Below are 144,179 nucleotides of genomic sequence, written 5' to 3'. Positions count from 1 at the left end.
AAAACAATATTTGAAGGGTTAAACTCTATAAAATGCCTCATCGTGCTCGCAGTAGAGACCTCTAGGTCTCCACTGTGCAAATGAGTTTAATTCCTATTTAAAGGGCTTTCACTTAAATCCTCCCCTTATCCCTAAAGCAAGCTAAAATTACCAGACATGTGGAGAATTTGAAGCGCAAAATCCTTCTTAAAGAGAATTTCTGTTTGTAGTGAGAGAACTGCAAAGAGACAGGGAGAGAAAGAGAGAGGGAAGAATCAAGACATGAATCCCATATATTTGAACACTGTATATACAGTAATGTTTTTCACATCCTCACCTCAAATGAAATGCCTCGGACTTCAGGATATCACAACTGAGAAAATTAGTTCAGAAACAAGAGGACAACCTAGACAAGCATTTAGAGCACTTTGCCAGCATCTCACTTTTAATGATGCAACTGCAAACGAGTGTAGGTTTGTAATTAGGAAACAGAGCAGATGGTGAAGACTTAGTTTAAAGTGTTCATTAAAATAACCTACACTGCCAAGTTACTGTTCCCTGCTAGGAGGCTGCTGCTCAGTTGAAATGTGTTGCAATGAGATGAGATGCAGGAGAAGATCACTGCGGTAGGGAATGGGGCCTAATTGTTTCCCAATTGTCTGCCAATTTCCAGATGTGTGCAGCTTGGAGGCTCCATTTCTGTAATCAAAAGTGGTTACAGAATATCTGAAGCTCCCTGCAAATTCCTTGTCAAATACACGTGATCTCTTAGCACTGCATCAAGAAATGCAGTTTGCTGGCGTTATCGGTTGCAGTCAGCCCCTTAGAGAGCCCCAGTTACTCCTGCTCTGTGGCGTTCATGACCTTGTGTGAACCGTCCCTTGAGCATGAGCTCGACTTAATGACTGGCTTCTCAGGAATACAGTGGACAGGAGAGAGGGGATGTCACTTCTAAGATTAGACTGCAAAAATGCCAGCTTCCAGGGGCTGGGAAGGATGTGGGTGTTTGTGGAGGGGGAGGGGAGATGAAGAGCGGTTGGTAAGTGGGTAAAAATATACAGTTAGATAGAAGGAGTGTGTTCTAATGTTCGACAGTAGATTAGGGTGACTGCAGTAAACAACAATGTGTTGTACATTTCAAAATAGCTAGATGTGATGACTTGAAATATTCTCAACACATAGAAAGGATAAATGCGCAAGGTGACAGATACCCTAAATACCTGACTTGATCGTTACATCTTGTGCATGTAACAAAAAATCATATGTACCCCATTAATATACAACATATATATCAATACAAATAATTTAAATCTCCCCAATCTGGGCATCTGCTGTCACTCACTTGCTCTGAGGGAAGCCAGCTGCTGTGCTGTGAGCTGCCCTGCAGAGGCCCAAGACAAGGAAGGGATGCCTCTGGTCAACAGTCAGTGAGGACAAGAACCTGGAGTCACCAGTAGCCTCGGAGAGATCCTCGAAGAGGATTTTCTCCAAGTCAAGCTTTGAATGAAGCCTTTTGAGAGACCTTGGGCCAGAGGTGCTCAGCTCAGGCACATCCAGATTCCTAGCTCAAAGATACTCTGAGAATACATTTTTTTAAAGTATTGGGCAATTTGTTATGTAGCAACAGATACCTAATACTATGTTCAAAATGCAAGATATCAGAAATCTAAGGCTTATTTCCAATTATCCAGTGGGCAAGTTTCCCACTTATTCTTATTCTGTTTTCTCATTTTATGTAATTATGGTTGAACAGTTGGTTCCTAGCATCTCAGTGAGAACATCGGATGAAAGACCTTGTCAAAATATTCAATAGGAATATATTTAAAGTTCTACACATAATTCAAATGTCAATTTGATCTCCCAGAAAATAAAACAGACTGGTTCGCTTTAGAACAGGTGGTCAGGAATCATGTGTTATCATGTCTATATGGCTGTGAGTGAAGAAATGTGCACACACATGCGTATCACCACAAGTCTGTATAATGCATGCCTGAATGTGTGCATGGATACACACCTAAATATATGCATGACATGTGATCACCACAAGTCTGTATAATGCATGCCTGAGTGTGTGCATGGATACATGCCTGAATATATGCATAACGTGTGTATCACTACAAGTCTGTATAATGCATGCCTGAATGTGTGCATGGATACACACCTAAATATATGCATAACATGTATATCACCACAAGTCTGTATAATGCATGCCTGAGTGTGTGCATGGATACACACCTAAATATATGCATAACGTGTATCACCACAAGTCTGTACAATGCATGCCTGAATGTGTGCATGGATACATGCTTGAATATATGCACACATTCACTCACAGATAAACACAGATTTATTTTTAGAGAGAATGCACTGGGTTGCTGTCCTGGACTTGCTTTATAGAATTTATATGACCAGAACTCCATTCCAGAACTCCCTTTATATAGACATGCATACCCCCGTTTTTACAGCAGCAGAAAAATGAAACTCACAGGCATTCCCTCCTATCTTACTAGAACTTCCTTTTGAGACCATTTTGCTTTCTTGTTCCCTCTTTTACAATCCTTAAATTTTGGAATCATTTTAGATCTGTTTCCCTAGAACTCTTCTTTCTGCCTATAGATTTTCTTCTAAGATGACTATTTAAATACTACATGCCACATGAACTGAGCATTCTCAAATGTATGTCTTCTCTCTGGAACACTAAACTTGTAAATTCTGATACCACCACCTGGATGTCTAAAAGGAATATTTAATTTTAAATTTCCAGAATAAAACTCTGGAATTTTTCTGCCAAAGTCCTCTCAGTTTCCCACCTTAGTAAACAATATGTTTCTTCATTAAGTTGTTCAGGCAGATATCTGAGGGATGTTTTTGACCCCAGACACCTGCGTCTAAACCATCAGCACATTGTATTGGTTTTACTTTGAAAGCATAAATAAGACCTGTATTTACCACCTCCATTGCTATCAACCAATGCTCATCCACCAATACTGTATGTCTGCACCACTGTGATTACCTAACTAGTCTTACCGTCCATTTTCCACACTGTAGCCAGAATTATGTCTTAAAATTAGAAATTAAATAGTATCATTGCCTTTCTTGAAACCCTCTAATACTTTCCTATCACATCTGGAATAAAAAGTAAATGCATTTTAATAGCTTTATTAATGTCAGCTCAGTCAATAAAAGATGGCTGAAACAACTGGGATAATTGAAGAAGATGCAATGAAGAGACTAGGGTGTGGACGGCTAAGGGAAACACGAAGTGTGATGCACCATCATCCTCTCTGTCAATCAGGATGGAGTGAGAGTGAGAGGAGGCCCTTCAAAGAGATGTCTGCCCCATTCTTTCAACTCATGCCCCATGTCAAATTGATTAATTCTCTTTTTAACTGTAAAACAAGAAGCAGACAGGAGGTTACAATTGGAACATAGCCCAGATGTGCATTTCTTGGGAGCTATACTTTTGCTTCCTTTTGTGATAGAGCAATATAGGTGTTGAGCTTTGAAATCAAATAAATAATGAATTCTGAACACTACTGATAAACCTTACTACTGCCTGGGTCTCCCCGAAGAGAGGTACAGACTTTTCTTTATCCATCTCTGAATCCTTGTTCAGCTCAGCATCTGCACACATTTAAATTGGGATTTACATATTATCCCTTTATATTCTGTGGGAATAAGAAAGACGTACAGTTGACAGGTAAAGATGTTTGTAGTCAATGAACCAAGTCTTAGAGAGTTGTATCTAAAAGTTACTAAGTTAGCTGAAGATCAGCCAGGACAGCTCATATATTTAGCCACATATGAGGCAGGAAAAGGCAGAATAGGGTCTGGAGGCAGGGAACCTAGGGCCAATTCACCCTGACTTCCTAGAATTAAATCAAAAAGAAAACCCCAACTTTCCATGCCCAAATAACAAAAGGACCAGAGACTACTGCCTTTGCAACACCTCCCTCTCCACTTTTTCTGCGAGGCAAATAAGATATTAAAAGTACCTCTGATTGGTCCCCTCCTGCAACCGGTCAGGCTGGTGGTAGCTGGCCAAGTCTTCATTTGTACAGGAGTAGAACGTTGTAACTTCACTTCAGCCTCTGATTGGTCACTTTCTGCAACCAATCAGACGTTTGTATAGGGTGTAACTTTGCCACTTTGCTTTGGCCTCTAATTGGTCCCCTCCTGCAACCAATCAGACTGATGATGGGCCACTACTTCATTTACATAGGGTGTACACCAAGTAACCAATGGGAAACCTCTAGAGGGTATTTAAACCCCAGAAAATTCTGTAATCTGGCTGTTGAGCTGCTTGCTTAGGCTTTTTGGTATCTTGTGGAGTGTATTTTCATTTTCAATAACTCTCTGCTTTTATTCCTTCATTCCTTCCTTGCTTTGTGCGTTTTTTCCAATTCTTTGTTCAAGATGCCAAGAGCCTGGACACCCTCCACGGGTAACACATAGACCAGCTTATGTTACACCAAGGTAATCTGGCTTCAATTTCTCATGGGGTGGAAACATTAAGAACAACTTCGAAGTTTAACCAGAATGCTGCTGGTTCTGGTCACTGGATCTAAAGCTCTGGCAATACTCAGTATTTCCCAGCCTAGTTCACTTCACTAACAGCAGTAATAATGGTGAAGGAAGAAAAATGTGTCCCAATCTAGTTCAGATGCTTTAAGGTTTCTGTGTCCAGAAAGAAATATAAAAACTTAACTCAGAGAAAATGAGTTGCCCTAGGTGCTGCCTCTTCCTCCACATCCAGTCCCCAGATGGCTCTCCCATCCTTTCCTGCCCTCCTTTTGCTCCAGGGACTCAGCCTTGCAGACACGCAGCACTTGGGGTCCCAGCTGTGCATCCTGCTTAGGTTCAGCAAATGGGAAGCAGGGCAAGGGAAGGAGGAGATAGATTTGAGCATTTATTCACTGCTTCCTCCATCCCATGATCCCGTCTGCCTTGCAAGCAGGAAACACGTCCTTCTGGGACTACAGCTCCTGCTCAGTGCTCCTTCCTTAGGGCTTGGGATCTTTCTGGGCTCCAGGAACTTCCCTAACTTCCCTAACTTCACTTCCCTAACCATGGTAGCTTCCTGGTTTTGCTGGTCTTCAGCAGCTCACCATCTCTTGTTTGCTCTCCTAATCCATCCCACGCTTCATGGGGTCCCTCCCTTAGAAACTCGCCACCTAAACTGTTGAAGGTAGACCCTGTTTCCTGCTAGAGGCCTCCCTAATATGCACTGTTAAATCACATAAACACTTGCTTCTATTGCATTAAATATTCTGAAAAATATTTCTCAAGAAACATAAACCAATTAAAATTGATGTGATACTAAAAATATGAGATTATGAATTCTTTCTTTTAGATACCTTATTTTCCTTATTTTTATAGTGTTTGCATGTTAGAAATGTAATATCATAATATTGAATCACTTTTGTCAGTTTTTTTCCTGTGAACTTTTTTTTTTCCTTTTTGAAAAGAGGCTATTTACTCCTTTCAGTAAGGACTGTAGTATTTGGGAGACCTGGCACTCCTTTGGGAATCTTTTTGCCCTTGTATTACTGGGGGTAAGCAATTAGGTAAAGATACTATAAATAGTAGTTTTTTCTGTATTCAGACCTTTGCTGTTATTGATAGGTTTAATATCCCATTAGTACTTGCCTTGATGGTGCCCATTTACAACATAGTAATAAATAGCGTTTCGTTTGTGTGCATGTTAGACTTTTTCTTAACAAGAGGAAGGGGGAGAGAGAGAGAGAGAGACCACTTATTCCTACTCCTACATCAGCTGACCTTTTATTTCCCCACATTCAGTCCCTGTCATTTCAAAGTCACAGGATCTAAAAAGGCAGGCAGGTAGCCTGTCTAACATTCTGGTCACAATGAGAACAGAGTCAGCATTTCTGTAATCTGATCATTAGAAAGAGTAAGCAGAGTAATGTGTGAGTGAAAAGGAGCCAGCATGGAGGTGGATAGGGAGGAAGAAATATATTCGAGGGAAAACGTCTTTCCCTCTAATAGATGGGAGGGAGGAGGAGGACCCAGTGTGCGCCATTACCGCCTATTTGTCTTTCTGGGAGGCACAGGGGAGATGCAGACACAGGGACGTGATGAGGATCAGAAGTTTGTCAGTCGCCCTGGAGGTATGCAGGGCTGTTATTCAAGCTCTTTGTTGTGTGAAGCTACAGAGATGTTTACAGATTCAAGGGCAGCCTGATGGAAGCTTCCATTTCTACCTTTAAGTCAGAATAGGGGGAAACCTTTGACTAAGAGAGACGGAGGAATAGCTGAAATGTCTCTAAGTATCTTCTAACCTGTAAATTTTCCCTTCATCTCTTGTTATTTAAAAAAATTAATCTACTTAAAAAAAATCTGGACATTTGTCCAGCATATTTCAGATTCCGTATTTTGTTGATTGAATCCTTGTGGTATTATTTAGCATGGTCCACCGTATTTCCTACAAACTGATAAGTGGATCTAAAGACTCAATCAATTTCAGATTTGATTTTTTTGTTTCCCCACAAGACCACATCAAAGGTGGCTCTGTGTTCTTCTATACGAAGACACACAATGTCTGGCTGTGTCTCGTGTTGTGATAGGAGCAGCCATTGAGGATCACTGACTTCATCTACTCACCCTTCATGGATTCTAAAATGGTGATATTCGAACTGGATCATTCTGCCTTCATTAATCAACTGAAATATTTCTGTAGAAAAAAATTTTGTCTGCAACCATGTGGAAGACCAGCGATATAGCTTGCGTGGAGAGGTGTTTGATTTTCTCTTTATTTTCCAACTTTTAAAAATAATTAGTTGGCTCCTTAACATCCTCCAATCATGATCAGTTAGCATTTTCTTCTTCTTAGAATCCTTGTGAACACAGCGATTTAAGCATTTTGATGTGTTTCACCTGGCCAGTGCTTATCCCTACTGAGGCTTAACGATTTTTGTCTTTGGTCAGTGAGAGCCTCTGGGTTCCGTGGCCCTGGTAGTCTTCCGCAGCTCCCTTACTCTCTGGGCTCCCTGACTTTCCGGCCTCCCTGACTCTCCAGCCTCCCTTACTCTCCGGCCTCCTTTACTCTCTGGCCTCCCTTAGTGTCCGGGCTCCCTGACTCTCCAGCCTCCCTTACTCTCCGGCCTCCTTTACTCTCTGGCCTCCCTTACTGTCTGGGCTCCCTGACTCTCTGGCCTCCCTGACTCTCCAGCCTCCCTTACTCTCTGGCCTCCTTTACTCTCTGGCCTCCCTTACTGTCCAGGCTCCCTGACTTTCCGGCCTCCCTGACTTTCCGGCCTCCCTGACTCTCCAGCCTCCCTTACTCTCCGGCCTCCTTTACTCTCTGGCCTCCCTTACTGTCCGGGTTGCCTGACTCTCTGGCCTCCCTTACTCTCTGGGCTCCCTAACTCTCCCGGCCTCCCTGACTCTCCCGGCTCCCTGCCTCTCCCAGCTCCCTGACTCTCCCGGCTCCCTGCCTCTCCCGGCTCCCTGACTCTCCCGGCCTCCCTGACTCTCCCGGCCTCCCCGACTCTCTGGGCTCCCTGACTCTCCCGGCCTCCCTGACTCTCTGGGCTCCCCGACTCTCCCGACCTCCCTTACTCTCTGGGCTCCCCGACTCTCCCGGCTCCCCGACTCTCCCGGCTCCCTGACTCTCCGGTATGATGTGATAATTTGATGTCATTGCGTGCATCTCATGCTCGGATCAGGAACTGCTATTTCTTTGTGGAGCCTTAGCTTGTTTTAGTGGAAAATGTCATTTTAAGGCCACAATACTTCCATATTTAAAAATAGATAGGTACAGTTATTTCTTGATTCTTTCCCATTTTAGCTGCTATTTGTTGTTTTACTACTGAAAACAACATTTTAGCTCTCATTGAAGCTTTCCCACCCTCCTCCCAGCAAAGCATTTCACACTTACAATGTTAAGATTAGGTCACAATTCACAAGTGAATGTTTTGTGTCCCGTAATTACATCCATTTATTCATTTATATTTGAGACGGAGTCTGTCACCCAGGCTGCAGTGCAATGGTGTGATTTCAGCTCACTGCAACCTCTGCCTCCTGGGTTCGTGCCATTCTCTTGCCTCAATCTTCCAAGTAGCTGGGACTACAGGCATGCGCCACCACGCCCGGCTAATTTTTTTTTTTTTTTTTTTTGTGAGTAGAGATGGGATTTCATCAAGTTGGCTGGGCTTTTAAGTAAACTTTTTGTTTTCTCTTAAGTTAATAATTGCCTTAATTTTTTTCTATGTCTTAAATCATTTGAATTTTTACCTGCAATTGCTTTCTAAACTTCCCCCCAAGTAGAATTTCCTCTTCTTACATTCAAGCACATCAAATAATCTGTAATTTTTCTTCTCCCTTCCTCCGTCCCTCCCTTCTTTCCTTCTTTCCTGGATATCATCTTTCTGGAACGGTTGATCCAGGCTGCTTCCCACCCCAGGTGCCCTGAAATCACACTGTGATTTCCCTTCACGTTACCGTTGCTTTTCTCCTTTTGGGAACTTCTGCATCTCGTATTCAATTATTTTATACATAAAAAAAATTCAGTCCCTTGTACTGGGAGCATCTTCTCAAGTATATTTTAAGATCAATTTTCAGGTAAATATTTTTCTGTGTGAAAATCTCACACTGAAATCAATCATCCATCTGAATATAGAATTATAAATTAGTAATAATTTGAAAAAAAATTGAGACATTTTTATTTATTCCTGACTCAGTCCTGGTTGTCCATCCTATATGGTAAAAATTTTGTTTTCTTTGTGCATGCCTTAACATTCTTATCATCATTGCTCTGAAATTTTATACTGCATGTCTTTGCTTTCACATTGGGTACTCTGGGATTTTTCTATATGGTGGCTTACATTCTGTCCTGATAATTTTATTTCTTTGATAATTTTGTCCGTTTCAGTTTTCCTTCTGTTCTGCAATTTATATTATTTGGATGTTAGATATTTTGAAATAATCTTCTAATTTCATTTGCACTGCTCTTTTGTTACTCATTTCTTTGTCTTCTTATTATACTTGGTAGGCAGTTGTTGAACCTTACTTTTTAACCACCCTATTGAATTACTTTCTAAATTCTGCATAACATTTTTAATATCTCAGAGATGGTTTTGTTCCTTGAATACCCCCTTTCTATTGCATTCTATGCTTGATTTATGTCTGCAACTTCTTATCTCTCTGAGGCCATTAATTATAGTGAGATGTATTATAAGATTATTTTCTCATCCTTTGGGTATTATTTTCATCTCCTTCAAGTTTTTTCTTTCCTGTTTGTTTATTCTGCTCTCTGTGTTTCATGACAGGTCCTTTCCCACATGGTTTAATCTGTGACTGGCTGTTCACTTTTAAGAGTGAGGCATTATAAATAGGCCTGGAACTCTGCCTCAACAGAGCTGGTAGAGTGATGGGCTTCACCATAGGACCACTGAGTTGAGGTGCTCTCAACTCTGAGTTGCACTAGCCAACTTCCCTGCAGAGAAATCATCCATCCTCCTGCCTGCGGTGCATGAGGTTGGCTACCAGAATCCTGACAGCCTGGTGCAGAAATTGCTCAGTGGTCCTTCATCTCGTGTTTTCAGGATGGCCCCCTTTTCTGCAATTATGCCTGCTATCTTTCAGTCCAGATTTAAAATGTCTAATCTTCTGCTGAGGTGGGGAATAAGAAGGACCCTAAGGTCTAAGTGCTTCTAATGCACACGTTCAAACACAGACTCTGTTTTCAGATATCCGTCTCCCCATCTTCAGATCCTGACACTTTCGGGGGTGGGGGGTTCTGTGGCATAAACTCCCATGGTGCTGCTTGGTCTACAGTCCACCCTACCTAGGATTTCTGTTTTCCTGCTTATTCCTATTCTAGGCTAAAAGCTGAGCCCTCTTCCCTGCTTTCAAACAGAGCACTCTAGTTCCTTTAATGGTTTCAAGTACCATCTAAATGTCTATGATTTATTTTTTAGTCTGGATCTGCTGAGAATATGATGTCACAGCAACATTAGACATGTGTAGGAGAATATAGGGTGATTTTATCCATTGTCCCAGCTAACACTTGTCACATTCCATGACTGTATGTGTAATTACTCTGGTTGAATGTCTGTCCTTCTTGATGGCCTGTGAGCAACTTAAGAAGGGTTCATGCTGCTGTCCCTGCCCAGTGTCTAGGACATGAAATGGACATAGTAGACCCTTGCTTTACTTCTATATGATAAATGAATAAAACATACCTAACTGAAAGGAGGAAATATGAGTCAGCTGTGAAGAAAGATGGGTTTGTCCTACTTTGGGATATGCAGTCAGGGAAGAATCCATCTAAAACTGAGAGAAGAAGGTGAGGTGCTGTTCCATCGAAAGATAACACCCTTTACTCCCTGCATAATATGGGCTTATTCTCTGCTCTGTGGTTGCCAAAATAAAATTTTTTTTTCTTAGAAAAGGGATAAATTTATCAGCCTCAGCCTTAGCAGAAATAAAACACTGCATTGGGAAAATGTGCTTCCTGCAAAAACAGCATGATGGGGTGGGCACTCAGTCCCTGGTGCTCCATTTTCTGTGTGGTTGCTTTGGATTTTTCTGTCTTTGCAGAACATCCCAGAAGAAGGAATATCATCACAAAGGATGTGTGTGGCAGGGGAGCGGGTGAGCCAGGGGCTGGGGGGCTGCTGGTCTGGCCCAATACTAGCCGGTTGTACAGAGAGCTGACTCCAAAAACAGTCTTTAAAAGGCCTGGTTCTACAGGTTCTGCTGAACTAAATGGTGCAAACATTTACAGAGACTACTGCCCTGCCTATTCTATCTGACGGAGCTAGCAGGAGGCTGTCTTCAAGCCAAGAAGAGAGCCCTCATCAGAAACCCAACAGTGTTTGACTTGATCTTGCACTTCCAGCCTCCCGACCTGTGAGAAGTAAATATCTGTTGTGTGGTAATAACAAAAGTATTACATTGAGCAAAAGGGTGCAATCTAGTGTTTCATGACAATCTAGTACAATCTAGTGTTGTATCATTTGCTCAATGTAATACTTTGTTATAGATTGACATAATACTTTGTAATACTTTGTTATGTCCTGGAAATTCATGTGTTGGAAATTTAGTCTCCATGCAACAGTGTTGAAAAGTGAGACCTCTAACAGATGATTAGGTAACTAGGGCCCTGCCCTTATGAATGAGTTAATTCTGTTGTTGTGGAAGTGAGCTCATTATCTCAGGAGTGGGTTTATTATAAAAGGAAGAGCTGAACCCCTTGTCTCTTTCTCCCACCCTTTCTTTCCCTCTTACCTTCTGCATGTTTTGATAAGCAAGAAGACCCTCACCAGATGCTGGTCCCTCCCTCTTGGACTTCCCAGCCTTTGGAACCATGAGTCAATTAATTTCTGTCCATTATAAATCACTTAGCCTAGAGTATGCTGTTATAGTATCACAGAATAGATTAAAACACAAGCCACGGCAGCTGAGACACTCTCCCACTCCCACATTTGAGCAAGGGTGAGGCGACACTGTCCCACTGTCCACTGTTGTTCATCGGCAGTGAGGCTGGAGCAGCCCATGAAGCCTACGGAGGAGCCTGTGCCCACCTCACCATGTCACCAGTGCCTAGGATCCACTCCAGGCATTGGCTGGACAGGGAGACACATGGAGGGGTGGGACACATGACCCTTGCCCTCAGGAAGTACACAGGCTATACAGACACTGATCAAACACCTTCATTCAAATGTAAAAGTGCCTCTGCAGGAAAGTGGGTGTGTGGGCCGGGCAGGGGGAGGGTGTTAACCAGAAATGTGACCTAATGAGAGAAACGAAGAAGGGCTCCAGGGCAACTGAGCTCAGTGTAATTGATAAGGGTGAGTGAGGGCAGAGTGCTCTATGCAGAGAGGCAGCAAGAGGAAGTCCCTGCAGCAGGAAGAGCCACAACACAGCGCGACTCTGCCCAGAGGTTGACCTGTGCACTTAGGTCAGACCAACGGTTGATGGTTGCAATAACAAGGAACAAGCATTACTAAGGGAGATGCCTCAGCCAGAGCCGCATGCCATTCTGGGCTCCACTGTTGAGGGAGATGCCTCTGCCGGAGCTGTGTGTCCTTCTGGGCTTCATGTCCAAAGAGGAACATTGTCAAATTAGTAGGATTCCAGAAGAGCGAGTGCCTGTGATGGTGAAGGACTCCATATGGGTAGTTAATTATAAAACTTATCAGGGGCTGAATAATCCTTAAGAAGGGAGTGTTCAATAGAGGCTGGGTCACCAGAAGTCAGAAAGGTTTCTGTTCATGAATAGAGTGCCAGATTTAAAATGAGGCCTCTGGCTGCAAATCCAAATCTAAGATTCTCCTTTGGTAAACTCACATATATAATTTTGCGTGATTATATATATGATTAAACAATGAAAATCCATGGGTTCTTGAGACTTTTCCCTCTCTTTAGCCTCTAAGAATATATGGCTACATATACATTGATGAGGATATGGCAAAGTGTCTTCCTTCCCTTCCAAAATATCCTTTTGTGGTTGGCAGCATTTGTGTTTCCCCTGGGCAAGCACCCACTTCCTTCCATGGTTCCCTTGCAGGACCCCCTTACCATCTGAGGCCAGGTAATGCACAGGAAAAGGCCCTCAAGTGTCAGAGAAGAACAACTGCCCGTTCAAGTCAGCTGCAGATTTGCTGTTCTGAACTTTAGGAGGTGTTTTCCTTATATGTAGAAAGATGAGAACTCAGATGCAATGTCTCTGTCTTCCATTTTAACTCAGTGCTGCAGCAGCTCAACCTTCCAGTTTCATCTTTTCTTTCCACCTCAGTCCTGCCCACTTCCAAAGGGTACCTACTTCCAAAGAGCACAGCCCAAGAAGGTCTTCAGGCCTGACAGTATGTGACTTCATGGGAGCAAGTGAGATCAACCAGCATGCTCATTCAAATTTGCCTGTGACCTCCTGGCCTTGAGAGAGACCCTTTCTGTTTCTTATTGGGAGAGGAAGAAGTGGTCACATTTGTTCCTCTGAGCTTGGGATTCCAAAGTGTCAATTAAGGTAATGTTTAAATCTAGTGTTGTACCATTTGCTCAATGTGATATTTGTTTTATGTAATACAAAAATAAAATATTTTAAGTTAGATTTTTACAAAATAAAGGTTGCTGAGGATCTGTGAGATAATAAAGGATCTGGAGAAGACTTGTCTTCCATGCCCGACTTGTCATTCTAGTGAGACAATTAGGAGTCTCTGGTGCATGGACTCCTGGCTCTCTCCAATCCCAGTTGAAAACACACCTCTTTCCACAGAACCTATGTTCTCTTGATTGTCCTATTACAGAAGAGCATGGATTTAAGAAAGTAGACTTTAAGTTTGATCATTTAATGCATTGCTCTCATGGAAAGACATTTCTAACAGTGGGCTTCTAGAGAATCTGTGTTGTGGGCAGGCTTATTTGGAGGTGGGGCTTGATTTGAGACCCTGCCATTTACCCTTCTAACTGCACTTCTCTGGGTGTGGAGAAAGAATTATCTCCATTATCCACAAACTACTGGGACTTGAGTAAACCAGAGGCATTCAAGCTTTCTACAATGGCAGCTTAAATGTGAACTTTTAAGAGACTTTGACATTTTCCACCATGCCAATGGCAGACGGACATGAATGTGCACCCTGGGATCTGGAGTTGCCTTCTGCTTAGGTTCCGCTGGCTCCAGTCATATGGCCTAGATTGTGCTGTTTTGCTCAGCTGCAGCTTCCTGAGCTGTAAAAGCAAGACGACTTAGGGAGGGAAGGGACCCCATTCGCTCAAGGCTTTGGGCTGTGCAACCTTAGCAGCAAATGCCAGGCTGGCCACCTGGTCTCTGACTGGTAGGCATTAGGTCAACATCACCGATTTAATATGTAACTCAGGCTCCACTCTTTCCTCCTGGGCTTCTTAGGCAAAGTAATTGCTAAGAACACCTTTTAAAGGTGCAATGACAGCTGTGTTGCGAGACATGACACAGTTCACACTTTTTCCAGATTCACCATTACTTAGTTTAACGAGAGCTGCATTGAAAAGACTGTTATAGGACATCTTAATAATATAAAAATGAGGTTTATACAATTATAGCTTGATGTAGTACAAGTTTGAGTACTGTCTTCTCCGTCAGAGGGCAAGCCATGGGATGTAGAAACCTGTGATGGATAGACTTGTGGTGAGAGTGGGTGAGGAGATTTTTATATGAGGAAGGCATGTGCCACCCCATTAAAATCCACCGATTACGAAACTGTGAATTCTTCAAATGCTTTGCATATCTACTCTGTGAAAACAACAAAAAACAACAAAAAATGAGTGATGACTTCAAAGCCTTCAATCAGGAAGGTTTCCTTAGATCATCCTCTAAGGCATGTGCCTGGGCCCACTGAGCTCTGAACTTGACATGTTGGGATGGAAAACATCTCCCTGTTCTAAATACACCTCCCAGTCTTGTTCCAGGTGTATCTCTGATGAAAGAAGTTTCATCAAAGAATCGTGATGCTGTTGGGGACTAAAGGTATGATTCTAGTGAGAAACTTATAAATACTTTGCTTAGGAATAAATTTAAATTATTGTGAGATAAATACTTTGCATATATTACTTTGAATATTATATAGAACACTAGACACATTTATTTTTTCTTTGTATTACAGATAATTATGAATTCAGTATTAGCAGAGGCAAAAAACATCTATGGGAATACTATCCAATTTTTTTATTTGGCCATAGAATGATGTTATATAAGCTTTTAACAATCCAACTACAGAGGGAGAACAGGGGAAAGAATGAACATGGTATTAGAATTTAATTCCAGCCCATGTTTATCCCATAAAGGTTCCCAAGGTCTAGGGTTCCACTGGGCTTTCCCTGACCACCTAGGAGGACCATGGCCACACAGCACGTATCCCATCTGTCTGAGAATATTCCTTGAGATGAATGGAGCCCGAGTCAGCAGGAAGTAGAGATGAGGGGGCAGAAGAGGGAGCCCAGTGAAATTCAACAAAGCAAGTATAAATCAAATGTCTATTTTCTTCACAAGAAAAATGAGGAGAAAGCACCAATTTCAGCAGGCCAAATGCTCTAAAGGATCTCCTCCGTAAAGCTCTATTTTTATATATCCCTATTCCACATGTAGCACATGACAACGAAATTGTGCTCTGCTAAGCAAATGGGCTTATATGCCACATCCTCCATCATCATGACAGAAGAAAATGAAATTCCTTAAACAATGGTTATGTTTCAACATTCAGTATTGACTAGTTTTCACTAGTGTTGCTGGGACATATTTCTAAGTTCTATTTATAATAAGATAACTCTTTTACCGTCTGAGGAAACTTCTAGATGATAAGCTCTCACAAACACATAAACAGGTTAGTATTGTGTTTCATTTTATTTTCCCCTTGAAATGTCCTGATTGTTCTGTATCCTGGAAGAATAAGCATGGAAGACCAGCATGTATCCTGGAAGAATAAGCAGGGGAGACCAGCATGTGTGCTGGAGGAATAAGCCGGGGAGAGCAGCATGCCCAGAGGCCAGGTAAATGTCACTCTTCCCAACGTTCCAGGCCTTCAGGGAGAGGCCATGCCTCTCTGGGTCTTGCATAGGAATCAAACACAAGCCTTCAGTTCTCTGATCTTATCTTTACAATTAACGAACCCTTCTTCACTCGCTATTTGTGAGACATCAGGGAAGTTTAAACCTTTGCTGCTTGTTTTCATCATTGCTTGTTCTGCATGTGGGAGTGAGAGAAAGATAGTTGCTATTACTGTTTCCTTTATCTGTTACCTGGGCCCACATCATAACATAACGCAGTCTCAGGAAATGGCCTACATGAAGTGTGACAGCAGCTCATTTTTCAGGGTTCCAGAACAAAAGGCATTTTCACCAATGCAATGAGAGCCATTATGGAGCACATGGTGATAGCAACATCAAGTCAGTAAATGAATTAAACTTACTACAGGAACTTAGAGATCTTTGTTTAGACATTATTCAACCATTTGATTTTTGAGTATTCAATATACCAAAAAAAAGCAAAGAAAACGTAAATTTTTCATGTCTTTCCACTTTTATGTAGGACTTCAGACTTTTCCACAAGTCTTTCCAAAGGCAGAGAAGGCTACAAAAAAAAAAAAAAAAAAAAAAAAAAAAAAAAAAAAAAAAAAGTGGCGTTTCTACCTGTCAGGATTGCCTGTGCATCTGGCCCAGGCCCCAGGTCCACGGTGGCACTAGACACACAGATATGCAATTCATCCTTCTGAAACTCTAGGACCAGGAAGAAATTATTAGAACAAGCCAAAGGTCCTCCTAGATGATGAGTCAACCAACCTTGAGAGAGGATAACTTCACAGGTGCTATAGAAGACAGCCAACATCCTAAAACCCCCAATGGCATTTAATTGGCACCATATGAATGATCCAGGGGGTCTAGAAAGGGGTGTTTGGTTTTATTTTCTTCTGTCATAGAGCTGACCTTGCATATCAGTGTCCTGAATGGAGGAAGCTTCTATTTTTCACTCCCAATCATTCTGGTAATGGCTGACCTTCTTAAACATATTCTAGGCAGACACTGTTTTGTCAAGCTTTCTATTTCTTCGAAAGCTCCTTCTTAAATGTAACTCCCATGGAAAGGTGAAAGCCCATAAATCTTACTTAGACAGTCACTTCTGAGAGTCAGATAATGGGGTTTAATTCCTTAAATAAATAGGTTACAGTTTGCACTTAGTTCAATGGAGGTAGAATTTGTATATTTGAGACAGGAAATGAGATGAAAGGTTTGAAAGTCAGGTGAGATTCCTGATATTTAGTATTCGTTATTGAGATATAAATCACTTACCATACAATTCTCCCATTTAAAGTGTATAATTCAATAGTGTTTAGTACACTCAGAGCTGGGCAACCATCACCACAATCAACTTTAGGATGTTATCACCACCCCAAAAAGAAAAGCTGTATCCATGACCAGTCACTTCTCATTCTTCCCCGGCCTCCCCCAACTCATCCCTAGGTGGCCATTAATCTACTTTTTGTTTCTATAGATTTGTATCTGCTGGAAATTTGTTAAGTTTTATCATGAAGTAGGTGGTCTTTCATGACTCGCTTCTTTCATATAGCATAATGTTTTCAAGGTTCATTCCTGTCGTAGCCCACTTCTCTTTCATTTATTTTGTTGCTGAGTCATATTCTGCTGTAAAGATACATCACATTTTAGGTATCCTTTCATCAGTTGATAAACATTCAGATTGTTTTCACTTTTTGGTGATTATAAATAATGCTGCTGTGAACACTCATGTACAAGTTTCTGAGTGGATATATTTTTATTTGTATTGGGTATGTACCTATCCATCACTTCTTAAGAAACTGCCAGATGTCTGCTATTGTACATTCCCCAATGCACAATGGTGTATGAAGATTCCAATTTCTCCATATTCTCACTCATAATTATTATGTTTTTTTTAATTATAGCCATTCTCGTGGGTATAAAGTGGTTTTTATTTGCATTCTCTGACAGCTAATGATGTTGAGCGTCTTTTCATTTGGATGTTGGCCATTTGTATGTCTTCTTTGGAGAAAATTCTATTGGAATACTTTTTCCATTTTAAAAATGGAGTTATTTATCTTTTTATTTTTATGTGTTTTTTGTTAAACATATTCTAGACATAAGTCCTTTGCCACATACATAAATTACAAACATTTTCTGTTTCTGCAGGTTCTTTTTTTGTTTTTACTTTATTGATGGCATCTTTCAAAGCAAAAATGTTTTAAATTTTAACCAAATACAATTAACATATTTTTTTCTTTTGCTGTTTATGCTTTTGGTGTGATATATAAGAAACTATTGCCTAGTGCAAGATCATCTTTCTTCTAAAGGTTTTGTAGTTTTTGCTCTTACCTTCAGGACTTTGATTCATCTTGAGTTAATATATTTTATATATATGAGATGGGGATCCAAATTCATTCTTTTGCATGTGGAGATCCAGTTGTCTCAGCATCATTTGCTAAATACTATTGTCTCCTTCTTGAATTGCCTTGCAGTCATTGAAAAAGCAATTGACAATATGTGTTAGGGTTTTCTGGACTCTTAATTCTATTTCATTGATTACTTGTCTTGATTACTATAGCATTGTATTAAGATTTAAAATTGGGAATCGTTCTCTTACAATACAAGATTGTTTTGGATATTCTGGGTCCCTAGAATTTCCATGTGAATTTTAGGATAAGCTTTCTGAATTCCACAAAAACCCAGGTAGAATTTTGATAGGGATTTATTGATTGTGTGACTCAATTTGGGAAATATTACATCTTAAGAATATTAAGTCTTCTGACCCATGATCGTGGGATGTTTTCCAATTATTTAGGTCTTCCTTAATTTCTTTCAATAGTGTTTTATAGTTTTCAGAATATAAGTTTTAGATTTCCTTTGGTAATATTCTAAGTATTTTATTCTTTCTAATGCTAGTGTAAATGGAATTTTTAAATTTTAAGATTATTCATTAAAAGTGTATATAAATAAAATTGATTCTTGTATATTGAGCTTGTATCCTACATTCTTGCTGAACTCATTTATTTCAATAGTTTTTAGTGGATTTCTTAGGATTTAGTATATATACGATAATGTCATCTTCAAACAGAGACAGTTTTACTTCTTTTTAATCTGGATGCATTATAGGTCATGTTCTTATGTAACTGTCTTGGCTAGGACCTCCCATACAATGTTGAATTAAAGTGGTGAGAATAGATGTTCTTGTTTTGTTCTTGATCTTAAAGGGAAGGAAATCAATGTTTCGCTGTTAAGTGTGATGCTATGTGTGGGTTTTTCACAGATGCCCTTTATCAAGTTGAAAAAGTTGCCTTCAATTCCCAGTTGTTTGAATGTTTTAATCATGAAGAGGTGTTGTACTTTGCCAAGTGTTTTTTCTACATCTATTGACATGATCATGTGGGATTTTGTCTTTATTCAATGTATCAACAGCATTAATTGACTTTCGTATGTTAAACAAATCTTACATTTCTAGGTAAATCCCATTGATCATTATGTGTAATTCTTTTTATATATCTCTGGATCCAGTTTGCCAGTGTTTTGTGAGGATTTTTGCATCTACATTCTTAAGATTTTCTTTCTGATTTTGATATCAGGATATTTGTCTCATAGAATGAGTTTAGAAGTGCCTTCATTCCTACTGTCTTCTACTTTTGGAGGAGAGCTTGTGAAAAATTAAAGTTAATTCTCCTTTAAATATTTGGTAGAATTAATCACTGCAGGCATTTGGCCTTAGGCTTTCCTTTGCTAGAACATTTTTGATTACTAACTCAACTTTTTTACTTTGTATAGGTCTACTAAGATTTCTATTTCTTCCAAATTTCAGTAGTTTATATGTCTCTAGGAATTTATCCATTTCATCTGTGTTATCCAATTTGTTGGTGTATAATTGTCCATAGTATGTCATTAAAATCACTTTTACTTATGTAAAGTTGGTAGTAATTTTCCTCTTTTATTTCTGATTTGAAGTATTTTAGTCTTCTCTGTTTTTCTGGGTCAGTCTAACTAACTAAGGGTTTGTCAATTTAGTTAACTTTTTCAAAGTTCCAATTTTTGGTTTATTTGATTTTTTCTATCTCTGGTTCATTTATTTCTGCTCTAATCTTTCTTATTTTTGGCAGGGGTTTTTCTTTTGGTTTAGTTTGCTCTTCTTTTTCTAGTTTTTTTTTTGTTTTTTTTTGTTTTTTTTTTTTTAAGGTGGAAGTTTTAACTGTTGATATAAGATATTTCTCATGTAATTGTAGGCATTTACTGTTATAAATTTTCCTTTGAATACAGCTTTCACTACATCTCATAAGTTTTACTATGTGTTAGTATTTGTTTTTATTTATCTCAAGCTATTTTCTGATTTTGTTTGCGATTTATTGCTTTACTGCTTTGTTATTTAAGAATGTGTTCAATATCAGACTTGTGACTTTTCCAGATTTCTTTTTGTTATTAATTTCTATCATTTGAAATTGATCATTATGATCAGAGCAGATATTTTGTGTGATTTCTGTCTTTTACAGTTATTGAGACTTGTTTTATGGCCTGACATTTGGTCTGTCCTGGAGAATGTTCCACATGCACTTGAAAAGAATTTACATTCTGTTGTCTTTGGGAGGAGTGTTCTACAGATGTCCATTAGGTCTAGTTAGTAAACAGTGTTGTTCAAGTCTTCTATTTCCTTGGTGATTTTCTGCTTAGAATTCTATACAGTGTCAGGTATTAAAGTTTGCAACTATTGTTGTTGACTTGCCTATTTTACCTTTCAATTCTGATAGTTTTTGCTCTATGTAATTCAGAGTTTGTTTTTAGGTGCGTATATGTTTATAATTGTTCTATGTTCTTGATGGATTGACATTTTTATCTAAAATATCTTTGTGTCTACTAACAATTGTATTCTAAAGTCTATTTTTTCTGATATTAGTACAGCCATTTCACCTCTCTATTGGTTACTATTTTCATAGTACATATTTTCTATACTTTTACTTTCAGCCTATTTGTGTCATTTTATCTAAAGTCTCTTATCAACAACACATAGTTGGATAATAATTTTTATCCTTCAAAATTCTCTGATTTTTAATTGAAAGTTTTATTCTAATCACATTTCATGTTATTCTTGATATAGTTGCATTTATGTCTACCATGTTACTTTGTTTTCTGTGTCACACATAATTTTATTTCTCTGTTCTTTAATGCATTCACATTGAGTGAATAGCTTCTAGTGTAACATTTTCATTTATTTAATTATTTTTTTTACCATTTTTAGTTACATTCTCAGTGATTATTCTATAGCTTACCATGTATACCTTAACTTACGAAAATCTATTTGTGATATTTACTAACTTAACTCCACTGAGATATGAAAATAGTACTCTTACATAGTGCCATTTTTTTTCTTCTTTTTTATTGTGCTATCATTGTTATACATCCTACATCTATGTATACTACAAACCTAACAATACATAGTTAAAATTATTGCTTTAAATAATTTTATATTTATTATTAAGAAGTTGGGACAAGAAAGGAGAGCACGTATATTATAGCATTTGTTGAATTACCCTTCTCATTTATTATTTCTGGCCCTCTTCATTTGTTCTGTGGGTTCACATTATTGTCTGGTATTATTTCCTTGTGACAATGCGTTTTTGTTCCCATACACTCCTTTCAAGCTGTTATTGTCAAAAATATTGCATTTCTATATTATAGGGACCCAATAATGCAATCATATACATGCTACTTTGTACAGTTGCTTTTTAAATCAGTCAGAGGACAAGAAATATGTACTTATATTGCCTATCACAATTAAATAATAACTTTTAACAATGCTCTTTGGGGTGTGTGTGTTTGTGTGTGCGTGTGTGTGTGTGTGTGTGTATGTGTAAGTCAAGTACTGTCTGGGCTCATTAGCTTTCAGCTTGAAGAACTTCCTTTAGTACTTTTTGGAAAGCAAGTCTGCTAGTGATGAATTCTTACAATTGTGCTCATCTCAGAATGTATTTATTTTACCTTCAATTTTGAAAGATAGTTTTGCCGTACATAGGATTCTTGGTTAACCTTTTTTTTTTTTTCTTTCAGCACTTAAAAATGCCATCTCACTATGTTCTAGTCTTCACAATGTCTGATGAGAAGTAAGTTATTAACCTCACTGGGCTTCCCGTTACTTGACAAATCATTTTTCTTCTACTGCTTTCAAGATTTTCTCCTTGCCTTTAATTTTTTTTTTTTTTTTTTTTTTTTTTTTAATTTTTGCTGTGATATGTCTGGGTGCGAATCTGTTTGGGTTTATCCTGCTTGGAGGTCATTGGGATTTTGAATATTTCCATTAATGTTTTTTATTAAATTTGAAATGTTTTAGTCCTTCTTTCTTTACATAATTTTTCTGCTCTTCTCTCTCTTTCCTTTTGATTCTCCTATCACACATGTATTGTCTACCTTTTTTTTTTTTTCGACGAACTCTCACTCTGTCACCAGGCTGGAGTGCAAAGGTGTGATCTCGGCTCACTGCAACCTCTGCCTCCCAGGTTCAAGCAATTCTCCTGCCTCAGCCTCCCAAGTAGCTGGGATTACACGCACGTGCCGTCACACCTGGCTGATTTTTGTATTTTTAGTAGAGAAATGCATTCACCATGTTGGCCAGGATGGTCTTATCTCTTGACATTGTGATCCTCCCTTCTCGGCCTCCCAAAGTGCTGGGATGACAGGCGTGGGGTCATCACACCCGGCCAATGTGTTGTGTACTTAATCATGCTCCAAATTTCTCTCAGAATCTGTTCATTTTCATTCACTCTTTTCTCTATTTACTTTTCGCATTGTATAATCACTATCAATCTATCTTCGCGTTCACGGATTCTTTCTGCTGCCAGTTCTAAATACTCTTTAGTTCCTCTAATTCATCTTTCCTTTAGGTTATTATACTTTTAACCTCCAGAATTTTCACTAGTTTATTTAAAAATAATTTATACTTTTTAATTTATATTTTCTGTTTGATGAGACATTGCCATTATAGCGTAATTCATTAAGTGTGGTTGACTTTAGTTCTTTGAACAGAGTATTTCAGGCTACTGTAACATCTCTGTCTGTCAGTTTCAACACCTAACAGACAGTATTCTGTTCCCTCCTTTTGTTTTATTGTTTTCCTGTGTACGTCACATTTTTTTGTTTCTTTGCATCTTCTATATTTGCTTGAAAACATAACTTTTCAGGTGATATATCGCAGCAGCTCCTCTTCATTTCTGGGTATGTTTTTGTGGTCATTTCCTTATGTATTTATTCATGGCCTGAGCTAGACTCTTTTAGTAACATTCATTTTGTCCGTGATGTGAAGCCTCTGATGCTGACCTTACAGTCTTGGACATTCACCTGGTCAACCTCAAGTAACAGTGCCTTAAAGAGGTTCTCACTGCCTGTTTCTTCCTCTGATCTCTCTGTCAGGCTGTCAGCTTCATTTGGATAATACCCAGCTGTTTGCCTCCCTTAGTTGCCAGCTGATTGCTCTCGTTTTTGGCAGTGGACGAGTACATACGTTGTTCCACGGTCTGATTCTATCAAATGTCTGCAATGTGTTTTTGAAGCCAGTCTTCCGGGTTTCTTCTGACCCCAAGAGGGATCCTCTCATTTGTCTCTTCCCCTATTTCTCTATGATAAACTAACTACCCTATGATCCATCTGGTTTTTAATTAAGAGGAGCTACCAGGCTCTCCACCAAAATCTCCATTATTTTCACAAGCCCACTTAGGCATGAACTTCTCTAGCCTCTAAATAAATAAATAAATAAATAAATAAATAAATAAATAAATAAATAAAATATATATAATAATTTCCTTTGGCGAGAGACTTGCAGCTGTCTTTTCTTCTCTACTGTGCCTCCCTCTGGGCAAAGTCTCTGAGCCCCTGCTCTGGAGTTGGCGGAGGGACAGTGGCCCTCTTTTCCCTGAGTGACATCCTTGCTTTATGATCGGGGGTGGAAGCCTCTGGCCTCCTCAGCTTCCTGTCAGAATTAAGCCCTTGCCCTGTGGACACACTCGGCTGAGGGTTGTTGGGGGCCCTCTCTGTGGCAGCACAGCTTTTCCACGCATGAGGGCTGATTGAAGGATGGGGAGCCCGTGCCCACTCAGCCACCCTCACCAGAAATACAGCTTCTTCATTTCAGAGTTGGGGATGAGAAATGCTCATGGCCGTCTCCTCCCAGGGGGATACCACAGTCCTTGTCTGAGGGCTGAGGGATGAGGAAGCTCATCTTCATGGCCACGGCTTCCGGGAGTGGAGGTTCCATCAAGCTTTGCTGGGGACAGGAAGTGGTGGCTCAAATGCACAGATCTTACTATTCTCACCAAAATCTAGCAGATTCTCCTGACTGAATTTTTCTTCACCTGTTTTATATCCTGAGGACAATTTCCTGACTTTAAATAATCACTGTTGCGTTGTTCTTTAATGATTTTCAGCAGTTAATGGTGTGTCACTGGGGAGAGGGTCCATGGTCCCCTTATATTGCCACTCTGGACCATGACCTTTAGTCTTAACTGCACTCCAGACCACGATCTTTATTGACCTGAGCAAGCTTTGAGGAACTTGTGGAAAGCACTGGTGAATTCTGGAAGAAAGTGGCCCTGGGGTGGGTGTGCCGGTGCTGGGACCAACATGTGCCCCTCAGTGACAGCTAGAGGGAGGCTCACCTGGGACAGAGGCTGTGCTGGCTGCCCAAAACCTCTTTTGAGTCTGGGCGATGAGTCAGGCTCACCTCTGTAAGACCCACTTTCAGCTGCTTCACCTCAACTGTCCCCACCCAGACCCTGCACGGACAGGCCACTTCTGCTTCAGGGGGAAGGTCCTATTCAGGGTGCAGACTATGCCTGCCTCATCTTTCTACTATGACAAGCCCAGTATAGAGTTCCACACCAATAGATGGTGCTCCCACAGGGCTAGAATTCACAGTGATCGCTAAATGCCTCGCCCTGTATCCCCTCGTCCAAAACTCCCAGTAATTGTAAGAGTTAGGTACTAAATATGCCCATTTTACAGATGAAGAATTGAGGCAGAGGGACGTTAAAGCAAATCTACTGGATCATAGTGAATGCATGAGTCGGAATGGGCCAGGAGAGGGGTAATTACCAGCACAAAGTACCTGATATGGTTTGGCTGTGTCCCCACCCAAATCTCATCTTAAATTGTAGCTCTCATAATTCCAACATGTTGTGGGAGGGAATTGGTAGGAGATAATTGAATTGTGGGGGCAGTTTCCCCTATGCTTTTCTTGTGGTAGGGAATAAGTCTCATGAGATCTGATGGTTTTATAAGGGGAAAACCTTTGCTTGGTTCTTATTCTGTCTTACCGCTGCCATGTAAGACATGCCTTTTGCCTTCCACCTTGATTGTGAGGCCTCCCCAGCCATGTGGAACTGTGAGTCCATTAAACCTCCTTTTCTTCATAAATTATCCAGCCTGGGGTACGTCTTTATCAGCAGCATAAAAATGCACTAATACAATAGTTGGACTAAAGCAGTAGAAAAGAGCAAATTCACCAGGTTCAACAGTCGTTCTGTGCTTGTGGTTTTTATTGTGAATTATACATTACATAAATTCAAGCCTGTTTCAAGAAACTTTATATTCTTCCTTCATCCTAGTTCTAAAGCTGGTGGTACACCTCAGGCCCTGACTTTAGAAGTGTGTGTGTGTGTTTTGTTTCTTTTTTTTAAGTTAGTCCAGATATCAGGTTAATATTGCAAAGCAAACTGGATTTTAAACAGTGCTCAACTTGAAAACTCAATTCAAAAGCCAACAATGGATTTAGTGAAAAGAGAACATCTCTCCTGAATCAAATTACACCTCAACGATAGAAATGAAAATGCAGCCTTAATAAGTAAATTTGATGATAGCTGTTCCTTATTGATAAATTATGAACATGAAGAAATATTTTGTAGGACCGGGATTTGTAGTGGTATACGCAGGCACAGCCACGATATGTGTCGTTTGATGAACAATGATGAAATAGAAGCATAGACATTAAATATCCTTCTTCCCAAAGGGCCAAGAGAGATCAAGGCAGAACACTCAGAGTGAGGCCAAACCTGCACCTACTCCCCTGGGCACCATGGCTGTGCCAAGCCCAAGGTCAGCCTCGTCTCACCTGCCCTTTCCCACGAGGGCAGCCTGCTGGGCTGGTACAGTTCTCTGTCTTCCCTTCTAGCTGGAGCCTGGCAGCAGCAAATGTCCATAATTATGGAAGATCCACTCATTTTCTGCTCTGTGGTTGAAATAACGACAGTTTCTCTTTTTATTACTGTTCTATGGCTTCATGTTCTGAATCTCCAGTATTATTAATAATGGCCAAAGTGATCTTATTAGCATAGGGAGGACCTTGCCATGCATCACTCTAAGAGTGAATGTGGGAGCTGACAGGTTAACGAAGCTACTCACATAAACGGCAGAGGTTTGAAAGGATGCAGCACTAAGCTGGAGCGTGTGGGGAGGAGGCGCATGTACTTTGTTCACTTGTTCATTCCAGAGAAATGTTTACTGGAAACCTGAGCCCTACATCTTAGAACAGACTGTGCTTTTTAAATACATGGCATTTATTGCAACAGCACTCCTTAAATACGCAACGTTTTACTTAGCTCCTAAAAGTAGCTGGCTTCCAAAAATATATGTACCCCAATCTTCAAAATGGAATAAGCAGTATCACCATGAAATATAAAATACATAAAACACAGCAAAGAGGCAATCAATACACACACGATGCAAGCACTGTAGACAAGGCTCTGCTTTACAAGGATCTCAAACAATCTAAGCTCATGCTCATAGCACCCCATGTGTGTTAGGGTCTAGGGATGGGCTGTCATTTTTCCTAGGGATGCCTTGTGTGTCTCCCTGAACTTGGGTCTCCTCTTTGAAAGCTAGCTCCCTTTGTCCCAGTGCTCAGTTCATTGAGTGCACACCCTCATAAAAGGATAGCGTGACTGTCAAACAGTGATTGAGAAGTGGAAATGTGACAGAGAGAGGTTAGGGAACACAGCGGGGAGGGACACACACACAGGGGGCCAGAGGAACACCAGTGCTTTCACGGAGGGAGACGTGGAGGTGAAGCCCCAAGACTGCTCACTGCTCTGCTCACTGCTCTGCGTCAAGTCAATTCTTTTTCACTTTGATGACAAAATTGACCGTGGACGGTTGGTCTTAAAAGGTATTCTTGGCAAACCTGAGAAGAGCACCTCAGCAGAGACCAGCATCCCATGCAGTCAAGTCATTGAGGGGACTCCACCAAGAAGGCACAAAGTTTGTCCTCCATGGCCTCTCACAACCTCCCTGCCCTGCTCTCCTTCTCTTTCTGTCCTCCCCCTTCTCTCCTTCCCCTTCCCTCCTTCCCTTTACCTTCCTGTCCTTCCTTCCTTGCCCTTCCCTCCTTCCCCTTGCCTCCTTACCCTTCTCTCCTTCCCCTTCCTTTCTTGCCCTTCCCTCCTTCCCCTTCCCCTTCCCTCTTCCCCTTCTCTCCTTCCCCTCCCTGCTCTTCCCTCACTGCCCTTCCCTCCTTCCCCTTACCTCCTTCCCCTTCCTTCCTTCCTTGCCTTTCCTTCTTTGGCTTTCTATCCTTGCCCTTCTATCCTTGTTCTCTCCTTGTCCTGCTCTCCTTGCCCTTCTCCTCTCCAATTTTGGAGCCCTTTACCAACTGCCTCCAGCAATGGTTAATCAACTTCTCATACTTTTCCCCTAGAGTGTGCCACAAAATTCAATTCTTCATATAAATTATCAGTTAGTAAGCATTTACAAGGAACAGGCCCATATTTTACTGCCCCCACCCATGTATGACAGGACACTGTTCATTCACCTTTGATCATGTGTGCCATCACCTGTAACCTGTCTATGTGTTCCATGACACGAGAACTGACATTGAAGGAGCACAAAGCCAAAGCCTGTGGAAGCCAAGTGATCAGTCAGACTCACCTCCTTCCTTTGACCATCCAGGATAAAGAGCAGAAAGTTTAGGATGTTTTAGATGATTCTAGAAATGAGTTTTCTCCATGAGAGAAATGTAAAATATATAATTAACTTGAAGCTTATAAACTTTTGTTTGGATGACTGTAGTTTCATACATACCAAAGTTAAATGCAGGAGCCCTAAATACATAAACTACTGGTACAGTTTAATTCTTATTTCTATGGAAAAGGTGTGATATCAATATTTAAACACTGTAATATTTAAAATGTTCTTTCTTATTCAATGTTCTTCTTTCCATTTGCAGTAATATGTGAACATTCTGGAAAGGAAATATGTGGACAAAGCAAGGTCCCACATTCAGTCATTGGCAGGGAAGGTCTCTCTTGGGAGGCACTGCTGCCTTTACAGTCAGATAAAACTGTTTGTGTGAATGCAAGAAAAGAGAGGAGCTTTGAGTGTTACCCTAAAGCCAGTTGGAAGATTCTAGAAGACTGGTCTCTGGATAGATAAAAAACACAAAAGATGTTAAAACATTTAAATCTTATGGGGTTTGGGAGGGAAGATGGGAAAGATGGGGAGATGTTTGAAGAACCCTAAGGTAGCTTTGCTCAGAATGAGTGAAGACCAAGGCCTCCAGTAAAGCCTCTGTCTCCAGATGTCCCTCAGGAAATGCCATAACTTTCACGTGGGCTACTGGTGTCTTTTTGCTCCCTTCTTCCTGAAGACTTGTGAAATGCAGAGCTTCTCAGCATGGAGACAGGTTGAGATGAGAAACGAAGGCCACTCTGTGCTGGGAACTGGAGGGACAAGGGTCAGCAGAGACCAGCATCCCATGTAGCCAGCACTGAACCCTACTTGAGTGAGGGACCTCTGCTCTGGTTTGAATGTTTGTGTGCCTCCAGTATGCATCTGTTGGAACCTAATATCCAATGTGATAGCATTAAGAGGTGGTGCCTATGGGGAAATAATGAAGTCAGAGCACTCCACCATTTTAAATGAGATTAGTGCCAGCATAAAAGAAACTACAGGGAACACTGTGGTTCTTTTTCCCTTCAGCTTTTTGTCATGGGAGGATGCAACAGTGAGGTGTCACATTGAAAACAGAGAGCAAACCTCACCAGAGACCAAGTCAGCAGGCACCTTGATCTTGGACTTCCCAGCTTCCAGAACTATGATAAATAAATATTTGTTTATTATAAATTACCCATTCTAAGTTATTTTTATAGCAACCTGAATGCAGTAAGACAATCACATACATTAATTTTCCCAGCACTCCATGTTTCCATTTCTGAAGAATCTTGGATTTGAGGGGACATGAACTGTAATGCAGAGATGAAGAAAGGCAGTCTCACACCTTGCCCCTACATCCCGCAACATCTGTCTTCCAGTTTTTATGGCCAAGATACCGAAAAGGAGTGGGTTTTCCTGGTTAGTATTGATGCAGGGTTATTTTGCTCCTTAGCTCAGCTAGGTCTGAGTTTTTGTCTCACAACCACGAAGAATTAAGTGCATGGACACCAGAGAGTGAATGGAGTAGAATTTACTAAGTGAAAGGAAAGCTCTCAGCAAAGAAGGGATGCAGTGGGTGGTTCCCCTATCCCAAAGTGGGAAAAGTTCCCTAATATGGCTGAGCCTGGAGCTTTTATGGGCTCAGAATAGGGAGTGTGGGGAGTGTGTGCTGATTGTTTTGTGAGTATGCAAAAAAGGTTGAAGTCAAGACGTCCCTCAAAGGCAGGCATGATAGTGTAGAAAACCAATTATGAAAGGGTAGGTATTTGTAAAATAGGTGAAGAATAAGGATCAATCAGAGGAAAATGCTCTAAACAGGAAGACAGGTCCTCAGTCTGGTCCAAGGATCTAGCTTGTAGCTTGGCTTTCAAGCTTTAAACTGTCTTTGGCTTAAAGGTGGGGTGTCACCAGGGACCCACCCCTATCTGCCTAGGCATCTGGCTGCCTCCTGCTGCTCTAAATGTGATGCCTGTGTCCTCATGTTCCACATAGTGAGAGGCCATAGATTCAACACCAGCCTGCTATTGGTTTTGTGTATCTTTTGACTCTCAGACTCTCAGCCCAGTGTTTTCACCTGTAAAATAAAGAAAACAATGCGTGATACTTGGTGATTTTATCTTTTACCATCTAAACCATTTTCAGGTGTCCAGTTTGGTTGTGAAGCACATTTACATTGTTGTGCAATCATCACCACCACCCGTCTCCAGAATTCTTTTCATTTGCCTAAACTGAAACTCGACACACGTGCAACACTAACTCCCCGTTTCCCCAACTCTCAGTCCGGCATCCCCCTTTCTGTCTCTATGAATCTGACCATTTTAAGTACCTCAAAAATGTGGAATCAGACAGTATTCATTCTTTTGTGACTGGCTTATTTCACTGAACAGTCTTCAAGGTTCACCCATGCGGTCGCATGTGTCAGAGCTTCCTTCTAAAGGCTGAATAATATTTGAATAAAAAGACCCTATATAGTCAGGCACAGTGGTTCATGTCTGTAATCCCAGCACTTTGGGAGGCCGAGGCGAGCAGATCATAAGGTCAGGAGATTGGGACCATACTGGCCAACATAGTGAAACCCTGTCTCTACTAAAAATACCAAAATTAGCTGGGGGTGGTGGCACATGCCTGTAATCCCATCTAGTTGGGAGGCTGAGGCAGGAGAATTGCTTGAACCAGGGAGTCAGAGGTTGCAGCGAGCCGAGATGGCACCACAGCATTCCAGCCTGGCGACAGATTGAGACTCCATCTCAAAAACAGAACAAAACAAACAAATGAAAGTACAAAAAATCCCCTACATTCTGTTTATCCATTCATCTATGGATGGATGTTGCATCACTTCCTCCTTTTGGCTGTTGTGAATGATGCTGCTATGAGCATGAACATACAAATATCTCTTTGAGGCTCTGCTTTCAATTCTTTGAATGCACACCTAGAAGTGGTGTTGCTGAGTCTTAGAATAATTCCACAGTTATTTTAAGTCTTAAATAGGATTATCCACCAAGTGCTGCCTCTCTGTTAAGTATTGTTACATTGTTACTTACACTCCCTGGCTTCTCTCCCTGATCTACCAATGTGTGCAGAGACCTCCTGGAAAACATCAGGCCATTAACAAAAACATCCAGAGGCTCTTTGTGAAGAGACAAGCTCTACAGCTGTGTAAAAACAAGATGAGTCAAATTTCAACTCCTAAAGTTATTGCTTTTCCTGAATTAAATTAGTCCTTAAAATGCAACCATCCCCAAATATTAAAAACTTCTGTGTGACTATCAATGTATTTTATATAACTAGCCAATGCCAATCCAGTATTTGCCGACTGTCAGAAAGATACGGGCTTGTATGAGGTCTCCCCTGTGGTAGAGTTCATGCTTTAAGTTCTAGCCACAGATTTATTTAACAATATTTATTGTTTTGTTTTATATCTAAAATGTGGAAACTTGTGTTCTCACTTTGGTACAATGTTATGGAAGATTAGCATTGCCGCCTTCATCATAAGGCATACAAATGCATGAGATTTAGAACCAAGCATTCCTATGACCATAAAAACCAAAATCTCGAATATATCACATCAGCAACATATTGAAACTATACACCATGACAGAATAGGATAAATCTCAGAAACACAAGGGTGATTCCAGATGAACAAATCTATTAAAATGCTGTAACTCCAAAAGAGATTACATAAAATCACTTCAGTATCTATGGAAGAGCCATTTGAAATATTTTAACACCAATTTAAAAGTATACTGCTCAGAATAGGAAGAGAAGAATATATCATTAGCATAAGAGAGTGTGGCTCTTGGAGTAGTGGTTAAGAGAATAAGCCCAGGAGCCAAAGTGCTCGAGATCAAATCCTGGCTCCACCAAGTGCAAACTGGTTGACCTTGGGCTGGTTATTTAACATCTCTGTGTCCCAATTCCATCATCATTTAACAAGTGAAAGTAAATTGTATTAGTTTTTTCTTGGATTGCTACAAAGAAACACCTGAGACTGGGTAATGCATAGCAAAGGGATTTAATTGGCTCACAGTTCTATAGTCTGTACAGAAAGCATGGTGCTAGGCATACTTGTGATATGGTTTGGCTGTGTTCCCACCCAAATCTCATCTTGAATGGTAGCTCCCACAATTCCCAGTGTTGCGGGACTGGTGGGAGATAATTGAATCATGGGGGTGGTTCCTCCCATACTGTTCTTTTAGTAGTGGATGAGTCTCACAAGATCCGATAGTTTGATAAGGGAAAACCCGTTTCACTTGATTCTCATTCTCTCTCTTGTCTGCTGCGTGCCTTTTACCTTCCGCCTCGATTGTGAGGCCTCCCCAGCCATGTGGAACTGTGAGTCGAATTAACCTCTTTCTTTTGTAAATTACCCAGTCTCAGGTATGTCTTTATCAGCAGTGTGAAAGCAGACTAATACACTTGACTTCTGATGAGGTCTCAGGAAGCTTTCAATCATGGTGGAAGGCAAAGAGGGAGCAAGAATATCCTACTGTGAAAACACGAGCAAGGGAGAGAGGAGGGATGGGCAGGTGCCACACACGTTTAAACAACTAGATCTCGTGAGAACTCACTCACTATCATGAAGATAGCACCAAGCCATGAGGGATCCACTCCCATGATTCAAACAGCTCCCACCAGCCTATACCTCCAGCACTGGAGATTACAGCTTAGCATGAGATTTGCATGGGGACAAATATCCACAGTATATCATAATTGTTTCAGTAATTTAAAATGAAATGCTCAAAACAGTTCCTGACACACAGCAACCTCCATGTAAGTGTTTGTTATTATTATTATTACTGTCATAATGACCCTCAGATACATTAGAAATAGTTTTAAAATCAGTAGTAAAGCAAGCATGCTGAACCAGGAGCACGTTTGGATGAAACAGCCAGCACCTCCCCTCTCCAGGCAGCTAGAAACCACCCTCTAGGCCCATCACCTCTAGGGAACCCCACCTTCCCACTCAAGGATCTCACAGGCTGCCCTGTTCTTTCTTGGCCCCAGTCTTTTGGACTTTGTTATTTCCTTCTTTCCTTTCTTTCTTCTTCCTTTCCTTCCTTCATTTCTTTCCTTTCCTCCCTCCCTTCCTTTCTTCCTCCCCTTCTTCCTTCCTGCCGTTCCTTCCTTCATTTTTCCCTGACACCTGATCTACTGCGGAACCTAAGTCCCTTTTCACGAGCCTGGATGCAGAGCTGGGGGACGTGTCAGGGAAACTCCTCTTCTGAGACTGGATTTGGAAGGTGTGAATCTTGGGCACTATCAGAAATGACTGTCCCTTGCATGTGAAGAATGCTGTCTATGAATGAGGCAGGGGGATCAGGGAGAAGCAGAAGGGCCTCGCCTGCTGAGGCTGCCCAGCTATACCTGAGGCACACCACACCATGGTCCAGCGCCTGGGGTTCACTGTGGTCCTGAATCCACCCAGCAGGGAAAGTCCCGGTTTTACTTAGGCCAGTTTGAGTTGGGGTTTAGTAACTTGCAACTACTCTTTCTGAACATTGTTTAACACTTTCTGGAAGTTGTGGGTAATTCTTTAGTACATAAAACATAAAAAGTGACTGGTGTAGGCATGAAATAGACTTTGCCTCCCACAGACTCTAATGGGAAAGCATGTCTGCCTAGTCCCAGGTCAAGGAAAAGCCCTAAGTGGCCACTGCTGTCTTTGGACCTGACCCCGAGGCAACAAAGCTCTGGTTAACCTACCCACGAGGGCCTGAGGCCTGGCCTTATAAAATTGGCTGGAAAAAAAAACTGTGTCTTGTAAACTTGAGTTATTTCCCCTTGTGCATCTTGGCTACATTCCTAGGCTGAAGAAAGGCAGGAGGTAAACGTGGGGTTTTTCGAGGCAAAGCCATGGAGGTAGGGGTGCATGGGGAGGAGCAGCAGAGTCGGCGAACCGGGGAGCAGCGTGGCGGGGGAGGCCCACACGCTCCGACCCTGCTGGCCTCGGTTCCTGGTGTGCTAGTTTCCTATGGCTGCTGTAACAAATCCCCACAAACCTGATGGTTAAACCAGTACAGTTTTAATAGCTTACCGTTCTGGAGGTCACCAATCTAAAATGGGTTTCCCCAGGGCAGAACCGAGATGTCGGCAGGACTGTGCTCCCTCATGGGGATTTGGAAATGATCTGTTTCTGTCCTTCTCCAGGTTCCAGAGCTGCAGTCCTTGCGTTCCTTGATTCTGGCCCTTTCTCCACTTCATGCCCAACAGCCTCCCAGCAGTGGCCCTCCCAGACTCTGCCTCCCTCTCCTTCCAGCACAGGGCCTTCTTCTCTTCTGTCTGTAGTCAAATCTCTCTGCCTACTTCTTACCTACAATGGCTTTAGGAACCACCCAGGTCACCCAGAAAAGTCTCCCTTATCTCAAGATCCTTAATTTAATCTCCTCTGGATAGAAGCTTTTTCCATATAAGATTAGGGCCTGAGTATTTTTCGGGACAATTTTCCCACTTCCCACACTGGGACTCTCTGATTCGGGTTCTCCTGAGGCTCAGCCTCTGGTGGTATTCCTGAGACCTCAGCAACTTCCCTGTCTCCCTTTCACCAGCATAGGCCCCCGGACGGATTTGAGTAGGTCTTGGTTCATGTTTCTGTTTTATTTGGGCTCCTTTGGCTACAAGAAACAAAGATAAGGTTAAGAATTGAAGTAGAAAAAAAAAGTCATGATAAATAAAACAGCATCCTTGGAAAGTTTAAATATTTCTGTTAGAAAACTTTAGACTTAATAAAAATTTCATGGATAGGCAAGACATAAAATAAATATACCTAGAATCAATTACATTCTTCCATACCAGAAATAACCTGAAATGCATTATTTATAAGGAAACTCTATTTACAATAGAAACAAAAGCATAAAATATTTAGAAACAAAATTAAGAAGAGATGCATGACCTTTATACAGAAAGTTTACTGGGAAATACAAAAGCCTTAAATCAAGAGATCAATGCACTACTTTCTTGGTAGGAGAGCAAAATATAATCATGTCTTTTGTTAGCAGGTAAACTGATAGGTTACACCTAGTTTGGGTATGATTTTTCATGACACATTTGAGAAATGTTTTAAGTTTATCAAGGACAACAACAGCAATGAAAATCCCAGCGTTTTGGCAGAAAGAGAAATGGTATCAGGGTGGTTAAGAGCCTGGCTGTGAACAAACACAGACCAGGGCTGGAAGCAAGTCACTCCCTCATAAGCTTGGCTTCTTGGCAAGCTACCCTCCTCTAAAAAAGTTAATTCCTTTCTTTGTAAATTAGAGACATGTCAATATCCGTTAATGAATTCTGAGAGGCAGTATCACAAAATATTTAAATAGAACTGAATACAATGTGTCTGGAAACGGTATCCAATGACTCAGAAGGTGTTTTCTTGTAATGCTGGAAATAATGTTTCACTGTGAACATTTTAAATAACATTGTTCAAGGACAATAGAGCAGGGAAAATTAATATTTTCAAAATAATATATTGGCTTATTTCATGTAAAATTAAACACGGACCTGAAAGTAAACTTGTTCAGCAAAATCAACTTCAACCATGTCACAAAAATTTAAAATATTCAATTTGTCCAAAAGCATCTTTAACAGGCATTCTGCTTGGAAAAATGGGGATTGGGTTATCTGGGGGTCCTTTGTTATTCCAACACTTGTTGTAACCATCTTTCAACAAGAAGTGATAGAACTGGAGGGTGAACTGAAGCAAGCAGGGCTCCCAGCCTCATCTAATCTCTGAAATAGGAACGCCTTTAAGTGGAAGCAAATACTAGCACATAAGTGTGCACAATTAAGTGTAAGAACTTGAAGTATGATGATTAACTGTAAACAAACAATAAACAAATGAAGCAACAAGAGGGAAAGATCAACCAAGAGCTGTTACTGGCGTAAATGATCACAGGCTGAGTATTCCTAATCCTAAACCCTTGGATCTAGGAGTGTTTTGGATTTCTGATTCTTTTTTCAGATTTGGGAATATTTGCATTATGCTAACTCCAGTTCAACATTTCTAACAGGAAAATCCAAAGTCCGAAATGCTCCAGTGATCCTCACGCCAGCACACAAAATATTTCCATTTTGGGAGCATTTCTAGTTTCATATTTTTGAATTAGAGATATTCAATTTGTAGTTCTTTATGAAAAAGTCTCACTTTGCAAAATTTACTAAAATAAAAAGCAAAGTATCTGGATATCCTTAGATTCCTTTTACTTACTCTTGGGCTACTGAGGATGTATTTAGCACATGCGGGCAGCTGGAAATGCGTGGACATTCACGACACTCTATCATGACTCATTCTGGCGGAAGTATGAAAGTGAAGCTCCCAGGCTAGGACCCAACACTGTCCCCGTGAAAGCCTCCTGTGGCTTGGAAACCACCTTTGCAAAGATGATGATCGTGACAGAAATCTACGATGGCTGACTCCATCTTGCTTCTACCCTCACAAGCTTGCTGTCTTTGCTCGTTCCTGGGTGTAGGCCAAGCCAACCATGGAAGGAATTCAGTTTACAGTTGAACTTCGAAGCAAGGATGATAGTAGTCCTTCCCCCAAACTGGTCGCCTCCTTGTTCTGGGCTGAAACTGCCTTTGTAAGACTAAATAAGGGCCACAAACTTAAGATTACGAGAGGGCCTCGAATTCTGCTAAAATGTAGGCATAGTTTCTGTGATCCCTTGATGCTTAGAAGTTATATGGCCAGGAATCACAAGATTTGTGACTTCTCCAATTGCTCCTACAGAACCTACACTTTTTTTTTTTTTTTTTTGAGATGGTTTTCAGATTCACCCCACCCAGAATTGTGACTCATGACTCAACTGGTCCTGTGGCCCCACCCAGCAGCAAACTCTGTGCATGAGAACCTTTCTCCACACCCCTATGATGGTGGCATCTCCAACCAGTCAGTAGCACTTCTTCCCTAGTACCCTGCCCACCAAACTACCTTTGAAAACCACTAACCTCTAAACCTTTGGAGAGACTGATTTGAGTGATTCTCCCAATTCTCCCACATGGCTGACCCCCTGTTAATTAAACTCCTTCTTTACTAAAATACCATGGTCTCAGCAAACTGGTTTTGTCTACACAGTGAACAGGAAGAAACCACTGGGTGATTATAGCTTCCCTTCCCAACCAGAATAAAAGCCCGCTGATGCTGATACCCTGATCCCTCATCTCCTTCCACCTCCTCAGGGCTCAGTTCATGTGAGCTATGCTGACTACCTCACCATTCCTGGAATGTGCCAAGGGATCCTCCACACAGCACCTTGGCATCAGCTGTTCCCTTTGCCTCCAGTGCTCGGTCCAGATCTCCACATGGCTCCCTCCCTCGCTTCCCTCAGATTCTTCTCAAAAGTCACCTGTTTCCCGTAGCAACTTAAGAAACATTACAAATTAATTTGAGAACATCACATGAAACTTGCAACCTTTCCTGCCCTAATACACAGTTTTCTTTGCTTTCCTTTTCCCTATGGCACTCGTCATTGAGCGTTCAGTGCTTTGTGCTAATTTGCTTATCTTCCATCCCTCCGACTGAAGAGCCAGCTCCCTGAGGAGTGGCTGCTAGGAGGTGCCTCACTCCCCTCTCCCTTCTAGAGAGAGCTGCTGCTCAGAACTAGAGCATTGGTAGCTGACGGTTGCCCCACTTTTGGAGTTCACTGCCTTGTTCATGCCAGGCTCCACCTCCCCCCGTCTGCTCTCATGGAGTTTGGCAGGAAAGTCCAGCTCCCGGGGGCCCCAGAAGATCATTCTGTGTTCTGGGACTCCCCACTGGGCTGGCCCAGATGCTCTCAGTGGAGCACCACAGCCTGAGGCTCTTCCTGCCCTGTCCTCCCCTCTTCCCTCTCTCTTCCTCAGCTGCCAGGCCTCATTCTCACGGTCAGAGGCTCTCCACTTGCTCCCATTCTCTGCCCCCTTACCCACCATGGGGGTGTTCTCCCTACACATCTCTGCAGCCCTTAACTCCTAACTGCATCTTGATATCTGCTTCCCAAAGAACCCAGACTGGTACAAAAGGTAAAAGTTCCTATCTGCTCTACTTGATTCTATACCCTTAGTAGGGTATAGATTTCTATACCTTGAAAGTAGAAATTTCTACTGATACAATTAGTAAAGCAACACATATAAGATATATTCAAGTCATAAACAGACAAAAAAAATGCAGAAGAAATGATATTGTGATATTGTATGTTTCTGAAATTAACCAGATAAATAATAACAATGTGTTGATTGTGAGGCTGATACATTTATACACGTCAAATATGTATAATTACCATACAATTTTCAAAGCTAGCTTGGCAGCATGAGTAAAGGACTTTACACTTGATCTTGAAGTCTTCCGTCTGAGGCCTGTTTCTAATGAAATCATTTAAGACAAAACAAGAAAATATATACATCACGTGATTCATCATGTCATTAACTACAAAGTACATTTCCAACCATAGGAAACTGGTCACTTAAATGAGCTAGCAAGGTAAATGCTGAAATTGAATTGAGATGAGGCAGAAGTAACTTGTTTCAGAAACAGAGGCAAGAAGAGAGTTCAGTTTTCCCAATCTTGATCTTGCAGAACAGGGTTGTTAGAGCTTCTGGCACTCGCTTATCTGTGTGGAAAGGGACTGACGGTGACCTGCGTCCTCTTCTGAAGTTAATGCAGCTTGTATCCCTAGAGCAGGACACTTCATTTCTCTCCATTTGATAAGCAGGATTTATATTATGTTGGGAGTCATTTTATCTCTGAAAGCTCAGTGCTTGGGAGTACACACTCTATTTTGTTGATTTTCAGAGAGCAATGATTCTGAAGCATTTTATCGACTTAATAACAGCTTTCCAGAGCACAAATGGAAAAGAACCACTTTAAATGTACAAATCCATTGTAAGATGCACCTTGATTTCCAAAATGATGAGAAGAGTGCCTTTGTGCATCTTTGAGTTGAGAAAATAGAGTGCAGAAAAATAAGCAACTGATTCTAAGAATTTGGTCTGTTTCAAGCCACTCACCTTCCCTCACATAATTAATCTCTCATTATGCGTTATGGTTTTGAACCTGGGAGACTCAGTGAAAGAATATTCATGGATAGTGCATGAATTCATGGAATACAAACCCGTAGTATTCACACATATACTTGCCCACACATTAGATGTGTCTACCAGCAACAAAAGTTTCACAAAACAATTCTACATTCCTTATTTGTGCTGTATTCAGGTCTATTCGATTTTAAAATGCCCTGTGTCTTCATCCTCCTGTCAGTCACCACGACAGAGTGAAACTGCCCTGGGAGGATGGCTGTGAACCGCAGAGTGAGGGTTCTCTCAGGAGAGTGTGATACATCCTACTGTATCCCCCTTGCTGCCAGGAAAGAAGAGGACATTTGGGTCCATCGGGCACTTTCTGACACTAATGATGGGTGTTTCCTGTCCAGGGATAACAGGTGCCCCCAGAAACTGACCAGGTCATGGGAGGGTGCCTTGGAGTACCTGGCTCTCAAAGTTGATGTCCAAGTTCGCACTTATATACTCAATCATCTCCATTCCTTTGCATTTTGAATATTTCTTATGAAATGGGGGTTGTTAGGTGATGGGAATGGGTTTTTTCTATGCAAAATGGAGATACATTGATTCATCAGCAATTCCTAGTACTTCAAAGCCCTCCAAGACACACATCTGAGAGTGGGGTAAATTCTCATAGGAAAAGAGTAACAAGTTAGCAGACAACTGTCTCCTAGGATTGTTCATGAACCTCCCATTTTCTGACAGGCAAATGTGCTCCTCAACAAGGGGATTTAGGTGGAGCACATAGTGGTTGTCTAAACCCTTGTTGGTACACTTCTGTGAAAAACTTAGAATTCTGCATATACCAGCAACATAATGAACGTGGGGCTTAAAACCTAGAAGAAGTGCCAGAATTGAGGGAAGGTAGGAAAACTTTCCCCCAGTAACTTAAAGAAAAGAGAGGAATTACCAGTTTTTCACTTTACCCTTCTCAGTGTTTGAGGGTAACTAACCATGTTGTCATAGGTAGAGAATTTTCCCAGAGTGAGGGAAGAAAGAAGATAAGAGAATAATTATCTTATATTTTATATTAACCAAGCATTTCATATACAATAACTGATTTAATCATCAGAACAGTGATGTGACACGCATCTGCCTTGACGAAGAGGAAACTATACCCCAGAAAGCTGATGGAACTTTCAAATGTCACAAAACCCAAATAAAAGACCGGAAAGAGGGAGGTCTATGAAATGCCTCTCTCTGGAACTTTAAGCTGAGTTTCTGCAGTAGGGAAAACTGGAAGATGAATTCAGGAAGCTGTGAAAAATTAAGCTGCCCTTTCAAACGTGTAGATGGTGTCTACTCCCATTGGCTTTCAGTAGCGTTCATGGAACCGTTGTTCTCATCCACATTTTACTTTGAGACTATATATTGTGATAATTCTGGAGTCATTTTCCATCTAATTAAGAGTTTACTCCATGCAGTGTATTTATTTTAGCAAGAATCCTGGGCATGAGGTGTCTGGTGACTCGATTAGTGACAGGTGACACAATAAAGCCTGCGTTGGACTGTCTTGCTTCTATGATCAATGGAAACATGTCAGGAATATATTCCACAATAAATCTGCTGCACACAAGTTTAATTAAGAGACTTAGTGTGTTAGGCTGTTACTGCATTGCTATAAGGGAATCCCTGAGGCTGGGTGATTTATAGAGAAAGGAGGTTTAATTTGTTCATGGTTCTGCAGGATATACAGGAGGTACAGCACCAGCATCTGCTTGGTTCCTAGGGAGGCCTCCTGGGGCTTTCACTCCTGGTGGAAGGCAAAGTGGGAACAGGCAGGTCACACAGTGAGAGCAGGAGCAAGATGGGAGGCGGCACACACTTTAAACAACCAGCTCTCATGAGAACTCACTCACTATCAGGATGACAGCACCAAGCCGTGAATGAGCCACCCCCATGACCCAAACACCACCCACCAGGCTCCACGTCCAGCACTGGGGATTACGATGCAACATGAGATTGACAGGGGACAACATCCAAAGTAGATCTTAAAGAAGTTGTTCAACATGTCTGCAAAGCTGCTGTGTCTGTGTATATAGTAAACAGGGTAGAAAATGGCTCAATCAAGGACTCTCTTGTCAGACAACCAGGGCTGCAATTCTTACACACCTACTTGCTGATTAAATGGTCTTGTCTTAGTCCTTAGGCTGCTATGTCCAGGTGTCATAGACTTAGGGGCTTGAGCAACATACACTTATTTCTCACACTTCTGGAGGCTGAAGGTCTAAGAACATGGCGATGACACATCTGGTGTCTGGTGAGCACTGCTTCCTGGTTTGCAGAGGGCCAGCTTCTTGCTGTACCCTCACATGGAGGAGAATAGAGAGAGAGAGGCAAGCCCTGTGGCATTTCTCCTTACAAGGGTGCTAGTCCCATTTGTGAGAGCTCCACCCTCATTACCTGATTATTTTCAAAGGTCTCACCTCCTGATGCCACCACATTGGAGACTTAGGCTTCAACCTATGAATTATGAGGGGACATAGACACTCAGTCTGTAGCAGGACTCAACCTGTTTTCTCATCTTTAGTGTAACCACTGTTAAGGGCGGTGGGCAATTACCTGAGCTCATTTCATAATCAAGCAGAAGCCCCCAAAACACCAATGAATGTTGTGGGGTTTTGCATCATTTTAAAATATTTGTTGTGTAAAGAATTTTGAGTAAGGAATAAAATCATGTTGATCTGCTGCCAGAGTGGAGAGGTTTGGAGTATTTTGTTTGATATTTTTACGTAGAGATAAAATGTAGAAGAGATTGCACAGTATCTGGTTATTTAGTGTGTCATTATCAAGAGACACACATCAAGGAAAGAACAATATACTGGACGTGAGAAGCTTAATCCATCTATGGAAGTGTCAACTGAATTTAATTTAAAATCATGCTGTAACATAGGCAAAAGCGAATGAGAAGGGAGACCACATTATTAGGAGATGGCTCTCTGTGTGACAGCACTGCAAAAAATACTGCTTCATTTCTTTGTGTTGTTTGTGAGAGGGAATGCCACACACGCACACACTCTCACCTGACTGGGAATGACATTTGTGTGCCATCTCACTGACTCCCAAAGGCATGATTCTAACTGTACTTAAAATTCAATGTTTGATTAAAAAATGATCATAGCAAAATTTTATATTAATATTATAGCAGTTTAAACTTCTCACACTGCAGTCCTTTCTCTGACCCATTGAACATCCCAGAATTACAATGAATTGAACTCCTATAATATTTATTTTTTCTTACAATCTGTCTTTATTCTTCAGTGCCACTTGGTCCATGGTCATTTCCATAGTTTTTAAAAATAAATATGGTCATAACCAAAAAAGATTATATGATCCTGTATAATGTTGAATGCTTGGCAACTGCTTTTTAGAGGTGTGCAGTCCTCTACAACAACTCTTATAACACTTGATGAAAGTGGACGAAAATGTTTAAAAATATGCAAACAAACATGGGAAATAGAACAGATTGTCTCTTACAGTTGAGTTTGTAGGTTTCAAAAGATGCATAGATTCCGTAATAACTTTTTCATTTAGTGATATATCTGTTGTTATCCCTATGACGTTCATAGAATGTCAAGCCATGCCCTTTTCTCTCATTTATTGACGCATGTTACTGATATTCTATTTTTATCTACTCTTGTAAAATGACTTTAGTTTTCCACAGATGTATAAAAAGGATCTACTCTGAATGGATGTAATCTGCCAAGACCAGTTCACCAGCTGAGGTTTGAATTAGAATGTCAGTGACAATGTCAGCTTAGTGCTCCAAAGGAAGTGCATGGAACAGTAACGTAGAGCAAACTATTAGCAATCTGCCCACTGTACATGGCTTACCTGTGTCACAGCAACACTGCAAAAGGACAGCAGAGCAACAGTCACTGCATGGAGACACAACAACAGGTCTGTGAAGGCACATTTGTCGTGATTTCCTCTAGAGGTGAGTTGTAAGAAAACCACCAGCTTCTTGTTGATTAACTTGTTGGCCTTGCATATGTCTTTAGATTCCTTGGGTAGAAGCTCTCCACAAACACCACTTATTACTACTCGTAGTTATTTTGGGTAGCAGCTGTTGACCAGAAGTCTGAAGTCTTTGCACTTCAAGGAAATTTCACTTGTAAATACTCAGCGTAGCTGAGCTAAAATGAAGTAGCCGAAACCTCAGTGAAGACCCTGAGTCATAGTTCTGATCTTTAGTTTTCCTCATTCTAAACTCACTTTGAATTTGTGGTCCTTTCTTAATGTTATTTTTGTGGATTTCAACTTCCCCTTTCTCTATTTACATAGATTTCTATTTTGAGAGTCAAAGTTTTGTTTTGTTTTTAGTAATTATTCTAATGAGAAAAGGATCATCTGTAAGTTACTGGGAGCATTTTAGGTATTATTTTAAAAATTAAACAATGACAGCAGTCTAATGCATAATTAGATGGATGTTTAATATTTGTAGAGCTTTTAGGTCATGCTTGGCTTGATTTACTTTATTTGAAATAAAGTGCATTTTCATCTTCATCAAAATGCACAGAAACATGGCAGAGAAAAATGATTCTTAATTGTGGTTCCTACAAAGGAGATTTGGTACAAATTTGAATTTCAAATAATTTCTCCTTTCAAGCACTTCAGATGGGGTTGGGCAGAGTCACTTGTAAATTTGTCATATAGAATGCAGTTTGGGATATCTTCAGCACTTTGCTGTGAAGGAGAAATTAGGGCAAGACAGATTGACAAGCTCTCATTCCTTGTATTGTGCCAGGACAGCTGAGATGCCTTTGTGGGTTGACATGTATCCCCCAAGAAGATATATGTTGATGTTCTAACTCCTGGTACTTGTGATTGTGACCTTATTGGGAAATAATGTCTTTGCAGATATAATCAAGTTCAGATGATGTCATTAGGATGGGCCTCAATCCAACATAACTGGTGTCCTTATAGGATGAGGACAGGGTACTCAGAAACACACAGGGAGGATACCATGTGATGATGGAGGCAGATCTTGGAGTGACATGTCTACAAGCCGAGGAATGCAAGGATTGCTAGTAAACAGCAGAAGCTGAGAGAAAGGAAAGGATCTTCCCAGGGAGTCTTCAGACACAGTGTGGCCCTACCAGCCCTTTTGGACTTTTAGCCTCCAGGACAATAAAGTGCTGTTGTCTTAAGCTTTTCCAGTTGGTGGTAAATTGTTACTGCAGCCCAGGGAGACTGACACAGATGCTGGAGCTGAAGCTTTCTCCAGAGGACCTCTCTCATGTGACCTAACCCCAAGCCCAGAGCCACGGAGGCTTAATTTGTTCAACCTTTTGTGCTCTCTCTAGAAAATCTGAGTATCAGTCAGAGAACAGAGTCCTAATGTGCAAGGAGCCCCAAGATCATCCAGATACAGGGACCACTAATTTTACAGATTAGGAAACACAAGAAGGCCGATGAGATTGTTCATTCATTTGGAACTATTAGGAAAAAATACCCATTTGCTTCTAGGCCAATATTACCAGGATAAGCATATTAAAAATCTATGTGGAACCATTTAAGAAGCCTGTTCTCCCCTCTAGCTGCAGAGGCAGTGTCCTTCCTTGGCCCTTCCTTCTTGATTTGCCAAGGTTTAGGGTTACTCTCACTTCCCTGGTGACTCTTAGAAATTTGGCTCATCTCTGAGCAGAGATACAGGCTAAAGAACATGTCTCCACAGGTCTTCCCATGATGAGGAATGCTGTCCATTCTCACACTGCTGTAAAGAAGTACCTGAGACTGGATAACTTATAGAGAATATAGATTTAATTGTTTCACCTGTACAGGAAGTATAGTGGCATCTGCTTCTGGGGAGGCCTCAGGAAACTTACAATCATGGCGGAAGGCAAAGGGGAAGCAGACATGTTTCACATGGCCAAAGAGGGAGGAAGAGAGAGCGGGGAGGTGCCACACACTTTTAAACAACCGAATCTCATGAGAATTCACTCACTATCACTATACAGTACCAGGAGGGGATGGTGCTAAAACATCCATGAGAATCCCGCCCCCATGATGCAATCACTTCCCACTAGGCTTCACCTCCAACACTGGAATTACAATCTAACAGGAGATTTGAGCAGAGACATAAACCCAAACCATATCAAATGCTGTCAACTTCCTGGGAGGTATTGCCTCCTTGGGAGTTGAATTAAGGATCCTAACAAAACAAACAGAACCAATAGGGAATGGGGTGTGTGTGTGTGTGTGTGTGTGTGTGTGTGTATACGCGTGCACATAAATGTTATTTATGGAGAAATTGGCTCACGGAATTGTGGAGACTGGAAGTCAGGCTGAAATCTGCAGGATGGGACTCAGTCCGTAGACTCAGGAGAACCAATGCTATCATTCCGGTCTGAAGGCTGTCAATCTGAAGTCCCAGGGAAGAGCAGATGTTCTAGTTCAAATCCAAAGGCTCTCAGGTTGGAGAACCAGGAAGAACCAATGTTTCAGTTGGATCCCAAAGGCAGTTTGCTGACAAAACTCCTTTCTGTTTAGGGGAAGTCAGTGTTTTGCTCTGCTCAGGCCTTCAGCTGATTTAGATGGATCCATCCACGTTATGCAGAGCCATCTGCTCTACTCAAAGTCCATGGATGTAAATATCCACCCCACCAAAAATACAGCTTCCAGAAACATTCAGAGTAATCTTTGACCACATATCTGGGCACTGTGGTCCAGCCAAGTTGACACATAAAATTAACCATCACACATATATGATACATGTGTATATATGTCACATAATCTTTTATATTTAAACATTGTCATATGTGATATACATTACATGTATGTGTGTATTTATCTTAGCTGAGAGTTTCTAGAACCCCAAAAAATCAAAATTAATACATTTATGTTTTTCCTATGAATACCACTTGTCCCAATGTCAAATGTTTAGTAGCTGGTAATATGTTTTGCTTTGGTTTTTGAGAGAAGGTCTTGCTCTGTCGCCCAGACTGGAGTGCAGTGGTGCAATCACAACCTACTGCAATTTTGAACTCTCCAGGCTAAGGTGATCCTCCCACCTCAGGCTCCTGAGTAGCTGAGACTACAGGTGCACCCCACCACACCCAGCTAATTATTTTGTAGACACAGGGTTTCACCATGTTTCCCAGGCTGGTCTCAAGCTCTTGGGCTCAAGTGATCCACCTGCCTCGGCCTCCAAAGTGCTAGAATTACAGGTGTGAGCCACTGTTGTCGGCCCAATGATGATGTTTAGTCAATGTTTTATAAAACAGAATTAGGTAAAATGAGACATTACAGTACAGCTGTGGGATGATGTTAGATTGTCCTGCTATTTACCATTTTGCCAAGGTAATGTGCTCTAACCAGCCAATTCCATTCACCTCAGTGGGACACCTTCACTGTATCTCCATAACAGCCATGCTATTCTGCTCTTCCGTGTTCTTCTATGGCTTTTCCTCCTCTCATTTCCTCCCCTCTTGCCAAGGAACCCCTGGCCCTGCCTCTGCACCATTGCAGGGAGGCCTTAGGTCACCTGCTGCTCCCCACGAATTCTAATACATTATTTCGGTGCAGATGAGCAACTGCAGGATCACACACAGGAGGACCCACCCAAAGCAGGTGAAGGCAGACTCCAGGCTTCCAGCTTTTGCCCCATCATGACTCACGGTCCTAACTGGAAAGAAATGTTCCCTGGGACAGCCCTGGTGATCATTTGGAATCTGCTGACCACTGTGTCCACCTAGGAGTCCCAAGTAGAGCCCTAAACCTCATTCTGTCTCCTGCGTGCTTCAGCCAGAACTACCCCTGGAACCTGCCCAGTTTCTCTGCTGACCACAAGCAGTCAAATGACACCATGATTGGGAATCAAATACGTAAAATTGACAGGCCAGGATCTGAGATGTGCTCATTTAAAAGTTAAAGCAAAGGTCAATAGATAAGGTACAACAGAGGAGCAGGAGAAGGAGCAGAGAAGGCCAAGAGGAGGTGATAGCAGCCTAGTGCATGCAGAAGATTGATGAAAGTGGTCTGCCCTTCCAGGGAGGAGGGTGGATAGCAGTCTCCCTCACACGCAAAAAGTGGAAGCATGTCGGATGCGTTTACAGGAGTTAAACAGGGAGTGGCATTGATCTTGGCAAGCTGGTAAGAATCTTCCACTATTTTATGTAGCTCCTACTTTCCGTGAAATCTTTATCCATCCTGACTTCCTTCATGAATACCCAGAAAGGACACTTTTTTTTTTGAAACTCTAGGAGCCTCAGAGCCCACCGTCTTCAGGTGGGAGACAATGAACATCCAGGTGGATTTCAGCACTCCAGGTAGATATTCTCTTGTTCTCAGCTGTCAAAATTTGACTCAGTGGACTACGACACTCCTGAGGCCAGCGACCAGGTCTGAAACCAACACCTAGCAGGGTTCGCTCAATACATGCTTGGTGATTGAATCAGTAAGTAAAGCCAATAAACAAAAGGAGAATCATTGGGCCCGATATGGTAGCACATGCCTGTAATCCCAGCACTTTGGGAGGCCAAGGTGGGTGGATCCCTTGAGCTCAGGAGTTCAAGACCAGGCCGGGCAATATGAAAGATACAAAAATTAGCTGGGTGTGATGGTGCATGCCTGTAGACCCAGCTACGCAGGGGGCTGAGGTAGGAGGATCACTTGAACTCTGGTGGTCAAGGTTGCAGGAAGCCAAGATTGCACTACCGAACTGCAGCCTGGGTGACAGAGTGAGAACTTACCTCAAAGAAAAAAAAAAAGAAAAAAAGAAAAAAAGAAACTTTCTTAAGAGAATCATTTAATTATAACATTTTTAAAAAACAAGGATAAAGCTAAGAAAATAAGACAATCTGGTCTCATTTTTTTCATTGCATTGACGAGGAAATTAAGTCTCAGAGAAGTTGATTCGTTTGCCCAAGTCATGTGGCCAGTTAACATCCACTTCAGACTCCAGGTTATGGAGAAAATATGCATTTTCTGGCCTTCTCTATTTTCCATAGTGTCTAATAGCCATCCTTGATGATTCAATAATGGAGTGCTAATCTCAACAACCAAGCTATTTCCTGTTCACAATCAAGCTTTTCAAGAAAACATTATACTCCCATACATTTATTTTACTTTTCACAGTGTTTTCACATGTTATTTTCCAACAGAATGTGCCATCTTTCTCCACAGATAAGGGAAATCATAAAAGTGAATTCGTTATGAAGCTAAACTAGAAGAACAGATCAATAACACAATGAGTATTTTTCTTGAATTGCATTTGATTAAAAGGAGCATGCACAATATCTGCTTCCACCTGGAAGCCCCTGGCATCACAGGTAATGTGATAGGAAGTTCATGTCCAGGGTTGGATAACAAATACCGGACGCCCTCCAAAGCCCAAGATGAAAGTGGACTGCACAGGTCATTCAGACCTTTCCCAGTCACTCTAGGTATCTCTTCTTTAGAACACAAGGGAAGAGATCCACTGGTTCTGATGCACTTCCTCACCATGGGCTTGAACCAACGCTGGGAAGCTGATACTTTAACACATCTGTGGTTCCTTTTCCAACTATGCAAATTTGCCTTTAACAAAGTAGGATAGACGTTTCTTTCCTCATACCAGAGGTGATATTCACATCTGTAAAATAGCTTGTGTTGTTAGCCAGAGAGAGTCTGGAATGCTGGATTTTTTTTCTTAAATTTGTGTGCAATAACTTTAGTGCTCCAAACACATATCACAGCCTCACAGACATCATCTGCTTCCTCTTTTGGGCCAAACTCAGAGTGCTGTGGCTTCTCCTCTTGCATTCTCTCTTCTCTGCTCACCCGGAAAACCTGCACTGCTGAGAAGAAATGATGGCACACAACAGTTTCTTCCTCTGCTCCATGCTGGGTGTGTTTGCTCTGGCACCGTGTAGTATGGTTCCTGAGAATGTGCAGAGCAGGGAGTAGAGTCCAGAGAATGAGTGGGGGATGGGAAGGCTGCAGGGTGCAGCTGAAGGTGGAATCTGAAAGGAATGGGAACTCAGCCACCACGCTCTTTATTCCCAATTCAGGCCTTGTTTTAATGAGGACATTTTATGGTGAAGATCTTAAAGCAAACTGACTTTCAAAAGAAAAAGAGAAGATGGAGAAAGAAAGGTAGGAAGAGATCAAATATTTCTCCTGATTAAGTTCCCTTTATTCTAGAGCCATAGTCTTCAAAGTGTAGTTAATGAAACAATAGCACATTTTTATTAGTAACTCAACATTATACTTCATTAAAACATATTTGAATGATGGTGTCTTAGAATGAGCATCGCTTAATATTTTACAAAACACCTCTCCAGTCTTAATTCCAGGTGACATCCTGGGCAGGGAAAGAAGGCATCTTCACTGTATTTAAAGCTTTGGGCATTTGTAAGGAAATTATTTCCAGTGTACATATTCAGGGTGCTCCAGGACTAGATAAGCCACCAGTCTCAGATCACTTGAGTCCCACATGTACATTTTCCAACACACCTACTTCCTGTAAAGCTGCAATACCACACATCTCTCAAGTGTTATGCTTTTGTTTTCACAATTTGCTTACTGTTTGACAGTTGTCTAAGTCATGCTCACATATTAAGTGTACACCACACACCATGCTGGAAAAGGTTGTCTATGTCCTGCCCTCATCAAGCTTATACTCTATTGGGACAACTAGAAAAATTTAAATGACATTTAAAATATAATTCAAGTGATAACAAATATGATAAAGAAAAGAGCAGGAGCTCTGATAAACACTAGCAAGGACAGTGCACTATATATTTAGTGGTGGGGAAGGCAGGGAAAAGATCTGAGAAACAGAGACCAAAGGTAGTAGCACAGTTGAGCTAAAACTTAATTATTTATAAAAGTTATCTGAGCGCAGGAGAAGCAACGTGAGAAGGTGGGCATGTGAGGTTAGGTCTAATGCTGAGCTGGTGTGTACAGGTTCAACACAGCAGGTATGAAGATGCTGAAATGCTTAAATGCAGGGCATTAAGTAAGGCCTCTGCTCTGAACCCTCCAGGGCACCCACCACCCCTCCCAGGATGATCCTCCTGCTGTGCAGCACCCGGAGGGCACAGTATGGACCCCACTCCAGCTGTGGTCAGCATCTATTCTGATTGGTCAGTTTCCCAACATGGCCAGTTGTAAAATGCTTTGACAATAACTCTGGGGTTGGGAACAAGCTGCATTGAGGACAGTAATGGGTAGGGATGGGAACTGAGAATGTAAATGTAGTCCTGGACAAAGTTAAATATTGGATTTTCCCTTTAGGGGCTGTAGAGTCATCCCTAGACCATAATTAAGAGGGTGACAGGCACAGGCGCTTAGCTGAGTCACACCTGTCAGGCTAATCTCAGAGGAGAAGGTAATTAGAGTGAGACATGCCTTCTGAGTGAGTAGGACCCAAGTGCCAAGGCACGGCAATCCAGAAGAGTTAGGGATAGCAGAAAAGAAAACACACTGCAAGAATAAAATTGGCAAAACTTATTTACTTTTGGATTGTATACAGGGTGAGATGAACAGATGGGTTAAGGGTGAGTGACAGATTGCTACTGGGGTGGCTAGCTGCTGGACAGTCACAGCTCAGGAATTCAGGAGCAGGAACCAACTTCAGAAAGATGAGGAGCTTGATTGTAGATATTTCGAGCTATGAGAGGAGCCCATGCTTTGTCCAAATGGAGAGAGGTCGATCAGTCAATTGGTTAAGTGAATGTGAAGCCCAGAATAGAGATCTGAGTCATGGATATAGATTGAACAGTCATCAGCAGATGGGTTTATTACAGACGTCAGGAAAAGCAGGGGGCATCACCCAGAGCTATTTGCTGAGTTAGCAAAGAAGGGAAACTGAAACCCAGGAGGATCCCAACATTTAAAATTCACATGGAGCAGAGGTGCTCAACAGGAAGCCAAGACTAAAAGGTTGTGAAACACGAAGAGGAGCAAGGAACATCATGTCCCAGAAACAAAATGAGCAGAGAATTCCAACAAGAAGGAAGGTACTAGCAGTGTCATGCACGGCTCAAAGAACCAGCAAGGTAAGGACCAAAGGTCGCACTGGGTCAACAATCAGCAAACCATCAGTGACATGATTAGGCTTTGTGTTCCCACCCAAATCTCATCTCCAATGTTAATCCCCAGGTGTTGAGCGAGAGACCTGGTGGGAAGTGATTGGATTATGGGAGCGGTTTTCCCCCATGTTGTTCTCATGATAGTGAGTGAGTCTCACTGGATCTGATAGTTTTATCAATGGTAGTTTGTCCTGCACTCTCTCTTGCCATGTAAGATGCCTGCTGCCATGATTGTAAGTTTCCTGCGGCCTCTCCAGCCATATGGAATTGTTAGTCAATTAAACCTGTTTCCTTTATACATTATCTGGTTATGGGTATTGCTTTATTGCAGTGTAAAAATGGACTAATACAATCAGCAACATTCCTGGGAGCCAGTTGAGTGCCATGATGGAGTTCAAAACCCAGCGGTGGGCTGAGAAGTAAACAGAGATGAAGGAAGTGCAGGCAGAGACCTCAGAATAGAGAAGCAGTGGTGAATACTAGGAGGAAAAACAGAAAGATGACTTTCATTTAAACCTTGACTTTATTACAGCAACATATATGGACTTTATTGGTCTCTGAAGGCAGTTTCCCATCCATGACCTTGGAACTCAGGTGAGGTAGGCAGAGCACTGGGAGAATGTGAATGAGAAGTGAGGTCTGCATGTCACCAGGGAGGTAGGGACAGAACCAGAGATGACTCTGTTGTCACTTCCTAACATTAGAGTATTCTGAGTGAGGAAATATCAGCTGAGTTTTCTGCTCCTCACCTTCCCTCTTCCACCTTGTAAATCAATATTGGCCCATTTTTTTTGGCTTTGGTTCTGGAAAGTATGAATAATATACCTCATGGTCAAATGCTGTTAACATCTTTGGATTCTGTTCTGAGTCTCATTTTATGTTTTATTTAGTGCTCTGTCTAGCATTGACATCTTTCTGCTCATTTATCCAGTTTGTCCCAGAGATGGAACAAGTTCAACATGATTATCAGATGTAAAAATGTCAAAGAAGGAACAGTCACTGATTATACCAATGCAGAATTTTTTTAAATGATAATTCTTGAGACGTCTTTACTAAAAAAGATATTATTCTTTACATGTATATTACTGGGACCTAATTTTAAATCGGTATTATGGAGACTTATGTGTACTTTATATAAATTTACAATAAGCAGGATGAGGTTTAATTTTCTTTGAGAGACAATGAGTTCTAGCCTGGGCAAAATGATGGATTACTTTGTGTCTGGGACCCATTGCTCTTCTTCAGGAGGGATTAACAGACGCCCATCATAGTGTGAGTTGCTCCTTCTCGGGAGCCCTGGGACAGACAATTTATTATCTCCTGCTTCCCCTTCCCCATCCCAAAGCCCACTCCCAGCCTCCCACCCGTGATACAAGATGCACCACACATCTAAACCTGGGGTGTCCTTGCAAGAGGCGGTGAACAAATTGACACGTGTGTTCCCTGAAAGCAATAGCTTGCAGCACAGAGGAGAGCAAATTAACCGGGAAGCAATTGATCAGCCACATGGTGGAATTAGAATGCCAATGCAATTTTCAAATGCTAATTTTAAGTGCAACAGAAGCCATCTATAAATTTACCTTCACAGCTTTTACATTCATAATTTATTTCCTGCCAGGAACCTAGGACCTTGCCATGCAGCTGTACACAATAAGATTCCTGGAGAATGGAATTAAAAGGCACAATTCACGTACTTGACTTTTCCACCTCGAAAGCCCTTGAGGTTTTGGAATTCACGTTACAATTCCTGAGAGGTTTTTAAGAATTGCAGGCTCTGTGGTTAGAAGCGGAACCCTAGTGAGGCTCAGTCCCAGATGGTTTTTGAGAGCAGATTTAGTGCAGCCTACTCTGTGGGCTTCAGTTGCCTGGGACCGAACTGAGTGTCCAAGGGAGGACAATATGCCTAAGGGTGAAGCTTCTCAGTTTTAGGTCCTAAGCCAGGAACAAACATGAGTAAGATCAGCCCCTTGGGAATCCTTTCTGCTGGTGGAGAAAGATGGGAAGCTTGCGCAGAGGTAAGAGTTATTTGCTTACTACCTGAGTGGTGGGTGGCCTATTCTTCATTACAGCAACAGCAACACACACACAAAAGCAGCCACCAGTATTCGATCCTAGCTACTTAAAACGAGTTCTGCAGAGGGCAGCAGCATCTCCTGGGAGCTTGTTAGAGATGCAGGCTGTCAGGTCACAGCCAGGCTGACTCAGCAGCTGTTTACCGTATGCCTGGGTGATGTGCATGCATGTTAAACTTTTAAGAACCTTTGGCCAAGGAATAACTGAGACTAAGACAAGGGTCCCTCCTGGTACAGGCTGGTCCTTCTGATGACGCTGCCCCCTCTAGCCACTTCTTATGCCTGGTCTCCCAGCGCTGGCCACTATTCTCCCTCATTCTCTCAAGTTTTTTTTATTCTATCTCCCTCCAGATGTTAGAGTTACCCCTGGTTTCTTCTTTTATCTCCTGGTCATCTCTGATTTCTATCTCCTAACACAAAGTCTTCATGTCTGTGGCTTTAACTCCCATAAGAAAAAATAATAGGTACATTTGGGCACTAATTGTGGCTGAAAGCTGTAAAAGAGCATTACATAAATCTTGGCAGTCATTGAGGATAACCGAGCACGTCCTCTGCTCTCCAAGCCTCAGCTGGGTCAACTCATGAGTCAACCCTTTTAAAATGCTATTATTTTCATTCCTTCATGCCGCAGGACCCTGGAGAAGATAGAGGTTCAAAACACACTCACAGCCTACAAGGAGCGTGCAGAAGAGAGAGGACTCAAAGTCATATTCTTTGACTCTGCAGCCTCTGCCCACACAACCTTTCCACAGCAAACCCCAGTGTGCCTCTCTATTGCAAACCTCTGTAAGCTTCAAACACACACATGCAAAGTCCCACTGCCCAGCTCATTTTGCTTCGCCTGTTCAAAACCTGCCTGCCCCTTCCTCCAAGTCTTCTCTCTGTCTTCTAATATGTGGTCATCCAGCCTGTCCAGTCTTCCAGGAGCCTGCAATCATGCTGGACTTCTCCCTCATTGCCTTCCCCCAAACCTTTTAGGTGCTTACAGGGGCTACTAGTGTGTGTCCTCCCTCTATTTACACTAGCAAGGCTTTAGTTCACCTCCACAGGCAAAGTCGTTTGACAACATTTGGAAAATGTTTACTATGCATCCTTTAGATCATCGAGATGCACTGGTTTTGCTGGAGTCAGATCATAAAACGAGTTTTATGAGAGAAGGCTCTGAGAGAAGGCTCCCTCTGGCTTCAGGGAAAGAGGCATCACAATTTATTATGCCTTTCCTTCGGGCAGGATCATTATCTGCATATGGAAAATCTGACATTCACAGGGAAAAGTCGCAGGCAGGGAAGCCACACAATCTTGCTGATCTTGCTCCGGTTGCTACAATCCTGGAAAACATGGACAACCATTTCCTTCAGGCAGCTGTGCCTTCCCCACAGCTCTGATTGATGAAAGCAGTGAACTGCTTTAAAGAAAGGTCATCTGCATTACGTATATCTCCTAATGCTATCCCTCCCCCTTTCCCGCACCCCACAGCAGGCCCCGGTGTGTGATGGCACATGTATACATGTGTAACAAACCTGCACGTTGTGCACATGTACCCTAGAACATAAAGTATAATAATTAAAAAAAAAAAAAAAAGGTCATTGAATCTGCTTTCCCCAAATCAGCGCAGTCGCTTCTCAACACCAATGAGGGGTGGGAGTCAGCCCCTAATTCCCACATTCTCTGTGTGAGTACAGTTCCCTTGATATGTAATAAACATAAAATTTGTGTAAGAATTTTATTATAACCTATATGAATATATTACAAAGTATATATAAATATACATAACTAAACATTCTTATTAATTCCCACACAAGATATACACTTTGATCTTCACAATTTACTTAATTTGAACTATGTTTGAAAGTCTTGAAAGCCTTGGATGCCAAATAATCTACTGTAAATGCATACATTTCAAAGTTTACTGAACCCACACCCACACTCCTCCCACACACAGCCTTCTCCCAATAGAACTTGCCAGGTGGGTTTTGGCAATGGTAAGGATTTGCTTCATGCAGTCTCTATGGCCTTGTGTGGGTTTTTGCAATTTGCAATTAGTCCCTTGATCCCACCAGGCATGGGGCACAGGGAGATCTGGTCATCCACTGATGTCCACACCTTCACTTCTTCCATCCATCAAAGTGCAAAAGCTTCAGGAAGTGGAGCTTAGGGACAGTCTCCACCTTTGTGTTCCATGATAGCTTGGCATTTTCCTTACAGTACAAATAGAAATATTCCTTCTGCCTCCCAAACTTCCCTTCATCCAGGGGATTTGACCTTCATTCAAACGAAAAATGAGACATGAATTTTGGTAAAAATAATACTGATAAACGTGATACCTCTGCATGTGGAGACATAATAAATACTAGGTTACCATGAAGAAGAAGAAGTTAGATATGGCGCTGATGACTAATTCAGATACCAAACACGTGTGCCTTTTGCTGGGTAACCCAACATTCTCTATCCTTTCAAAGGCATCACACTGCCCACCACATGTCGCTTTCATTCCCTTACCCAGACCAAAGTGGCTTCATGGCTGCCTGGCCAGAGACATCAACAGCAGCCATGGGTGTCCACAGCTAGGAGCTTCTACCTGAAACATCCGTTAGCTTTTGAGATTCTTATTTTTTGCCTTGTATGGTTAGACTGACATCATGTAATAAAAGGAAAATGTAATTGTTTTTATGTGTGTCAAGAGTTCTTGGCTTTGCTGTCTCTTTTTGTAGTTTTGGACAAAAACAGCCTAGCTTTCAATGATAATGATCTGTGTCATGATAAAGGGCAAATTTTGGAGCCCTTGCTCTCAAATAATGTAATTTTGTTCCAGGCAAACTATTAACTCCTAACTGTGTTATGTTTTAAATAAAAATTGTACTGAAAATCCTATGTTGTGTTAGTTAAAAGTTGTCTTTTAGGAGCACACAACACAGGATTAAGTATTTGAAATTTCAGCATAATCACTACTCTGAATAGCAAGGGTTGTATAGTGGGTGGCTGGAACATTCAGTACATATGATAGAGGAAACTAGCAGTTTTCTCTAAACATATGCCACAAATCCTTCTAGGTGGCCATTATTATTTTCTTTTAGCAGTGGAGAAATTAGAAGCTTAGAGAGGATAATGAATTAACTAAGGCAACAAAGCTGTCAAGTAGCAGAATCGAGATTTTAAGTTTAATATGGGACATCATTGTTTGTTCTTTTACGACTACACTATGCCAACATTCTCTGTAAAGATAATTTGCCACAGATAATAAAACAATAATAAAACAATAATATAATTTTTCTGTGTATTTTTTATCCTGCTTATAGAAGCTTCAGAGCTACCTTGTAGTGAAATAGGTCAGCCTAGAAAGTAAATTACTTTCAAGGAATACATTGGTTCCTTTTACATGTTGGTGTCCCACCAAATAACTACAATTAGCACAGTATCTATACATAGTGGATTCTCAAGAAATATTTATTGAATGAAGGAGATAGTTTCCAAACCCTCTATGTTTAATAATACAGCTCTCTCTTACATATTTGAGCCTTCAAAATAAACAGATGTGGCTGTTACCACTTCCATTCCCATTTTGTTGGAGAGAGCTTAGTTAAGGCCACATCTAACTGCAAATGAGATTAGGAAATGTGGATTTAATGGATGTCACCAATGAAGGAGATGAACTTTGGTGGACAGAAAGCCATTACTAGCATAGTCATTCATTTGAAGTTGTGTTGAGGTTTAGGGAATTGGAAAACCATGGCAAGTTCTAGAAAGACAACTCTAACTTCAAGGTTCTGTGAGGGATCGGGGCATCATGTCCAAAAATACTAAGGGTAAGGTGAGTATTATACGTCTAGCTCTTTCCGTTGCATCTCCAACCAGATGACTGAATCTGGAGCTCTGAAGCAAGGTCAATATTGTTCTTGGAAGCGTGGCAGTGCTGGACAATTGGATGATACTTAAAGTCAGTTGGATAGATAACTAATTTAGGCAAAAATTGCAGAGAAGAGAAGAGAGGAAAGTTAGGACTAACCTCAAAGGCATTTAAACATTTAGAAGCCTGATAGAGTAGGAAAAATCGGCAAGAAGACTGCAAAGGAGCTCCCATTGAGGTTGGAGGCAAGTTAGTTGGTGTGGCAAAGCAGGAGACCCTGGCCACTCATCCCAAGAGCCCCGGCAGTTAGTCCTGTGGCTGGGGTTGCTGACGTTGACAACGGTTCACAGATAGGTTGGCAGGGAGGCCATATTCAAATGAACTCGTGTGATCAGGCGATGAGAGTTCTTTTTATTCCCAAGTGGCGTAATGTGTTCTGAAGTGTTTACTTCATGGCCTATTGGCAATTGACCAGCTTATTACATCAAAACAACAATTACATACTGGAAATTCCTTAAAAAGGCCTGTCACCACGATAGGAGATTGCCTTTATGATAATTCTGGGAGTCTATGATTGGCAGTTTTTCTTTATTCCTGTCTCACATTACCATTTAAACCAACCAAAATACTCCTCTTGCCAGAAAAGTAAATTGCCACTTTGAGACATGAAAAACAGGCGAAAGTATAAAAATGTGAATAATCGCTATTGTGAGTCTAGCAAGTCCTGTGTGATTGTGTGAACGAGGTGATTTGCATCTGGTTCTGCTTGCCTCTTTCTTGCTTTCGTAATTATTCAAACACTCCTGGTCATTAATTCCGCCAAATACAAATTAAAAAAAGAAAACTCTCCCAACTGACATAGACTTGCCTTAATCCACCGCTAGTCTCCAAATCACAGAAATTTTTATGTGGATCTAATCTTTTTGCTTTTGCCTGCCAGTTGTACTCCAAATTCTTTCCAACGTCTACCTATTCACAAGCTCCACTAAATGTATATATTCCAAGCATATAAAAAACAAATTTAATTACTGTGAGCTCTTGGATGGCAGAGTAACTAAACATATTTACTTCTTGTTACTGTTGGAGTAGGAAAATGGCATAATGGTGATAATATAAACTGACTCAAAAGACAGTGAATTTCTCAGAGGGTGGGTTCCCCACAGTGTAACATGTTTGAATCATCTGAAGGGTCTTCTTCGTGTTCATTAATAAATGTAAGATGTTTTAGAATCTCAAAAAGACGTGAAAAGCTACCTAGGCTTTGAAGAAATTAGGAGACAAGATCTAAGATACAAACTTAGGTGTAAGATGAACAAGTTCTGGGGGCAGAATGCACAGCATGTTAATTTGATTGTGATAATCATTACACGGTGGATACAGATATCAAATAATCACCTGAACATGTGAAATACATACAACCTTCATTTGTCAAATAAATATTTTGCCATTTAAAAAAAGACAAGATTAGCGAAGGAAGGAAAGCACAGGTGACCTCAGCATTCACCAAAGAGTTTTGCCTCAAAGCATTTGCTAATTAGTAAGGACAGCCTGGTGATGTAGAAAACAAGGCGTGGGGGAGACACAGGGCAGGAGTGAACAGAGAGGCTCCAAAATTAGAGAGGCTTTAGGCAGCCTCATGGGTGAGAGGGACTAAAATTGGACTTCAGAGCTTGTGAGGGAGGAGCTTCCTAGATTTTCAGCTAGGCTCTGAGGGCATAGAGCCAGGAGTAAAGGCAAAGCAGAAACGAACCAATGCTTTCAAAAGCTGAAACCCAGCTTTCAATAAACTCAATTCAAGAAAGAAAACTGATAGCAAGAAAGAAAACCTTGGCACATCTAAAGATCTTACAGACACAAAAATTATTGTGATATCTTTGTTCATGGAATTTTTATTATTATTATTTTGAGACAGAGTCTCACTCTGTTGCTCAAACTGGAGTGGAGTGGTGTGATCTCAGCTCACTGCAACCTCTGCCTCCCTGTTTAAGCAATTCTCCCACCTTAGCCTCCTGCGTAGCTGGTACTACAGGTGTGCACCACCACGCTTAGCTAAATTTTATATTTTTGGTAGAGACAGGGTTTCACCATGCTGGCCAGGCTGGTCTCGAACTCCTGACCTCAAGGGATCCACCTGCTTTGGCCTGTCAAACTGCTGGGATTACAGGCATGAGCCACCTAACTAACTAAATAGTTGGGCTGTTATGAAATTTTTTAATGTGTTGGCGTGAACTTTTTAAAAGTGCACATTTATAAAAATCAACACAAGAACAATAATAGGGATAGTTCTATATCACTTGATCCATAATTGAAACGTTTTCTAAAGAATTCCAAGCATTTAGGTTGTCTTGCGACAGGAGGAGTTGGCCTTTGGGGGCTGCCCTACGTAGCAGCCAATCCTGCCTCTCTCTGGTTCCAGATAACAGCGGGGGCATCTCTGCCTCCCCATCAGAAGGGCAGGGCACTGGAGATGCCTTCCCCATTCTGGGGCTGGACTAACCCTCATTCCCTGCTAATTCCATTCTCTCTGTTTTGTTGTGCAGTGGGCCAGAGACAGTCACACTGACTGGGATCCTTACTGAATTCAGTTGAACCAAATCTAAAATTGGTTTCACAATATTTTAACATATTTTTACAATACACATTTAAAGTCTTTTCATTTTCTAATACTCATGACACAATGCTAAGAAAATAATGGAAAAATAGAGCGACTTCTCTCAACAAATATGTATTGGGCATCATGTCTGTGCAGGCATCGTGCTGCTACTGAATGTTAAACACTGAACCAGGTGCATTTTATCCTGAGAGAGATGTCACTAATTAGGGGTGTTTCAATTCTGTTGATTTAAAGTATTAGCCAGGTTAGTCTGAATGCAGTGGGTGAAAAAAAAAAGGTGGGTGTGGTGGTGTGTGCCAGCAGTCCCAGCTACTCAGGAGGCTCAGGTGGAAGGATTCCTTAAATGTAAAAATTTGAGGTCAGCTTGAGCAACACAATAAGACCTCATCTCAAAAGAAAAAAAAAATTAGCTATGCTTCTTTCATATGTATATTAAATAATTACATAAAATTTACATATCTGTGTATGTATATATATGCTATACTTAAATACATGCATATAAATGTATACATGGGAAATATTTATATATCATCAACATTATTTAGATCATGGTACATTTATAGTTCTATATCTTGATTTTGTCACTGAACATATAAACCTCATGTAGACCAATCTGCCTAGAGCTTCTTGAAGCAATCAAAATAAGATTACTTTTGTTTTGTTTGTTTGTTTAAATGCATAGCATCAGAAAGCTCATTGCTTTGGGTGTTTAGAAGCCAAAATGAGGCATTAATTTTATTTTATAAGTGCACTGAAATCTGTAAAGTGAACACTCTCAGTGACTTTCTATTTTTTGTGTACTGGTTGATCTTAGAAAAATGCTAAAAAAAAAAAATCCTGTGTTTATTTCCCTGCATTTGTCCAATGTAGCGACTCTGGTCTACTTCAGAGCCATTATCGCACTAGGCCTATCTCTTTATTTGATGAGGCCCTTCTTGAATGGCACAGGATATGAGATGAGGCACATCAGAATTGCTAATGGATAAGAGCAAACATTATCCAGTGATTTCTTTTCTTTTCTTTCTTCTTCTTTTTTTTTTTTTTTTTTTTTTTTTTTTTTAGTCCTGGGTTACATTGCTGTATTAGGTTTCTGCAGAGAAAAAGAACCAATAGTATGTGTATGCATACACATATGTGCACACACATGCACCCACATATAAGGAGATTTATTGTAAAGAATTGGTATATTTAATTGCTGAGGCTAAGTCCAGTGTCTTCAGGGCAGGCCAGCTGATGCTGCAGTTACAGTCTGAAGGCAGCAGGCTGAGACCCAGGAGGACTGTAGTTTCCAGTTTGAGTTTAAAGACCATTTGCTGTAGAGCAAGGAGGAGCTTATGTTGCAGATGAAGTCCAAATGCAGTCTGTTGGAGAAATCTCTCTTGCTTCAGGTATGCTAGTCTTTTTGTTCTATTTAAATTACTGTTCTCTCAGCTGATTGGAGGAAGCCCACCCACATGGTGAAGGGTAATCTCTTTACTCAGTCTACCAATTTAAATGTTCGTGTCATCCACAACACCCTCATAGCCAAAATATAGTTTGACCAAATATCTGAGCACTTCATGGCCAGCCAAGTTGACACAAAATTAACCATCACAGGTGCATAACTTCATTTGCAATCATTTTTAATCTAAAAATTCCTACCTGTTCTAATTCTGCTGCAGAGTATCCAAGTCAATTTAAAATGGAGAGCTGAAGAAGAAAGCCATTGGAGAAGGCAGAACTTTCCTCTCACCAGATATGTTACAAAAATAAGGGGGGATTTAGGGAAGGCAGACCCAATTCTTAGCATTTAATCAAAATTCAGTGGGTAAGTTAAAGTGTATCTTTAAAACTCTATACAAGGTTATATTTTCTTTGCAAGAAATTTTGGAATCATAAAAAAACAAAGTGGTTGCGTGTGAAAAGTTGTGAAATAAGGTATAAAAAATTAAATATGATTATCAATTATCTTAGTTCATTTTGTGTTGCTATAAAAATACCCGAGACTGGGTAATTTATAAGGAAAAGAAGTTTATTTAGCTCACAGTTCTGCAGGCTGGGAAGTTCAAGGACATGACCTTGGTTTCTGGTGAGGGCTTCTGTGCTGTGTCACAACATGGCAGAAAAGGCCAAAGGGAAAAGAGACCTGAGGATGTCCTGACTTTAGAGCAAGCCACTCTCGAGGGAACTAATTTATTCTCTGAACTAACACAGTCTTTTGAGAGAGAACTCACTTGCTACCTTGCAAACAGCACCAAGCCATTTGCGAGGGATCTGCCCCTAGAACCCAGATATCTTCCACCGGGCTTCACCTCCCACCACCACCATCACCACCTCCCATCAAATGTCAACGTGACGTTTGATGGAAACAAACAAACTATATCCAAATGACAGCATCAATTAATTCTAGCCCTGAATCACTGTGGCATTTCATAAAGTCTTTTAACAAATCGCATCAAAATAAATTTTTGATATAACTCTTTAATATAGCCTTTTTTTTTTTTTTGAGACAGAGTCTTACTCTGTCGCCCAGGCTGGCGTGCAGTGACACAATCTTGGCTCCTTGAAGCCTCTGCCTCCTAAGTTCGACAATTCTCTGTCTCAGCCCCCCGAGTAGCCGGGATTACAGCCACCCACCACCACGCCCAGCTAATTTTTTGGAATTTTTAGTAGAGACTGGGTTTCACCATCTTGGCCTGGCTGGTCTTGAACTCCTCACCTCGTGATCCACCCACCCCGGCTTCCCAAAGTGCTGGGATTATAGGTGTGAACCACCATGCCTGGCTAAGATAGGCATTATTTTATACACACACACACACACACACAGAGAGAGAGAGAGAGAGAGAGAGACAGACAGAGAGAGAGAGAGAGAAATGATTAACTGAAAGTTAAAGAATTAGCCTCAAATCACACAATAAGGAAATGGCTGTGCTAAAATCCTAGCCCCAGGGCCCTGATTCTGAGCCCTGTTCTCTTTCTGATTCAGCTTGGTATTTCAGTGAAAGATCAGAGTTACCATGTAACTGAAAGACATGCAAATAAAGCAACAGGTGGGAACATAAATGACAGGAAAACGAGCCTTTGGATTACTCTAAAAACCAGCATTGATTTTCACAGAAGCATTGGTTTGATGAAAACCCACATGCGTCTCTCTCACACTTTCAGATGACGGTGTGCATCTGACGTTACCGTTCCTGGATGTTCCCAGACTAAGGCTTTTCTAACAGGCCACAGGGTAGCATCCATGAAGAATGGCTTTAAAATTAAAACACAAAGAAATTCAACGATGTCCACGAGGTCACACCGCAAAACCAAAAGTAAAATACTATGTCTTCACTTAACGTCACCGATAGGTTCTTGGAAACTGTGACATTCAGCAAAACAATGTATAACAAAGCCAGTTTTACCCTGGGCTAATTGACATAAGCAATAGTTATCTTCCTATGGTATATTTCTGGTCACAAAAACATCACCTAACTTCTAAATAAAGACCGGAACACTGCCAGTATTAAACAAGGAAATAAATGTGAGCTATACATACATTTAAGAAAGATTAATTAAAACAAGGAACATAATGATGTATCTGCTTATTCCAGGTCAGGGCAGTTCAGGCAGAAAGCAGGCACCAGCCTGGTCAGGAGGCCGTAACGTCTCAGGGCGACTCACACACACCCACACTCACTCACACGAGGACCACTGAGGCATGCTGATGAATCGAACCTGCACGGTTTCAGGATGTGGGAGGAAACCAGATGACCTGGAGAAAACTCCACGCAGGCATGGGGAGATACACAAATAACACGGACAGTGGCCCAGCCAGGAAGTGATTATTTTTTTCTCATCAATGTTATATTGAAAGAATATTGAACACAACGACTTTATTCAAGGAACAGCTGTAGAATGCTTATATCACAGCGTAGTGTGGTCCCCTCCACATAACGGAGGCATGACCGCCAAGGTGCTGTGTGTTTACCACGTCTCATTCAGTAAGAAACCATCATTTCACACCTTCCACACATGTCAGGTGGTCACCATCTTCCTTGCACACTGGACATACCACTCACAGCATTTCAGCAAGTGGCTTTGCTTCCATCCAATGTCTGCCTTCCTCTGCCATTTCCTCACCTTCACAAACTCCATCTTTCTCAACCCTCCCCCAAACCTTAGTTCAATGCATTCAGAGGTTGCAGCAAAGTGAGATGGACAGAACTTTCCCATGTTATTCGTGACCTAGTCTTCTTTGATGTGATGAAAATGGCTTTGAATTCTAGTTCTGCTCCCAAGTCCTCCATGGAAGGACATTTATGAATAGCTAAGGAATTTAACCAGTGGGTGTTTGTTTGTTTTGAGACAGAGTCTCACTCCATCACCCATGCTGGAGTACAGTGGCACCATCTCGGCTCACTGCAACCTTCGCCTCCTGGGTTCAAGCAATTCTGCTGCCTCAGCCTCCCAAGTAGCTGGGATTACAGGCACCTGCAACCATGCCCAGCGTTTTTTTTTGGTAGTTTTAGTAGAGACGGGGTTTCACTATATTGGCCAGCCTAGTCTCCTGACCTCAGGTTATCCACCTGCCTTGGCATCCCAAAGTGCTGGGATTACAGGCATGAACCACTGTGCCCAGCCTTAACTCATGTTTTAACTGAAAGTCACAGTCAGCAATTGAAAGTAAAGCTTTAGATTCCTTTCACATTTTCTGAAAAATCATTTTTCAGGGAGTGAGGAGTGAGGGACAATATAAAGACTTTTCAGATGATGTGTAAAGCTGGAAATGGCTTTCTCCTGCCAGGACCCAAAGTGATGTGTGATATACAGCACAGTGGGGAGAAAGCATGAAGTCAGGATTTCCATGGTTTAAAGATAGAAATATTCTCTGAGTGTCTCGGTTTCATAACAGGTACTTGCACTTTAGGACTTTTAACGAGGTAGGCTACATATTGGGATTTTTAAAAACATTTGATGATTCAGCCTAGTTATTTTCTCTGCCTCCTCTTTCTGTTTGAAATTGCAGTTTTAAATGTGGTTATGTAATGCTATTTTCGTTTTAGGGAGAGCAAGCCCCTCAAGTTAGCTGTGTCCTCAGCAGACCCAAACACTCTTTATGCAGAAAGTATGTCTAAAAACACCTTTACGTTATGAACAAATAACTACAGCTCATGTGGATCAAAATAGTGACAAAAAACACAGGTTACAATTAATAGATGACCCAAAGAAGATGAATCCCCACCTTGGAAGGAGGGGCCTTGGGTCTTGGAAAGATCCCTAATCTAGGAAAATAGACCTGTGAGGAGAGGATCACAGCAAGAAACTCCTTCGCCATTTCCCCTTTTGGTCCTATCTGCTGGGTCACTCTTGGGCCAGTCCAATAAGTGGGCCAAGGCTGTTTACGAGGAATGGGATCCACACAGATATGTTGAACAGCCTCTGAATGGGTAATCCAGGTCAGCAAAGAGACTGATGGGTGTGCCCACATCAGAGATGCTCTCAGACCTGTCAACAGCACAAGGGCAGGGCCTGGCCCTGCGTGCTTGGTATCATATAATGAGCACCTCAAGTGGCTCCAGCAGTTTTCCAAAACATCAGTAATAACTTCAGGCCTTCTCTTTGTCACTGGTATCTCTGCCTCAGTTCCCAAACCTCTGGTAGGCAGAATAACAGCCCCAAAGATATCCACATCCAGAATCTGTGACTATGTTACCTTATATGGCAAAAGGGATTTTGCACATCGACTGAGTTAATGTTGAGCTGCAGAGATTATCTTGAATTACCCAGGAGAATCCAGCCCAATCACACATGTCCTTAGGACCTTTCCCAGCTAGGTTTAGTCAAAGAGGTGTGATGTTGACTCAAAGACAGAAGAAGAGGATACAAGCTAAGAAATGTGAGTGGCCTTTAGAAGCTATAGAAAACGGGAAAAGATTTGCTACAAGACCTTCCAGGAAAAAAACAAAACAAAACAAAACAAAAACAAAAAATGCACACGTGCCAACACCTCGATTTTACCCATGAGACCCCTGTCAGACTTCTGACCAACAGAACTATAAGACGATACGTTTTTATTGTAAGTTACATAGTGTGTGTGGTAATTTGTTACGGAAGCAGTCAAAATTAATATAACATCTAAAGCAACTTTCGCATGAAATAATTATTCTAGAAATCTGTGCATACTGAAATCCCAAGTGGGCACCTGTGTGGCGTGGGGAGGTGGGACATGGATTCCAGGGAGCTATTTCTTTTCTTTTTTTACTTTTATACACATTTTATTTATTACTCAAGCTTTGTGGAAAACATATTAAATGTTAAAAACTTTTTTCTTCCAACTTTCATCTCAGGTTCTGGTTCTGAATTCAATTAAGTCATATTGAATTGTTTTTTTATACGGCGAAAGGAAGGAATCTTCTGCATATGGCTAGCCAGTTATTCCAGCACCATTTATTGAATAGGGAGTCTTTTCCCATTGCTTGTTATTGTCGACTCTGATGAGGAGTAGATGGTTGTGGTGGGCAGCTTTATTTTTGGGTTCTCTAACCTGTTTCATTGGTCTTCGTGTTTGTTTTTGTACCAGTACCATGTTGTTTTGGTTACTATATCTTTGTTGTATAGTTTGAAGTCAGGTAGTGTGATGTCCCCAGCTTTGTTCTTTTTGCTTTCAATTTTTTTTGCCTATTTGGGCACTTTTTTGGTTCCATATGAATTTTAGAATAGCTTTTTCTAATTCTGTGAAAAATGACATTGGTATTTTGCTAAGAATAGCATCAAATCTCTAAATTGCTTTGAGCAGTATGGTCATTTTAACAATGTTGATTCTTCCTAGCTATGAGCCTGAAATGTTTTTTCCATTTGTTCATGCTATTTCCAAATCCTTTCAGCAGTGTTTTAGCTTTCTTATTGTAGAGCTCTTTCACCTCCCTGGTTAGCTGTATTCCTAGACATTCTATTCTTTTTGTAGCTATTGTGGATGGGATTGTGTTCTTGATTTGGCTCTTAGCTTGGACTTTGTTGGCATATAAAAATGCTACTGATTTTCATATGCTGATTTTATGTCCTGAAACTTTGTTGAATTGTTTGTCAGTTCTAGGAGTCTTTAGGCAGAAACTATGGGGTTTTCTATGTATAGAATTATATTGTCCACAAAGAGATTGTTTGACTTACTCTCTTCCTATCTGGATGCCTTTATTTCTTTCTCTCGTCTGATTGCTCTGGTTAAGATGACAAGTACTGTGTTGAGTAGGAGTGGTTAGAGAGGGCAACATTGTCTTGTTCTGGTTCTTAAGGGGAATGCTTCCAGCTTTTGCCCTTTCAGTATGATGTTGGCTGTGGGTTTATGATTGATGGCTTTTATTATTTTAAGGTATGTTTCTTCAGTGCTTAGTTTGTTGAGGGTTTTTAACATGAAGAGTTGTTGAACTTTATCAAATGTCTTTTCTGCATCTGTTGGCATAACATAAAGTTTTTGTTTCTAGTTCTGTTTATATGATGAAACTCACGTTTCTTGATTTGCATATGTTGAATCAATCTTGCATCCCAGGAATAAAGCCTACTTGATCATGGCAAATTAGCTTTCTGATGTGCCTCTGGACTCGATTTTGTCCAAGTCCAAAATGCTCAACTAGTATTTTGTTGAGGATTCCAGTGTCTAAGTTCATCAGGGTATTGGCCTGAAGTTTTCTTTTTTAGTTGTGTCTCTGCCAAGTTATGGTATCAGAATGATTCTGGCCCCATAGAATGAATTAGGGAGAAATTATTTCTTCTCAATTTTTAAAGAATAGTTTCAGTAGGATTGGTACCAGTACTTCTTTGTATGTCTGGTAGAAATTGGCTGTGGGTTGGTCTGGTCTGGGGCTTTTTTTGGTTGGTATATTTTTTATTACTGATTCAATTTCTTGTTACTGGTTTGTTCAGGGATTCAGTTTCTTCCTGGTTCAATCTTGGAAGGTTGTGTGTTTCAAGGAATTTAGCCATTTCTTCTAGGTTTTCAAGTTTTTGTGCATAGAGGTGTTTATAATAGTCCCCGGTTTTTTAAATGTTTTTGATGTTGGAGGTAATGTCACCCCTGTTATCTCTGATTGTGTTTATTTGGATCTTCTATTTTTCTCCCTATTATTCTAACTCGTGCTTATCAGTCTTAATTTTCCTTTAACAGAACCAGCTTTAGGTTTCATTGATTTTTATATGGACTTTCATGTTTCAATGTCATTCAGTTCAGCTCTGATTTTGTTTATTTCTTGTCTTCTGCTTTGGAGTTGTTTTGCTCTTAGTTTTCTGTTCCTCTAGATGTAATGTTAGGTTGTCACTGTGACATCTTTCTAACTTTCCGATGTCAGTACTTAATGCTCTAAACTTTCCTCTTAACACTGCTTTAGCTGTGTTCCAGAGATTCCTGTATATTCCTTTAATATTTTTTCTTTTGCATTGACCTTGGAAAATCTGATGAGTATTTGTCTTGGGGATGATCATCTTTTATGGTATATTATTTGAGTTCTCTAAATTTTCTGAATTTGCATGCCAACCTCTCCATAAGATTGGGAAATTTTTCATAGATAATATCCTCAAATATTCCTGTATATTGTTTTCATTTGTTTCAAAGAATTACTTGATTTCTGCCTTAATTAAATTCCTTACCCAAAAGTCAATCTGGAGCAGGTTGTTTAATTTCCAAGCAATTGTATGATTTTGAGAGTTCTTCTTAGTATTGATTTCTATTTTTATGGTGCTATGATCCAAGAGCAAGGTTAGTATGATTTTAGTGTTTTTGAATTTATTGAGAATTGCTTAAAGGTGGAGCATGTGATCAGTCTTAGAGTATGTGCCATGTGCAGATGAGAAAAATATATATTCTGTTGTTGTTTGGTATAGTGTTCTGTAATGTCTGTTAGATCCATTTGGTCAAGTGTTGAGTTTAGGTTATGAATATCTTTGTTAGCTTTTGGCCTCAATGATCTGTCTAACACTGTCAGGGGATGTTGAAATCTCCCACAGTAATTGTATAGTTATCTAAGTCCCTTTTTATGCCTCTAAGAATTTGTTTTATGAAACTGAGTGCTCCAGTGTTGGGTGCATATATATTTAGGATAGTTCGGTCTTCTTGTTGTATTGAACCCTTTATCAATATGTAATGCCTTTTTTTTTTGTACTTTTTGGTCACTGTTGTTTTAATGTCTTTTGTCTGAAATAAGAATTACAACCCCTAATCTTTTTTGTTTTCTGTTTCCTTGATAGATCTTCCTCCATCCCTTTACTTTGAGCCTATGGGTGTCCTTGCATATGAGATGGGTCTCTTGAAGACAGCACATTGTTGGGTCTTGCTTCTTTATCCAATTTGCCACTCTGTACCTTTTAAGTGAGGGCATTTAGCCCATTTACATTCAGAATTAATATTAGTATATGGGAATTTGATCCTAACATCATGTTGTTAGCTGGTTGTTATGTAGACTGAATTTTATAGTTGCTTTATAGTGTCAGTGGGCTATGTACTTTAGTGTGTTTTTGTGGTGGCCAGTGATAGTCTTTCATATTCAAGTGTAGCACTTCCTTAAAGACCTCTCGTAAGGCAGGTCTGGTGATAATGAATTCCTTTAGCATTTGCTTGTCTGTAAAGGGTTTTATTTCTCTTTTGCTTATGACACTTATTTTGCCTAGATATGAAATTCTTAGTTGGAATTTATTTTTCTTAAGAATGCTGAATATAGGCCCCCAGTCTCTTCTACCTTGTAAGGTTTCTGCTGAAGGGTTCCCTATTAGACTGATGGGGGTTTCCTTTGAATATGACCTACCCTTTTTCTCTAGTTGCCTTTAATATTTTTTCTTTTGCATTGACCTTGGAAAATCTGATGAGTATTTGTCTTGGGGATGATCATCTTTTATGGTATATTATTTGAGTTCTCTAAATTTTCTGAATTTGCATTCCAACCTCTCCATAAGATTGGGAAATTTTTCATAGATAATATCCTCAAATATGTTTTCCAAGTTATTTGCTCTCTCTTCATCTCTTTTTGAGATGCCAGTGAGTCACAGGTTTGGTCTCTTTACATAATCCTTTGTTTCTCGGAGATGTTTTCATTTTTCAGAATTTTTTTTCTTTATTTTTGTCTGAATTGATTTCAAGAATAAGTCTTTGAGCACTGAGGCTCCTTCCTCAGCTTGGTCTATTCTGCTGTTAATTCTTCTGATTGCATTAAGATCAGTTTTTTTTTTCTTAAAATGGCTACTTCATCTTTCAGTTTTTCTATCATTTTATTGGATTCCTTAGACCCCTTGGATTGGATTCTAACTTTTTCTGAATCTTCATGATCTTCATTACCATCTAGATTCTGAATTCTATGTCTGTCATTTCAGCCATTTTAGTCTGGTTAAGAGCCATTGCTGGGGGGCTAGCATGGTCTTTTGGAGGTAAGAAGACACTCTGCCTTTTAGTTTCCAGAGTTCTTGTGCTGGTTCTTTCTCATCTGTGTGGGTTGATGTTCCTTTAATGTTTGATGTTGCTGTCTTTTAGGTGGAGCTTTTTTGCTTTTATATTCTTTGATGCCCTTGAGGATTTTACTTCAGTATAAGCTGGGTTTAGTTGATTGGCTTCATTTCTGGTTGATTTCAGGGGACCAAGTCTCAGCTCACCACTCCTGGGCTGTACATTGCAGCACTGGGGCACTGGACCAGGCCTGCAGCTTTTTTCTCTGGCCCTTCAGGTCTAAGCACCTGCTCTGCTGGAGAGGCCAAGGTGTTCCAAGTCTGTTGTCAACAACACTCCAACAGAGAGGGCCAGCAAAAGGCCTTTGGTGAGCAGCAGGGGGGCAGCAGGGGTCCCTGCATGCATGTGTGCCTGTGGCAGGGTGGTGGCAGGTCACACATTTGCATGTGCACCCACAGTGAGGTCAGAACAAGTGTGCATGCTGGCAAAGCAGCAGGGGGAGGCTGCAGGCAAGTGCATGCCAGTGGAGGCCTACCTGCAGAAACTCCCTGTTAGGTGGGGTCTGCTAGTGAATAAGCTATGGAACTGACCACTGGTACGTGCCTCTGCTAACTGCGGCCATGCTACAAGTTGGTGTGGCCAGACAGGGACTCTGGGATAGACCAGCAGACAGAGAGGTGCTCAGATCAAACTGACTCTGTCCCACAGACAAGTTAGTCCTGCTCTATCCAGGTCCAGCAGCCAACAAAGGCTAAAGCCACCTAGAGGGGAATGGCCGTCTTGGGGAATGGGCACCCATAGCCATACCAGGGAGCTACTTTCTATATGTGCTGCCGAAGTGAGCACAAGGGAGCTACTTTCTAAAACATCTCAGCAGCCAGGAGCCTCCATGCAATCAGAATGAGAACACTCTACACAGGTCTTGGGATGTTGTTGACACGACAGGATCAGTGATTCTGCAGATTGTTTCAGCCACGGCAGGATGGGCACTGGGCACTGTGTGTCCCAGGGCTTATTGCTAAAGGAGGAATGAAAGGTGATGTATTTGTTTCCTGTGTCTGCTGTAACAAATGACCACATATTTGGTGGCTTCAAAGTACAGAATTTTATTCTATCACACTCCCAGAGGCCAGAAATCTGAAATTGAGATGTCAGCAGGGTCTCAGTCCCTCTGAAGGGTCTGGAAGAGAATCCCTCCTGGACTCTCCCAGGTCTGGAGGCTGCCAGGATTTCTGGACTGTGGGTGCATCTCTCCAGTGCCTGCCTCCAGCTCTACACAGCTCTCTCCTCCGTCCTCTCAAAGCTGCCTCTGTCTCACGCTTATCAGGAAACAGGTGATTGGACCTTAGGCCCCCCGGGATAATTCAGGAGGAACTCATCTCAAGATCCTTAATGTAATCACACCTTTTTCCAAACAAAGTAATAGTCCCAGTTTTCAGAGATTCGGGTATGGACAACTTTTGGCAGGAGCTACCATTTAACCCTTTACAGGTGGAAAGGAAATCGGAGGTTATCTGAGACCAAGAGATTGTGGATTTTCCCATTTAGCTTTGGCCTGACCACGACCTTGGGCCTTGTCAAAAATGGTAGAGGAGGTAGAGTGAGAAGAAAAGAAATCACAGAAGAAAAAGGCTGCGGTTTGGTTAGCAGGATCTGGCAAATCTTTACTGAACTTCTTCAGGGATTCTCTTAGTAGACAATTGTTCTTGAAGGAGTCACTTATGCTGAAACTTATGCCTCATTTGCATTTTCTCATTATCCTTGAGGAAAGCCGGAATAGGAAGGGCTGCTCATTTTACAGAGGGGAAATATAGAGGCACAGAGTAGAGAAGCCACCTGCCTAGGTCAGCCAGGGAGCCAGGACAAGCCTGCAGAGCCCTGCCCCACACACCAGGAAGCTTTCAGTGCATACACTGCCAGGCATACCCAGAACGGGGGGCTGCAGCAAGGCAACTGGGGCTCCAGGCCATGTGAATCCCAGCATTCAGCTGTGCTCTCCAAAAACAGATGTTGATGTCAAAGGCAGAAGGAAGAGCAGGCAACAGGCTCTAAGTCTCCATGGGGCTACTGGGAAGTGCTCAGGGAGGTGAAAGAGAGAAATGTGGCAAATGCTTTTCTAAGTGTCTATGGCTGCTAACTGCTTCGTATTCATAATTCTAGCTAGGCCTTTCAATTTCAGTTAGGAATGCACTATCATTATCTCATTATGGAGACAGAGAAACCAAGGCTGGGCGACTTGCTTGAATTACCCAGCTGGTGAGTGGCATTGTGTCTCTAGAACTCACCGTCTCACCCATAGCTCTACATACCCTCATACTGAGGGAAGCCACGGAAACTATGGCATGGTTTCTATGTGGGGAAAACCTGCTTTATTATGTTGTATTTCAGAATTTTTGAAAATTCTGATAGTGATTTTTATTACGGATTTTTCCATTGTTATAGTCATCGTTGTTGTTAACATGGTCTGAATTCCATTATGGAATCAGAGTACTTATTTAAATATTTATTCATGTCAAATTCTATGTCTCATTTCCTTGGGGCACTACTGCTAGGTTTCAGGACAAGTCATATTCTAATTTATCATCTCTAAAGACTCCTTTGAGTTCTGCTTCTAAGACAACAACTTCTCCAGTTCGGTTTTTCTCCGTCTCTTTCCCTCCATGTTACCCCAAGTGACAGGAAAGAAAAAGAACTCTCACGACTAGTAAGAGCCACCCCAAGCCTGCTGTCACACAGAATATTCCAACTGAGGGTCCTGGGAGCCACACCCAATACACAGGGCTACGAAGCTGTCCGAGATTCACTGCAAGTGCCCCAGATGAGAGCAGCAGCCATATTTTCTGGTATCCGGTATTCTATAATGTCAGGGCATGCTTTGCAACAGCAGAGAGGTGGCCGTGGCATGGGGTGAGGGACAGGTCACTAAAGGAAATCGGCAGGTAGAAGAATGAGATAAACCACAAGGTTTTCCCACATCTGTCTCTCAGCCAGCCTCCAGGAGCGGTTTCTGCCTGGAATGTAATCAGGAGGAAGGATCCAGATAGGTGCCTGGACCTTCTAGCAGCTTTCATCAATGTTTGCCCATTTTAGGGGCAGCAAGCTCACAATTACCTGTCTTCAGCTTTCTGCTAGAATTCAGGGGAGGGCAGCAGGAAAATTGGCTGAAGGATGTGGAAAACGGTGCCCTATTTCAAACGTGGATTGTCATGATAACACAACACAGATACTGTAAGGGAAAAAATTGTTTTTTGTTTTTTGTTTTTTTTTAAAGAAGACTATTTGTCACTGGAAACTGATTTTTAACAAGGGTGGAAGGATCTTCCAAAGCCTGTATGGAGTTTCTTTGTAGGAAGTGACACCAGTTCAGGTTGGAGAGGATTGACGCAGCCTTCCCAAAGGGCCTTCATCTTATTCAGGTGCTCTCTGGGTGTCTTAGAGGGGCATGGAGGCAGCAGGGTGGGTTTTTCTTTCTCCATGGCAGACGCCAAGGCAAAGGCAGGAGTGAACACAATTTATCAGTCTTTCATGCAAATGGAAGAATCATCAGGTATGAAAAAGGCCTCCAGGTTTAAAGTGATGAGCAGGTAGATCTTTCATGGAATTTCCTTTTATTTTCTGAGATCTAAAACAAAACAAAACAGAACAAAACGCAAACCTGGCTATAAACAATGGTCTGATACAAGCAGGAACATCGAGATCATTTCAAAACACGGTCTCCCTTCCCCTGCTCCTGTTGGGTTGTTTTCCCCTCTCCAGTACATCCTGCCCCTTTTCCTCCAGCCTCTTGTCCACACGCTCACCCTCCCACATGGGGGTCCACTGTTGTGGGTCCTGGGCCGGCAGAGGCTGCTCTAACTCTAGTTACACCCTGAGCAGCTCCACCCACGCCTGACTCGCTGAAGACACACACTGAACCTCTGTTTCCTAATTCGTAGCTATTTGCAGCACTGTCTTTGATCCTTTCTGTGTCCTCTGCTCTCTCATCTCTTGATCTCTGGACTAAAACTTGGACTTGCCTCGTTCTCATGTTCTCCCGTGCTTTTTTAGTTTCCTTCTGGGAGAGATGCCTAAAGAGACTTTGTGGATGAGGGGCAGTGAGCTGCCTTTGAGGGTATGTGGGTCATTGACTGAATTACCCACTTCAAAGAAGGTCCCCCTGCCAGCAGCCTTCATGGTCCCTGCGGTGGGAGAGTCTTGATTTTCTGGCCCCACTGGACTGTGAGCTCCTTGAGGACGAGGGGTGAAGGTGATGGATTTTGAAGTCCTAGCCAGTGCCTAGCATGTCGTAAGCACTCAAACACTATTTGCTAAAGGGCTGAATTATTAAGAAATAAATATCCAGCAGCAGTGGCTTTGAGGTTGGTGATGCAGGTCTTGAAAGTGCTGAAATTTTAGCTAAGATTTCAGAATTTTTCAAAGACCTCATGCTTTTTAGATGAGCTTAGTGATGACCTGTGTTCCCCTGCAGTTCCTCCCCAGGAATCATCAGCTGAAGTCCTCTGTCCCCTCTCCCCAGATGCTGTGTGGCAGTGGGTTGGATAACAAAGCTTGGTGGACTGTGTCCTGGATGTGAATCTTGTCTCTACCATCAGCAGGTGCATGTGATTGGACAAACTGTTTAAACTCACTAAGCCTCCATGGCAAGATGTAAAAATATGAGATATAAAATGGAGACCAAGAGAAGACCTAACGAGATAAACCATATAAAGCAGTTACAGCTGACACATAGTAATTGCTCTAATATTGAATATTAGCTGATTTTTATTTTTGTTATTATTAGTAGTAGTAGCGTTCACCCCTCCACCCCATTATAACATAGTCCATCTTATTCTTATTAATGTGTCATCGAGTCACTGAAAGAGAAGAGTGAACTTTGAGATGGTCTGCTCTTATCCAGCCTTAACCTCCCATAAGCTAACTATAAAATTAAGCAACTCAGACTTGCAGAGGAAAGGTCTGCCCTGAAGAGCCTGGGTCACTCCCTAGCATCATCTGCTTCCTGCTTTTCTTTTCGCCTTCACCATCACCTCTATTCACCTCTATTTTAGTGGATGGCGCCATCTACTTCAAGGGGAAAGTTATTCAGATCTTTCTCAGAGAGATGCGAGCAGCCACAGGGTGACCTTGTAGCATTTCATGTCCTCCCCTTCTCCTTCAAAAAGGGAAAACCCTCTCTCGTCCTTTTTCTTTCCTCCCGCTAGCTCATGCTTAGCTCCAGAAATCAGCGCCACACTGTTCCTCTCAGGCTGCCCTGCTGATCCCAGGCTAGGCTGCTTTGCCCTCCACCAAGCTCGGACCTCTCCCATTTCCACTGCGGCAAACACTGGTCAAGATGACTCATCTCCCAACTATTGGAAATAATACCCTTCCTTGCCATAAGCATTTTTTTTTTTGAGACAGAGTCTCGCTTTGTTGCCCAGGTTGGAGTGCAATGGTGCGATCTCGGCTCACTGCAACCTCTGCCTCCCGGGTTCAGGCAATTCTCCTGCCTCAGCCTCCTGAGTTGCTGGGATTACAGGCATACGCCACCAAGTCTGGTTAATTTTTTTTTTGTATTTTTAGTAGAGGCGGGGTTTCACCACAGTGGCCAGGCTGGTCTCAAACTGGATTACAGGCTGCTTCTGGATTACAGGAGTGAGCCACCGCGCCCAGCCTATAAGCATCTATTATGTGTGAGGGCATATGCCCACTTTATCTCTTTTCATTCTACAATTACTTAACTCATGAAGGTGTTACTATCCCCTCTACCATTCACCATTTGAGAACTGAGAGCTCTAAGAAATATTTACACAGCTAGGAGAAACAGGGACAGGTCTGAGCCCAGCTTAAGGTGACTCTAAAGATTTTGGATGGTGCACTATCAACCATGAGCTTTGGAAAGTGGGAGACACTGTGTTATTTTTATTGCAAGTACCTAGCCCAGTGCTCAGCACAGAGCCTGGGATAAGGCAAGCTGTTAAATACAGCATTCCTGTGCTCAAGTACTCACTCAGTATCTGTGGAATAAATAGGTGAAGTCAGTAATGTAGGATTACTCATCTCTGTCAATGGCCTGGTACCTGTAAATATGGTAAGAATGACCCCTAGATGACTGTTAAACTGAACTGACATGAAATCTGAGAAGAAGATTAGGAGCTTGAAATTATTTTAGAAACTCAAAAAGCCTACTGAGGATTTTTAGAGTCCCCTTGCTTTAAGGAAGCAATGGGAATAAAATGCTCCCTGCCATAGATGGGCAGGTCAAAGTGCACCTTTTTGTGGGTAATAGAACCCAGACTCAGGACATTTTAGAAAAAAGGATTAAAGAGAGGTTACAGTGTAGGATTGTGGGTGGCACCAAGCATGCCGTGAGCTGCCAGCAAACCGCAATTTGCTCTGACTCATTTAAGATAACTGCTGAAGATGAGTCCTATTTGCCCCCTGAAATTTCTCTCCACCCCCACAACCCCCCTCTGTGCCTCCCAGTATCGCCTTCATAAGGTGTATCAGATGGGTCCCCTTGTCCCGTGGCTTCGAGGTGGTGGCCTGTCAATAGGTGGAGATGGCTGGAGGTGGTGGAGAGTGGGTGAGGTACGCACCTGTTCCGCTCACCTTCCCGGCAGTGCAGTGTAACAATCAGTGAGTTCTTCATGGACCGTGGCTGCTGTCTGGAGGCTTTCTCCTGCAGCTGAAAATCTCTGAAGGTTCCAATAACAACTTCCTCCCTTGTCCTTCAGACCTAGGGGTGGTGACAGATTCCAGGTGTTGCTGGTCCTGGGAGGCAACCCTTAAACCCTCAACTTTTCTTACCCCTGCTTCATCGTGTAATTAAATGGCCCTTCATCAAGCTCCCTTTGCTCATGGTTTGAAGAGTGCCGTCTGCTTCTTGCAGACCCTCACTAATGCAGAACCGATAGGACCCCAGGATTTTGGCAGCTTAACCCAAGACGAGTGCATTTTCCTTTTTGTGAAGTCCAGCCAGGTAGTTCTGCGAGCTGGTGCCCAGACTCCTTCTTTTCTTGTGGCTCTCACCTTCTTGAGGCATCTAGGGATGGGAATTTTATAAGCCAGTCCTGGAAGTGGCATCCGTCACTTTCTAGAGTTTTATTTCCCAGGACTTGGTCACCTGGCCTCATCTAAATTCAGAGGACACTGGTCTAGACACTGTCCTGAAGAAAAGGAGATGGGCTTGAGGGAAAACCAGGCAATCTCTGCCACACCATTTAAAACCACTATCAGTGCAGAAAAATGCATTTTTGCTCCAGTGCATAATACGTTCTATCGTGGCAACGTTTGCATCCTGCATTGATAGGTCCTGGGATGTGGCACAGAATAGGTGTAGCCTGCTGGGCACCTGTGAAAGGTGGCACAGAATCATGCCAAGCCAGTGGCAAAGATGTTGTGATTCTTGAAACACTGCACAACTTACTTTTTTGAGACTGTAGGAAAACATGTAGGAAGGTAAGGAACTGTCTATTCAAAGAGCACCTTCGTACTGGAGAACGCCCGAGGGGACCCCACGGTGATGGGGATGAGATACTTCTGCAGAGAGCTGGAAGGGCATTTGACTGTAGAAGTGACTTGCATATTTTTCTGCTTTTTAATGTTTTAATCCTACAAGACTGACAATAAAAATCCTACAGTGTGAAACTGTGACACTAAGCTGAGAGACCTAGAGAGAGAAAATTTGGAAAATCTAGATGAAATACACCATTTGGGACACAACTTAGAGAGTCTTTAGAGGAGAATGGTTTGGTGGTTTTATGTTAAGTGAATTTTCATTACATTTCAGAGCTGGAAGAATCCCGTGATCTGCATGTAAGAAAGCTCCAGCTCTGTGAGGCAGTGATTTGCCTGTCATGCCTGGCAGCGAATGAACGAGCAGAGGAAAAGCAAGATGCAAGTTTCACTAATCTTCCAGGTATCTCCTGGGGACTAACTCCCATTTCCCACCAGGGTGGCTGGTTGGATGATGAGCACTTTGCAGACTACCTTCCCTTTTCTGTCCCACTTCCCCAGTCCCAGCCAGTGATTTCTGCTCTTACCAAATAAACTGCCTGAAATCTTGGCTCAAGTCCTGCCTCAGGAACTCAAAATAAATAATTCATGAACAATTTTTGGACTACTCTAAGCACAATAACTGTTACCAGCAACATTCATTTAAGTGACAATCATGTATTTCTCCTTATTACCTTACAACCCTTTTTTAGTTATAGTATTTATTTCCAAGTATGTCTGTGTGTGCATTTAGCTCAACAACTCCTTCTTTCATAATTCCTGCAATGGGCACTAAATAAATACTTGCTCAAGTAAAGAAAAACGGAATCGAAAAGACCCAATGGATGACAAGCAGAAGTATGGAGATTTCTGTGTGAGCCATTGTTTGAGGAAATGGCAGAGGACGAAGGGAAGAAAAATGAAAGGTTGCTTTTCTAAAAGGAGAAGTAGAAGCCGGGAGATGATATTAATAAATCTAGTAGAGCGAACTAGATGCACAGGGCCTAAATAAATAAATAAATAACGGAAGGAGAAAGCAGGAGGGAGCCCCACTGAACAGCAGAGGGTAAGCCAGTGCAGAGCTGTGAGCAGAGTTTTAGTTTGGTGTCGTTCAGGCACCGATAGCCCCAGCACCCAGGGAGGAAGTAGTCATTTCAATTCCATGGAAAGTGAGCATCCCTGCAGACTCCCCTCCCCAGTCAGTGAGCAGAGACCCTCAGGGCAGGGATCTGGAACCATCAAAAGTCCACAATAGGGAGACTTCCTAGAACTGGGTAAGTGTCCTTGGTAGGCGGAAACAACAGGAACAAAGACAATTAAAAGCCCAGGCCAGCACAGAGGCTCATGCCTGTAATCCCAGCATTTGGGGGAAGCTCAGGAGTGAGGATCACTTGAGGCCAGGAGTTTGAGATCAGCCTGGGCAACATAGTGAGAGCCCTGCCTCTACAAAAATGTCAAAAAATTGGCCTGGTGTGGTGGCACACACCTGTAGTCCCAGGTACTCAGGAGGCTGAGATGGGAGAAAGTCTTGAGCTCAAGAATTTGCGGCTGCAGGGAGCCGTCATGGAGCCACTGCACTCCAGCCTGGGTGACAGAGCAAGACCCTGTTTCAAAAAAAAAAAAAAAGATAAATAAGTAAAAGCCCAGATCATTTCAGACACCTCAGGTTAAAATGAAATCTCATTTTCCATGTAATATCATGAGATCATTAACAGGTTAGGATGTTCACCCATCATGAGGCACACATTCCATCCTGCATCTAGACCTTGCAGAAGCACAGCCACAAGCCCAGCGGCTTGAGCTGAGATTGTTCCCTGCTGCAACCTGGTCCCAGTTCCACACCCTTCTCCACAACACCCTACCCTCGCCCTCTTGTGCTCAATGATCTCTTTCTATGTTCATCATACCAGAATGCACCCTGAGGAAGAGGTCTGCTTCTGTCGTTTGTACTGACACATTATTGCAAAGGCAAGGCATTACCCTCCCAGGACCCCAGGATAGAGTCTTACTGGAGAGCAAGGACCCAGGCACTGACTGCTATAGAGAGCTAGGGTGGGATCCGCCTTGCGCTTCCCCTCGAACCCAGCCCTGAGCTGGTTAGGTACTGCTCCCAGGCTCCCCAGATCCTGTGTCTACCTCTGTGACAGCTCTGAGGACAGCAGGTGTAACTGTCCAGCGCCCTGCCTGCATATTCCTCTAGAATGTGGGCACCTGGAGGGCATGGGCTTATTTTCATAATAGATTTTTGTATTCCAATGCTAAGTATGAGGCTTGGTGCTCAGTAAAAGCAGAGTGAGTGAGTGAGTGAGTGAGTGCATGGTACCACTGACCAGCCACAAGCTCAAACCAAGGATGAAGGGACCTGCACAGCCTTCATCTGTCTCCACGTTCTTCCTGGATCCTTGAGATTTGAAGGGTCCTTAACCTATCACGCTGAATCTGTTTGTCTATTTGGTTGCCTATTTTTAAACTTCTTCCATCTGTATCCTTGTTCTTAGTCAACTCTTCTCTCACCAACTCCCAGCGATTGGAGTAACTTTTGAAACACTTTCCTATTTCTGATATTTCTGGACTTCGGTGGACATGTCCAGAGACACGAAAAATGATCTTCAACAGGCCTCATTTTGATCTTGATTTCTTTTGACAGAGTTTAACAGTGTCTCAGCACTGCCTCTAAAATTTAATAAAACCCTAGATGTTGGCTATTAGATGGCTAATTAACTGACCTTCTGTTACCTGCTGCTAAAATCTTCTGTTAAATACAGTTAAAGTTATTCACTTCCAACATGGGCACCCGCGGTGCCACCCTTCACTCTCAGAGGCCTCTCTCTTCTCGCATGTCATATATATCCCTGCACAGGCTTCCCCATAGACCTGCTCCTGCCCTTTTCCAAGATTCAAAAACAGACCACACTGACTCCACTAGACTCACTGAAATCCTTCCATGCTCTACCCTCAATTACTTTGAACCGCTCTCGAACCCATCCTTCGTCTTTCCCTCCTTCACAGTCGTAGTCTTCAGGGGACACAGGAAGGCTTGCTTCATTTCCCTTACCAGGCTTGCCCATCCTATTTTCTGGAGATGCAGCTCCCTCCAGCAAAGAAGCTCGGCTTTACTCTTTGCGGCCCTTCCCACATGGCTTTCCAGAGTTACCTGCACCTGCAGTGCTGAAGGTGAGCAGGAAGAGATGACAATCTGGTTAGGCACTGCTCCGAGGCCCCCCAGACCCTGCATTCACCTCTGTGACAGCTCGGAGGACAGCAGGAATAACTGTCCACTGCCCTGTCTGTGTATTCCTCTAGAATGTGAGCACCTGGAGGGGATGGGCTTGTTTTTGTAATAAATCTTTGTATTGTGCAAGGATGGGTGCTTAGTAAAAACAGCATGTGAGTGAGTGATACACGGTTACCTCCATCTACCCGAGGGCCCTCAGAGATATTGCCAAGCATGTCTGTCCACTCAAAATGCAAGAATATTCCCATTGCCCAGAAAACCTGAGAGCCTTTGAGAACAGGATAAACCAAGTAGGTTCTATTCATTTCAAGAATAGATTAAAGAATAAGCTATCCAGGAAAGCATAGTAACATCTAGATTCTCATTAGCTCCTCACTGGGACATGTCCTAATTTCAGAAGAACACAGTGCAAATGTGTTTCTGTCTTTGGGGTCTTCTACCTTGGAGAAGACAAATTTCTGAGGGAGGACTGGCCTTCTCCAAACTATCTCCCCAAACTCTGTCTCTCCCATGGAGCTGAAGGCCAAGAAGCTAATCTGAAAGAAGCGAAGAAGTGGCTCATCTTTCCTTTGAAAAGAAAGTCATAACTTGTGTGACGTGTGTGTGTGTGTGTGTGTGCGTGTCTTGTTGGGGGTCATGGGGATGAGATGGTGAGAATTACTACTCATCCCACAGAGTATGAATTGTGTCACATCATTCTCTAGAAGGAGTTAAAGACATAACTTAAGGACCATGAGGAGAAATCCTCTGAGCCTGACTTGAGAGTGAGGACAGAGAATGTTCATCCCAAATGCCACTTACCAACCCTGAGAGAGTTCTCCTTGGTAGTTGGGGTGCTGCTAACAAAGAGGAGGTTCCCTGAGGGATTTCTGTGGTTTACCCAATTTAAGATATTTTATATTTTATGCCCTTAAAGAACTTTTTGATTTTTAAAAACTTGTCATTTCTGAAACTTATTTCAGCGTAGAACCATCCCTCATCCCCACTGTTGTTTTCCGTGTGTTTTCCATTTCAAAGGTGGTTAACATGCTGGGGAGGGTAGTCTGGTTTTCCTGCGACAGAGCTGTCCTAGAAAGCATTGTCTTTTACTTCAACAGTTCCTGTGCAGCCGCCATGCCCTTCTAAGAACTCTGCCCTCCTTAGTTCATCTTCCTTATTCTAGCCGACTTTGGGCTTAATATTTCTGTTTCCCCAGGCCAACTTCTTCTCTTCTTGCTCAGTGATCTTATCCACTCAAATGGCTTACACCACTTACCTTCCTTCTGATTTCTAATAAATCATTTTCTCCAACCCAGACTTGTCTCCTGAGCTTAGTGTCCATACATTGAAGAGGCTCTTGAATATCTGTGTAGGTACCTCAAGCTCAGTATTTCCCCTTTAAATCTATGCTTCTTCCATTATTTTCTATATAGGTAATATCAATGACTCACCCAGCAACCTACCTTACATTAGAGCAAAATATTTCCTCACTTAGTGGGAAATATAAATTGAAGTCTTTAGGAGCAAAGATGTGCGTGCAATGTCTAGAACTTACTTCCAGTGGTTTGAAATAAACGTATAGACAGATAAACAGATGGATACGTGGAAAACAAAGGAAGAGGGTCTCATGGAAACAGTGAGTGAATCTGGGTTAAAGATTTGTGGTAGTTCTTTATTCTCTTCCTGAAACTCCTTGAGGAAGAGAATTGAACCTAGCGGCTGGGCACGGTGGCTCATGCCTGTAATCCCAGCACTTTTGGGAGGCCAAGGCAGGTGAATCACCTGAGGTCAGGAGTTTGAGACCAGCCTGGCCAACAAGATGAAACCCCATCTCTACTAAAAATACAAAATATTAGCTGGGCATGGTGGTACATGCCTGTAATTCCGGCTACTCAGGAGGCTGAGGCAGGAGAACCACTTGACACCCAGAGGCAAAGGTTGCAGTGAACCGAGGTCGTGCCACTGCACTCCAGCCTGGGCAACAAGAGGGAAATTCTGTCTCAAAAAAACAACAACAAAAAACAAACAAACAAACAAAAAATAGTTTCAATGAAAAAGCAAATGAAAGGTTAGATGATAAAAACAACAAACCGAGATGATCAGGAAGCTGAAAGTAGCTAAAGACAGGATGAAATAAACAAACATATCAAAATCAGAGTATATTACTATATTATAATCTCCTGTTTCTGATTATATGTGTCCTAATCCATCTGTAATAATGTTACAACATTTTTAGAAATAAAAAAAATTCTCGTGAACGTACAGCTAGACTAACAGAGTATTCTGAGAACTCTCTACATTTCTTGCAGAAAAGGCTGAACAAGGAATGATAGATTTGGGGCTGTGCCTGCCATGGGGATGTTGTCTGATCTTAGTAACCATCGATATTTTTTATTGTCATGTGGCAATGAGATGTGCATTGCGTCCCCAAAGGGCAAGGAGTTGAGCTAAGCCTCCTAAACCAAGGTGGAACCTTGAAAGTTACCATCTCACTAAGCACAAGAAAGATAAAATACACATGTGCCAAAGAGAGATAACAGAGAAGTTATACAGACCTAGAATCTAGGATGAAATAAATGTGTCCTGAGAATGTATAACCAGTGGCTGCTTACTCACAGATTTATGACTTGAGCTTATATTTTCATAAACTAGAAGCCACCAAGGCAAGAAGTAGAGAAGTTTCTAGTCTGTCATAATATTGGGGGACATGACAAAGGCAAATACAAATTCTCTGGGAAAGAAAACATTATTAATCTAGTACTTGCATTGCTAAGTTTCTACCAAATAAAAGTGCAAAATTCAGAACTACAAAACATAGCAGGCAAAAACCATTCCAAATTAGAAAAAAAAAAAAAAACCCTAAAATATAGTATAATTAGTGACATGGTTGGATGTGTGTCCCCTCCAAATTTCGTGTGGAAATGTAATCCTCCGTGTTGGAGGTGGGGCCTGGTGGGGGGTGTTTGGATCATGGGGACAGATCCCTCATGAATGGTGTATTAGTCCGTTTTCAAGCTGCTGATAAAGGCATACCTGAGACTGGGCAATTTACAAAAGAAAGGGGTTTAATTAGACTTACAGTTCCACGTGGCTGGGGAAGCCTCACAATCATGGCAGAAGGCAAGGAGGAGTAAGTCCTGTCTTAAACGGATGGCAGCAGGCAAATAGAATAGAGAATGAGGAAGATGCAAAAGCAGAAACCGCTGATAAAACTATCAAATCTCATGAGGATAATTCACTGCCATGAGAACAGTGTGTGGGAAACCACCCCCATGATTCCGTTATCTCCCACCAGGTCCCTCCCACAACATGTGGGAATTGTGGGAGTACAATTCAAGATGAGATGTAGGTGGGGACACAGAGCAAAACCATATCCTTCTGCGCCTGGCCCCTGCCAAATCTCATGTCCTCACATTTCAAAACCAACCATGACTTCCCAACAGTCCCCCAAAGTCCTAACTCATTTCAGCATTAACTCAAAGTCCACAGTCCAAAGTCTCATTTGAGACAAGGCAAGTCGCCTCCGCCTATGAGCCTGTAAAATCAAAAGCAAGCTAGTTATTTCCTAGATACAATGGAGGTACAGGCATTGGGTAAATACAACCATTCCAAATGGGAGAAATTAACCAAAACAAAGGGGCTACAGGTCCCAAGCAAGTCTGAAATCCAGTGGGGCAGTGAAATCTTCAAGTTCCAAAATGATCTCCTTGGACTTCATATCTCACATCTGGGTGACACTGATGCAAGAGGGGCGTTCCCACGGTTTTGGGCAGCTCTTCCCCTGTGACTTTGCAGGGTACAGCCTTCCTCCTGGCTGCTTCATGGGCTGGCATTGAGTACCTGTGGCTTTTCCAAGTGCACGGTGCAAGCTATCAATGTATCTACCAAGCTGGGGTCTAGAGGACGGTGGCCCTCTTCTCACAGTTCCACTAGGTGGTGCCCCAGTAAGGACCATGTGTGGGGGCTCCCACCCCACATTTCCCTTCTGCACTGCCCTAGTAAAGGTTCTCCATGAAAGCCCCACCCCAGCAGCAAACTTCTGCCTGGGCATCCAGGCATTTCCATACATCTTCTGAAATCTAGGCAGAAGTTCCCAAACCTCAATCTTGACTTCTGTGTGCCCACAGGTTCAACACCACATGGTAGCTACCAAAGCTTGGGGCTTCCACCATCTGAAGCCACAGTTCAAACTCTACATTGGCCCCTTTCAACTATGGCTAGTGCAGCTGGGATGCAGGACACCAAGTCCCTAGGCTGCACACAGCTTGGGGACTCTGGGCATGGCCCATGAAACCACATTTTCCTCCTAGGCCTCCAGGCTTGTGATGAGAGGGTTGCCGTGAAGACCTCTGACATGCACTGGAGTCATTTTCCCCACTATCTTGGGGATTAACAATGGGCTCCTCCTAACTTATGCAAATTTCTGCAGTCAGCTTGAATTTCTCCTCAGAAAATGGGTTTTTCTTTCCTATCACATTGTCAGGCTGCAAATTTTCCAAACTTTTATGTTCTGCTTCCCTTATAAAACTGAATGCTGTTACCAGCACCCAAGTCATCTTTTGAATGTTTTGCTGCCTAAAAGTTTCTTCTATCGGGTACCCTAAATCATCTCTCTCAAGTTCAAAGTTCCACAAATCTCTAGGGCAGGGGGAAAATGCTGCCAGTCTCCTTTGCTAAAAAAGATAACAAGAGTCACCTTTGCTCCAGTTCCCAACAAGTTTCACATCTCCATCTGAGACCGCCTCAGCATGGACTTCATTGTCCATATCACTACCAGCATTTTTGTTAAAGGCATCCAACAAGTCTCTACGAAGTTCCAAACTTTCCCACGCTTTCCTGTCTTCTTCTGAGCCCTCCAAACTGTTCCAACCTCTGCCCGTTACCCAGTTCCAAAGTCACTTCCACATTTTTTGGCATCTTTTCATCAATGCCCCACTCTACTGGTACCAATTTACTGTATTAGTCCATTTTCACACTGCTGATAAAGGCAGTTGGAGTAAGTGATTCTAAGTTCCAATGATTCTAAGAAAATGTGGCTTGGAAATAAGCTAGATATTTGATTAGTTCTTAATTTTCAAAATCAAGTATGAATGTTAAAATTTTAAGCATAATAGTAGTAGTAAAAAAATAAACTTTAAAACATCCAAAACAGTTGAGGAAAAAAAATAGGAATTTAAGAAAAAAGGTATGCAAATAAATAATTAAAAGTCAGTCACCCCCTGCCCCCGCTTAAAAGGCAAATAAGGAGAAAAACAGAATGTAGAAAAAGAGTAAGTAGAAAGGAAAATATAGAAATAAACCTGAGTAGATCAATAATCAAGTTAATATAAGTGATGTATAATGTAAGTAAATTAATATAAGTGATCTATAGAGCACATAGATCATCAGTTTGCATGTTTTCAAAAATCATCCATGTATTCTTCGTAAGAATCACATCCAAAAGGCAAAACACACAGTTGTAAATAAGAGATAGAAAAATGTAAACCAAGTGTCTTAGTCCCTTTGGTGCTGCTATGACAAAATATCACAGCCTGGGTAATTTATAATTGACAGGCGTTTATTTGTTACAGTTTGGAGGTGGGAAGTCCAACGTTAAGGCCACAAAATCTGGTAAGAACCTTCCTTCTGTGCCATCACATTGCAGAAAGCAGAAAGGCAAAGAGACAAAAAGGGGTCAAACTTGCCCTTTTGCAATGGCCTTAACCCTATAACAAAGTAGAGCCCTCAAGGTCTAATCACCTCTTAAAGATTCCACTTCTTAGTATTGTTACAATGGCAAGTACATTTCAGCATGGGTTTTGGAGGAGACAAGCATTCAGACTATAGTACAAACTTTAACCAAATCAAAGGAAATACTAGGAAAAAAAAATGTTAGTTTAAGAAAAAGTAGACTTTAAGGCAAAGTAATCAAGGATAAAAATATCGACATAATGACAACGGGTAACTTCTTCCAGGAAAATTACTTATATTTATATAATTTACAATTTTAATAGATAGGAACATTTATATTGTATATATTTATAATACATATGTGTTTTCATATATTTATTTTTTATACAAATGTACAAATGGTTTATATATGCATGTCTCTATCTCTGACTCAAAGTAAAAAATATAGTAACAGAATTACAAGTGGAAAAATGTAAAATGTATTATTATTGTGGGAGATGATTAAGACAACCTGTTTCAGTAATCGAGATCTAAATATATGATATGTTTAACACAATAAGGATAACTTAATGACACAATTATAAAACTTGACAAAACATTGATTTTTTTTTTTTTTGAGATAGAGTCTTGGTCTGTTGCCCAGGCTGGAGTGCAGTGGTGCGATCTCAGCTCACTTCAACCTCCGCTTCCTGGCTTCAAGCAATTCTCCTGCCTCAGCCTCCTGAGTGCAGTGGTGCGATCTTGGCTCATTGCAACCTCCAATCCCCAGGTTCAAATGATTCTCCTCCCTCAGCCTCCCGATTAGTTGGGATTACAGGTGCATGCCACCACGCCCAGCTAATTTTGTGTATTTTTAGTAGTATTAGTATTCACCATGTTAGCCAGGATGGTCTTGATCTCCTGACCTCGTGATCCGCCCGCCTCAGCCTCCCAAAGTGCTGGGGTTACAGGCATGAGCCACCGCACTCAGCCTAAAACATTGATTTTTAAATCATATACAGAACCATTTACCCTAAAACACTAACATTGGAACAGTTATTAGTATTTATTATGTTATATAGATAAGAAAACTGATCACAATAAACTTCACAGGCTAGTCCTTCTAACCACATGCAATAAAGTTATAATTTATTCAAAGAAATAATTTATATGTTAAGAAATTTCCAAAAAGTATGTAGAACTTGTACCACAAAGAAGAGTACGATGAAAATTAGACTATATCTAGAGATGGAAAATAACAGTACTAATTTTTGAAAGAAAGAACTACAGAAATATTTAGAAATATACTGACGGCAAAAAAGAATGATAGAAAATATTTAGTATTATTGTTGAATTCAAGAAGTTAAAAAAATAACAAATGAATAAACATAAAGAAAGCATTGGAAAGTGAAAAGAAGCAAGCAGAAGTTAATAAAATAAATAAATAATGTTGTTTGTTTGTTTTTTTCTTTAGGAGATGAGGTCTCACTCTGTCATCCAAGTTGGAGTGCAGTGGTGCAATGTCAGCTCACTGCAGCCTCTGCCTCCTGGACTCAAGGAATCCTCCCACCTCAGCCTCAAGAGCAGCTGGGACTACAGATGTGAGCCACTACCCCCGGGGATTTTTATACTTTTTGTAGAGACAGTTTCACCATGTTGCCCAGGCTGGTCTCAAACTCTTGAACTCAAACAATCCACCCGCCTCGGCCTCCCAAAGTGCTGGGATTACAAGAGTGAGCCACTGCACTTGGCCAAATAATTCATTTTTTTACAAAAGATAAAAACCCAATAAGATAATTATTTCGGAAAAAAATCAATAAAATAGAAAACATCTAGCAAGAATGACAAAGTAAAAAATTTTTTTTAAAACCCATAAATTTATGAAATTTTGTAAAATGAGAAATTAAAAGTAACAGTGTAGTAAAACAAATTAGAAAATAAAGTGAAATGAACAATGTCCTGGAGTGGAGGAACTATAATATAATGCTAAAAGTAACTCAAGATCAGAAGCAGAATAAACTGTATGAAAGTATAGAATTCGTATTTAAAAATTCATCAAAACCAAAGCAAATCAAAACAAAATGTCATTCAGAGTCAGACAGATTTAGATGAAAATTCTAACAATAACTCAAAGAACAGACATTCTAACATTTAAAAAATTGTTTAAAGGACTGGAAATAGAAGCATGTTCTGAAATCTAAGAATGAAGTTGCTAAAACAGGGACAAGAACATTATAAGAAAGGAATTTTACAGACTAATCTCATTGTTGACCACAGCAGCAAGAATATTAAATATCTTAGCAAACTAAATCCAGTTAGGTATTTAAAAAAAACATGGCATAAACACATTGGGTTTATACCAAGAATGCAAGGATGATAAACATTTTAAAATCCACTATTGAGACTAAAAACTGTAGATCAGAAACAATTAACTTAAGACATACAGTAAATGTATTTAACTAAATTCAATAAACATTCAAAATAAAGCTTTTTTAAAAACTATAAAGAACAAAAATTTTTCTTTTTGTAATAAAAGGTAAAAACTTATGACAAACTTGATATTTAATTATAGAAAGATAAAATAAAATTTTAAAAAGTGAGTAGCAAGAACAAAAGGCTTTCTCTCACTATATGTTTTTAGTTCTTTTCTGGGTGTCTAAGACAGCACTATGAAGCAGGAATAAAGAAATAGACATTAAGGACTTGAACAGTCGATATGTTTGTATGCATAGAAAGCCCTAGAGAAACTAGAGCTAAGTTTCTGAAGTTAATAAAAAAAATTAGAATGTTGATAGTTGTAAAATCAATATATAAAAATGGATTGCATTCTAATAAATCATCAGCAAACGGAAAGTCTAATTATAAAAAGTACCATTTATGTCCGGGTGCGGTGGCTCACACCTGTAATCCCAGCACTTTGGGAGGCCAAGGCGGGCAGATCATGAGGTCAGGAGTTTGAGACCAGCCTGGCCAAAACTGCGAAACCCCATCTCTCCTAAAAATACAAAAACTAGCTCGGCATGGTGGCAGGAGCCTGTAATCTCAGCTACTTGCGGGGCTGAGGCAGGAGAACTGCTTAAAGCTGGGAGGCAGAGGTTGCAGTGAGCTGAGATTGTGCCACTGCACTCCAGCCTGGACAGCAGAGCAAGACTCAGTCTCAAAAAAAAAAAAAAAAAAAAAAAAAAAAAAAAAATTACAAAAAACAGCAAAATGCATACTGTTAAGGATTAAATTTCACAATAGTAGTGCAATAACTTTATGGGTAAGTATATGAAGCATTATTACTAGTCATAAAATAAGAGCTAACTAAATGAAGAGAAATAGCATGCCATAGGTGGAAAGATAGGCAACTTTGGAAATCAGTGGGGAAATGCTGACATACTTAACAAAGAGTATGAGAAAAACTAGTTTTGCTAAAAATCCAAATATTCTGGATAAGGAATATTCAGCCTGCATTCATGTTGAGGGAGAGAGTCCTCGCCTTGGGTCTTTGAATGCTCCTCTGCCTATGCAAGAGCTGAACATTTCATGACACGGGGGAAAGGACTACTGCCAGATTCAGACAATTACCTGTAGTTGGGAACTGAAAAATCCCCACAGGGTGGTGAGAATCATTTGAGTTCCTGCCACCCAGTACAAAGATATCTTGTTGACTACACAGGGCATTTTTGTGGAGTCCCCAGAAAATCAGTAGGAGTCCCTCCCACAAAAGTGGAGATAAAAGAGCCTAGAGTTAAAGACTACTTCAGACATGTCCTGAAAGACACATAAAACCAAGCTGCCAAAGGACCAAGCTGACCCTCAAATAGTGTGTCTGCTTATATGCCTGCCCAAGGCCACCATGCTCTCAAGCCATAGCGAATATCCAGAGCTCAAAATCATAAAATTCACAACATCTGGAATCCAACAAAAATTTAATAGAAATAAGAAAATGTCACTGGATGCTATTAACAAAAAATAAAAACTACAAAAAAATCAATGAATTTGAAAATATAGCAAAAGAAGCTATAGACGATGAGAAAAAGAAATTTAAAACATGGAACTCACTAAAATTTAGTTATAACCTCAAAATCAATACTTGAATCGATGGTCATTCGTGGACGTGCACAAGGCAGTGAAACATTTGAGTCATTCAAAATGCTCCTTGTCAGCTGAGGTTGAATGAAACGGCATTATGTCTTATTGTTTTAGCTTTCCCACTGTAGAAAAGTGTCCTTTTTGTGGTCTATGTAGTGCCACACTTTTGGGCTTTTTGGTGATGATTTTGCTATTTAAAATGTCCCCCAAGCATAATGCTGAAATAGTGTTCCTACGCACAGGAAGGCTGGGATGCATCCTATGGAGAAAATGCATCTTAAGCCTCATTCAGGCGTGACTTATAGTGCGTTGTTATGCTGCGTGAGTTGCAGTGCTGTTGGCTATGAGTTCAATACTAATGAATCAACAATGTATGAAAATATGGTATATTTAAACAGAAACACATAAAACAAAGTTTTTATGTATTGACTGGTTGATAAAAATGCAGACCCACAGGAACCTACCTCTGTACTTCCCCTAGGAACAATGGTTAAGTTTTCACTAATTCGTCATCTGTAGTGACTTTGTAGACTATAACTATCATAAATAGTGACAATAGACTACACTTCTTATATCAATAAAATTGCTACATTTTAATGCAGAAATATTGCATTAGATGGTGCCTTCTAGTTGCATCTTCACATGATGGAAGGGGCAAGCCAGCTCGCTGGGTTCTCTTTTATAAAGGCATTATCCCAATCATGAAGGCTCTTCACTCATGTCCTAAGTGCCCCCCAAAGACCCCATCTTCTAATACTATTACCTTAAGGGTTAGAACCTTAACATAGGAATTTTGAGGGAACACAAACATTCAGGCCATAGCACCCATCTAGGCTTAAACCTATGTGAAACTTTGTGGCTTCCCCAACCAATAGGGTATGGCAGAAATGACACTATGTGACTTCTGAGTAGGTCACGATAGATGGTGTGCACTTCTGCTCTGTTTTCTCGGAATACTTGCTCTTAGAATCCAGCTGCCATGCTGTGAGGAAGCCAGGCATCCTCAAAGAGAAAGCACATGTATGTGCTCTGGATGGCACCACAGCTAGGATACTGGCCACCAGTCGACCTCAACCACTAGACAGGAAGTGAGTGACTCTCCCAGTAATTTCAGCCCCTGGATAACAAGTCCTTCCAGCTTTCAAGATATCTCGGTTGTCATTCCATGGATCAGAGATGTGCTGCTTTACTGATCATGTCTAATTCAAGATCATGAGCAAAATAAATAGCCAGCAATTCCACTCCAATGCATTTTCCTGAAAAACAATGAAAACATATGTCAATAAAAAGACTTGTATAAGAAAGTTTATAAGTACCAAAAACTGGGAAAATTTCACATGTCTATTGAAAGAACAACAGGTAGACCACTGTAGTGTATCTGTAAAATGGAGAAGCAGCAGGGAAAAGGAACGAAATACTTATGCATACATCCTTTCCAGTGAATCCCCACACTGGCACATGTCACAGGAGTACATACTGCATGATGCATTTGATCCACAGGGATAAAAACAAGATGGTGGTTATGAAGACCAGTGTGGGAGACAGACTGGAAAGGATGCAATGGGGCTTTCTAGGAGGACGGAAATACTGTGTGTCTTGTGTTGAATATGGCCACACAGTTATACTACTGTCAAAAACTTATCAAACCGAACACTCAAAATCTGTATTTTTACTGTATGTTAATTATATCTCAATCTCTTTTAATGGTACCTGTGTAACTGCACCCAGCTTCTAAAATACTTGTACTCTCTCACCCCAGCTAGACACATTTAATAGTATCACAGATGGACATTTTCTATTAAACTGTAAGTGGACGGAAAATGAGAAACCATATGTATTGAAGGTCATTTTTTACTACAGAGGTTTCACTAATTTAAGTTGAGGCAAGAAAATGCCAACAAGTAAGTTAACCACTTGGTGAAATATGGGGTCTAAAGATAGAAACTTAAGTATTAAAGATTCTAGGGGATGAAGATTAAATTGGGCACTCTTGCTACTAATGTTCCCACATGAATTCATTAAGAGGAAATTAGCACAAGCATTGGACATATTACCTAGCCAACACTTCTTCTTATAGATTGTAGAAAATCATTTCGACAGAAGAAGGGTTATAGTAACATGATTAATACTTGCATTCAAGGTTCCGAAATACAGTTCTAATTGATAGAGAAAAATCTAGGGGGTGGTACTTTTATGAAAAGATTAAATTCTGTTCTGGGTCAAGAAGAAAAGCCCGAGTGGAAATGCATCCAGTAGTTTCTGCCATCTTGACCTTTGAAAGTTAAGAATAAAAAAAAATTATTTGCATCGAGGCAAGCCTTCTCTTTGTTTAGAAAGTGGAGAACTGGTTACATGTCCTTCTCTAACATGAAACTGGACAAATACCTCTGTTTCTTTATGTCCCATCAGGTTTAAAAACAGAACATTTAGCTTTCTAAATCTCAGAGAATGAATGTGGCTCTAACACTAACTGGATAATTGAAGAGGTACCAGCGGCCCCTGTGAATCTTTTCATTTCACTTCTAATGGTTTCATCAACAATGTGTTAGTAATTTCAGAGAAAGAGGCATGAAGCCGGCTTTATCCACTGCAACTTTTTCAAAGTCAGATGTGGGGACCTATGGGGTGAGCAAGATGAACCACTGAGCCATGAAAGAAAATGTAAGAGCTTCTCATTGTATCAAATCTTAATGAGAAAGGAAAGGGTTATCTGTAATGTTTTCTTATCAGATCTCTAATCAAGATAGGCACCCAGAGGAAGCCAGGGGCACCTCACTAGGTTATTTGCCATACTGACAGGCTTTGCAGCTTAAATGTGTCACAAGAAGTTCATTTAAAGATTGTATCACCTAATTTTACTAAGTTATATTTGGGAATAGAAAATTGATTTCAAAAGTGTGTGCACAGATATACCAGTAGTCCAGAGAGCAGAACAGTTTAGCCCAGTTGCCCCCGCAAGGGTCAAAAAGAAAGAAGAGCCCCAGGGGATGCAGGTACGGCTTCCATCCACACCTCCATGTGGACACAGATTCTAGACGTCCACTTCTGGCTGGCATGGAGTCAGTCACACAGACTGCATATACCCTTTCCCTTGAAACAACGGAAAAAAGAATTTGTGAAATGATGTTTTTCAGGACAGTTTACATCAAGCAGTGAAGGACAGTGATTCTTGATATGCAGGAAACATGAAGAGAGCCCAAGGATGTGACAGCTTACTATCCAGAGACATTTTCCAGGCTGCAGCACAGAGCAGGGGAAACAGGGGAGTGTGGCCGACCACCTGAGGAGAGAGGCATTGCTGAGAGAGTGGGAGATACGGGTCATCAGAATTTGCATCACTGAAGATGAGAGGACAGGGCTGTAGGGAGAGAGAGCTGCTGAGATCTTCAGAGCACTGTCCTCAGATAGTCAGCTGTGTACTGACCAGCTCCTGTGGCTGAGAAAACTACCCAAGGCCAGGGAAAGAACCACCCAGAAGGATTAGAGAAGAATGCCCAGTGCTCACCCAGGGCACACGTAACACTGATCTCACCACCGCGACTCTGAGCCCGAATTGTTCCTGAGACATTGGGTAGAGTACTCAGTCAGATTTGCCTCATCACAGGGGAGTAATTATCCCTGGACTGACTGGCAGTCCCGCCTGACATTTCTTTCTTTTTTCTTTCTTTCTTTCTTTCTTTCTTTCTTTCTTTCTTTCTTTCTTTCTTTCTTTCTTTCTTTCTTTCTTTCTTTCTTTCTTTCTTTCTTTCTTTCTTTCTTTCTTTTTCTTTCTTTCTCTCTCTCTCTTTCTTTCTTTCTTTCTTCTTTCTTTCTTTCTTTCTTTCTTTCTTTCTTTCTTTCTTTCTTTCTTTCTTTCTTTCTTTCTCTCTCTCTCTCTCTCTTTCTTTCTTTCTTTCTTTCTCTTTTTCTTTTTTTTCAGAGTCTTGCTCTATTGTCCAGGCTGAAGTTGCATGATCTTGGCTCACTGCAAGCTCCACCTCCCAGATTCAGGCCATTCTCCTGCCTAAGCCTCCTGACTAGCTGGGACTACAGGCACCTGCCACCACGTCCAGCTAATTTTTTTGTCTTTTTAGTAGAGACGGAGTATCACCGTGTTAGCCAGGATGGTCTCGATTTCCTGACCTCAGGTGATCCGCCCACCTCAGTCTCCCAAAGTGCTGGGATTACAGGCGTGAGCCACCGTGCCTGCCCTGCCTAACAAATCTTAAAAGCAAGACCCCAAAGCATCCAACTGTTCCTTAGTCTCATAACTGTGCCTCATAACAAACCTCAAGATCATTTATAGGAATACGGATAATTCTCCCAAAGAAATGACAGCATAAGCGAGCAACAAAAAAAAAAAATAGCAGAGCTGATGCTTATTCCTAGAGTTAGATTTTTATCAAGCAAATTTTTTTTTTTTTTTTTTTTTTTTTTGAGACGGAGTCTCGCTCTGTCGCCCAGGCTGGAGTGCAGTGGCGCGATCTCGGCTCACTGCAAGCTCCGCCTCCTGGGTTCACGCCATTCTCCTGCCTCAGCCTCCGGAGTAGCTAGGACTACAGGCGCCCGCCACCGCGCCCGGCTAACTTTTTGTATTTTTTAGTAGAGACGGGGTTTCACTGTGGTCTCGATCTCCTGACCTTGTGATCCGCCCGCCTCGGCCTCCCAAAGTGCTGGGATTACAGGCTTGAGCCACCGCGCCCGGCCAAGCAAATTATTTTTTTAAAAAATTCCTTGCACTTACTCTTTTCTTTGCACCAGAAACCATCTTTATCTGCCTGTCTTCATGGTTCCTTCTCACATCCTCCAAATCTAGATGCAAATGTCACCTTTTTGTTGAAGCCTTCCCTGAAAAACCCAACTAAAAGGGCACTCCACTCCTATAAGCTGTACACACCTATTAATTATGTACAGTTTTTCAGGACTCTCCCCATCACCGACAACACATCAGTAAACAAGACAGATGCAACCTCTACCCTGATAGAACTTACCTTTTGCCAGGGGGGAAGATCGATAATGATAAAATAAGTATTTGTTGAATGAAACAAGTAACATAGCCATTACGTTGCCACAAAGTTGGCCGAAACATTTGAAGTTGGCAAGAAGTTTATTTTTAAAATAGATTTATATCTGCTATTATTAATCAATAACCTTGGTCAAAGTCTATATGTAATGATTTGAGATTAATCAGCTACTGATGAAATAATGTATTATAAACCATAAATACAAAAATATATACATAGGCATATATTCAAAAATGTTTGATTGATAGTGATGCATGATCACCAGTGTTTGCAGAGCATCAGTCTAGGTTCAGGCCAACTACGGGAAGAGTGAATGTGTGACGGGCCACTCCAATGGAGGTAGATTGGTCTCCTAAAGGAATATATCATAGAACCTGCCTTTGAGGATGACTGATCTTTTATTTTAACATCTTTGTTTCTGTTGAAGTATTGTGTTTGGCATTCTTCCTATAAGATGGGAAAGAAGAGGAGGAAGAAAGAAGAGCAGTATTGATTTTTTAAAAAGCATTATTTTATGCTCCTGGTGATTGCACCTCTCTCTGTATAAGCTTTCTCTGAGCCTCAGAAGCAAAAATAACCACAAACGCAGAGTCTCAACTAAGTTCCCTGGCATGGGATTTGTTTTATACATCATTTACAGCCTGCTGCAGTGATTACACAATGCAGCCCATAGCCTCCAGAGAGAAGGAGGATGAAAGAAAAGCCGGCGTATGCGTGGGCTCGGCTGCGCTTGTGTTGTGAATGCAATGAATTCTGTGCTGCCTACTCATACATTTTCTACTCATAACGGGAGGAAAACTCACTGGAATCAGAGACTCTTTCTTTCTGGGTTTCTTGATTTAATATTTCAATAAGTTAGCTAATTGCAGGAATAAGTTTAAATCATTGCTTTTATATTTAGACAAGAAAAATAAATTTCTTTTAATGTCAGTGACTTTGCAGGACACAAGTCCAAGGGATGCCCCTGTATCCTATCTCAGTTTGTAGAAAATTAGTTTGATTGATATGTGTGTGTGTGTGTGTGTGTGTGTATCCACATGCAAATTGAAAGTAGAATCAGGGTCATCTCAGTTCTACTTTGGGGGAAAATTGAGGTCATGGTCAGATTAAGCAATGTCTTTTTACATTTTTTTCTAAATCAATGGCTCATGATTCTTTTGTGATCATAAATTAAGCTATGGAAAGTCTCCCAGAGATGGGGGTGAGTGGGGAACACAGAATATTTTTCCATATAATTTCTGGGGACATGGGTCCCTCAGGAAAAATTCCTGCTTCAGATCTAAAATTCAGTGTATACCAGCAATCCCATGATTTATAATTCAATAGCAGAGAGAGAAGCAGGAAGGGGATCTTCATCCTTGAAACAAAAAGAAAGGCTGCTGCATTTACCTAGAAACTCCCCAAGGCCAAAGTCCTTGTCTTTGATTTTATTTCTGTTTCCACATGGCCTGCAGCTATAACAGTTTCTACCTACAGCAAGTCTCAGCAAATGAAAGGACTGAGTAGTACTTTTTAGAGCCTCCTGGGTGGTTGTTTTATGTAGGAACAATTCTAACCTGGACCCATCTGGAGGAAGTCTCGGTGGGTGACCAGGGGCCACCACTGCCCTCTCTACCCTCTTCGTCACTGTGGTCACCAAACTCTCTGCTCTGTTCCCTGTTCTGATGAGGAGGGCCTGGCCTCCTAGGCACAATCTTAATTGGAAAACCTTTTATCACTCAACAGATGCTTGGCAGCCTTTGCTCTCCCTGCAGTCTTAGAACACGAGTTTTGTATGGGTTTAGGGCAGCCCATCAGGAAACACCATGTCTCACCCACCCTTCCTCCAGGAAGGTAATGTGAAGAACGGAGCTCCTGTGTCTCCTGCTTCCATGTGAATCCTCCTTGCTGGTTATGCACAAGCTATTGCTCAGATGTAAGCTCGAGAATGTAGACATAGGCCAGGCACGGTGGCTCACACCTCTCTTCCCAGCACTTTAGAAGGCTGAGGAGGGCAGATTGCTTGAAACCAGGAGTTCGAGACCCAACCTGCCAAGATGGGGAAACCCCGTCCCTAATATAATTACAAAAAAAAAAAAATTAGCCAGGTGTTGTGGCTCACGCCTGTAATCCCAGCTATATCAGGAAGCTGAGGCACGAAAATTACTTGAACCCTGGAGGTGGAGGTTGAAATGAGCCAAGATGGAGCCACTGTACTCCAGCCTGGGCAACAGGGTGAGACTCTGTCTCAAAAAAATAAAAAATAAAAAATGTAGACATAGTAAAACATGGTGAAATTTACCTGGAAGCATCTAACCACCCTGAGGATCCCAATGCCTCCATGGATACAGAGCGTTTACATATTACCTGACCATGCTTCCGCCATAGACTTCAACAAGCTGGCTCTGGGGATGAGGCCACACATCAGGAAACACTCCAGCCTCAAGGGAAGCTGTAAAGGAGGCCATTTCTCGCCAGCCAACCTCCATCAGTCACTGCATGGGGCACCGAAAGAGGGTGAAGGCCCCAGCCTGTTGTGTTCATGCTGGGCCCAGCTTGAACATAGAGGACCCCGCTCTCAGTCTTCCCTCCTGCTTGACTTCACTTCCTGGATGCCGACGTTCACTCGTGTATCTGAACTCAGTTTCCAGTGCTTTTCCACGAAGTCTTTCTCATTCCCCACAGTGAGAATTAGTCACTGTTGCCTCTGCTGCTCCCAGCCTCCTTTTGCTTCTTGTTTGGTATTTGCATTTCCATCTAACGTCATCTTTTCAAAAAGATGCCCGGGGTCTTGGCTTCAGACAGCAGAGTCAGACAACAGGATTGTGTACTACCACTTATTAAGAAGTGTCACCCCAGGAGCAGCGGCGAGGGAAAGGGCAGCAGGCCGGAGCAAGGGGCACTGGCGAACTCACCTCCACTGTTACTAAGTGCAACTATTTATTCAGACTTGTGGGTTTATCTCCCCAGAGACCACATAAGTGGCTGCTCCTCAGACTAGTCTTTCTGGGAAGGAAAGAGAAATAGTCTGTCCTCCAGTTCCCTCTCTCACTGGTGACAAGTTCTCCCTATAGGCATTATTTACCCCCACACTTCCGGTCCGGGCATGTGTGGACCAGCAGAACCTGGAAAAGCAAAGGCAGCTGGGAAATGTGTGAGGTCGTCGTGTAAGTCATGAGCCTACTGGGTTGTGTCTATACGAAGGGGTCTGGAAACCACACAAAGTGAAGCACCGCAGTCGTGGCTGCCGGGGCTGGAACCATTGGCCAAAGGCCCCGTAAACAGATCCCTGGATAGTCTGCTGTGGTGCAGAAGAGGCATCTAATGCACAGGCGTACACAAGCTCTATCTCCCACGTCCCCTAATTAAGTAGGTATTCTATAAATATGTCATATATGAAAAATTCCGGAATCTTTAAGTTGGATGAGAACTTCAGTCTGTTCTACAACCGGACTGAGGATTCTCTCATGCAGCGTGCTCTACAAAGCCAGCTTTGCCATGCTTGAAGAACGTGAGCTCTCCCTGAGGCCAACCATCTGCTGCTTGGGGCAGTGATAATCAAAAACCCTCTACCTGCTAAGCTGATAGCTGACTCCCTGCAGACCTCAACAGACCTTCACTGCTGCTGTCCAGTTATACAGAACAAGGGCATTCTCTCTGTTGCACATCAGGCTTCCACATGATTTTCGAGTTAAAAATGTTTAGGTTTCAGAACGAATAACCCGTAACTAACCACAACAATGTGGGTAAATCTCGTAAACATGATGCTGAGCAAAAAAACTCACATGTAAGAAAGTGTGTTGTATAGGATTTCATTTATATCAGATACAAATGCAGCCGCAGCCACATCCACTCTATGCTAGAGCCCTGGGAGAGTGAGAGATACGTGTATACAAGGGACTTCTGGAGTGCAGCCAATGCCCTGATCCCTGACCTGACTGCTGGCTACAGGGTTGTGCAGGTTTGTGAAGTTCATCAAGTCATCCACTTCAGTTGTGTGCTGTTTTCTATGTGAATATTTTGTTTTCACAAAAATATTGTTTTTTTGTGAACCTCAAACTCTTTCAGCCTCTACCTATCACTCAGTTCGAAAGTCATTTCTACATTCTTAGGCACTTGTTACAACAGAAGCTCCATTTCTTGATACCAATTTCTATCTTAGGAGTCTCCCAAGAAACAGAATTAAGATATTTAAGGTTGAGTCACACAGTCTTGGAGGCTGTGAAGTTCTACAGTCAGCTGTCTGAAAGCTAGAGGCCTGGGAAAGCCTTGCTATAATGCCTCCCGTTGGAGTGTAGACACAGCTGACAAGCATTAACATTAAAATACAGATAAAATACAGCTTGTAAGACTGACATAACAGACTCTTTGTAGCAATAAGATACCCAACTCCAACCCAACCTGGGTATAGCATCACATGACAGATAACAGGCCCTGAAGGAATATATTTCTTTGACATATTTTGGAATGGCCCTGCAAAACCATCTCTTGTAGGAGAAATTACATTCTGTAGATAATCTTCTTACCCTAGTAAGTCTTCTCCAGAGAATCTGACACCTTCCAAGGTCCCAAAAGAGACATTTACCATCTATTACCTCTGAAACCTGCTACCCAGAAGCTTCATCTACATAACAAGAACCTTGGCTTCCACAACTCCCCTTATGTTAACTCAAGCATTTTTTTCTGCTGACTTTAACTCTTAAGTCAATGCTTAACTCTTTCAACTAATTTCCAATCAGAAAATCTTTGAATCTACCTATGACCTGTGAGATCCCCATTTTGAGATGTACCACCTTTCCAGGCCAAACCTGTGTATACCTTATATGTATGGATTTATATCTTTGTCTTTAACTTCTGTCTCCCTAAAATGTATAAAACAAGCTATAACCCAACCATCTTTGATACATGTTCTCAGGACCACCCTTCCCACCCAGGCCTGAACTACTTTTCGGGTTTTCTTTGGGATTCCCTTGGCCAAGTGAGGAAGGTCTGTTCAGTCAGTTGCATGGCTTAGAACTTCATTTTTGGTTTACATCTAGTAGGTACAGACATTGGGTACATGAATCCTCTATATTTTTGGTATCTCACAAAGGCATGTTTGAGCCAGAGGATATCTGGAGGCACCAGGACACTGTGCACCAGCTGGGGAACTGTGCACCTTTTGCTCTATGTTTCATGGGAAAAGGTGCCAATTCAATAGGAAATTGATGATGGGCATAACGCCTCCTTCTGGGGTGAAGAAAGGGTCATAGTTCTGCATATGCCCTTTCCCTTCTTCTAATACTAGCTCTGTCCTTGTCAAGCAATCCAGATAAAGTTTCCCAGGTCATTCTTATTTATATATGGCTTTAGAATTAAATAAGATAAAGTCGATAAGGCATTTAGCACAGTACCCGGTGTAGAATAATTTTTCATTATCTGTCTTATTGTTTTAGCACACTTATGGACTTTATTCTGACTGTGGCTACCTGAAGACTTCAGTAACTTAATTTTCATTTTTCAGATGAGTAGACTGAGAGGCTATGTGATTCGCCCAAACTTCAGCTAAACTTAACCCTCCTCAGCATTTCAATATAATAATTGACATGGCATGCTCAACCAATAATTACTGATCAGAGCTGGTAATTAAGCCATTCAGCCAGCACTAGTGGCAACAGAGGCAGATAAACCCTGACTCCAAGTTGAGTACTTGTCGGCCTTGCCACACTTGTGTTTCACACCATGAGCCATGCTCCCCTAGCTCACTCCAGTCCCTTCTTGATGCCTCTTCTGACTTTAGAAAAACCTTCAAAGTCATTTCAGTTGTGCTGTTGATGACTGAGTGTGAAAAAAATGGGAGTGCACCATGCTTTCCAAACAAAAACAAAGAATTCTTCCAAAACTTTCTCAGTGACCTTTTATGATGTCCTATTGATGAAATGCAGAGAAGTATCAACCTTATCAGGCTCACACATTCCCACAGTCTGATTCTTCTGGTTTCTACCGCATGGGCTCATGGTGAGCTATCCCTTTCTTACTAAGTAGGCAAGAAAATCAGCTCCCGCTTTGCCCTGCAGGCCATTTAGTTGTGGAGCATTTCTCTTTTATAGCGTTTGCTTCTTGGTAGTGCCATGGCTAGCTTCCTTCTTTTTGTCTGTTGCTTGCACTCTTAACTTTTAAATTTTTCATGAGTTTTAGTCTTAGACAACTGAGGACAGGTAGTCAGTGTCACGTGAACCTTATCACTAGTCAGTGTCACACGAACCTTAATTTTCCAATTGCTAAATACAGAGTTCCTGGATTGTTCTTTGTGAGTGAATCATGACTCAACGGATTGCCCTAACCTTGAAAATCTCTCAATAGCAATTAGCTATCTTAAAAGAGCAAATAGAAAAAGTACGATGGTAATTTCAAGCTGTAGAAAAATTCCTCAGCAACCCACCTGAACTTCAAGCAATGGTTCTCCCCCGAATTGAGAATCTGGATTAAGTATAAAATAAACTTGCCCTTGTAAAGTTTTGTGCTTGTCTTCTGATTACATTTTACTTAAGTGATAAAACTTTTACAGAAAGAGCTACCTACATTGGTTGGAAATCACATATGGGCTTCCCAATGACACATCCGCTTCCATAATCCTGTCTTTTATTAACATTTTTTCCTAAATAGTATTCCTGAAGTCTATCACTCAGTTAAATCCAATACTTTACGTACCTTGAAATATGGAAAAAAGAAGAGATTTGCTTCTTTGGTGTGTCAAAAAAATCAAAATTAAAAAGCTCTTGTATCCTGGAACCAAACAATAGAAATGGGATATTCTGCCTAAAGCAAGGAGATAGAAGAATTTTGAATTAACAGTGAAAGAAATAATAATATAATTATAATATACAGATGGTTCAGATTCAGACCAATGAAATATCATAAGTTAGAGATTCAGAAATCATTCTTCAGGTAACTTACACACCTGTGTGTAGGTGTAAGTATGTTTACATATGTGTAAGTTAATTATAGGCAGTGGGATATAATTAAACAAATTAATGAAGAGTTTGAATTATTGAATGTTTTTAAAGAAATGTAAATTACATTGGCTGATGTTTTAACAAGGAGCTTTGATTTATTATTTTAACTAGCATATATCAGTTCTCGGCAAGCCACTGGATAGATAATTTAAATATGCTTGAGGGAATCTGAAAAAAAATTCCTATCTTATGCCTACAAATTTATATGCATAATTATTTTGCTAGCAATGTCTTTCTTCCCCGAGAGTGTCTAATCCTGTTGAATAATCAAAACTTATAAATTAGCAGACAATGGCCAAGATGTCACTGCATTTGTAAGTTAAGTTATAGTTTCATCATATGAATTTATTTTCTCTTTTTCAAAATAAGTAACCTATTGTGTGTGTGTGTGTGTATGTGTGTGTGTGTGCCTGCATGTGTGTCAGAGAGAGGGAGAGAGAGGAGACTAAGAGAATCTAAACCTCTCTGTAATTATAGAAATTCAATATAAACACAAAAGAAGAGAAAACCACAGCTACATACACGCTCTCCTTGCCGATGCCTATGTCCATAATCTCCCTCTACTGTATATCATTTTCTTATTTTCTAGTTCATGTCAAATGATCCTTTTTAATAAATGTTAATCACTATCTAAAATTATTCCTTATACAAATAAAAGTGTTTACTCATCTGTTAAATCTGGGAAAGTTGTGCTGAATCAATTTTTCTCCCAAGCCTCAAAAGAGTAAAATTAGCATGACATGGTTTTCCTGTGGGTATTTATTTCAACCGAAGTGAATTCCATGTCATGACAGGGCAGTTACTAAGGGAAAAGTACGTGCTGCAGCAAGCTCAGGCAACAGCATAAATGCCAGGGAATAACCTGCATCCTAGAAATGCCACATTCATTACTAGGAATGTTAAAAGGAGCTGGTGAAATGAAGGTTGATGAGAAAGGAGATGGTGCCAGTTTTGCTTTCCTGTGAGAACTTTTCAAATTCACTGCAGGTGACTCCTCTCTCTGGTGCATTAACGCTGGATATCAGCCTCTGTAAACTCGCTTTCAGAGAACAGTCTCATTCTAGTGAATAGACATGTCTCTAAACTTTGCACGAGAAAATATCTGGATGTATGACTTTGATGCCATGCATTAGGAGAGGCTGGTATGCAGAGTAAACTTGCAGGTAACTTTTTATTACTGAGAGTAATCCAGTGCAGATCAATGCTTAACAGTTTAGACTTTCAGCAGCAGACTTTCTTAAAGTAAGGTGGATAGTTCTGCTACTTACTGGGTAGCTGCTGGAGAGCCTTTCATGCATGCAAAAGACAAAGCTACCTCGTGTGTTCAGTAATACCTAGACCCTACCTATCAGGCAACAATGGAGTGAACGTTGTGTGCCTGTCTGCATCTCCTGTGGATAAAATCTTTGTAGCTTAGAATTTTTGAGGAAACTGTCAGATGCAGACTGCTGTGCATTCGGTGCTGTGGGGTGGATTAAAGGACTATCAGAAGCTTTGTTTATTCCCTTCAATATTCTGTGAGCCGTTGTTACCATACCCACAGTCTAGCAGAGGAAACTTAAACTTGGACAGTGTAAGCAAATGCATGAAGCGCCGTGGCTCATTAGTGGAACAGCCTGTGTGGCTGCACCAAGTAAATGAAGGGGAACAGGCAGGAGATGACGTTAGCCATATAGGCAAGGAGCCACCTCTGCAGGCCACTGTGGGCCTGTGAAGGAGCTGGGCGTGATGATTTTCATACCTGAAGACATGAACGCACTGAATTGCATTGGTATTTTATTCAGTTAATACTTGTCTAGATTAGCCAACGTCTCTACACAGTTTTACTGCTCACTGTTGCTTCCAGCATCCAGTTCCTTTATTCTGAATTCAATTCCTCATCACGGATTTCCTTCAATTACCAAAAGCCACTGAGTGAGAGTGTGTTTCTGATCATTTCCCGGTGTCTTGACTTTTCTGATTCCTAAATTGGCAGTTATCCGCCTTGAGCACTTTGAAGAAAACTCCTTTTGTTACGATGAAGACCCCGATGTCAGTGAAACTGTCATTCCTTTATGAGTAATCTCTCTTTTCTCTGTTTGCCTTCAAGGCTTTTCTCCTCTATCTGGTGTTAAGAAATTGCACACGTGTGTGTGTGCGCGCGTGCGCTTTATTTATTTATTCTGTTCAGAACTTGGGATGATTCCTTAACAGGTCTTTCCTCAGGCCTGAAAAAAATCTTTGCCACTACTTTTGGAAAACCGACTCTGGCCCCAAATTCTGCCAATCCGAATGTGTTCAACCTTCTCCCATTGAGCTGTATTCAGTCATTTCCTTAAATAACCATCACTACATCTCTTCACTTCTAAATCTGGGCGATTTCTGCATACTTGTCTTCCAATAAATTCTTGTCTTTTCAAATGTATTCAATGTGCAGTTCAACTTTTTTTTTTGCTTTTTAAAAATAATCATACTTTTAATTTCCAGAAGTTATCTTTAATTCTTTATTAAATCCTCATTTTTTCAGAGTCACCTGCCTTTCTATCACAAACCCGACACTTTAAAAAAATCTCCTCAATAATTTTCAGCATTATTTTTTAAAGTAATTTTTATATTTATTTATTTATTTATTTTTGAGACAGGGTCTCATTCTGTTGCCCAGGCTGCAGTGCAATGCCACAATAACAGCTCACTGTAGCCTTGAACTCCTGGGCTCAAGTGATCATCCCACCTCAGCCTTCTGAGTAGCTGAGACTACAGCTAAGACACACCACTATGCCTGGCTAATTCTTAAAATATTTTTTGTAGAGACGTGGCCTCACTCTGTTGCTCAGGGTGGTCTCAAACTCCTGGCCTCAAGTGATCCTCCTGCTTCTTTGTTGTATAACTTCTTCCTGAGTATGAAGTTCTTGAGGGTTTAATTCGCCTATTTGATTCTGTCTTACAGTGAGTTGACTCCTTGTGCAGTTAATTTTATTTTCATTGTGAGTTCATTTTTATGGAGATTTTTCTTCCAACTTTTATTCTAGTAATTTTGAATCTGTAAATCTGAGGTACATTTTCTAGAGTACCCTTAATTATCCAGTTAGTCTATAAAAGCATGTAATCAATGTTTAGATTTCACCTCCTTCCTCTAACAAGGCAAAAACCTTCCCACATTTGGATTCCCCATCCACTTCCATTGTGTCTCACCTTGTAAGCATTTGTGAACTTATTTCAGGTTTGCATTTGTTAACTTACTTTACCAAAGCACATTATTCAGAATCAACCAAAAATCTTACAGGGTGGTATTGTTTTACACGTCATTATTTCTTGTGTTTGACACCTGACATGGTTTGGCTGTGTCCCCACCCAAATCTCGTCTTGAATTGTAGCTCCCTTAATTCCCACATGTCATGGGAGGGACCTGACGGAAGGTAATGGAATAATGGTGGCAGGTTTCCCACCATGGTTCTGAGGCCTCTCCAGCCATGTGGAGTCCATTAAACCTCTTTAATGTGAGACCATTAAACCTCTTTTTCTTTATAAATCAGCCAGTCTCAGGTAATTCTTCATATCAGTATCAAAGTGAACTAATACAACATCTTCTCTTTTATAGTTTTCATTTTGTATTTTGGTACAATTTTCATTCTATAAATTTTTGGAAATGCTCCCAGAAAGTGTTTGCGGTTTGTACAGTTTGTGAAGATTTTTCTTACACTCTTAACTATTTAACTCCTATACTTGAATGTTGCTTGAGCAAGATCTAGTATTATGACACAAAATAATTTTTTCCCAAGGATTTCAAAAACATTGAAGATATTCTACCTCACATATTCTAGCATCTGTCATTGCATAGGGAAGAATGTTCTCAACCGAATTTTCATTTCTCTGTAAGTAACCTGTGAAATCTGACTCTTTCAGTCTCTCTCTTTTTCTCTGAGTCTCTCTGTCTCTCTCTCAGTAATTTTAGAATATTTCTATTTAGATTTTTTACCCTAAAGTGTCATTATCATTGTATGTGTTCCTCAGACAGATATTCTTTAGTATTTGATGAAATTCATTCATTAATAGGAGGTCAGTTTTTATAATGTTCTCTATGTGTTCAAAAATAATTGTAATCGAGGACAGAGTTCCATGCTATGTATGATTTATTCAATCAAACTAGTCAATTATAATGTACATATTACTATATCAGTTATAAAATTGAGGGGGTGTTAAATCTCCCCTTATTTCTGAACCTTTTTGTCTTTTTCTTGCTGTCTATCATACTAATCAAATGTCTGTACATTTTATTTCTATGAATAACATGAAAGTTATACATTATCTTGCAAGTCTTTTTTGTGGCCACACTTGTTACAAGAAAAACTTGAGACTGTGACATCTCCCCTCCCCCCAGCCCCCAAACTGGAAAGGAACCTAGAGACTGAAGAAAGTTATGGACCAGCACAGCTTGATGAGTAGATGAGTTTGTTAGGACTTATGTGCAGGGCACTCTTGGACACAGCAAGACAGCCCTACAGATCTGTGCCACCTCCTGTCTCAAAAGCTACTGTTTCTTCTTTTTTTTTTTTTTTTAGACTGGGTCTCACTTTATCACCCATGCTGGAGAGTAGCAGTATGAACATAGCTCACTGCACCCTCAAACTTCTCGGTCTACACAATCCTCCTGCCTCAGTCCCCTAAGTACCTGGGACTACAAGCGTGAGTCACCACACCTGGCTAATTTTTGTATTTTTTGTGGAGATGGGGTTTCACCATGATGCCCAGGCTGGTCTCGAATGCTTATGCTTAGATGATTCTCCTGCCCCAGCCTCCCAAAGTACTGGGATTACAAGTCTAAGCCACTGCACTCAGCCCTCTGAACTGCTGTTAAGCTAATTTTCTCTTAGTCTGCTGTGTTTGAATAATGAGACTATTTTTCTCAGATTGTCTCTGGGATGTTTGGTTTCTCAGGGACAACTGAGGTTCTCAGATTGTCTCTGGGATGTTTGGCTTTTCAGGGACACCTAATCCTCAGCTGGGCACTGTGGCCTTGGCTCACTGCCCAGCCTTCAGGGTTCAGGCAGTGGAAACACACCTTTAAGTAATCTGGAGGGGGATCCCTCACCCTACAGCACTCAAAATTTCAACATATGTATTTGACTTAACAAAAAAAAGTAAGTTAATCTCTGTATTCTTCCTCAGGAGTGAAGGCGGTTTAGATCCCTGAACTCCTATTTTATGCAACACTGTTGCCCAGTTCTTCAGTTCCTCTTTTTCATCATGATGAACAAATGATGAAAAATAATAGTTATTATTTTTATTGCTTCAGACCGTTGATGGTCATTAGATATACCAACTATTCTTTCTTGCAGTTTATTGTGACTTCAGTTTTCTTCTTTCTCTTTTACTTTTACAAAATTTTAGTTAATTGTGAAATTTCTCGATCTTTGTCTGAAAATGACATTATTTATCATGCACTATTATAGTTTAGCTGGGTATAGAACTCCACAAAAAAAAGAATGTTTCATTTAATACATTGGAGAATATTTTATTACCAAGTAATTTATATTGTTAATATTGATAAGTTTCATGTCAGGCAAATTTTCACTATATAAGTAAACCTGTTTTTTTTCTCCTACTGGTCAAATTTAAGATCTTTTTTATTTTCTTTGAGTTTATAGTTTTTCTATGATACTCTAGATATGTATTGGGTGTTTTTTATTTTCTAGTTGGATTCATTGAGAGTTCTGCTTAGGAGGATTTAGATTTTTCCTCATTTCTGAAGAAAATTCTAGCCAGTATATTTTGAATAGTTCTTTTCTTTCATTCTCTATATTTCCCATTCTGGAATTCAGATTACATCTTATGCTGTTAAACAATAGTTTTGTCCTTCATTTCTGCTAAGCGTATATGTACACGTGTGTATGTATGTGTGCATGTACATATAAACACATATATGCTATATCTTTATTTTTAAAAAAACAGTTATTCAGTGCTAATATGTCTAAGCATTTCATAAATCTCTCCTCTGCTTTGTGTAACCTTCCCATTCCCTCATCCGCTCAATTTTTCATTTTTATTCTTAAGCAATTTTTCATATCTGCCTGGTATTTTATTTGTATCTTACATTTTCCTTACATGTTGAGGTCTCTTTATGCCTTTAATTATTTTAAATGTTCTTATCTCATAGTTTCACCCTGAAGTTCTATCATCTGAAGTTCTTGCACATCTCATCCTAGTTTGATTGTGTCTTTCAGCTCTTGTCATTGTAGAATCTCCTCCTTGTGTGTTGCATTGGGAATTCATCTCGAATGGGCATTATGTCTGGTAATCTTGGGTAGACTGGGTTTCAAGTGAGTCCCTAAAGGGTGGTTCTGTGTTTCTTTTTTGGTTGCCATGAGGGTATTCCAGCTGTGTGCCACGTTTCTGAAAATTCATTACCTTCGTGCATAGGTGACATGCATTCCAGCTGGTTGGCAGGCCCTTGTTACATGTTCTCTGGAAGCACAATTTTCCTTCCGCTCAGGTATAGGCAAGAAAACTAAACTTGTTTGCTTTTTGAACTGATCAGCATTTTTCTTCTCCACCTTTTCATTGAATATGTAGTCCTTTCAGGGTCATAATTTTATGTCATAGATCTTGTGTAGACCCATGGCTTTGATTACACAGATTTGTCACTCCCACTCCCAACCTTCTTTCCCTGTCTTCTGTGCCTAACGGGAAACTGCAGTGAAAGCTGCTCCCTGTACCCTTCTTTTCAAGGGTCTCTCAAATGTTGGCATTGCTGGACGTTTCTCATGCTTTCCTGATATATTTTTGATATATTTAAAAGTATATTTACTATAATATATCCAACATTTCTACCTGTTTCTTAGGTTTTTTTGTTTTTGTTTGTTTGGTTGGTTTTTTTGCAAGCCTTTCTGCCTTGGTTCAAATCCCAGTCCCTCTTGGCAGATGCATGCACTTTGGAATGTTTTGTAACTTCCCTGTCTCAATTACGCCATCTGTAAACTGGAAATGATACTATTACCTATCTCTTAGGGTGGGTAAGAAATAAGTAGGTAAGCATTTGCAAATTGTTTAGAGCTATTTTAAAGCTCTACTAAGTGGCAGCTACCATTACAATTGTTAGATGCTCAGGTTTTTATAAGGTCAGGTTCCCAGAAATACCTGTCTCCTTCAATCTAATTTTAATACACAAGCACTCTTCCAACTAAGTTTTAAAAATTAGTTCAGCTCTGTGTAATAGAAGTGTTCTTTTACAGTGGTTATTACGTGCAACAATTGTCTTATGATGTACATTTTCCACACCTACCTTGAGAGGTAGATATCATTATCTCTATCTAGAAAATAAGGAAAGGGGAAGTGCAGAGAACTCTCAGAGCCTTGGATTAAACTGAGGATTAAATCCCAGTCCAGCTGATTATAAAGTCCCTACTCTTCCCATTTATTTGGAAAACACATGTGTTTATCTCTAGCTTTGGTAATTGTGTCTCTTTCAATGACTTATTTCTGTAACATAAGACACTAGACATGTCTCCATCAAGTACTCTCTTGTCAGTACACCTGAATTGCTATGCTTATGGTTGGGAAAAGGAGCTATACCAGCGCTGAAATTGAAGATCGCAAACGTCATGCACGTTTCGCATCCTGGGCAGGGAGATGGAAAGAGCGATGACTTTAGGGTTGTGATTATAACTGAGAAGAATCTAAGCAGGAGTCCAGATTGTCTAACACCATCACATCACTCAGGTAGCCCTTGCCTCACCAGCATTTAATTGAATGAAAGACTAATATATTGTCAACAGGCATCAGGAAAATCCTAGCTAACCACCCCCCACCATCCTGTCCCACATCCTGATTCAAAATGCCTTTAAGAAGAGAATAGTGACGATGTAGAGAGCTGGCACAAAATTGATGCCAGCGCCATTCTAAGATGCTTTCTCCCCAGTTTGAAAATAAATTCATGGCCTTTGGAATGGAAACTTATAGTTTTCCTCAAAAAACACCGTCAGGAACGGTGAGTGGGTCCCTGGGCGATTGGGACAGCATTCCAGATGCTTTGGAGAACTTCCTCTTGCCCAGTTGTCATTGTTTCATTTTAGAATAGTTGACCAAAATTCTTCACAAGTATCTTAAAGTGAATGTTTGGAATTCAATCTGCTTGACAGAACTGGTTGTATTACTTGTTTTGGTCTAATATTTTCCTTTGAACTCTTCTCTATGAGGGAATACAATTCCATTCAGTTTTGTTTGCAGGAATGTAAAGATGCATTAAAAATAACCACAGGATTGAAAACTATCTTTCTATCTGAATTTCTCCCTCTCATTATTCCCAAAATGTTCTCAATGCTTCTATTTCTGGTGGTGTTCTCTGTCCTCGCCTGCTGAAAGGTTTCAGCCAGATGGGTTGAGCTCTTTCTCAAAGTTAAGCACCCAGGGTTTTGGCCAAGTAGAGGTGAAAAGACATTCTGCTGTGGAGAGGTGGGGGCCGGCAAGGGGACAGATGGGAGGCTTGCACGACTGTGAGACTGCAGATAATTTGTGGGTGCGTCCCCTATGGCTTTTGTATTTTGTGTTCAGTTAGTGCTTCCCTTAGAAAAATTATTTCTCTATGAATAAAAATATTTTGAAAGGAGGTAACTACAGCCTTCTGCTCAGCACCTGGTTTCACCGTCCTGTGGTCCATGAATGTTCCCACTTCAATGTCCTCCACAGACATAGACACCATTGTCTGACCCTCCTCCTCCTTCAAAGTCTCTCTGTCCTTGTTACATGCACCATGCTAGCTTATTCTACTTTGCATGAAACACTTACTTTTCTTCCTATATAACATGTACTTCGAAACATTGGTTCATTCTTTCATATCTATATTATGAAAGGAATTTCCTTGTGGACAAATTGTATTTGTTTCATTTATACATGTGAAAAAAATGAACCAATGTTTCCAAGTACAAGTTTTTTTATTTTCCTTTCACATACATATGTAATGTATATATGAAGTAAATCTCAGGACCCCAAAATCACTAAGCCAAAGGGAAAAGTCAAGCTTGGAACTACATCAGGCAAATTCCTTGTGGACCTCAAGATCTTGACCCTAAAACAGTTCTGTTGAATTTCACCCTGGCAATGTAAATTGTTAAGGTTATCTGCACAGATGAGGGACAGAAAGTCATCCCTCTGCTCACTGGAGACAGATGCATAGCTGATTGCTTCCATTACCCTACTGTTAATGTAAAAATGCAGATTCACTAAGCCAGACTAAGGCATAAGTGACTTTTCTTATACCCCTCCTCTCCTATGTAAATTGTGTATTCAGTGAAAGTCTAATCAGAGACTCAAAAGAATGCAACCATTTGTCTCTTCTCTACCCATGACCTGGAAGCCCCCACCCTACCATGCTTCGAATTGTCCCGCCTTTTTAAAGCTCTACTAAGTGGCAGCTACCATTACAATTGTTAGATGCTCAGGTTTTTATAAGGTCAGGTTCCCAGAAATACCTGTCTCCTTCAATCTAATTTTAATACATAAGCACTCTTCCAACTACGTTTTAAAAATTAGTTCAGCTCTGTGTAAGAGCTTTCCAGACTGAATCAATGTGCATCTTGTATGCATTGATTGATGTCTCAGGTCTCCCTCAAATGTACAAAACCAAGCTGTACCCCAACAGCCTTAGGAACATGCCATCAGGACCTCCTGAGGCTTTGTCATGGGTGCTTCCTTAACCTTGGCAACATAAACTTTCTAAATCTATTGAGACCTGTCTCAGATACTTTTGATTACATATAGTAACTCTTCTTCCATGTTTTAAGAAATTAAGGATGAGTTGTTACAGATAAATGAAGGAAGTCATCACCAGTAGGTGATGTCCAGAAAGAAGAGATTTTTTGTACGTTGTTGGCACATTCTGGGTGATAGGAAGATAGGCTTTAAGTCACAGAAGTGCTGATTCTTAGATGCTGGTGAATTGATTTGATCCAGCACTAATAAGCAGACAAAACAAGAGCTGCAATGCGTGCACGCCGCACATCTTGGCTCCCTTTAGGGAAAATCAAGAAAGAAAATGGAGCAGAGAGCACAAAACCACGTAGCACCAATCCTGTGAGCCAGAGATATCTGTGTTTCCTTTCTGGTTGTTTAAATATGCTGTCTAGACACATTAGGCTCTAATCTCATTTTCGTTGCTCTGCAAAATTGCAAGCTGTGGCACTTGCTGAGAAGCTGTCTGCCATTTTCCCCATTCTGAATAGAGATTGAACAAGACACCTGGAAAATGATGTGAAACGTCGGTCTTGGCAGCAAGAGACATTGCTGCATGGAAAATTCTAGAAACCGGGGTGTGAAGATTTGAGTGGGGGAGGAGAGCAAGTAACTAGAGGAGACACAAAGGGAATGCTTGGCTACTTCTCCCTCTCTCTGATGTCTGTGCTGCAGAGCAGGTCGCTGTGGGTGGGGAGAGGGACAGGTGGTTGCTCCCGGCCTCTCATGCCCCCACCTTTCCTGTGCCGCCTCGGCTCCCTTCTGCTGCCCTGCCACCTCTTGTTAAGTGAATTTCAGTTGCCTCAAACTGACGTGCAAATTTAGGTATTCAACAAACACGTGCCCATGGATATTCCTCCCTCTGCACACGACATCTCCTGCCCCCAGTGACCAGAGGCCACTGCACCAACCAACTCTGAGGTCTCAAGGCTCATCCTGGAGGGCTGAGGTGATGAGGCCTCATCACCCCAGGCCTTCCCAGAGCAAAGCTTTAGGAAGATGCTCTCATCGGAAAACTGTTCCATGATTTGAGTTAGTATAATCTTTACGTAACTTGTCCTTTTTAAATTTACTTAAAAATTTAATTCATTAAATTATACCTGAAGAATGTCACATTTATATGTCAGTCTGCATCCTAAAGGATTTGGAACTCATCAGTTCTCTGCTTGCTTGTCCCAGTACCCCTAACCTGAGTTTGAGGAAGAAAAAAAAAAATAGACATAAAAAAGAGTGTGGCCGCCTCCTTAAAATGTCTTTCCAAAGCAAACCAACCAGGAGTGGGCACAGTGCCCTGTTGTTGGCCCCAGCCTCATCTGAGGAACTATGGCTCAGTCCCCAGCCATTGCACTGAAAAGGTTGTTCTTTGAGGAATGCACTTTGCCTGGAGTCACCCTCAGCCCCTACCCCAGCCTCACAGCCACTGAGTCCTTGACACCACATTGGCCTGGGGGCTGCTGGGTAAACCTTGATGCACCCTAGAGCTCCTGTGAAAGGCCACACTCAACATGGAAGTCACGGTGTACACTGGGCTTTCATTTTCAGATGTAATTGGCAAATAGTAAAATAAAAACGTCATGCCAGAAAGGCTAACATTGCAAATATAATGTCGTTTGCAGTTTCTTCATGTTCCTTGGAAAAGGCTTCACTTTTCCTCTTTTCTTATTATATTTATTTTCTATATTCCTGGGGGGCAAAAGAAACAAATAGTTGCAAGAGGAACTTACATTCTATATGTGATGAGAAAGCAGAGATCTTAACATAGCTCTGAACTGTCTATAGATTTAATCGTCGCACTGGACTCTGTTCTTTTTATGAGGCTTTGCAATAAAATCTCCCTGTCCCTGCTGCCAGCCTGGGTGCTCCCACATCAGTCCTTCTGTGCTGACCACATTTCACTGCACTCCCCAGAGAGAGGAGAGTCAAGAGAGCATCCTGCCTGCCACCCGCAGGGCAGACGCCAGAGCGGAGCCCCTCCTTTGAACAAGGTATGTGAAGGCTCTGCCCATGCTCGTGTCTGCCTCTCGGGTGGTGGGAATGCACTGTTAATGCTTATCTCGGACATGCTGCCATCCACGCTGTTGCTGAAGCAGCAATCAGAAGAGGTGCCTGGCACAGCTCTGCACAGCGATCCACCCCACCAGCTGCCCCTCAGGATGTGGGTTCAAAAGTCCTTCAAGGATTTTCACTGTAGAGCCTGGATTCCACTATGAGAGTAGCACTGCTGGGAAATCGATTAACTGCTCCACTCTGCAGCATTCCCTGAGGGTGCTAGTGCTGAGTGCCCTGTGACCATGTGTTCACAGACACGGAGCCAGCCTGAAGGCCCTCGGAGTCCAGCAGGGGAGAAGGAGCCTAGGTGGAAAAGCAGCCATTGGTGGGGCAGGTGCCTCCTGGAGGAGCTCAGAGACCGTGAAGGGAAGGGCGCCCATGGCCTGAAGGCCTCAGGTGATAGGAGAGGCTTCGAGTGCTGCAAGAGAGTTGGTCTGAGGCAGGGCCCTCTTGATCTTCCTAAGGAGCTCCAGGTTTATTCTACTACCCACAAGGAAGTAGCCAGGGCCTAGGGCTGTCACTCAAGGCAGGTAGCAGTGGGCAGCGGCCTGAAACCAGGTGAGGAGGCCCTGGCAGTGTTCCAGGTGACAGAGAGAAGACAGCCTAGTGCAGGGAGCTGCAGGAGAGGAGGTGGCTCAGGCTTGAGATGGAAAGTCCAGGATCTGCTGAACACGGGGGTCCCGTGTGAGGCATTGCAGGACTTGGAGTCTTCTGGTTTCCTGGAGACTGTGGCCACACTCTTTTTTATGGACTGAAAATTTTGTCCTCCCTGAATTGACGTGCTGAGCCTGCACCTCCAATGTGATGGTGTTTGAGGTGAGGCCTTTGGGAGGTAATTAGGTTCAGAGGAGGTCATGAGAGTGGAGCACGCTTGACAGGATGAGTGCTCTTTTAAGACGAGAAAGAGGCCCCAGAGTGTGCTCTCGCCCAGAGGACACAGCAAGAGGCGTCCTCTGCAAGCCAGGAAGTGGCCCCTCACCAGGAACCCAATCTGCCAGGGCCTCCAAACCTCCCGCTTTCAGAGCTACCAGAGATAAATGTCTAGTGTGTGAGCCACCGAGTCCATGGAGTTTTGTTATAGGGCTCTTACAGTAGCCCGAGGGGATTAAGACCCAGAGTTAGGGAAGACAGGATGGGAGCAGGTTGCCGGGAGGAAGAAGGATTGGACATATTCCATGGGATCTGTGCTGACATCTTCAGGAAGACTTGTCGAGTTGGCTGGGAGGGAGCCTGGAGTTACAGACGTGTTTTCGGGACCAGCTGCCTTCAATGTGCCTGTCACTGCTCTTGGTGATGCTCACATCACCTCCTCTGTAATTTGCAGGAGCCCCTGCACAGCCGCCACTGCAAACTCTATTTCAGTGATAAGGAGAGCCGGGCTCAGTGAGATTGTGGCACTCACCCAAGGCCAGGATCCCAGAACTTCCTGATTTCAGAGCTGTGGAGGGAATGAGGCACTCCCCTACAGTGTGTGCAGGCTCAATTTTCCATCAGCCACATAGCTGCTACGAAACCACTGTTGTGTCAGACGCCCTGGCTTTGGGCTGGCTGCTGTGACTCTCGCCAACCTCCGGCCTCCTCTGTCCCCTCAAGCACCCGTCTCTCCATGGTCCACTCCCTGGGGAACAGAATCGATGAGGCCTGAGTTCTGATGGGACGTGGCCCCTCTGAGGAAGCAGGCAGCACATTGAACTGGCAGCAAAAGGAGGAACAGGAGAGTCTCTAATGCCCACCGGGCCCCACTGGCAACAGACCCATCACCCGGATCTGCGTTCTGGAAATGTGCAGGACGCAGTGCATGAGTTAGACATTAGAATGTGGCTGTTCACCAAGGTACTCAGGGTGCTGCTTAGGACATTTGTACCTAGAGGTAGACAGTCTCCACCACACACCCACCTCAGGGAGGGCCGAATGTGCTGGAAGCCCCCAAGTCTCCCTGGAGAAGCTGCTGTGAGACCAGGTACTGTGAGACTGTCCTTCACCTGGCAGGTGAGGACGTCTTGGCATGACCCCGCTGGCTCATGCCTGGCTCAGTGTGTGGAGTGCCCTTGACAGCAGACCCTCAGGGCTCCATCCGCTCAGAGAAATGTCCCGGCCAGGGTCTGGGGGAGCAGGGGCAACAGTGACCTTCCCTGGAGGCCTCAGTGCGCAGAGTGTGCTCTGGGAGCCCGTCAAAGAAACGAGCCTTAAGTCCGCACAGGCTGTCAGCGGCAGCCCCCAGGTCAGGCTCCTCAGCTCATTGTCAGACACTTTCCTTCTGACTCCAGGCTCTGCATGTTCTTCCGCCCCTTAGCCCAAATTTCAGCCGCTGTGATGGTGGAAATCCAAAAAATGGGTGAGAATAAAAGGGTGTGACTATGAGAGTGTGAAAGTCACATCCATATTTATAAGTGGAAAAATGTGAAGTTCTGAACATCTTTAGAGCTTGCAACGTGCTCTGTGGCACGAAATGGAAAGAAGAGCGGCTGGCCTGGCTCTGCCATCCCAGCTGCCAGGACCTTGCTCCCTGGCTCTTCTCTAAGAACAGAAGGAGGTTCCCCGCCCCTCTGATGCACCACCTCCCTCACTCGAAAGGCCTACACTTTCACCCTCCTCTCGCCCACCTCGACGAGGCTTTGCCAGTATAGAAGCTGCAAGATGTAAAACTATCTGCTGGAACATGAGAGGGGCGAGGAGCCATCAACCACCCAGTTGCCCAGCCACGCAGATTGCCTGTTGTTTTTTGAAAGTGGCCCGATGAGCAGGAAAAACCTGGATCAAACAGCAAACCTCCACCATCCCCCAGCCCCCAACCCCTTCCTCTCCTCCACACAACACCCCCTCTTGTTCCCTGTGCCATTGCACAGCACAAACCAAATTCTCAAATAACCCTCCACTGGCTCTATGCCAATATAGTTACATTTAGAACAAGTAGTAAATTCATTAGAAAGGATTTGGAAGTGATTTATTATGCTATAAAAATGTGAGAAGATAATCCCTCTAAGATACGTGAGTTTTCAATTTGCATATTATATTGAAATCCAAATTGATATGCAAATAAAAGCAATATAAGTTTAAAACTTTGCTATTTATGTATACAAACACCATATGTCTCCCTTGTCTCTGAATTCACTAGTTTTCTAAAGTGTCATAAGCCTTTTTTAATGTTTTATGTATTTACACATAGTTTTGAAGTTCTTAGAAAACAAAATTAAGCCTAAATGTGCCTTTAACTGATCTGTGGGTTGTAATGTCAAAGCACAATTTTAACATGTTCTGAGTCTTCAATTTATTTATCAGTGATCGAAGTCCATAACTTATAATAGCTATCTTTAGGGAAATGAAAGTACTTATTTTCTGTTACAGAAGTAAAACATGTTCACTGTAGAGACTTTGGAAAGAGAGAGAATAAAATAAAAATTATTCTTCCCAATCCCATCACTCAAAAGTAATCCCTATTAGACTCCAGAGAAATACACAACATTGTTTTCATTATAAAAGGCATGTGAGTTTCCTGCAAATTCATTTCGCCCAGCAGAATGCAAGCCCAGGGGCCTGGCCCAGCACTTTGGAACCCCACCTGGTCCAGAAAAGCAAGACAAACAGAAGTCAGTTCCTTTGAGGGGCAGAAATCAGGAAAACACCTGAAGTCATTGTTAAAAATAGGCTGCCACCTGTCTGAAATATGAGAAACCTTGAAAAATATTCCCCACAAATTTTGTAATCCCCTGAAGAAGTACTATAAATGATTCAATCAAAGGGACGGTCTTCTTGTGTGACTGGAGCTGGAGATAAAATCATCAAAAATGGGAAGCGCAGTGCAGCCGTTGATGACCTGACAGCTGGCAGCGTCCGGCGCCTCCTCTCCAAAGCAGCTCAGAGTGAGGGCCTCCCTGCCACAAGCCCCAAAGTACAGACGGTTCATTAAACAGAAAAACATTTTCCTTTCAAAGATGACTTTCAGATACTTCATAAGTGAAATTAAGGAGAGATTTAGTTCATGCCTAAAGTCACATTCAAATATTTCCTTCTGCTTATGGATGTTTATTCAGATGAAAATAAAAGTAGACATTTTGGATACGCCTCCTAGTCCTTTGGATACTTGGTCTAAATGACAGTGAATGACTGATTGTTACCCTTTTTAATTTTGACGTTTGTTTGCCAGATAACTGCAACTCAGAGCACTGAATCTTCTAAGAATAAATTCTTTACAGACTAGAAAGCTTGCAGTCTGCAAACCATTTAAATGGTTGAGGAGTTGGTAGTTACTGTAATGGTGCATGGGTGTGCACGCGCACACACACACACACACACACGCTCGTCACACACAGGAGCAAGAACTCTGCACCAGGTAATTTGCCAGGTACCCTACGTTATGCACTGCCTTTGTTTGTAAGTTGAGTTACTGAGATTCCCACCTTATAAGCAACCAACTAAGACTTCTAGAAGTTAAACCATTTCATTCAAAAATCACACCATGGTAAAGCTGTGATTTGGTGCAGCTCCACTCAGTTTTATCCACCAACATGGATTGTTTAAAATTGTCAGTAGAGTGACATTAGTCCAATAAGGGAGAACATGGAAGGAGAAGCTTCGTGATGTGGACTCTGCTAATAGTCTGGGATATTGTACTAATGGAAGACAAAGCAATTGCAGTGGGAGGGCCTGCTGTCTTAGAAGTATAGGATATTAGGTCGTACATTTCCTGCTTTGCACTTGTCAAACTTTTGAGATTGGCTTTTTAGAAATAATTCATTCATTCATTTGTTAAACATGTATTTGTTATACATTATTTACAGGGCATTGGGATAAATGCAAAAAACATTTGTGAAGATACACATGCTTGCATTTTTGAGTATACATGTGCAACCTCATGTAGCTTATAGTCTATGAGGAATAAATAAATTATTGTTATAATTATTTTTCATGAACTTAAGGGCAATAGACATTTAGCCTCCCTTTTAGGAGACAGTACTCAAAGTGCTCCACCGGGCACCGCAGCAGCCAGCAGGTCCAGCTGTTTGCCCTCAGGCACAACGTGCTGCCTCCTGTAGGGACCACTCTAGGATTGAAGCTAATACCTACTGCAAGGCCTGTTAAGTAACTACGATTATTAGAACTGCTATCACCATTATTGCTGAATAAAGCCATCCCCTGCTGATCTACCCCCATCAGAAATACTCTCACATGGCTTCTCTGAAGTGTATTTTATGCAAAAGGAAATTCATTCAATTTGCACGAGCAGTTTGCTGAGTTATGGTAAAAGTACACAGTTGTGCAATCATCACAACAATCAAGTTTTAAAGCAGCCACATCATCCCCAAAATTTCCTTCAGATTCCCCGGCAGAAAAAGTATTGCACAGAACTCAGTACCCATTCATGAAAAAAACTTTCAGGAAATTAGGAGTGGAAATTCCTCAACCTGACAGCATCTGTGAAAAACCTCCAGCTCACCACATATGTGATAGAGAAAGGCTAATGTTCTTATGACCACAAATGAGACACAGATGCCCACATTCATCAGTTCTATCAAGTGTTGTGTAGGATGTACTAGTTAGAGCAATTGAGCAAGAAAAAATAAAGACATACAGACTAGAAAGGAATAACTAGCCTCTACTTACAGGCAACATGATTCTGAATACGAAAAGTCCTAAAGAATGTAAAAGCAGTAAAACAAATAAGGGAGTTCAACAACATTACAGGATACAAGTTGATATTAAAAAATTATCTTTTTCTGCACTAGAAGACAAAAAGTTCAGAATTGAAATTTTAAAAGACAACTCTATTTATAATAACATAAAAAAACTGAGAGTAAATATGACAACATATTTGCAGAAAATTTTCATTAAAATCCATAAAATAACTAACAGAAAAGAATAAATGGAGATGTATGTATTGAGTTCTTTGATTGAAAGACTCAGTGGGAATATTCCTCAAATTGGTCTATAGCTATGACATAATCTTTATCAATATCCCAGGAGGCATTTTATAGAAACTGACAAAGTGATTGAAATTGTATATGAAAATGCAAAGGACCTAGAGTAACAAAACAGTTTTAAAATAAAAGAACAAAATCAGTGAACTTATTATCAGATTTCAAATTTTGCCATAAAATCATAGTAACCAAGAGGATAAAGTACTGCCATAACAACACACATATAGACCAATTCATTGAGATTTTATCTGTGGTCCAGAATAAGGTATATCCTAGTGAAAACTCTAGTCAAACTTGAAAAGCATGTAGATACTTCTGTTAATGAGTAGGGTATTTTATCCATCTTAATTAAGTCATTAGTTCATAGTGCTGTTTGCCTTCTCTATATGTATGGATTTGTTCTATTAGTTACTGGCAGAGGCATATTACAGTCTCCAACTATAATAGCTAATACGTCTAGTTCTCTTTTAATTCTGTGAGTTTTTCCTTTATTTATTCTGGGTATCTGTTTTTAGGTGCATAAATATTTATAATTGTTATATATTCCTGTTCTCGTTTCCCTTTTGTCATTATGAAATGCTTATTTTTGTCTCTGGTGTTGCCTTAAGATATACTTTGCCTGATATTTAAATAGCTATTCTATTTGTCGTATGGTTAATATATTCAGGGTACATATTTTTACATCTGTTTATGTTCATCCTAGGTATGTCTTTGAATGTAAAGTGCATCTCTTTGAGGTAACATATGGCTGTATCTTGCTGTATCATCCAATTTGATAATTTTTAACTGAGATTCAATTGTTCACTCCATTCCCATTTAATGTAATATTGACAGGGCTGAATTTGTACCTGTCATTTGGTAATTTTCTTTTCTTTTTGTTCTTGTGATGCAGTTTTACTAATTTCATTTGTTTTAAACAAGTATTTTAGTATATACTTTAATTATTTTTTACTCTTTAGCTATGTTTCTGTACATGTTTTTGGTGGTTGCTCTAGCTTATCAAAATCTAACTTAATATTAACTTATTTCTGGTAAAATACTGAAACTTAATGATATTATAGTTTCATTACATCATAGCTTCATTACGCCCTTTCTTTTCTTTGTGAGATTCTTGTCATGCATATTTCATATACATACATATTGATTCCAAAAATACAGTGTCACAATTTTAAACAGCCATATGTCTTTTAAAGAAATTAAGAGGGAGAAACAAAGAAACATCTCTTTTAGCTTTACCCACATATTTACTTTTACCGGTGTACTTGGTTCTAACTTTTACCTCCAAGTTACCATCTAGAGACACTCACTCAGCTTGATGGCCTTCTCTTAGCAGTTCTTGTAGGGCAGTTCTGCTAGCAATACATTTTCTGTTACTTTCTTGAGAGTGTATTTTTTTTGAAGGATCATTTTACTGGATATTGAGTTCTTGCCTGGTGGATTTTTCAGGGGGTTTTGATTTTTCTTCTTTCAATATGCTCTTTGAATATACCATCCAAATGTCTTCTCACTTTCACTGTTTATAATGAGAAGTCAGGTGTTAACTTTATTGTTCCACTGTGTGTAATAAGTCAATTTTTTTCTTGTTGTTTCCAAGATTTTATCTTTGACTTTCATCACTTTGACTGTTGTGTTGTGTAGATTTTGTTTTCTTTGCATTTATTCCATTTTAGGTTCATTAATATTCTGTAAGTTACAACTTTCACCAACTTTGCAAAGTTTCACCCTTTAGTTTTTAAAATATTTTCTCTGACTCTCTCTTTCTTTTTTTTTCTTCTTGGACTCCAATTACATATATGTTTGAGTGCTTGTTATTATCCCAGAGAGCTGAGAAAATGTTTACTGGTCTTTAAATATTTTCTCTCTGTTTTTTCACTGAATGATTTCTATTGATATTTCTTCAAGTTAACTATTTCTTCTTACATATTAAATCTGCTATTAAATCCATCTAGTGTTTTTGTTCAATTATTATATTAATTAGTTCTAGAATTTTCATTTATTTTTTTAAAAATAGTTTCTATTTCTCTCTTGAGATTCCATATTTGTTCACATATTATGAGCATATTTTCTTTTAGTTATGTGTACTTTTTGAAAATATTAGAATATATAGGTAATAGTAACTTAAAAATCTGTCTGCTAAATCCAGTGGAGTCTGAATCTGAATTAGATGGTTTTTATCAATAGCTTATTTCCCCTTAGCATGTGACTTATTTTTTATGTTTTTGAATACCTAGTACTTCTCGCTTTGAAATTGGACATTGTAGAGAACACATTTTTAGCAACTTTGGATTCTATTTTGCCTTTGAGGTTTTTTGGTTGTTTTAATAGACAATTAATTTACCTGGGCACAAACTTTGAAATCTATCCCCTTCCCATCACTACTGTTTCTGTTCATACAGTTTTAAGCCTGAACCCATACGGTTCTCTCACGTACTTGTGTGCTTAGTGGTCAAATAATAATTTGGGCAGCTGTTACTCTTCAGTGCAAGCTAGCCAGACTTCCATGTTTGGCTGCTAGCTTGATGTGGGTTGGGGAACACACTCAAGAGTGGATCAGATTCGTAAGTCTCCCCAGGATTTTGCTTTATGCCAGTCTCTTTCTGTCCCAACCTGCAAGTGCAATTCAGCAGTCACCATGGATGTGCGTTGAGTTTATTGTCACAATCCTTGTATGCTTTCTTGCTTCCAAATTTCTCCAACTAAATTTACAGCTTCTCTGCCATCACCTCAAGCCAAGTTTGCCATCCATAGGTGACACAGCTTGGATTTCTGCTTCCAGAACCAGATGAAAATGTCCATAGGCAAGAATGCTACACACTCATCATTTTAACCTAATACGGTAGCGGTTTTTCATGGGAAAGTGTTTCTCACATTTTTGTCTACATTTGATTGTTCCTCAGTGTCCTGAAATTATTGTTTCAATATTTTGTTCAGTTTCATTATTCTTTACTGTGGGGAAAATTGCCTGATCTATTCGTACCATTAATACTGAAAGTTTAGTTCTTCAAACTCATGTTCGTGATAATAATCCTCATAAGAAAAATCTTGATTTATTAAGACTCAGTGTTTTCCATATCTTTTCTCCATCATAAAAATGAAATAACAAATGTGTAATTTATTAACATTATACTCTACCAAAGTATTGATCTAGCTTGAAGTAACAGCTAAATCTAGCTCTTCTTGTGTGTCAGTCAGTGTTCTAAGTACTTTACATTGTAACCTATTTAATTTCTATATAAGGAAACCATACAAGAAAAGCATTAATATCATGCCTGTATTAGTCCGTTTTCACACTGCTATGAAGAACTACCTGAAACTGGGTAATTTATAAAGAAATGAGGTTGTATTGGCTTATGGTTCTGCATGGCTAGGGAAGCCTCAGGAAACTTACAATCATGGTGGAAGACAAAGGGGAAGCAAGGCACATCTTACATGGCTGTAGGAGACAGAGAGAGAGAGAGAGCGAGCATGAAGGGGGAAGTGCCACACACTTTTAAGCCATCAGATCTCACGAAAATGCACTCACTGTCATGAGAACAGCAAGGAGAAAATCCCCCCAGATCCCCAATCTAATAACCTCCTAGCAAGCTCCTCTTCCAATTCAACATGAGATTTGGGAGGGGTCACGGACAGAATGATATAGTTTGGATTTGTGTCCCCACCCAAATCTTACATCAAATTGGAGGTTGGGCCTAGTGGGAAGTGGGTCATGGGGATGGATTTTCCCCTTGATGTTCTCATGATAATGAGTTCTCATGAAATTTTTGAGATTTAATTACTGCCCCTCTGGGTTTCAGATTTGCATGGGACTTGTAGCCCCTTAGTTTTGTCCAATTTCTCCCTTTTGCAATGGGAGCATTTACCCAACACCTATACCCCTGTTGTATCTTGGAAGTAACTAACTTGTTTATGATTTTACTGGCTCATAGGCAGAAGGGACTTGCCTTGTTTCAGATGAGACTTGGACTTGGACTTTTGAGTTCATGCTAGAATGAGTTAAGACTTTTGAGAGACTCCTGGTTTTGACATGTGAGAAGGATGTGAGATTTGGGAGGGGCTAGTGGTGGAATGATATGGTTTGGCTCTATGTTCTTAGCAAAATCTCATCTTGAATTATAATAACAACATGTCAGAGGAGGGTCCTGGTGAGAGGTGTTGAATCACGGTTTATGAATTTCTTCATAAATTACCCAGTCTCAGGTAGTTCTTTACAGCAGTGTGAGAATGGCTTAATACAATGCCCTTTCTACAGATGGGAACCAAGGCTTAGGAAGAAGAACTGATTGATGAAAGCTATACAACTAATGAGTAATGATGTCAGGAATCAAGCATTCTGGTTTCTGAGTCCATGCTTGAGACACTGCACTCTTCCATCTCTTAAGTTCCTGAAACTGTGACTCAGGAAGATCCAACATCATATCTACCAGGGTACCTCACAGTGCTGCACTTAAACTTACTGTCTTCCACTCGACATCAGCACACTAGCTTGTTCTCTAATAATGCCTACAAGATCTAGCTTGACAAAATTCCTTTAGTTTATATGCAGAAATGAGAAGACGGTGTTTTTGTGCATTTTTACAATTTACATATACTGTTTTTCAACTCTGGGTACATGACAAAAATAAATGTCTGTGTTAAATGAAAGCATGCCGTCAATTTCTGAGGTACTATACTGAGAACTTTCCTGTATGATAATGTCATGGAAATAGCACATCTGATTCTTTCAAGCAGTACTCAAACCAAGGCTCAGAATATTGGAGTGAATTCAAACAAATGTATTCCATCTATGTCCATTCAGCCTGATATGGCTATCAAATGCTGGCCAAGAAAGGGAAGGAGGGCACGTGTGGATGTGTGAAGAGTAGAGAGGAGGTATAGGAGGAGCAGAGGTTGGGACTCAGTTTTTCACAGCCAAAAGCATATAGGAGGAAATCACTTGCTCCACAATATACAAATTGCCCCAAACTGCTTTCGAAGGAGATAGCCTGTGGTGTGATTAAATCATGCTTATAGTCAGACCATCTGAAAAGCATCCAGGTAGTTTCCTAGGTATACTGAGAGTAGAAGAACTGCTGCAAGATGATACACAATTAGTAGCCCCAACATTCTTGCTCATGTATTTCACATGATGGGTAATTTCCCCTGGTAGGCACATGCTTATGACTCCAGCAATGTGCTTAATGAAGCTTGTGAATGGTTGTCTTTATTTTTAACCCAGATTTGAAATTATTACTTTATTATTGTCTGCATCATTACATGTTGCATTATTTGTAGTATCTTTTTATTTCTTCATTTTTTCTCTAACTTATTGAGATGAATACAAACATTTTTTATATTTAGTTTAATCTTCTTTAATAGTGGGAGCAGTCTTTATATATAGCATTTTTATTTTGTTCCATAAGTTTTCATGTAAGCATTCTATTTTGTGGCTTTCTAAATAACTTTAATTTCAGTTCTGATTTTCTCTAATTCATGATTATCTAAAAGAGTTGTTGCTAATATGGAAAGAAGTAAGGTATTTTTGTTGCCTTTTGTCACTTATTTCTAACTTTTATTAGCTTATAATTAGAGAATATGAACAATAAAAAAACTACTTTTGTAAATGAGTTATGACTTTTATAGGTAAGTACATATCCATGTTTTCAAATAATCCATATGCAGTATGCACATGTATAAAACACTCTCTGAAGAAAATACATTTCTCTATATCTATATATTGTTATTTACTTATACATCTATAAATTTGTTTATTAACCTATATACTTTGTTTTTTAGTGGAAATATGTGATTGAGTGATGTTTGTGCATGCTTTGCACCATAAATATTCTGTTTGTACTTCTTATTTTTGTTACATGTTGAATGTTAAGTTGTTTGGTGTATTATGGTTTATTATGGGTGCAATTTATTTATAAATGAGGACTCTGGCTATTAATATAAAATCCTTCTAAATTGTTTAGAGTTTTCAACATTAAATTCTACCCAGTCTCATATTAAAGTTGCTTCCATAGCTTTCCTGTTTGTTTACTTGTATCTGGAATCTCTTTGTGAACCCCTTTATTTTCAACCTTCCACTTTTTACTCACTTGGTTTTGTTTATTATTTTGTAGACATAATATAGCCAGGTTTATTAGTGTTTTGTTTATTTTTGTTTCTTTGGTTTAACCCAATCTAAAAATGTTTTTTCTCTGTAGCCCAAGAATAAAAGCAGTGACCTAGATTTGAATCTTCCCCCACAGCCACCGAAAATACTTTATAAACTTAAAAAAAAAAAACAGGACAAATAGAATCCCACATAACACAAACCTTCAGCACAACTATAGAGAAACCACATGGAACTGTCTACATATAGAAAGATAAACACCAAACTCCATCAGAGGCAATGCTCATCCCCCACATCCCTGGCTGCTAATACTAGTCAGTGAAAGTTTGCCAAAAAACATGGCATGTTCATGGTCCCAAAGTGATATGGTTTGGCTGTGTCCCTACCCAAATCTCATCTCGCATTGTAGCTCCCGTAATCCCCACATGTCATGAGAGGGAGCTGGTGGGAGGTAATTGAATCATGGGGGCAGGATTTTCTTATGCTGTTCTTGTGATAGTGAATAAGTCTCATGAGATCTGATGGTTTTATGAAGGGCAGTTCCCCAGCACACGCTCTCTTTCCTGCTGCCATGTAAGACATGCCTTTGCTCCTCATTCACCTTCTGCCATAATTGGGAGGCCTCTCCAGACATGTGGAACTCTGAGCCTATTAAATATTTTTTTCTTTATGAATTACCCAGTCTCAGGTACTTCTTCATAACAGTATGAAAATAGACTAATACCCAAAGCATCTCTCCACAAATGACTTCATTACAAGTGGAAGAAAATAGTAACTTTACGGTGGAAAAGCCTGGTGAATCCTGCTTTTGTGAAGCAATCAAAGGGAACCTAACCAGCAAAGAGACAAGAAGATATTCTGTGTTTTTTGTATGATGCACAGAGAGGGACACACATCACTTACATAAAGGTCCTGCAAAATTGAATTGAATCTAACCCAAATCTAGTGCAGAGGAACCTTATGCAAACCCAAACCAAGGGTCACTTTAGGAAATAACTGGCCAGGGTTCCTCCAAAAGGTCAGTGTCTTAAAAGACAGAGAAAGGTTGAGGAGTTCTCCCAAACAGAGGAAATTAATTACATATGACAACTGAAAGTGATGTGTGAGCCTGAAGTGGATACAGAGCAGGAAAAAGAAATTTGCTATAAATGACATTATAGGGACAAATGGTAAATTATCAATATGAAGTATAGATTCAATAATGGCCTATGATGGGGCACAGTGGCTCACACTATAATCCCAGCACTCTGGGAGGCCGAGGCGGGCAGATCGCCTGAGGCCAGGAGTTCGAGAGCAGCCTGGCCAACATGGTGAAATGCCGTCTCTACTAAAAATACAAAAATGAGCCAGGCATGGTGGTGCACGCCTATAATCTCAGCTACTCGGGAGGCTGAGGCAGGAGAATTGCTTGAGCCTGGGAGGCGAAGGTTGTCATGAGCCAAGATCATGCCACTGCACTCCAGCCTGGGTGACAAGAGTGAAATTCCATCTCAAAATACTAATAATGCCTATGAATTTCCTAATTTTGATAATTTTCCTGTGGTTATGTTAGAAGAAATCCCACTTTTCAGGGAATTCATACTGAACTATTTAAGAGTCAAGGGTCACCTTGTCTATAATTTACCATCAAATAAGTCAGAAAAATATTACAAATGTACAGAAAGTGAAAAATAAAGTGTATGTAACAAAATAAAAATGGATGATTCTGATGAAGCTTATACAGGAAATTCTTCATAATAGCCTCATGTCTTTTCTGTAAAGTTGAAATTTTATCAAATACAAAGTTTAGCAAGAAAGAAAAAAAATATACATATTCATGCTTGAATTGATTTACTTGGTTTTATTCCCATCCTCTTAGCTTAAATTTACTAGTTTTGTGTGTGTTTCCTCTTTTTCTCCCTCTTTCATATGTTTGCTGCTTTGGTCAACTTGCTCTGGCTTCCCTTTTATTGTTATTACTTGGAAGTTTCTGTGCATTTCCCATTCGTGTGGGTATCTTCCGTTTCCCCAGGACTATAATTCTCTGACTTTGACGATTGATGAGAGCAAGATACCACCTATTTCTTCTACAAGAGGCACAATAAACAGGCCCCTCTCTCTCACATGGCACGAGGCAGAAACGAATCTCTTTCTCTTGCTCCTCACCTTGAATTTCTTGTCCTAATTACCGTAACAGCTCTGCCTTCCATCACCAAGCCAGCAATCTTAGCTTCGTCCTCCATCCTCCACCCCCTCAGGTGTTCACCGAGTTGTGCACCTACCACGCCAGTGCCGTGGACCAAGACCGTGCTGCTTCTCCACGCACGGACCACACACTCCCCAGATTCCATGCTGCTCCCAATATACCAACACACACCCCAGCTGTCATCCCCTTCCACTCCATCTCCATGTTATCCTTGTGTTAGCTTTTGGATGCAAATGTCTTATCATGTCACCTCCTGACTTTAAACCGCAACAAGTCTCTGACTACTTGAGAGTAAAGTCAACCTAAAACAAAGATCACAGAATCACTCACTGTATATCTCCCATCTGCTGTGCCAGGCACCTCCTTTCCCCTGACCCAGGCTCCTGCTCCTCTCACACTAACCAGACTCACTCCTAGGGCCTCCCCTCTTGGTAGGCAATGGGTTCTCAATTTGGAAGCTCTTCCTCCTCCTGTCTGCCCAATTCCTCTTTACCCCTTAACATCTGAAACAACCACCACCGCCTCTGAGCTCTCCTTGGGCGCCCCTGCTAGAGCCATTGCTCCTGGGTCCTCTTCGTGTCTCTAGCACGGCATTCATCAACTAGGATTGGAGCAATCGGAACGCCTCATGCAGACAGTGTATCATGTTTACCTTGGGTTCGCTGGTGTCTCGCATGGTGCCTCTGCAGACAATTGGGACTCAGTACACAAGTGCATGTGCACAGGGAAAGCGAAAAGGCAAGGTGACAGGACCCCTGACACTTCACAGTCCACGTAGGAAATAGAACTTGTGAAGGTGTGAGGGGGGTGGTTTCTCCCTGAACCCAGAACCCGTCCTGCACTCCCCGTCCAGGCTGAGCCCCAGCAATGTCCTCCACTTGCCCTTCACTCACTTCACTCACATGCCACACAGTAGGGCTGGAGTGATGCCTTTCTGTGCCCACAATATCTGTCTTCCTTTCAAAATAATCACATGAGGACAAGATTAAAACTGCCCTTATGATGCCTGCCAGGCAACTAAGTCAGGTCCCGGTGCTGAAGAGGCAGCTGACAAAGATCCTGGCCTTGTGGATTCTGCCAATCAGTTACCCTGCCGCCAGGGAAAGGAGAACTCTTTGGAAAAACCCTTCCCCGGATGAAGGCAGCCTGCTGCCTGACGCTCATGAAACAGAACCCGCCAACAGCCACTCCTGATCCTGCCTCCTTCCCATCCAGGCTTTGCCGAGCCTTCTGCATATGCTGGGATCACTCTCACATCCAAATGAAAGAAAACAACAGCTTACATTTCAATAAATTAAATGGGATTAAAACAAAAAAACACAGAATGATGTAGTGATTTCTAATTTGAGGGCACAAAGGCAGAAGGAGAGGGGGCAGGTTCTTAATGGAGCTCCCGACGGCCATGAAATGTAGGGAAAAGCCATTTCCATAAATTATGGAAATATACACTGGCCTCAAGTTCATCCCATTTTCATATTGTTTTGCTGCCTTAATGACATAGGCTATTTTTGTAACATCTGTTTTTAGGGACCCTCCCTTTCTCCTGCACTTCATTAGAAATTCAGCAGCTCTCTTTTCTGATGAGTGCTCACTGGCACTGGGAAATGGATGGTGTGCCTTTTTGTTGCTGCATGGGCCGTGATGCTTGAGTGGAAATGCTTCAGGCACAGAGCATGAGCTGGGACAAGTACCTGGATGGTGTGGTGGCCAACGCGGTGTGCCACAAGGAGGGGCACGCTTTCCAGGAGAGGCCAGAGTCATGGGGAAGATGTCGGTGACTGTGATTTGATTATAAACAAGCAGATGCTATGTTTACCCTTTTCAAACAGCAGTGTGAATCCAAAGGGTCTGATACAGACTGTGTGTGATGAAACTTAAAAAAAAAAAATCTGACTTTATTTATTTATACAGCAAGATACTATATTTCTTGAAGTTGAAAGCACACCTGGAAATTAAGCCCCACCTTCAAACACTGAAAAGCAAAGATGAACACAGGGGCTGTTTGAGAGTTTGTCTCAATGCATGACAAGCTTCTCAGGTTCAGGCTGCCAAGAGGCTCGATCTGCTGTGAGCCCCCATTTGTTAAAGGGACAGGCGTGGAGCTCCACACTGGTCCTGGGATTAAAGGGAAGCAAGAAAAGGAGGAAAGGGAGAAACAAGGAGAGTGGGAGAATAGGAAGGGGGAGGAGCCTGGGAAGCAGGTGGAAGGCGTCACACTCTCCATCTTGACTTACAACGGGGCTGTGTCGCAGGGACCCCCTCCAAGCATCCACTGGCCCTGCAAGTCCTGAGCATCCACTGCAGCACTGATCCCCATTCTGGCAGGACCCTGAACACAACAGCAGGCAATGGTCTCTTCAAGTGAGGCAAGTCCAGGTGGTAGCATCTTACCTGTACTCTACCATGCCATAGTTACATTCTGGGATTTTGAGTTCTGTATCTTAGCATAAATTGTGCAGGTCTTCCTGTTATTAAGATATGAGGATATGTTTTCCAGCATGTAACATATAAATCTAAAATTCAAATGATAAAACTTTGAAAATTATAAGATTGGTGCTTTCTGAAGACACGAGACCATTATTTTACAGACTAGCCAGGTTGCTGGCTGTCAACCACTTAAACTAGAATTGAAAGAAATTCTTCTTGTTTCATTTCCTAACTTCTATTCTTCAGTATCTTCTTCCTCTTACCTTCTTCCAAATCCAACCTCATCCCCACCCCCCCACACACATACATGCATACATGTGCACACACGTTTTCTCTCTCTCTTTCTCTTTCCCCCTCGTTCCTTGTCCCAACTTGTCCGACATGTCCTAGTGCCTCCACTTTGCAGTTAGTTTGGGTAACCATAGATGGTACTAGTTTCTGTTTGAGCTCCAGTAAGAAGAGAGAGAACAGAGGTTTAACTTTCACAGCATTGATTCCGAGCTGGCATTTGTCCTTCTGTCCTGGCCTCCAAATCTCAGTTTCTGCTGGGAGGCAGCCCATGCCAGCCCACGCCATGGACCCGGGCAGCTCTGTACTGCAGAAGCCGTTGCCAGCCTGAGGTGGGCTTGATCTGATGATATGTTCACGCAGCTGCCTCCTCATTTGGTTTGCTATTTGATCCAGACTTCTTTAAAAATACAATTTGACAGAATTTTTTAAATTCAGAATTCCAGGCTGGGAAGTGGAAAATCTTTCTCATTTGGAAACAACTGTGAAACACATTGGTTGAAAGAGGAGTTCTGTGCAACCGATATAGAAATGATTCTCACATAAAAATAAACAAAATACAGGGAAACAAATGCAAGGTAAGTGTGTGGCACTCACGGAGAGAATGCCTGTGAAGAAGCTGTTCGCCCTCCTGCCATGCTCCTGAGCCTCCTCATCTTTGAGTCCCCTCCTGCACCCCTGAAAAGAGAATGGTAACTTTTCTACCCTTTCATGAACTCCCTTACTCCTTGATTTCTTTTAGGCATTTTCAGAGGAAGTCTTTCTGGGGCTATAGAAAAATGGAGAAAACACAAAGTCAGTCACAAGGCTCCTTTGTCGTAGTGGAAGGGTGTGCTTGGTAAGGCTCCAGTCTGTATTCTGAAGCCACATGTTGAAGCCGTTTATCTTCTGCCAAAGAATATTTTTCCCAGCATCAAGTGCAAGTTTGGAAAAGCAGAGACCTAGCATATCACTTCGATTTCTCTTAGCATCCCCTAGCTATTTGTCCTTGGGTGCTTCCAGCCAGCTCTTCAATGACTGAGACTGTGTGGTGTGGTCCTCACCAAGCTCCCACAGGGGCAATCTGATGGTCCTTCCTCTCTATCTTCTGTCCCTACTGCTTCCACCAAGCACAGCCCCTGCTCCACTCCCTGCTTCAGGGTTTCTGGGAGACATGGAGACACTTGCCAAACACAACTTGAAGTTCCCAAGAAGGGGTGGGGGAAACTTTCGAACCATGTGTAATAGATGGCTGAATTCTCCTTTTTCCTCCAGATGTGAGGTCCTGAGACGTGTACTGATATACATGGAGTGGTCAGTAGCCCTTGACATCAGGTGGCAGCCTTCGCAAAAGGCACCTTGCACTGGTCCCCTGTCCTTCCATGCCCACCTCACACCCCTGGGCCCTCCTTCCAGCCTCCTTAGTACCCTGACTGCCTGCACCTAGTAACACAGCCTTGCCTGCGCTTCCTGGGAAATCCAGACAAAGACACAAATTAGTACAGTCAAAGTCATCAGTGGTATCACTATCATCTGCATATTTGACTTTGAAACGTATCTTAAGGGATTTGTCACAATATTATTTGTTTTAACACAGAATTCATGTTACTAAAAAGTCTTGCACTTTATATTTTACTAACTTTACAAGAGCTGATAGAATAAAGTTCTCATTTTTACTTAATTCACTTGGCAAAGAGTGTCTGACGCCTTGGGCCCTGAAGATTTCAGATAGGAAACAGTCAATGCAGAGGAGGACAGAGCTATTTCTTTCCCTGATTTAGTTGAATGTGACTCAGGATTGTGTGTCAACTTTAAAATGGTGTGCCACTGAAATGGTTTGGCTGTGTCCCCACCCAAATCTCATCTTGAATTGTAGCTGCCATAATTCCCACATTGTGGGAGGGACACAGTGGGAGACAACTGAATCATGGGATCAGTTTCTCCCATACTGCTCTCATGGTAGTGAATAAGTCTCATGACATCTGATGACTTTATAAGGGGAAACCCCTTTTGCTTGGCTCCCATTCTGTTTTGTCTGCCACCAAGTAAGACATGACTTTTACCTTCTGCCATGATTGTGAGGCCTCCCCAGCCATGTGGAACTGCGAGTCCATTAAACCTCTTTTTCCTTATAAATTATGCAGTCTCAGGTACGTCTTTATCAGCAGCGTGAGAAAGGACCAATATAGGCTCCCTCTGGATTCTTGTTGAGCTTAAACTCAATGAGGTCTTGTGCTCTTTCTTCTTGTTTATGCTATTGTCAAGACAGCTCTTTCCAAACTATGCTTACATAGTTTCATTTTATTTGTTTGTTTTTACCTGTTAAATTGCATTAACTGGTTATTCTAGAATGTCTATTGTTATAGAAATAAGTTCTTTTGCGGCCAGGTATCTGAAAAAAAAAAAAAGAACTGCAATGTTTTTTTCTTTACTTCATGGCTTTACCCTGTAGTGTTTATCATGGACTTGGTATTCCTCAGATTTGTAAGAAAAGAAAATAATTTTTTATTAAACTATTTTTGAATTCTGCATTATGCTAATATTCACTGTTAAAATTGTTAGATAACCTACATTAAATGAAGCAATTCCTTGAAAGGCACAATATTTCAAAACCATCACAAAAAGAAATAGACAATCTGAACAGGCCTATATTTATTAAAGAAATTGAATCAATAATTTTTCACCTTGCAAAACAAAAGCATCAGGCACTGATAGGTTCACAGGTGAATTCTACCAAAGGCTTAAGGAAGAAATTATATCAATTCTCTTAGAGAATTAGAAATAGAAAAAATAGACACAAAGTGAAATGTTCCTAACTCATTCTATGGAGCCAGAATTACCCTAATACCAAAACCAGACAAAGACATTTCAAAAAAAGAAAACTATAAACCAATACCTCTCATGAATATAGATGTAAAAGTCCTCACCAAAATATTAACAAAATGAATTCAATGGTGTATAAAAAGAATTATACACCATGACCAAGCGGGATTTATCTCAGAAAAGCAAGGCTAGTTCAACATTTGAAAATCAATTAATGTAATTCATCACATAACTGAAAAAAAGAAAAATTATATGTTAATATCAATAGACACAGAAAAGGCATTGACAAAACCCAACATCTACTCACCATGTTATAAAAACTCAGTGAACTAAGAATAGAGGGAAACTTCCTCAACTTGATAGAGAATAGCTACAAAAATCTGCAACTAACATCGTACCTCATAGTGAGAAACTATTAATAGAAGTTTTCCCACTGAGATCAGGAACAAGGAAAGGATGTCGTCTCTCATCACTCCTTTGCAACATTACTGTGGAAGTCCTAGATAATGTAATAAAAAATATGAAAGTGCACAGATTCTGAAGGGGGAGGGGAAACGATTGTTGCTCACAGATAACATAATTATCTGTGTAGAAAATCCAAAAACAAATAAACAAAGCCTTGGAACAAATAAGCTAATGTAGCAGGGTTGCAGAATATAAAGTTAATATACAAAAGTAAATTACTTCCCTATGTGCTAGCAAATAACACATGGAAATCAAAAACAATATTATTTATATTAGCACCAAAAAAATAAAACACTTAGGGATAAATCTAGCAAAATATGTACAAAATCTACATGAAGAAAACAAAACTTGAATAAAATAAATCAAAGAAGTACATGGAGAGATATTCCAAATTTACGAACAGCAGGACTCAATATTATCAAGATGTCAAATTGAAGATTCAACACATTCTTCTGTAGATTCAATGCATTCTTAATCAAAATCCCAACAAATTATTTTGCAAATATAGACAAGCTGATTCTAAAGTTTATATGGAGAGCCAAAATATCAAGAAGAGCCAACAAAATATTGAAGGAAAAGAACAAAATCAGAGGACTGACACTACCCGACTTCATGACTTATCAGCAATCAAGAAAGTATAATATTGATCAATAAATAAAGAGATCAATAAAACAGAATAGATAGCCCAGAAATAGATACTTATAAATATAGTAAACTATATATAGTTAACTAATATAAGTGAACACCTATAAATATACTAAATAAACCCTTATAAATATAATAAAGTAGTATTTGACAAAGATGCAAAGGCAATACCGTGGCACAAAGATAGTTTTTTCAACACATAATATTAGAAAAACTTGACATCCACATGCAAAACAAAAAAGGAATATAGACACAGATCTTATCCTTTTCACAAAAATTAACTCCAAGTCAATTACAGACCTAAATATAACATGTAAATATATAAAACTCCTAGAAGATAACACAGGAGGAAATCTAAATGGCTTTGGGTATGGCAATGGCTTTTTCAACGCAACACTACGAGCACAATTTGTGAAAGAAATAATTACTAAGGTAGACTTCATCAATATTGAAAACTTCTACTCTATGAAGACAATGCAAAGAAAATGAGAAGACAAGCCACAGACTGGAGAAAATATTTGCAAAAGATATATTGGAAAAAGGACTCCTATCCACAATACAAAGAACTCTTAAAATTCAACAGTAATAAAACAGCCCAATTAAAAAACAGTCCAAAGTCCTTAACAAACACCTCATCAAAGAAGTTATGATGATATAGATGACAAATAAGTATATGAAAAGATGATTCTTTTCAAATGTCACTGGGAAAATAAAAATTAAAACCACAGTGAGATACCACTGCACCTATGAGAGTGCCCAAAATCTGGAACATTGACAACACTAAATGCTGGTGAGGATGTGGAGCAACAGGAACTCTCATTCATTGCTGGTGGGAATGCAAAATGGTACCGGCACTGTGGAAGACAGTTTGGCAATTTCTTACAAAACTGAACACACTCCTACCATGCACTCCAGCAGTTGTGCTCCCTGGTAGCTACCCCAAAGAGTTTAAACTATATATCCACACAAAATCCTACAGAAGGATGTTTACAGCAGTTTTATATATAGTGTCCCAAACTTGGAAGCAAGCAAAATGTCCTTCAGTAGGTGAATGGATAAACTGTGGTACTTTTTGGACAATAGAATATTATTCAGCACTCAAAAGAAATGAGCAGAAATGAGCTATCAAACCATGAAAATATACAGAGAAGCCTTAAATGCATATTAGTAAGTGAAAGAAGCCATTCTGAAAAGGCTGCATACAGTATAGTCCAACTACATGATATACTGAAAAAGACAAAACTTTGGAGACAGTAAAAAGAGCACTGGTTGTCAAGGGTTAGAAGAAGGGAAGGATGAATAGTTGAAGTACACTCAGGTTCCAATCAAATCACACTTACTATGCCATGCTTACTTAATACAGTGTGATCTGATGCCCTGTCTCATAGCAGATGGGAAGCACAGAAACAGAGGAAATACAGCAGGCTTTTGCAGGAGGCACAGTGACAGGCAGGGAGGTGATCACCAACAACCTCACACTGGGAGAAGCAGCCAGGAGCCCAGTGGCACACATGGCTCTGTGTGAACACATCTATCATAACGAATGTGCACATCGGGGAAAGGTTAAAGCCAGTTCTGCAGCTGCTGCCTAAGAAGGCAGGAAAACATTTAATGTGTTTAATCTTAATCTTAACACTTAATCTTTTTGGAGAGACATATCAACAAAAGAAGAAAAGAAATATTAGTGCAGGAGGGGGTGCATGTCAGGGGATGGAAGATAAATTCTTATGAAAATGCCATTTCCTGATAATACTGCATGAATCTGTATTTTATAGAATACATCTGCTGTTTTACTTGCAGAATTGGATGAGGTTTACTCAAACAGTGGGAAGAATATGTTCATTGTCTTATTGTGCGTCTTCATTGCTGGACTCAGGTTGGCGAGGTGGTTTATAAGAGGTTTCCGACCTCGGTCATTGGTCAGGGACTTTATTCTACTGTCATCTTTATGCAGAACATTGCTAAAGAGATTTTTGCTTAGATAGATTGATTAGAACAGCTGAGCTGAAGGCACCTGATTAGAATATAGACGGTCACATGCCGTTTTCCGTAGCAGCCTTGTAGTGTGCCTCTTTCTATGCATGGTTTCCCCTGCTTTGAAATTCTTGGTGCTTTCCTAGGACATTGGGATGGGACTTTTGATCAGCTGATCCTGGGGCTGGGTTCATGGAGGTCATGCTTTTAGATCACCCTGCATAAGGCTACCTTGTGGGCAGTTGTGATTGGGAGTCCCTTGGGTAATCAACTTGCAGAATAATTGCAGAGAAAGCCTACACGCACGCCAGGTATGTCCACATTAGGTATAAATGTCTCACGTGTACATGTACCAACTGGCTTAGGCCAAACAAGCCTTCATTAAAACATGTCTGCTCTGTTTTATTCCAACACGTAAGCCAGACTTGCTCAGATTGCATTTTTTCAAATTCTGAAAAAAAAAAAAAAAAATTCATGAAGATGATGTGAAGGGTCTTCAGAAAGTTCATTAAAATGCAAATTATTTTAAAACTCCAGGCATAGATTTTTAAAAAAATTTTGCACCAAAATAAACTTATACGAACTTGTTATAATATATCTAAACAAAATCTAGTTTGAGGTACTAAGAAGGATAAGACATCAGTTTGATAAGTGCCCCTGTCAGAGCAACATGAATTCAGCTAAAAGTGAATTAATAACAAGCATCAAATTTATGGAGAAGCTTGGAAAAAACAGTGAAATCATTTATGCTCTACAAAATCTTTATGAGACCATAGTGCCCTAAAGAAATTAGCACTTTACAAATGGATAGCTTATTTTAGGAGGGAAACAGGTGATGTTGAAGGTGAAACCCACAGCAGCAGACCATCCACATCATTTTTTTTAATGTGTTTTGCTTTTACTGGAGTCTTAGGTGGCCACATCAGTTTTTGAGGAAAAAAAATTTTGTTCATAATCTAACTGAAGTGGACTGACAAGAAACAGCAGAAACAATAGCCAACATTATAGACATCTCAACTGCTTCAGCTTACACAATTCTGACTGAAAACTTCTGAGCAAACTTTCTGCACGATGGTTGCCAAAACGATCGTGTCCAGATCAAGCTACAGACAAAGCAAAACTTTCAATGGAAATTTTAACCAACTGGGACCAAGATTCTGAGGCATTTGTTTGAAGAATTGTAACAGGAAATGAAACATGGTTTACCAGTACGATCCTGAAAACAAGGCACAATCCAGCAAAGGCCACCAAGAAGTGGAAGTGGCCCAGTCAAAGCAAAGGAAGATTTGTTGAGAGCAAGGGTCAAGGCAACAGTTTTTTGGGGATGCTCGACACGTTTTGGTTATTGATTTTCTGAAGGGTCAAAGAACACATCTGCTTATCAGGACGGTGTTTTGAGAAAGATAGCCAAAGCTTTTGCAGAGAATCACCGGCGAAAACTTCATCAGAGCATCCTTCGCCACCACAACAATGCTTCTGCTTATTCTTCTCATCAAACAAGGGCAATTTTCAAAAAGTTTTGATAGGAAATCACTAGGTATCCCGCTTAACAGTCCTGATTTGGCTCCTGAATTTGTTTTTTAATTGAGACAGAGTCTTGCTCTGTTGCCCAGGCTGGAGTGCAGTGGTGCAATCTCAGCTCACTGTAACCTCTTTCTCCAGGGTACAAGTGATTCTCCCACCTCAGCCTCCCGAGTAGCTGGGATTCCAGGCATGCACCACCATGTCCAGCTAATTTTTGTATTTTCTGTGGAGACAGAGTTTCACCATATTGTCCAGGCTGGTTTCGAATTCCTGGCCTCAAGTGACCCACCCACGTCAGCCTCCCAAAGTGCTGGGATTACAGGCATGAGCCACCATGCCAGACCCTGATTTGGCTTCTTTTGACTTCTTCTTTCCCACTATTAAAAAAAAAATTCTCTAAAGGGCAATCATTTTTCTTCAGTTAATAGACTGCATTGGCATGGTTAAATCCCCCAAGATTCTCAGTTCTTTAGGGATGGACTCAATGTCTGGTGACATTGTCAGTGTGAAATTGTCAGTGACCACCTCCCTGCCTGTCATTGAGCCTCCCGCAATAGCCTGCTGGATTTTCCCTGCTTCTGTGCTTCTCGACTGCTGTGAAACAGGGCACCAGACCATGCTGCATATTCAGTAAGCATGGCATACTAAGTGTGACTTGATTGAAATCTGAGTGAAGGCTCAGGCTTTTAGGGAGCTGTTTTAGGAATATTAAAGATCTCTTTGGTTTTTCTTTGAGAGTAGGCATGTCCCATAGGAACGAGGATGGGAAGACCTCCAATTAACAGGGTTATGACCATCAACCAAAGCTACACATCTGAGAAGTTGAAGAAATCCTGGTGCCTGGTTCCACCTTGGAAGATCAAAATTTAATTGGGTTAAGAGGAAACCTGAGGGTCATGACTTTTTAAAGCCCACCAGGTAAAAATATGCACCTGGCTCTGAGCACCTTGGTGCTAGAACAGGACTTCTGTGGAAAATAGGATCTTAATGACAGGAATGAGTCTGGTCTGTGTGGTGGTTGTTCTTCATGGGCATTATGGGTTGAATTACGTCTCTCCAAAAAGATTTTGTTGAAGTCCTCACCCACAGAACATCAGAAAGTGACCTTATTTAGAAACGGGGTTTTTGCGGATATAATTAGTTAAGATGAGATCATACTGGAGTAAAGCTGGCCTCTAATCCAATATAAATATGTCCTTATAAATTGGACACAAAGACATACACTCAGGGAAATTGCAAATGAAGAGGAAGACAGAGGAAAACAAGGCAAGAAAAGCCAAAGATTTCTAGCAAGCCACCAGAGGCTGGGAGAGAGGCATGGAACAGATTCTTCATCATAACTCTCACAAGAAACTAAATTTGCTGACACTTTGATCTCAGACTTCAGGCTTCCAGAACTGTGAAGCAATAAAATTCTGTTGTTTAGGCAACCCATTTGTGGCATTTTGTTATGGCAGCCCAAGCGAACTAAAACAATAAGCATGGCTATAAATTCTCAGAATTTGCATCCTGAATGTGCATGAGATGCCCTCCTTTATTGAGCATCTGCTGTAGATCAAATCCAAAAAAGGTGTTGAGAGAATATGCTACTGATTCAAAAGGAAAAGAGGGAGCTTTGTTTCTAAATTCACCTGGTAATTTTTGTCTCACATAATCAAGTCAGATTGCTTTACAGATAGGCAAGGCACAATGGGAGTAAGGACTCCAAATACAAAATCTATAGTGACACTCTTTCCTCTGATTTGCATGTGCAAATAGCATGGGGAGCTGTGTGTTTAACTAATTCATAGTCATAAATGTAGAATGTACTGAAATTTGCATTGCAAAATATTCTTGCTCCAGATGCTGAGTTTATGAGAATTTCTGTTGCTTTATAAATTACAATCTTACAAAGATTCTAGGAGATCAGATATTATTGAGTCTATTCCATTTTAGGATCAATGCAAAGCCGTATTTTAGACTACTTGTGTATGTAAGATAATTTTGCAGGGTTTCCAATGTAACCACTGGCCTTTAGTAAAATGTATCTTTCACAGAGATCTTCACTTGTTAATGTTTTGTAAAAGTTAGCATAGAGATACAATTTTCAAGTGTGTTTGAATAAAACAGGAGCTGCTTTAGATAAATTGAAACAGTCTTTTTCTCAAGGAAGAAATAGAAAAGCTGACATTCCATACAACAGCAACACTTTTGCTGTTTTTCTCTAGATATTTTACCTATTACTGATGTATAATATACAAGAGATATTGTTGAAGTCCAAATAGCTTTTTTATATAATATTTGCTGTTCAAACTTTTTCAAGCCTATTATTTGAATGAAAGAAGGTACTAGAATTGTTAAGAAAAGACAAAATTGGGAACCTTGCGAGATGCTGACTCATGGGCTGGAATCTTTCCAAGAGCTCCTGGGATTTAGAAGAGGATAGGACATTGGGCCCCAGGGTAAGGGAAACCTCCATGACCCAACTCTCCTATGTCTGAAGTACATGAGCCTCCCTGAGTGGCTCACTGGATGAGCCAGGGGTTTTGTCCAGTGTGCAAAGAGTCAGGCATGAGTCAGGATCATAAAGTGACCACACAGAATTTCACACAGTCCATGATGAAATAAAGTAAGTTATAGACACTGTGATAACCAGGATCTGGGTACCCTTTGACTTTTATCTAAGTGTTTTGAGTTCAGATAACTGACTGATAATATTACATTTCTTTAGAAGCTTCTTTGCTATCAAACATTTTCACTGTCTTAGCCAGGAATGGAGTACCCTAATGCATGACTTAGACCATACAGGGACCAAATCAGCAGGAGGATTCTAGAGCTGCGACAGAGGTGCGTGGATTCTGGGAGGGAGGCAGGGCACTTCAGAGCAAGGCAATAGGTTCATCATCAGCCTTTCTCTTTCTTTACCATGGGCTTAAACTCAGCATCTGCTCCCAACAATGTTTTGTTTTTTGTTTTTTGTTTTTTTGAGATGGATTTTTGATGTGTCACCCAGGCTGGAGTGCAATGACAGGATCTCGGCTCACTCCAACCTCTGCCTCTCGGGTTCGAGGGATTCTCCTTCCTCAGCCTCCCAAGTAGCTGGAATTACAGGGGCTCACGACCACGCCCAGCTAATTTTTTGTATTTTTGGTGGAGACAGGGTTTCACCATGTTGGCCAGGCTGGTTTCAAACTCCTGACCTCAGATGATCCACCCACCTTGGCCTCCCAAAGTCCTGGGATTACAGGCGTGAGTCATTGCTGCTCCCATCAATGTTGAATCACTTTCTGGAGACAAAATCATTTCACTGTGTTTAACCTAATTCTAATGTTGGTTCTCTTTTCTTGGACGAGTTATAAGGGTTCCTGCCCTAGTTCCAGCCTTGGTGCCCCTGCATTCATGTAATATTCCAGAGTCTGTAAAGGATAATCTCTCCATTCCCTTTCAGGTTTGTATCATTGGCAGTCTATTTATTAAGTGCCCATTAGGCACAAAGGACTATAGTCAACATCGGGAAAACAGGAACCTGAACATGATATGATCATTGCTCTCAGTAAGAAGTTGAGACATCACACACAAAAACACAATTTGAGGGAGTGAGTGATAAATCTCTATGAAGGGGATATGCAGAAGTGAAGTTGAATGTCAAAAAACGGAGACGATGAGAACAAACAGTCACACTGTCTCCCTGGCATCGGTTTCCTCTCCTCTTACACGAAAGTCTCTGGCATACATTGAGGAGCTCCACAGCCCTGGGAAACAATTCCAGTTCCAGGGGCCAGGGGTGGAGCTCACGCCCAGGCCAAGCCCTGCCGCCTGTGCCCATGGACACAGGAGTCTGTTGAGGCATGGGTCTGCTGGTGGGGTGAGGGGGTCATCTGCTTAAGTCTTTCCAGGTAGAAGAAACCTCAGGAGTTTGCTGAGAATGCTGGGACAATGGCATTTGTCTTCTGCTCATTAGGAATGAAGTACACGTGGCTCTGAAGCTGTTGGCAGTTCTTTCGGGAATGTGGGAGAACCTGCCTAAGGGAATTGTCAGGAAACACAGAGACAGAAAGTGCCTGTGATGCCGTCAATGGAGCCCTGGAAAGCATTATGTGGGGCTCTGTTCTTCCCCTGGACTGCCCACCTGCTCAGTTATTTAAGCCAGGGCTGGGAAAGCTTTTACTTTTTTTTTTAAATTATACTTTAAGTTCTGGGATACATGTGCAGAACGTGCAGGTTTGTTACATACATATACACATGCCATGGTGGTTTGCTGCACCCATCAACCCTTCATCTGCATTAGGTATTTCTCCTAATTGCTATCGTTCCCCTAGCCCCCCACCCCCTGACAGGCCCTGGTGTGTGATGGTCCCCTCGCTCGTGTTCTTGTGTTCTCATTGTTCAACTCCCACTTTTGAGTGGGAACATGTGGTGTTGGTTTTCTGTTCCTGTGTTAGTTTGCTGAGAATGATGGTTTCCAGCGTCATCCATGTCCATGAAAAGGACAGGAAATCATGCTTTTTTATGGATGTATAGCATTCCATGGTGTATATGTGCCACATTTTCTCTATCCAGTCTATCATTGGTGGGCATTTGGGTTGGTTCCAAGTCTTTGCTATTGTGAATAGTGCTGCAATAAACATACATATGCATCTCACACCAGTTAGAATGGCAATCATTAAAAAGTCAGGAAACAACCGATGCTGGAGAAGATGTGAAGAAATAGTAACACTTTTACACTGTTGGTGGGAGTGTAAATTAGTTCAACCATTGTGGAAGACAATGTGGTGATTCCTCGAGGGTCTAGAACCAGAAATACCATTTGACCCAGCAATCCCACTACTGGGTATATGCCCAAAGGACTATAAATCATTCTACTATAAAGGAAAGCTTTTTCTATAAAGCATCAGATAATAAATATTTTTAGTTTTGCGTATCACACAGTATCTGTTGCAACTACTCAACTCTGCCATTGCACTGGGAAAGCAATCCTGGAAATTATATTAAAGAAGGCATGTTGGTAGGTTTCATGAAACTTATTTACGGACACTAAAATCTGAATTTCATATAATTTTCATGAGTTAGGAAATATTGTTCTTCTTTGGACTTTTTTTTCAACCACTAGACAGTATAAGTCATCCTTAGGCCATGAGCTTTACAAAAACAGGCAACAGGCCAGATTTGTCCTATGGACCACAGTTTACACTGACCCTTGATGTAAGGCAATAAATTCCTATCTTTTTTTATTTTGGGGGGAAAGTTGTCTGTTCCATTATTCACAATCTAAAACATCCTAATGAATAATGAAGACTTCATTAAAAAGGGGATATTTAAACCATATTTTCAGAAATCAGCAGAATTTGGACATGAAAATACAGTACAAAGAAATGACATGAGACAATAAAGAGATTTAAAAATGCTCATGTTAGAAGTAAAGTTTGTTTTCTGGGGGGATATTGAAGGGGTGGCCTGCCCCTCCACACCTGCGGGCTTTTCTCGTTAAGTGGAACGAGAGACTTGAGAAAAGAAATGAGACACAGAGACAAAGTATAGAGAAAGAAAAAGTGGGCCCAGGGGACCAGCCCTCAGCATACAGAGGACCCATGCCGGCATCCGTCTCTGAGTTCCCTTAGTATTTATTGATAATTATCTTTACCATCTTAAAGATAAGGGAGTGGCAGGACAATAGGATCATCGAAGGGAGAAAATTAGCAGTAAGACATATGAATAAAGATCTCTGTGACATGAGTAAGTTCAAAGGAAAATGCTGTGCCTTGATACGCATATGCAAACATCTCCATAAACCTCTTAGCAGCATTGCTCCAGCAAGTCCCGCCAGCAAGTCCCACCTTATGCCGTAACGCGGTTTTCTCCTATCTCAGTAAACAGAGCATACCATTGGGTTTTACACCGAGATGTTCCATTGCCCAGGGACGGGCAGGATTTTTAACCAGCAAGCTGTCTTCAGGCACTTGTTTGACAAAGACACATCCTGCACAGCCCAAAATCCATTAAGCCTTGAGTCACCACAGCACATGTCTTTTGCAAGGACAAGGTTGGGGGTAGGGTCACAGATTAACAGCATCTCAAATACAGAACCAAATGGAGTCTCTTATGTCTACTTCTTTCTATATAGACACAGTAACAGGCTGATCTCTCTTTCTTTTCCCCACATTGGGTATGGACCCACCAACACACAAGGAAATCATATGACCATAAAATTTGGGAATTTCTGAATCTGGTGTATTCTCTTGGAAATACAGTGTTCATTAATATATTAAATTATCTGTGAAGTTCTGGGTAAAGAAACACTCTGTTTAACTTTGTTCAGCTGAGAACTTCCCAAGCTTATTTGTTAATGAAGCAACATTTTTTGTGGCTTAGCTGTTAGCCTCACTTAGAACAG

The sequence above is a fragment of the Macaca nemestrina genome, chromosome 6 (genome assembly GCF_043159975.1).
Source record: "Macaca nemestrina isolate mMacNem1 chromosome 6, mMacNem.hap1, whole genome shotgun sequence".
NCBI classification, from domain to species: Eukaryota; Metazoa; Chordata; class Mammalia; order Primates; family Cercopithecidae; genus Macaca; species Macaca nemestrina.
Note: the sequence above shows the minus strand (reverse complement) of the source record.